The sequence below is a fragment of the Molothrus aeneus genome, chromosome 3 (genome assembly GCF_037042795.1).
Source record: "Molothrus aeneus isolate 106 chromosome 3, BPBGC_Maene_1.0, whole genome shotgun sequence".
Classification (NCBI taxonomy): Eukaryota; Metazoa; Chordata; class Aves; order Passeriformes; family Icteridae; genus Molothrus; species Molothrus aeneus.
The window spans coordinates 40,352,374-40,475,683 of NC_089648.1; the positions used below are offsets into that span (position 1 = coordinate 40,352,374).

At 40.8% G+C, this 123,310-nt stretch overlaps 4 protein-coding genes across 5 annotated transcripts; 2 read left to right on the forward strand and 2 right to left on the reverse strand.

The window, feature by feature from the left end:
* Positions 1-1,820: 1,820 nt before the first annotated feature.
* ARV1 (ARV1 homolog, fatty acid homeostasis modulator) lies at positions 1,821-17,061 on the reverse strand. The gene is given in 5 exon segments (XM_066546743.1): positions 1,821-3,674; positions 4,159-4,383; positions 5,578-5,731; positions 7,391-7,510; positions 16,723-17,061. Coding segments are annotated over 5 exon segments (945 nt in total). The 3' UTR covers positions 1,821-3,567.
* TTC13 (tetratricopeptide repeat domain 13) lies at positions 17,060-55,940 on the forward strand. 2 transcript variants are annotated; one of them, XM_066546741.1, is made up of 23 exons: positions 17,060-17,276; positions 20,872-20,966; positions 23,165-23,240; positions 25,936-26,006; positions 28,300-28,365; positions 29,843-29,935; positions 30,996-31,112; positions 31,936-32,046; positions 34,521-34,603; positions 35,632-35,773; positions 37,000-37,174; positions 37,589-37,745; positions 38,017-38,147; positions 38,475-38,607; positions 39,101-39,193; positions 43,365-43,448; positions 44,875-44,959; positions 47,244-47,353; positions 48,684-48,819; positions 49,499-49,578; positions 50,708-50,786; positions 52,296-52,375; positions 55,775-55,940. In XM_066546741.1, the coding sequence occupies exons 1-23, from the start codon at positions 17,060-17,062 to the stop codon at positions 55,896-55,898; spliced, it is 2,538 nt and encodes an 845-aa protein (XP_066402838.1). In that variant the 3' UTR covers positions 55,899-55,940. The 2 variants fall into 2 exon arrangements, with proteins under 2 accessions (XP_066402838.1, XP_066402839.1); XM_066546742.1 differs by having other exon boundaries at positions 17,083-17,276; positions 47,247-47,353.
* A 2,721-nt stretch (positions 55,941-58,661) lies between these two features.
* On the forward strand, positions 58,662-80,037 carry C3H1orf198 (chromosome 3 C1orf198 homolog). The gene is made up of 4 exons (XM_066545650.1): positions 58,662-59,050; positions 66,380-66,430; positions 75,160-75,711; positions 77,595-80,037. Exons 1-4 carry the CDS (start codon positions 58,703-58,705, stop codon positions 77,649-77,651), a joined length of 1,008 nt encoding a protein of 335 aa, XP_066401747.1. The 5' UTR covers positions 58,662-58,702; the 3' UTR covers positions 77,652-80,037.
* Positions 80,038-97,025: 16,988 nt separating this feature from the next.
* Positions 97,026-120,479, reverse strand: CAPN9 (calpain 9). Its single transcript, XM_066545651.1, has 20 exons — positions 120,267-120,479; positions 115,327-115,396; positions 114,790-114,908; positions 114,081-114,214; positions 113,559-113,727; positions 112,986-113,069; positions 112,702-112,787; positions 110,884-110,961; positions 108,413-108,573; positions 107,480-107,637; positions 106,652-106,860; positions 105,963-105,999; positions 104,779-104,859; positions 104,218-104,275; positions 103,585-103,649; positions 101,185-101,253; positions 99,730-99,808; positions 98,957-99,073; positions 97,841-97,899; positions 97,026-97,052 (listed from the first exon to the last, which is right to left on the reverse strand). Exons 1-20 carry the CDS (start codon positions 120,477-120,479, stop codon positions 97,026-97,028), a joined length of 2,073 nt encoding a protein of 690 aa, XP_066401748.1.
* Between the last annotated feature and the right edge of the window lie 2,831 nt (positions 120,480-123,310).

Sequence of the window (123,310 nt, forward strand, 5' to 3'; positions counted from 1 at the left end):
TGTATCTTGAACTGACCTTGATACCAAGTCACCAAAACAAATATTTTGTGATCTGTTTTTCATTACTAATTTCATTCTCACATTTCTCCAAACTGAAGGTGGATGTTCATTTTTAAAAGCTTGGATTTGTGATTTAAAAAACCAAAAATTAATCAAAGAACACATATGTAAGAGTGTCTGTGTGTTCCTTCAAGTTTTGAAATCAACAGTGGTTTCCTCATCAACTCCAGATTGGCACTGCAGTGCTTAACACCACTCGGCTGGGGAGTGCTCAAGGAATGCAAAAGCAGGCAAGCCCCTGAGAAACAAGGGCCTGCTTGTTTTATGAGAAATCAGCTAATAGTTTTCCAGTACAGATGTCCTGCTTTACTTTCAGTTTGGTGAAGACTGGGGTAACAAATGGCAGCTTATATGCCTCTGAGATAGGGCTTGTGTGGAAGAAAGGGCTCCCTTGTCTGTATGTGCAGGAGGGCACAAGGGTGGTAGCCCTTGCACCAGCAAAGCCTAATGCAGCACGCACTAATGCAGAATGGAGGGAGCAGCTCTGCTGTTGCACAGCTCTTCCTGTTCACTGACTAATTCTATTACTGTACAATTGCTAATTCTGCCTTATAAAAGTGTATTTTCAAGGCTGTAGTGCAAACCATTGAAATAACAAGTTTACTGGTATCTTTTCTAGGGAAACCCACAGACTTTACTGCTTGGAAAACATCTTTTGCTATGTCATGTTGTCACTTAGACTTTTACAAAAATGTCTGCAATTAATACTACTCTTCTTTCATGTTCATAATTTTTAAACGTGATAGTAGGATGTTTTTATATTTGCTTCATGATACTCATAAACATCTATACCGTATATTTTCTTACGTATTTTTCTTGAGATGCTATCCCCTTAGTTTTTACTGCCATCTTAATTTTGTGTAAGTCTGCCAGACTCCTACCTTCTCTTTTAACCCTCCTTAGCTTTTACTGTAATTCTCCAATTTTGCATATGCTAATTTCTAAATACTTGCTACATGGCCTGCGGACCTACAGGAGTTCCCAGCTCCCACTGCAATCACTGAGCCATTGCTCAATCCAAGTCTCAGTAACAGCCCTGGTTTTTCTGTGCATTTCATGCAACACAGTTCTGAATCTGCTCCATAGGCCACAATACCCCTTCTGATTCTAAGCAAAACTCAAAATTGAGTTTCTATAGGTTCACTTCCAGGCTGCTGTTTTTTTAACTCAAATAAATCCTCTCCTATAACTTAATGAAACAGATTATGATACATAGAAAGGGCTATTTGCCATCCATATTCCAGCACAGGTAACTGTTTCATTACAAAAAGTTGACAAAAAAGAGTAAAAGCAAGAGAGATGTGACAGTTTTAAACAGGTAGAAACTTAAATAGTCTTGGTTCTCTCTGAAGCACTATATGCTTTCAAAAGCATAAAAAATGCACTCATCTGCCCCCCTCCCCCAGTGGGTGTCCTTAAGCTCCCCCTAGATTTATGAAATATTAGTGTATTTGTCATGTTAGTTTTGGTAAAGGAGTATCTTAACACCAAATAATGCTGAATGCCCTACATTACTAATGATGCCTCTGAAGACTGAGAACCTGTACCACACCTGCTTTTGTTCCACAGCTCTGTAGCTTTTAATTGTCCTCTCTTGCTTCAAAGTTGTGTAAGGGCAGTGGTGGCTCCTGGCAGCATTACAGAGTGCATAATTGATACATTATCAGTGTATGTGACAAAATAAGCAAACACTACTTCTTTCAGAATGTGTTCATGTCCATTCTAGGTGCTCTGGAAAAAACCTCAGAAAATACCTGAAATCAGTTTTTAAAAATTCAAAATCAAGTTTAATTTAAGAAGAATGTTCTCAAATAAAATTTATTTACACTGTATTTACAATTTTGCTGCTGACAAAATCACGTTTACATATAAAACCTGCATTAGTTACACTGAAATGGGCTCCACTCAGCCTCCAGACTGAAACCACTGCCAGTGCCAGTCTGGATGTCAGATGCTCACCAAAGCTGCTCTGTCACTCCCCAGCTAGGCACTGGAGAGAAAACAAACAAAAGGGCTCATGAGCTGAGATAAGGATGGGGAGAGTTTAGTCACCAGTTACTGTCATGGACAAAACAGACTCAACTTGGGGAAATTAATTCATTACCAATCAAATTAAGAGTCTCCCATCTTTAAAAATGTTGCAATTGGGGTTTCTTGCTTTCTCTGACATGCTCAGGAAGTTGCAAAGTGTAACACAAACAACAAAAGTGCTGTCAGCCTTTGATTTAATAAAAGAGAATCAGCAACCATTTGCTTTTCTGATCAAATAACTTGCATAGCATGGGCAGTTCCATCAGACAAACATGTTTGATGTCTTTTGTGGTCATAATCTAGACTTACTCTAAACCTGTTGGGAATTAACTTGAAGATGTTGCAAAATGTTTTTTGATTAATTCTGGAAAACACAGACATGAGACAGCATCTGAGGAAAACAAAGAATGGAAGTAATCCCTATGGACAGTACAGCCTTCCAGAACTCAAGCAGGAGAGTTAAATATTGGATGGGATGAATAGAAACTGGTCTGCACAAAAGTGGGTTTGTGCCCTTTTTACTGTCTTGTAGACATTGATTCTGTCAGTTCCTTTGTGGGCCACTTAGCTCTCCTTTTGCCTGCTGAGGAAGAAGGTGCAAAACTTCTATAAATGTTTCTTCATTAATTTAGGCCTAAACATTTTTGTTTGTTTTATTATTCTTAAACTACTACCCTATTGCTGAATGGCCTCATGTTTCGATTTTTGCTTCCACTCAATGTGCAGCCAGATGAAGACTGGGTGTGGGGAATGTGACTTAAATTCAGAAGAAGCAGTTTCCTGAACAGCCCTGCCTGTTGGGGGTCAGTCCTTTCACTCTCCCTTCAGCTTTCAGAAGAAAGCAGCATTTATGAGATCACACAAAATTTCAAGTATTTATGAGATTACCTAAAATGTCAAGCCAGTTTAAAACTATCATTCCTAGAGATTACTCTAGAAGTAGATACTTTATTATTTTGGATTGTTAACACAAACATTCCAGAGAATGCAGCTTGGCTTTCCCACTGTAGTTTCACTTTGGAATACTTGCCTTTTCTCTAATAAACTATTTGCAAATGTTCACTTTTCTCTTTGAAAATCTGGTTTTACGGAAATATAAATTTTGGCTTTTTCATTTTTTCCACTGACTCCCTTCCTCTTAAGGGAACAATTCATCCTCCTCTCTCTGCCAAAATGCACTGATTGGTAGCAGGGCTGGGTTTTTTTAGTGTACCTTTCTTCTTAGAGCCACAGTGATACAGCCAGATTTGTAAAACTGTTAGGATAGTGAGACATTCATATTTTTAATGGGAAAATAAACAACCTAAGGCTGAAGTTTTATGGCTCAGCACAGGAAATAGCCAAATTTCTAATGCTTTTTTGTTATCTATCACCTTCTTCATCCCTATGAAAACAGTGCTTTTGGAGCCTGCTGGCAGAGATCATTCTTAGAAAATTATTATCATATTGTTGGTATTTCTTCACTGGGCTGACATTTCAAACATCCCATCCCATTTTCTGGAACAAGCAGACCACACCATTTTCCAAAATTAATCCAAAGAAGATGGCAAACCAAGGGACTATTCGGTTCAAGTTCAACGTAACTGCAAAAAAAAAACCAGAACAAATTTATCATGTACCATTTAAGAAGATCATAGAAATCATATGAGAATTTATATTAATTTGTGTGTATTAGAAATCACACAAATTTGTTAAAAGTCTTCATTCCAAAGACATTAATAAAATTAATATGAAATTTTCATTTTTCAGAAACTCAAAAAAAAAAAATCTATGTTTCAATGATCCATGAGTTGCCTCAAATTGTATCAGATGGATCTGGTGGATATAATACTATTTATACAAAGAGACAATGGTGAGATAAGAGGTACTTTTTTTCTTCCTTTTTAATTTTTTTTTGTTTCAATCACTTTTTATTAAAGTTTAAGGAACACAGTTTTAAACTAGAGCTATTTCACACATATCTGATATAGATTAAAAAGATAACAATAATAATGACTTCTTTAAAATCAGCAGTCTCTCACACATATTCTATACACATAATGCAGTATATAAAATGCAAAAATGTACCTCTAATTGCCTGAGAGTTTGATATCAAGACAAACACTTTTATAAATGCAAGGCACAAAGGCGTGTAGTCGTGCTCCCAAATAACAGCTGGAATTAGCAGGAGCTTTCCATAGGTGGACAACAGCAGTGCTTTGAGAAGTAAGATGAAGTCAGACTTTCTTTTCAGCATCTCAGGTGTCATCCACCACAAGGTAATGAAAATACCAATGAAAAATGAAGTTTGTTCTGAAAGGAGATAAGAGGCGTTGGAAAGAGAGAACGAAGTGCCAAACATCAAGTCCAGATCTGAATGAATTTCAGTAAAATGACATGTCCCAAATGCAATAGAGTCACTTTTTAAAAGCCACAGGCAAACGTTCTCTATCTCCTGTGTTCATTTTAACAGCCAAATATTCCTTAAACTAATTCAGTATCATGACATTCAGAATAATTCTATCACAGGATTCTATCTGTAGGATTATCATATTTGTGATTTCTGACTCCATATAGGGCAGGAAGTTGAGCACAAGAACCTCTTCACTTTCACTTTTTAGCAATGAGAAGGGTTTTTTTTCAACTGTCTGTTAGGCTGTAAAACAAAATCAATCCTTCTTTGCAAAAGGTCACCAGCAACGAACCCTTTTCATACAGCATGAGAAAGAACACCAAGGTGAAAATACCTTTGAGCTACCAGACTTTTTTTGACACCACTCCTGTGATATGCTGGCATTAATGGAGATGTCAAAGAAACTCCCACAATAATTGTAATAGATGAGTCACTACTGAAAAATAAGTTCAATATTTTTACTGACATATTATAAAAACCCACTTAAAACAACATTAGACAATAAAGGATTTAAATTAAGCTCTGAATGTGTAAGAAAAATACTAGTTTTAGTGTGCAAGTTTGACTTAAACACTATCATCTGAAAAAGTATGAGAAAAAATGTTTTAACCCGCATAGAACAAAACCTCTTCCCTGCCTTCAAGTATAGTCTTAGAATACACTGGTCTTAGAATACACTGCTCTGTATTTTAGTTTATTTGTTTAAAAAAACAACCCCAAATACATACAACTTTTCTCCATTTTTTACTTTAGTAAGGTTGTATCACCTTAATGAATAATAAACCTTGAAGTCAACATGAAGCATGGAATAAGGCTGAGCTTTACATTGATCTTCAAACTATGTCAAAAGATATCAGGCAAAGATTTCTGAATATTGCCACTTTTCAGTCTCTTCATATCTAATGCTGATCATATCAGTCTGAACTGTAATCAGGACAGGTATTTCCATTAAATGCAGGCAAATTAGAGAGTATGTGTGTAATTGTTTAACCATACTGGGTTGGACATCACATCCATTCTCTATCAATTTTTGCAGTATGGGATTGAAGTTGTTCGGTGCATAAAGAGTATATAATACAAATCACCCATCTTACCTAAAGAAGCTATGCCAAACATTCTATAAAAATCCCATTCTTTGGCATATCTGATTAAGTCATCAGGATCTGTATTTTGGCTTGAATCCTGTAGTTGCAACCACCTGATATAAGCTTCACAGAGCAAACAAAATACGCAGAGCTTCCCATGAATCTGGTAAATGAAAGAATAATAAAAGGAGTACTATTAAATCAGCATAAATTAAAGCATTAGTAAGAAATCAGCATTTAAAAAACATTTAAACACCTCCACACAAACTCTGTAGGTGTATTACTTTTCTTTAGCATATAAGCAAAATTACTTCTGCTGAGCCACTAATTTATCACATCATCCTTTTAACATCTGTTAGCATAATAGTCAAATTATAACATGCACAAAACTGCATCAACAGTTCTGTACAGAAGAAGGTATATAACTGTGCTTAAGGCCTGATTGGGAAGGCTGTTCAGCTAGGAATGAAAAACCAAAATTGTACCATTGCTAGCATAGAATTATATTATCTAAAATTTCTGTTTAAGGGCAACTACTCTATTCAGCAAACTGGTTTAAGTAGTCTTGTTTCTCTTTTTCCCTGGGACAATCTCCATTAGAAGAAACTGGTAGTGTAGTTATACCAAAATATTTCTTACCTCATATAAGAGTGAGGCACCAAAAATAAAGGTAGCAATATAACCAAACAAAGCTATTTAAAATATCTTCTGAAGTGACATCAAAAATTATGTTGTGAGGGCTAACAGTTAGCATGTTTCCACATTATACAGTCTGTAAGCCAGTGCATATATGAGGTGATTTCTGGTTTTATACAGATTTAAACAAGCCATAACAATTTCTGTGCTGGATTCTACTTTTTCTATTGGAGGAAACAGTTATGTCAACTGCACATAGATGCATAGGCTTTGCCAGTTTAAAATTCAACTCAAATTATTTTAATAGATGAACTTTTCACAGACAGTCCTTGCAGAAGCCTCACAGGAAACATCATTACAAGTCTCCAGAAGCACTGAATTAATTAAAAAAAAATAGATAGATTTATGCTTGAAAGATGAAGCGAGTGTATTTATCTACACTGCTTAAACTGAACTGGTTAAGAGATACCAACATGAACACAGCACATACTTATGCTTAGAGATTTTGCTCTAGATTAGCTTCCCTCTCCTGGGAAATCAGTCCTTACAGTAAAAATATGCAATAGTAAAACACTGCACCTCCAGACTGGCCAGCCCAACTACGTAATTCTGTATGAACCCCAATTCAAGTGAAAGCCACCAACTTTTGCTCTGGTTTTGAGGACATGATTAATTACACAGAAAGAAACTTGTGAGAAGTTAGTACAGTAGGTTTAACTGGCACAGTATTGTTAATTTGGTATGTTATACTCCTATTGCTCATTTGAAAAAGAATTGTTTCCAACAGAAATTCAATTTGAAAATTAATCTGCAATTAAGTCTTTCTCTTACAGTGGAATTTAGCACATCATCCTTTTAGCATCAATTAACATGATAGGCAGGTTAGAGGTTAAGTAGAAAACTGCATGAACAGTTCTTTGCAGTTCCTTCTCTTCAACACGTAAGATGACTTTGTATTTGCTGATATTGCAGCATCACTTCTGTGAAGACAGAAGCTGTCTCATTAACAGTGGGAGTTTGAGACTCCATGTGCTCTATTCATCATATAACTGGTTCAGCTTGCTGAAATCTGTGGAGGGGCAGGAGACAAACAGTCTTTAAAGTTTTATAACTAATACAACAGACTTAACCAAACCTAAATATATTTTTAACAAAAAAGCCACAAGGTAGGGACATAGCAACTTACATTTATCTTTGTGTTGAAAAGAATGTGCCTGTATGCTTGTGCTTTGCATAAAACAGCATTAATCAAGATGATAACAGGATCATACTCAATGTATTTATCCACAGGTTTCTGGCAGGATTTCTGAAAATCACAAAATAAGAAGAATTAGGGGGAAAAAAGGAAAGGAAGAGTTTATAAAATTTTCCTCTTATCTTAGTACAACTGGATAAACACAAATTAGCAATTCAATTATAAGTAGTTTTTCCCTAATGTCATCTTCATTTTCAATACAGTTTTAATCCATCCAGAAAAATGGCTTCTTCTCCCTTGACACTACACTTGAGACAGAGTTCCCTTATAAAATAGAAAGATTTATTATTGATTTTTACAGGCTTTGGATTAAGATCGATAATGAAATATGCAGGAATAGACTTAGTTATCATTTTGTGCTCCACAGATGCAAAAAACTAAACTACTTTCCTAAGACTCAAGAAATGCACCAGTATCATGCTAAAGGTTAACTGATCATGGCTCATCTGCATATTTGGTGTTATTTTGGGTATTTTTAGAAAGAAAAATAATTTCTTCTATCACTTCTTTATTTTCAGAGATGCTTTATCCTCCTATCCTATCCTATCCTATCCTATCCTATCCTATCCTATCCTATCCTATCCTATCCTATCCTATCCTATCCTACCCTACCCTACCCTATCCTTTTTCTTTCTTTCAAGGAGACAGTAAACGTTTTTTGCTGTTGCATTGTTCTTCCATACTGTAAAACTGTCTGGATGTTTCAACCAGTTTTCCATCATTAAGCAAACACCAATACATTCAGAATACTGATAATGTAGTTTTCACACAGACCCACAGCCAAAGAGTCAGTTGCCACTAAGCAGTGATAGAGCACTAAACCATCACTTCTCCAACACATCTATTAGAGAGGTTATTTCACCCAGACCACTGGGAACTGCTTGTCATCAACCCCTTCCAGCTTTATTGACTTACCTGCCTGGCTGATTGAGCTAGGGCTAATAAGAGGCTGTTATACTGTGAGCAGGGGGGTTAAATAACCTTACAAAAGGCTCATCTAGCAGACCTAAGGGGCAAGGAAGTAACTTCTAGCAGTGAGCTGAGGAGCAGCAGAGCAGCAGCAGCCACCACTTCAGTACAAACAATTGCACTTGCAGCAGGGTGCTCTCCTGCAGGCCAGCTTTCTCCTGCTGCTAATCCTCCAGTCTGGTTCCTCCAAGCTGTCCTCAGCTAATCTTGGTCCCCCAGGCCTTCACATTAGCTGCCATGCTGAGAACACAAGAGTCACAGAAATTATCTTTATTTCCATTTTAATGAGTGCATGGTGGTGCACTGCCAGAAGAGAAATGTTGGCACACCACCTTCTGAAGTGCTGGAACAGTCAAAAATGCAGCATCAGACAACACACACCTCCAGACAAACTCCCAGGACAGAACATATAGGTTTTTCAATTTTCATTTTTCTGTCATACAAAGACCAACTAAGTACCACACTGCTGCTCACTCACCCTGCAATAGGATGAGGAGGAGACTCAGAAGAAGGTAAAACCCATGGGTGGTTAAAAGAATAGTTGAAATAAAGCAAAATATAATAATAACAATAGTAATGAAATGGAAGATAATAAGAGGGAGATAATGCCCAGGAGAAACAACAGCTGCACAACATGATTTCTCACCAGCCACTGACCAATGCCCATTCCATCCCTGAGCAGTGATCAGCCCCTCCTGGCCAACTCTCCCAGTTCATTACTGGGCAGGACACTCTGTGGGGTATGGAGTATCCCAGTTTGGGTCATCTGTCCTTTGCTTCCTCCCAGCTCCTTGTGCACCTGCTGGCTGGCAGAGCATGGGAAACTGAAAAGTCCTTGGCTTGGGGTGAGCACTAATAGCAACAACTAAAACATCAGTGTGTTATCAACATTATTCTCATTCTGAATCCAAAACACAGCACTCTATCAGCTGCTAGGCATAAAATAAAACTAGCTAAAACTAGGATGGTGTCCAAAGTTAACACTGTCTTGCTATTTAACAGAATAATTTTTGTAGAATCTGAGAATGCAGAATTTCACCAGCAAATTGACTCAGAAGTCCAACATCAATGTCAAGGAAAGCATCTGAACAAAAGCATAAACTGAATAGAGTGTCTAGTGAATGCTGCAACCTATAATCAGTGTTTCTTTGTCCAGCTTAAGGAAAAAACTCATTTCAATAAGACAACACTGTGTATGACAGTACACAGGTTGGACGTAATGAATTAAAAAACTCCCTCAACTAACCAAGAGTCTGAGAAATCTAAAAATAAAGTGAATTAGATGGTAAAAGGACATAACACAAGACCACTTTTAATAGAGTGAAAAAGAAATTGCTACTTTAATTAGAGGCAGTGTCTTGCTTCATTTCTTTCTACTGGGAAATCATAAACAGATATTCTTATAGGTGGTGATTTGCATATGTCAAATCTCTGGGTTGATGTAGCATCAGACAAGTGCAATTTTTTTAATAGGTTTATTCACACAAGCACTGGACAAGTCCATTCAGACTAAGATTATTCAACACAATGGGTGTCATAAAGGTTAGATGAAGGGTATCCTACGTACACCCAGTTTTATTATGCTCTCAGATTCTCCTACAACAGAACATTTTCTGACCAGGACCAAAAATCTTTCTGAGTAAAGAATGGTATTTTCAATTGAAAGATCCCAGTCAAACACTAATCAAAAAATTTGCAGTTAAGAGGTATTGAAAAATTTTCACTGACAGCTGACATGAATTTTAGACAATGAAAATTTATCAGACCCACCATCCAGGCAAAACCAACAATTCAGAAATTTACTGCAGATATATACAGAGACTGCTACAAATGAATACACAAATAGTAGTGTCTTCTGCCCCACAGCTTCTGGCAGCCAAATACCAAACCTTCTTTGCAGCTGTGGAAATTATGTTAAATTTAGTATTTCAATCTTCTAGAGTTAGATGAGAGCCCCATTTTTAGTATATATTATATTCCTAAGATACTTTATTTCTATCTGAGTCTCTGCTGCAAGAAGGAAAAGTCCTCTGTGCTTACCCAGCCAGTGACCTAGCCAGCATGAGTTCACCCAGGGATTTGTGAGACCTACAAACCACCTTTGCTGCAAAACACTTGTGTGTGCACTGCTACAGACTAATTGGATGATGGCTGATATACCATTAGTACACTACAGAACTAATATTCCCTCTAGGAAGAATTTTTTCCATATCTGGCTATTTCATTATTTTTTCCAGCTACACAACTAAAACATCTGACACCAACCTCAAATGCCTAGGAAGGAAACCTGTGAGTGAAGCCTGACTTCAGCAAAATCAGTGCAAGCAAGGACTGATGCAGTTTAATACACATATGTTTCACTAGATAGTTTCAGCTAGTTAAAGGGATGTAACTTTGGGGACACTGATAATCACTAACACTTTGAGAGAAGATTGGTATCAGCAGCTCAGCTATGGAGAACTGCTTGCACTTTTAAGATTTTAGTCAGGCAATTTAACTCCAATCCTGGTGCTCACATCTCGTTCCCCACTGCTGTTCTGCACAGCTCTAGTCAGTGTCCTGGGCAAGATGAGTGAAGAAGGCACATCTTTAACATACTGAGCTTTTTCATCTTCTTTGGACTTTCTCCAAGATGTGCCTCAGTTATCACAAAAGCAGTAAAAAGAGGTAACTGGATTTCTCCACGCTTTTAGCCATTTTTCAATTTCTACCTTAAATATGTAATTGGCATCAGAAACAAGTAACTGGTAATCTTTTCTTGAAAAAATAGACACTACTTTGATTAAAAGGTACTTTCAGATTACGTGTCAGAAGGAAAGTCAAACTTCACACCATAAATTCTATTTGCACACCTTCTGATTTGGTAAATTTAAGGAACATTATGAGTATTTGATACTGACATACAAAAGTCCACAGATACTGTGCTCCCCTAAAAAAGGATGTTAAAAGTATATCAATATTCTAGTAAATTTAAATGGCTATTACTTTAAGAACTGTTTGGCTAATCAAATATTTAGGAAGATTTGACTATGCTTGTTTGTTGCTTGAAAAAAAAATCTTCCATTTTCATAACTTAGAAGTTTGCTTAGTTATCTTAAAAAAATTTAAAACCAATTAGCAAAGGCAAATTAAAGAGAAAACAAAACTTCAAAAGTGAGTACAACCATCTTCTTCATAGTGTAGTATATGAGATTCTTTTTGATCAAAGCAATCCAAAACATTTAAGGAAAGTAACATACATTTTAAAGTCTCAGTTGTATTAAATATGACCAAAAAAACCAAAGTACTGATATGTTAATTCAAACTTCATGTCTATCAGGCTTTTATAAATCACTACTCAAAAGACATAACTCTTGCTTTGTTCATCAAAGATACTCAGCTTGGAAACAGTGTTCACAAATGTGTGCCCAATACAATACAGTATACAAATATTTGAGAAACACCTTCTGTCTCTGAAGGATAAAGTTTCTAAAGTATATGAACATGACTTTTTTGGATTCACCTCTCTAATTTTAAAACATTACTTATTTTTAAATAAAAATATTTTGGGATGGAAAAAGAAAGTTTTGGAAAGTAAAAGAATTCTTGAAGAGGAAGCCATAGGACATGACAGAAAGTAAAAATATACACTGAAGAACAAAGCTTCATCCTGATCTAAAACTACCATGAAAACCACACCAGGAATACATTTGCAAATCTCTGGGCATTAGAAATATCAATGAAACAGTCTTATTATAGTATTCCTTTCTCCAGGGTTTGGACTTTGGCAAAATTAAGCTACAATTTTTTGCTGGACTACACATACAGCAAATTGTAACAACATTTACATAGCTTCCACATGAACAGAGGTCCATTTGCATAGGTTCATAGGCAAATTAAAGACTCTTGTGAGAGTGCCCTTAATCCCAATTGCACCCTTAAATAATAAAACACCTTAGCTGTGCTGCTTTCAGGAATGGATTCTTTATTAGGGACACAGCCAAGTGTCACAGTAGACTGAAAAACAGAACAGCCCAATTTCAGATGCATTCCATTTCAGAAAACAAATTAAAAATACTTTTTTTTTCCAGTAGTGAGTTGGTCTGTAAACAGTTATGTAAAATTAGCATATATTATTTTCCAGGATGATCTTTGTACTCTTGACAGATTCTTTACCATGCCACATAAATGCTTTGCATTCAAAGCAAGGTCTCTCTGCCTTGCTGCAAAAAAAAAAAAAAAAAAAAAGAGCTTTTCAATTATTTTTTAATTGCAGAAAAGCTAAATGAAGTGTGCACTGCTCAGGCAATTTAGCTTTCTTATTACAAAACACAAGGGGGATCCTGACTGTGCTCTATATATTGCAATAAGTAATTTATTTTCCTTTGTTATGGTCTGGAACATTATTAACATTTTATTTTTAAACATAACAACATATATGAAATTGAAAACCAAATTTTAGAAATGTTTGCATGCTTTTCCTTCCATTTCTGAATAAGTGAAGTTTGCTAATTTCTTTCTGTAATCATTGCACTTCACAGTTTATTTCAGGTTAGCCAATCGTGCTCCCACCCCACGCCCCAGAATTATTACTGTAGTAGCAGTGTTATTTGAACACTATTTTTTCCTTACTGTTCTTAATGGCTGGTTTGTAATACAGTTAGTGAAGATTTGCTGTATTATTTACAGATCAATTAAATTTTAAGGGTCTCAAAATAATTAGCGAAAACCTTCTCTAGAAGGAGCCACCTAGGCTTACCTTCACAATCATTTGTCACTGGAAATAGGGAAGGCATCAGTCCATTACAGATTAGGACTAAACCCAGAGCCAGGAGATGCAAAGTGAGTGCCAAACCTCACCTCCACTGCGGGCAATCCTAACATGCCCACAGATTCCACACCCTCCCCTGCCACTCCTCAGTTATCACACTGAACAAAATCCATATTGAAGAGCTCCATCTGTCTCTTGTGTAGCATGTACACAGCTAAGTACATGCAGGATGAGAAAATGGTTCATTCACTAAATGTGCAATGCCAGAGGTCTGGGCTAGGCTTCAGCTGAAAATGGCCTTAATTAAACAAAACAGACTTAAAAAGAAGTTACAGAACTTGAGGAATTTGTGGCAGTTAGCCACCTTGCAGAGTTATTAAGAAAAGACACGACCTTTCCAACCCAAGTGTATGTGTGGACTTCTATGTTTGATACAAGAAAGTTTCTTTAGTTCCTTCAGCATCTATTACAAATTTATTCCCAGAGTGCATAATAACACTTATGAGGTCTTTAATGCTTGCCCACATTAAAATTACAATATGGAGTTCAAAGAAACTTTTAATTATATTAAGAGCAGTAAACTAAAGTAAAGCAACATTAGGCTGAATTTCCAAAATTGTACTCTAATATTGTGGGCTGGAAACACGTGTTCCTTAATGAAAGCTTTTAGTATTTGCCTCTGGAAAAAAATTCATTCTTCTCTTCAACAAATTAATCACAGAATACAAAATCATGGTATTTTGCTTAGGTATTCAAATTTAAATCTTCCACCTCAAAATCACATCCAGATCAGGTTAAACACATCCTGAAATAAATGCAGGGCTAGATAGAAGTTGCTGCTGGGAGAACTTAGCTTCTTCAATCTTGAGATAATGTTCCAAAAAGTGCTGAATGACAGGGTTGTCCCGAGAATGGCAAAGACCTTTTAGATGCAGATTTCTTAATGTATCAAGGATGACTTTAAAATAGTGTTGGGGCAAGTCTCTAGGTTCCTATGAAACAGTGATGATCTTGACAATGTTCTGTTTGTTCCCAATTTTCTGGGGCCTTCTATTTTACTTACCATATGGAACAAATGTTGGGCTGTTGTCTGGCTTTTTCCTTAAGGTGTCAGTATTTCCAGGTACTACTTGAAAATGGGAATGAAACACGAGTGCTTTTTAACAAAAAAAAAAAAAAATCTAGATTATGCCCACTGGCCTCACTTTGAATATCACTACACAATCTTCCTATGAATTTTTCACTTCTTCTTTCTTAATGCTACAGTGGAGTAGCAGTACTCAATGCTCTCACTCCATGAAGACAGATGAAAAATGTTCTCAGGCTGAGTGATCACACCTTCTAATCTCACCTCAGACCTTCAATTTTTCTTAAATACCTTCAGCTTTCCTTAAGTTTTTAGAGGCCTACACTCTAAGTTTTATATATAACTGATATAAATGATGTTTCACACTGTTAAGTGGGGTCTTCATATGTTTTTAAGTGAAGACTTCTAAGCTATCATTATTTTCAGGTTTGATCATCAAGAAGATTCATAACACTGACACACTCATATCCCTACTCATGAAAGTCTGTGAAGGGTATCAAAGGACACTCAGTACTTGACTATTTTTCGTTGTCAGCAGCATGATGATGAACAACTTTCCAGGTCTCTGGCCAGAGCACAGGCTTGCCTGCATGGAACAGAATGCCTGCAGAGAGCTGGAACAGTGATAAAACCATCCTTGCAGATGAAAAAGAAAAAGTAAACCAAGCACTGCTCTACTGGTAACCATGGGGCCTTGGTAGCTGGAGACAACATCAGGGCTTTCCTGCCCGAAGTCACATCAGTTCAACTGAAAGAATCTTTTGATCTTGGCAATCTTTCAACATTCTCATCTCCACTTCATGTGCCATGAGCTAACATGTTTCCTGCTTTCAGCACTGCCAGAGTGGCCAGAAATTGAAGGAAAGCTTTATGATAATATGACATGTGCCACGTAAGAGCAACTAGAACTGAACCTGAACCATGCTGACTCACAACAGAGCCAGAGCAAACAGACTGGTATGAGTCAGTGAAAAATGGTACACATCTGGGTCTGCATGGAGAATGGTGGACAGAATTCCAGATTGCTAGGAATGTGGGATTCTTTGCTCTTTCTTTTACTCAATTTGTTACTCTTTTTATATGAGTTTAGCATTTGTGATGAATATAGCAACTGGGACTTAAGTCTTTGATTCTACATGGCATGCCACAGCTCCAACAGACCAAGACATTTGGTCCTCAAATGGTTAAATGCCAAGGGGAATGAGTGCCATCTACTGGCTTCCAGGTTGCCTTAAATCTGTTTATTAGCACCAAATTAATAAGCAAGAGAAGCTGTAGATTTCAATGAGGTCTCCCCTCAGCCTCCTCTTCTCCAGGCTGGATACGCCAAGTGACCTCAGCTGCTCCTCATATGGCTTCCCCTCTACATCCTTCATCAGCTTTGTGTCCTCCTTTAGATGCTCTGCAACAGCTTTACATCTTTCTTACTCTGCTTTGCCCAAAACTGCTCCCAGCACTCGAGGTGAGGCAGTGCAGAGCAGAGCAGCACAATCCCCTCCCTTGCCTGGCTGGTGATGCTGTCCCTGATGTCCCCCAGGACAGGGTTGGCCCTGCTGGCTGCCAGGGCACTGTTGGCTCATGTTCAACTTGCCACTGACCAGGACCTCCAGGTGCCTTTAAATAATCATCACTCAGACCCTGACATTCAGGTCCAGTGGCACGGGAGCTGTGTTCAGCCATGGAGCCACGCTCAGATCTGCCCTTCAGCAAGAACCAGGCTGAGCACACTCAGCAGCAGATGCACTACAGTGCCAGTCAGGACAGCTCCAGCACACAGGAGCACTCAAGGAACAGAGGAAATGACATTGGGAAGCAGAGCAGACAGAAAACCTGCAGAGTCACAGAATGGGTCAGCTTGAAAAGGACCACACGGGGTCACCTGGTCCAACCTCCCTGATCAGGCAGGGTCATCCTAGAGCACCTGGCACAGGATTGTGTCCAGAGGGTTCTTGAACATCTCCAGTGAGGGAGACTCCACAACCTCTCAGGACAATCTGCTCCAGTGCTCGGTCACCTGTACAGTGAAGAATTTCTTTCTCAGATCCAGGTGAAACTTCCTGTGCATCAGGATCTGCCCGTTGCCTCTTGTCCTATTGCTTGGCACCACCGAGAAGAGCCTGGCTCCATCCTCATGACACCCTCCCTTTAGATATTTATACACATTGATGAGACACCCTCCCTTTAGATATTTATACACATGGATGAGTCCCCCTCTCAGCCGTCTCTCCTCGAGGCTAAACAGGCCCAACTCTTTCAGCCATTCCTCACAGGTCACCAGGATTCAGGGAAAGCGGCCACAATGCGCGAGCACGGCTGCAGGGGGCGCTCCAAGGGGCTCAGCCGCCCGCGTGCCACCGGGCCCACTACCACGTGCCGCGCGCCGCCGCCTGCTGACGTCAGAGCTTCCCACGTGCATTCCTGGCCTCCCCCCACCCACTGCTCGCAGCCCCGACTCACGCAGATGGAGATACGGAGCACCCCGCGCTGATAGTCCCGGTACAGCTCCGTCGCCTCCCCGTTGCACTCGATACAGCGGTAGGCGCCGAGCGCCGCCATGGCGCGCGGGAGCACGCCCAGCCCTGTCAGCGCTTCCACACCGCCTCCTCGTTTCCGCGTTCGGGAGCGCGGCCGAGCCAGACGGCGCCGCACTGCATCCCGGGAGCTGTGGTTTTCCTGCCGCTGCCGCACGCCCGACTGCGCCGATGGAGAACTCTATGTCCCAGGGGGCAGTGCGACGGCGGCCCCGTGGGAGGGGCGGCGGGGACACCCCGTGTTCCCGGGCGAGGCGGCGCACATGCGCGCCGTGAAGATGGCACCTGCCGGCGGGTTAGCGCGGGGTCCGTGGGTGCCGCTGGCCATGCTGGCCATGCTGGCCGTGTTGGCCCCGCTGGCCCCGGCCGCGCTCGCCCTCACCGAGCGCTTCCCGGCGCTGTCCCTGTTCCAGCAGGAGCGGCACCGGCAGCGCCACGGCCCGGCGGGGGAGTGGGCGGAGCAGTACTCGGCCGAGTGCGGTGAGTCAGGGGTGTCGCCGCGGTGACCGCCCGCAGCCCGGGGCGGCGGTGCCGAGGCCGCGGGGGCGGCGGTGCCGCTGGGGGCCCGGGGCGGTGCGGGGTGCCGGCGGCCCCCGGGCTGTGCCGCCGCTGCCCTCGGCTGGCTCACAGCGAGGCTGCCCGAGGGTGAGCGGCAGCGCCGAGCCCGCCGCGCCGGCGTGTGGCGCGGAGCCACAGGGGCTGTGGCGGCAGCGAGCCCGGGAATACCTCTCATCCCTGGGACGGGCAGACCTTAGGTACCACACGGCAGGATCCCTGCTGCCCATTCACCTCCCGAGCCCGGCAGCTGGACTCTGCTGCTTTTTCATTCCTGAGCTCAGTAGTATGGGGATACGCCTGTACTCCGTGCTTGTATTACTGAGTTTCTTAGTACAAGGAGCTGCCGGAGAGGGTCCAGGGGATTGGAGCGTCTCTCATGAAGAGAGACTGCGGGAGCTGGGCCTGCTTAGTATAAAGGAAAGAAGACTGAGAGGGAATCTCATGAAGGTGTCAAGAGTATGGTGCTAGACTTCTTAGTGATGCCCAGAGACAGGATGAGGAGCAGTGAGCACAAACTAAAATACAAGTTCCAGTTCAACTTGGGGAAGAGCTACTTTGTATGAGGGTGTCAGAGCACTTGGAACAGGCTGCCCAAGGAGCTTGCAGATTTTCTCTATCTGGAGACATTCAAAACCTACCTGAATGTGTTCTTGTGTCACCTGCTTGAGGTGATCCTGCAGGAGGGTTGGACTGGATGGTGTCTACAGGTCTCTTCCAACCATATCAGTTCCGTGTTTCAGTGAGTGAGATGTGGCTCGATTTCATTTCAGCTACAGTTACATCTATTTACTGGTGACCTGGATGCTTCTCTTAGGAGTGCCAAGTTTGGGTAGCAGATCTTCTGCTATTTTTCAAGTTAATTGATGTCTTGTAAGACAGGCATAGTTAAAACTATTTTTATCTGCTTGAATATCTTTTGTATCTGGATCATGTGGTTTAATGTGTTCTGATTGTTGATCTTGAGCATGGAGTGAATTGAGTCATACACAGATGCCAGTCTGAATCGCAGTGTGCACACAATGCAGATGAAGAAAAAGGTCTATCAGTTGCTTGGAATGTGATACTAAATTATGTATAAGAGAATAACCAGTGATGTGTCATGACATCTTAGCTGTCAGCATGATTTTGTGATTGTTTTTCCTGCCCTTTATTTTGTAAAACCTGTGCTCATATCAGCAATTCCCATGGTCCCTGTCAACTAATATAAAATTAATGCAATCCACTTGAATAATAGATTTTGTGGAAATAACTTCTTATGAGCTTCCTGCACCTGGAATTTTGCTTTCTCCCCTCCCTTCTGTATGTGCTTTTGTCTTCACATTATAAAGTTCTTTGGTTACTTTTTATCACCTTTTTGTATGTGTGTATGTGTGGCTACAGTGGCTGAGAGCCATAGTACCTAAAGGTGAAACCAGATCTTGAAAGTTATCTCAGGTAACCGTTGCTACAAATTATTCAAGGTTAAGCATAAAACAAGAAGACTTTCACCGAGTGTTGAGATAAAAATCTGTATACCCTACAAGTTAATAAATGGCAGAGTACTTGATTACATCTGTTACTAGACCTGACATGAATGATTGACTCAAGGCACTCCTTCAGAGGTGGAATTGGAAGATTAGATTTTGATGTAACAGCGGATGTTGTTTTAAAGAAACCAGTGTAACTAGGATTGGTACAAAGAGTTCTGCTTGAATCATCAGGTGTCCCAGGTACCTTGCATGCACTGGTAGTAAGATAGGCCTTACTTACAGAACAACTTACTTACTTTCAAATAGCTGTATACCAATTCGCTCCTTGCTGTTTACGTGCAAGGACTAAATGAATTGCCAATTGAAAAATTAATTCCCTTGAGCTCTCAGTCTTTGTTTTAGTACCACTTGCACAGAAGCTGAGATTTTTTTTGGTCTCAAATAGTTTTCCCTGTAGCCTACTAAAAGGTCCAAAGTACTTTCTCTGGTTGGTGTTTCTGAAAATGAAGAAAACTTCATTTTCATGAAGTTGTTAATGTGGTTCAGTTTTGATTGTGTCTGACTTGCAGACAAAGGCAGGTCCATTTCTCCATATGAGTAAAGCAGTTGGTTGCCCCAAGAACTGCGAGATTTGAGGGAGCTGTAGCTTGTATCAAGCTTGTGGCTTAGCTGTCTTATTCCCTACCACCTTACAAAAAATTATTTCAGTAAATCCTTGCTGTTGTGAAGAAAATTATTCCAGAGGTAGGCCATGCCTGTACCACTTTGTTTTGATGTCTGAAGCAAAAATTTCTTGTTGAGTCTGCAGCCAAAACTCTGAAGTTACTGAATCACAAGCACCAACAGGAACAAGTAATGTGTTAATAACGCTGGCGTAGTACAGGAGTGTTTGACCAATGTGAAGAACAAAGGGCAGTGATGAAACCTCATGCTAGCAGAGCTCCTTTTGGAAACTAGGAGTGGTTTGCCACTGTTCTCACAGGACTGACTTTAAACTTTGAACTTATGCTTTTTACCACCCTTGCTTTTGTTGTAAAACTTCTCCCACTGGTTATCATTTATGGCTCAACGTAGATCCAAGTTCCTATTTACAGGGAATGATTTTAGATGCTTCCTTTATTTCTCTTTACAAGAAGACTGTTTCTTTTTCTTTTTTAGCTCTGTGTTTATGAGAGATAGAGAATTAATTAACTACAATCCTTAAGAAGTTAAAATATAAGAGCCCACCCTGCCCCCAGCCTTTCTAACTTAGCATCAAGTTTAGATTTACAAACATCAAGGGAGATGATAAAATTTGGTATGATAGAAGATAGATAGATGATAGAAGCTCTAGGTTCCAAAGATTTGAAAATTAACAATTCTATTGGAATAGCAATTAAAAGCATCATGTAGAGGAAGTAGTGGTTTCTGTATCTTGTTTTATATCTTAAACTTTTTCTCTGCTATGCCAAAAAGCTGTGTTTGACTTTTAGGAGAAATGAATCAGCCTTACACTTTTTGAAATTACATTCTTAGTAGCTTACCTTTGTATGTGTTTGGTCAATTACAGTTCATTATTCTGACTGCTTTTTGCAGTCTTTATACCTCTGTTTTCTGCAGCTTTTCCCCTACGTCTTTGTGGTCCATTCCATTTATTTCCCTCTCTGGGATTGGAATGAATTCTGTATGCTACTTTTTGGATGAGAGAATGGAATCATAATGCTGAAAGAAGACATGCCTACCCCAAGCCCTTGTTATTTGCTTCCAGCTTCCTGCTTTTTCACCTCTGCCCCATTTTTTTAGCACCTCTTTTTATTAATCTATTTATAACCAGAACCATAAACATAAGTAGGGATAAAACTAATTAGATGAAGCTTTCATGTCAGCTATTGCTTCCCTGGCTCTGTGGGTGTATTGCTATGGGCAGAGAGCGCTTCATGAAAGTTCTGCCCTGTGGGATGCCCTGTGGGGAAGCTGTTCAGCCAAACATGAGGAAATGTGAGACATGATAATAGAACATATACATAACTCTATGAGTTCCTAAAAGTATTTTCTCTCTCTTCTCCCAGATTCATCATTTTTGCACTTCCATGAATCGGATTGTGACATAGGAGGATCTTCGTCCTGTGAATCTATACTTTCCTTGAATACAGAAAAAATTCTGGTATGTTATCAAGAATATAGTGTACCAAATAATTTTACTAGATTGTTGAAGGTGCAGATCACTTCAGCTGCATAACTAATTAGAATGAAGTTCAGGAAATAAATGCAAATAGATCTATTAATCAGTAGGCATAGCTGCCCAAAAGGCTTAAGTATGAATAAACTGGGGGAGTGTGTAAGCAATATTTTAACTGGAAGCAACTTCTCCAAAGGTGGCTCTTGGAATTAAAACTACTATACTGCAAATCCACTAAGCCAATTGTTTAACTTGAATGTTCTCCTTAGACTTCATCATCTATTGGTCAGAAGATATTTCTAGTCTTGTCCAACAGTACCAGCAATTCTTTCTAACACAGTGAAATGTATATTTGTTAGAAAGAAATTTCCCTGTAAAAAAAAACCAACAAAGCAATTGTTTTCAAGAGAGCAAGAATTAAACCTGTTGGGACATGGTGCTATGATGAAAATTCTCCTGTTCCTTGCAGACAGAATGACTCACATTTTTTGTTTGTAGAGTTGCAGGATGTTTAACCTTTACCTGAATTCAGTTTGTTGAGGTGTGAAACCACTTTCTCTGCCACCCCAACGGTTCTGTTACTCTGTAATGACAAAACAGATGAGGTAGTGGTACTTCTCTTGCTGTCACATGCAGCTCAGTAATCCATAGGAAATTATTCTAATGTATTTTGAGATTCTTCTGCTCAGGGCTTATTTTCCAATACCAGTGTGGAATCTGGTTATATCTTTGTCTGCAGACAAAGATGTGTAGATCTGTTTTTGTAAATCCATCAAGGAAGAGATTGTCCTTCAGTAAAAATGTTTTTCCTAATATTAAGACGATTGTAGAAGAATAATGTTTTCTGGAGTTAAGTGTTAAAGGTAATTTTCTGAATATTGCATGAAGGCCATTGATATGAAAACATTGTGTTTGTAAATGCACATGGATTGCAATGTAGATTTATTTTTCTTATTGTTATATCTGTTGTACCCTGCTCATTTTTGTGCTGTTTTATTAGTGGTTTTTCTCTATGAGGGAAATAACTGCCACACTCTGTTAGTGCAGAGGGGCAGATATAGGCAGAGTTAACAATTTTCAGTGGTATAGTGTAATGTACAGCTCATACATCGCTGCCTTTAATTGCAGTCAAAAATAAAAAGTTTGCAAAATCCATTTGCTAATCATTCTTCCTTTCCAAAACACTTAATTTCTTAGAGCAGACTAAATGTTCTCCTCATTATTAGACACACAGGGCAAAAACTGTGCAATGGAATCTGGCCATTTAACTTTTGCACTTTTTAGGTAAATGAAATGTCTGTGTCGTGGACACAGTTGGTGTGACTACTTTTGATTGGACAGGCAAAGCAACCTTAAAGGAGAACAGTAGTGGAAACAAGCTGTTTAGTTGAATTGAAAGAAGATAACTGAATGGAGAGAGATGATATTTTTCCCTCTTCTTGTTTCCTAAAACAGTTTGAGATACCTATTGATTTAAATGAACATTTTGTATTTTTCTAACATAAACTACTCTGGTAGGCTTACAGCTGTCTATGAAAAGTATTTGTGGAAATAAATAGAGCTGAATATTTCTACATTTCTGAGGGGCTTGTCTTTGACACTATTGGTTTCTATAGATGCATTATTTAGGGAACAGACATCTTAGATAAGACTACAGTTTGAACAAAGTGTAGAACTGATAGAATGTCATTGTTGAAAGGACAGCCTTTTTAGTATGGCATTGTGAAGTTTAGCTTTTCTATATTGGTGGAGTGTTGCTCTTTTCAGTGTTTATTTTCAGTGTTTTACTCTTCTGCAGTACTCTTCCCTTGCAGGAGACAAAGGAATAATTATAGGGCAAACAGTATAAACTTTCATAAGAAGTACGGCATCTTAAAAAGGCCAGAAAACTTCACCTTAAGCAAAAGCAATTCAGAAACATCAGTCCCTGGTAAAATGCTGACAGTGTTCTTTCTGAGGTTTGGTTATCCTTACGTTAGAGCAGAAAACAGCAGCATCTGACTGAAGAGAAGCTTTTCTCCCTGTAGAAGACTAGGAATGAACTTGATTTCAGTTACCTTAGTGAAATCACATTAGTTTTACCTTTGTGTCTTAAGGCAGTCTCTTAAGGATTTAAGACATGAATTTTTTGTTAAATTCTGTGTTGTTGTTTGCTGAACACTTGAAAATATGATGTTTTACAGAGTCAAGCAAAGTTGCTTGCCGAGCAGAAACGATTTCCATTTGCTACTGATAATGACAACACAAATGAAGAACTGGGTAAGATGTTTTATATAAGGTTTGTGCAGGTGAATGATGTGCTATTGATTAGCACTAAATGTTTTGAAAAATGATGATTGAAGTGATGCATTAACTTCAAATTGATCTTAATAAGTTGTAAATACAGCAAGTTTTCTCTGGTCATATAGAGCATATACTTATCTCTGTTGCTAAAAACCTTTCCTGCTTTCTTCACTAGAATTCTTCACCATGTCTGCTTAAGCAGATGGTCAAAAAGAATTCTGATTAAGTCCTTTTTAATATGCTCAGCTACTTCCTGTTTCCATTTTTCTGTGATCATTGATGACTAAAACTGTTCAAACATCCAGAAAATGCAATCAATGCAATATGCTTTCTATGAAGCATAGATCTTGGATCTGTTTCCTGTCTCCCCACTCCTCTCATCAAAACTTATATGCAGCAGGAAGACTTTCTGAATTATGTCCTAGGCTGCTACTTGAAGTTTTTTCAAGGCACACTCGGCACAAAGAAGTAGGGGCATTTCTAATAAATGAACAGAAAATACTTTCCTCAAGGGACTCAAAAACAGAGTTGCACTGGTTCTTCAAATAGAGGTATTACGAGGCAGCAAAGAGATTGTTGAGGATGTGTGTCAAGGAAGACAGCAGAGCATCTTTTGTATAAGAGCAAAGAGAGATTTTAATCCCCTCTAATGAATTTAAAATAATTAGGAAAGTTGTTTTATTTTACATAGTTTCTACCTTCCTGAATTTATCCAGGAAAACTTGGGGGCTTAATCTTTTTTTATATTCCTAGACTAGCTAGCTATGTTCATAGGATCCTGCAAAGAATACCAAACTTCTATTCAGATGAAAATATCTGATACTTCTAGTGTCTGTTGTGTAGACTTGGAATGCTATGCTGGTAGATCTTTCCTCGTGTTTTGGCATGTAGGAGAAGTAACACAGAATGTATGGGACCCTCTGAAGGAATGTTGGGACTGAAATACTTTGGCTAATGGGCCATTGTTAACCATTGGATTTTTTTCATAATGAAGTACTTGTAGTTTTGTAATATTAAAGATTAAAAATCAAAAAGATACTGTTTAAAAAGAAGTTGGTACAGTATCAGGTACTAGCTGTCAGCCACTTACCAGAGTTTTGCAGACAGTTCACAGTTCAGTGTGGCATTTTGCCAAGTGTCTTGTATAAACTAAATACAGTTGTTATCAGTAAGGCAACTGAGTGACAATATAAGTCTTGGTTATCTTGTGTCCTCCACATTTTTTCTTAACACTGGAATAGTTGAGTTGACTTTATTTTATGTTCCACTTCTTCTGTGTTCAGGGATTGGAACCCTAAAGATGATAGTAATAGCTGTATAGTCTTGAAGAAGAAGGATGAAATGAGGAAAATTCAAGAGCTCTTCATCCTGTCCTTGCCCCTGGCCATTTTTTTCCCTTTTTTGGTAATACTTTGTATTTGTGCCAAGTGAAGCTTTTTATGTATTGAGGAGAAAGCTTATATTGCACACAAATATTTCTTTCTTCATAATAGAAGTGCTCCAAGTATGAGACAAGCTCTGGATTAAATACACTTCTTATTTCTTTTTCATGTAACTGTTTTCCTTTTTAATGAACTGTGCTTAGCAGCACTGCCAAAACAATGTGGCTCTGCCTGCCTGAAAGATAAGTGTCCGTGTCCTATTAATAATGCCTTTGCTTTAAATGACTTACTTGTCTCTTCTCATGTTTGAATAAATAATTAAGCTAAGAGGTGCCTCTTCTGTTGTTAAATTCATTGTAAGTGGGGGAAGGTGAAATCTGCTCGTAGTTCCACTGCCAGGTGTTTGAACAAACTGCCTGGGGGAAAGTTCTCTGTAACTTTCATAGCTGCGGTCTTCAAGGTTTTGTTGGCAGTGTAGACAGAGCTTAGTTCAGAGTTAAGAATTGTGAGAGATTAAAACATGCAAAATGAAGCAATCTTGAGATATTCAGCTGTCAGAACTGAACTTCAGTCATGCAAGCAAAACTACAACTTTCCAGTCTTGTGATTTGACTGTATTTTTATATCTTGTGGGGATTACAGGAACGTATTTCTAATGGTCTGTTTCTTTTTCAAACACTTGGCTTCTACTTCAAAATGGGGGATGCACAAGAACTTGAAAGCTTTTCATAATTATAACATAGCTGAATATTCAGTTGTTTTTCTGTTTTATAAATAATGAAATCAGTTTAGTTGAGGTATTTCTAGGTAATTCAAATGAAGGAAAACCTTACTGTGAACTAATAAAGTTTATCAATATGTGTACAAACAAGTAGAAGTTCCCTAATCAAATTGTCAAAGAAAAGTTAGTAATAGCCAGGTGGCACTTGTAATTGAGAAAGCATCCAGGACTATTGTATTGGGATCATAGTACCTTTTCTGATCCTAAGTATTTGAGAAGCAAACATGGGCCCTTTCCTAAACGACTTGTAAGAAGGAGAGAAAAAGCCCACAGGCAGATCACAAAACCCCAAAAGAGCTCTGAAGAGCTCTGTATGAATTGAGTAATCCATGAATGCTAGGTAATGGCTGAGGGAAGTGATGTCATTTTGGTGGCCATTCAGGAATCTTCTGATTAAAGTAATCATCACTGCAATGTAGGAATTTAAACATTTTACAATTTGTGTATTTAATAGCTTTAAAAAGTCGAATTTTTTTCTGTTTTGTTTACATTTTTAATGTTTTGTTAGCAATTGCTTACGTGTTGATTGGCAACGGCTTGTATGATGAAGCTATACGACATTTTTCAACAATGCTGCAGGTAAGTTTTCTGCTTGGACCCCAAAAAATAACTTAATGAAAATATCCATTGCCACATATGGCTTTTAATAAAACAAATATTAAATTAAGTATTTTTAAATGAGAGTAATTATTCTACTGTTTGTTCATTTTCTTTTCCATCCAAACATAAGCATTCTGTTAGAACTGGGTGATCAGTATCTTGGTTATTTGGTGAGTATTTTTCTCATCTGTAGGCATAAAGTTTTTATGGCACTTTGACCAAAAAAGCACGTTTTTTCAGAGGCCTGACCTCTGCAGAGCTCAAGTCTCTTAGATGTCTGCTTGTTGTGTAGGATGAGATATTTTAAAGTAGACTTTTTTGGGTGACAGCATGGTGCCAATAACATGAGAAAAAAAGCCCTGACAGAGATAATTTATTGCAAGTGGCAAGTAACACATTGCTTTCTCAATGATAAATGATTTTGTATGCTGCCTTTATCCTTTTTCAATGATAAGAATTTAATCAGTTTAATATATAAATAAAACATAACTAATACTTATATTATGAGTGTCTTTCCTGACCAAAATAAAGAATTCAGAATCTTCTGCAGTTAAATAGGAGGTAGTCACATTTAAAACAAAATCAGCCCCAACAATTTATAAGTTTCAACTAAAGATGATTTTAAAATACTTCATTTTTATGGCTAAAAACCTGGGAACAGCCAGAAGCATGGACATACTTTTTCATTTAAACTGTTTAAAGTACCCAAATGCAATCTGAAAGCAATACTGCAAATAATGGCATGTATTTCTTTTAAGTGTCATATGGCTTGTTCTTAAATTGAGTGGAAGTGTAGCAATTTAATGGAATTATTCCAGGGAATTTATCTGAGGACAAGAATGTTTGGGGTTTTTGTGTGCTTTTATTTTTATGTGGTTGATACAGGTTTTTAGTGGTATCTGTCTTTGATTTGTTTTAATGTGAAGGTTTTTTTTTTTTACCCTAATGAGAAATCCTGCTTTGAAAACCACTGGATTTACGTATTGTTCCTGTTTTTATTTAGAAGGAAACATAATACAGGTGAAGATTAGCAAGATACACCAACCTTAGAAAGATACTGGGAGAGGCGTTTATGTGTTAGAGTACTTCTGCAGCGTCCACATTTCAGTTTAAAGTATGCTTTCATATCATGCTTATGGTAGGCCTGAAAGGCTGTGAAGTAATCATGATTGTTCACTCAGTTTTCCACAAGGCAATTTCAAATACATATAAGGTGAGCATTAAAACATTTAACTGAATTAAACAGCCTTTCTTAGCCATGGTATTAAGAGTAGGAAGCTACCTACTGTTGATGTAGCCAAGCGTAAACTTGGAATCAGCTGGAGTCTGGCAAGCTGCCTGCACTGATATGTCACTTGCTCTGTTGTTTTGTCCGCAGCAGTTTGTTTCTTAGGAAACAGTTTGTTTCTTGGCAGATGTCTCAATTAAAAAAGACCAGGCCTGTGCTACAAACTTTGTAGGACAGCTGTTTTCCTTGCAGGTGTGAAGGTGGTGATTCCTGACTGGTTTTCAGGCAAACTTCACTGTATAGGCATTGTTGTGTTGACAAAACAGTTTTGCTGTGTAGTTCTTGAAATTTGTATGGGAAACTGTGGTTGGAGTAAATGGCATCAAACAAGAAGTAGATTTACTGTGTAGGGTGCATCCTGTCTAAGTGCCCAAGTAGGAAAGTCACAAAATTAAATCTAACTCAAGGAAAGTTGGTTTGAATTTTACAGAACTATTTTAGTAGAATACCTCTGTTTTTAGTTGCTGTCTGAATATAAATTTCATCAGGATGTCATAATATCTTACTCCCAAATTTTAAATCTCAAATTTAAATTGCATGCAAAATAAGCTTTGAGTGGCCAAATTTTATGTATCTTATCAGTTCCGTGACATGAGACAGAAGAAGTTGCATAATTACCATAATGGGAAGTAAGCATAATTACCATAATTGTAGGTTTACAACTATTGCATTGGGTAACAGAGTATTCTAATGAATACTGTGTATTGTAATCTAGTCTAATGTACGCAGGGTAATAGTTTCTGGTAGGTGGCAGGATAACTGCTCTCTGTTTGGCTTTTTTATCAGACAAATACTCCAGAACAATTCCATTAAATTGAATTGGAAGTTGTGAGCATATGAAAGTATGGACTGTAATACAATAAATTTCTTAGCCTGGCAGCTGTGATTGTTCATTGCTTACTACTTTAGATCAGCTAAAATCAAATACATATTGAAGAAACCAAAAAACCCACACCACAAATTAATATTTTATTTGTTTAACAGGAAGAACCAGAGCTGGTTAGTGCTATTTATGGACGAGGGATAGCATATGGAAAAAAAGGACTACATGTGAGTAGATAATTTTTTAAATTAATACCCAACTGAATTATTTGAGTCTGAACTATAAGAAAGCCTGTAACAGGAATAACTAGACTGGTGAGAACGTGTTAAGTACACCCCAAAGTCTTTGTGATGCTCTACTTCCATGAGGAGTTTGTCCCTTGGCTGGTGCACTGTATAACATAGAGGGATCTGGCAGATCATACTGCTCAAGCCATGGGTGTGTTTGCTTTGTGAGACTGTGGAAGTAAAGCTGCACAACATAAGTGTGCCAAAGGAGGAGATTAGGCACTGTTGTGAGTGGTTGATAGTAAGGCTGTGAGTCACAGCTTCTTGAAAGAGTTGCCTATTAAGATAACAGGCAGTATTTTGCCTCTGAGAGAAGATTTATGAAGTCCCACTGAATTCATCTCCATACCTCAGCTGTATTTGGAAATGAAAAAGTCTTTTGCAGCCTGGAAACATTGTCAGCTCATCCAATACAGTGGACTTCACATTGCTTTTTGATTGCTTATGCCTCTTGATAAGTATACCACTTTGAATTTGTGAAAAAATCAAAGTTAAATTACTTGGTTGCAATACTTACTGCTCAAATAACTTCTTGAGCCGAGAGAAATTTATGAGTAGACTGTAGAAATTTGTGGCCGGCTGAATAGTTGCTATAGTTCTAGAAGAATGAATAATTTAATAACTCCTTGAAAAATTTTTTTTTTCAGAGTGTTTAATTATCTAGGGGTACTGTCAAGAGCTTGAGGTCCCTCATACTTGCTTGTTTTTAACATCAGTGTGAGTTTGTTTTCTCAGTTTAGCTAGGTGTTGATACAGCTTCACTTTATAAAAGTTTTTGAGTGACACCTTCAAGACACAAAGATGATATTAAGCACAAAATTTCTTTGCTTTGAGAAAAAAGAAAAAGATCAATGGAATCTAATCTAGAATGTGCTGTATAATTACTTCGAATTTTTTTCCAATGAAGTAACTACTTCCATCCTATTGATTAACTACTTAATTGAGGACAGTTTAAAATTTTAGATAAGCAGGATGCTGTTGGCATCACCCCATTTATCAGTACTACTTGGCTTAATTTGCAGACAGTGCTGATGACAACACTGGTGGGTATGAATGTTCCTGTGTGTTGGAATTCATGTGGGAGCTTGAACCAGCTTTGCTGCCAAGCAAGGTACCTCTGGAGCTATAAATCTAATATGTATTCACAGAGTTATATTAATAAATTATTAGAGGTACAACACAAAGCTGAAACTAAACAAAGTTTAGTTTCGTTGTTTGTAGAAGACGTAGTTTTTTTCCAGCTATTTGCAGAATAATGCATCTTGATGTTTTTAGCAAAGGTGTGAAGAGCTTTTAGTGTCATAGTATCAACTGTTACACTTTCAGACACTTAGCCAATCTAGTTGTCCTTCATCTTGAGAGTATATTAGTCTAAGTATGCACAGTTGTTCACCTTGTTTATTTTTCTCCTTTTCAGGATATGAAAAATGCTGAACTTGCTCTGTTTGAGCTCAGTAGGGTGATTAGTCTAGAACCAGATCATCCTGAAGTATTTGAACAGCGAGCAGAAGTGAGCATCTTTTGTGTCATTTCAGACTTTTGGAGAAGTTGCAATTATACCATGTTTCTAATTATATCTTAACTGATTTAATGGCTAAAGCTTGGTGTTCTGTTCTCCTTTCTTTTAAAATATACACATTTCCTCTCAAGCAGTGTAATTTGTGGAATATTTACTTTTAAAATAAGACATAGACCACATAGAGTTACTCTAGCCAATGGAATGGCATATATTATGTGTAAGTGTTCAATTTTTGACATACTTTATAACAAGAACATTTGTGTTTAAATTTTTTTTATAAAATTAATCAAAATATCACTTGAACCTTACTGTTTGCACCTTTTGTCACCTTAGTAAATCTACAGTGAATACTAGTTGTTAAAACACCAAATTTTTTTTTAAATTGAATGTTCTGAGTTTATATTTGTGCATGTAATTTAAAAGTCATTCTAACCCACATATATTTTTTATTTTAAAAATCAAGTTTTGGTTTGCTAACAGCATTACAGAAAATGTTAAGATGTTAAGAAGCAGCTTTGTAGACAAACCAAAAGTATAAATATTACAGTCAGCATCCTGTATAATGATAGCTGCCATAATATTCAGAGTTTTAATGTTTTTTGTGATCTCTTAGCACATTTGTTGACCTTGATCTAAAAATGTGAAGGGCGTTCGAATAATTGGAAATGGACCATTTTTGATTGGGGGAATGCTTTTTTCAAATTAGGCTTAGGAGGATACTTTAATTACATTTTCATTTAAATATGTTGAAATGGCTTGAAATTGAGTATTTTGCTTTGACTGACTCGTTTTTAGTTTTGAATACAAGGTTTCTCTGAATGTGGTGATGTTCATGTACATTGATAGTTTTGAGAAAAATTCTTCCAGATTTACTCTTTCATAGGGATTTAAAAGCCATAATTACTGAAATTTATAGTGGAACTTTCCAGCCTGTTCTAGCAAATACAATTATTCTGTTAAAGCTGAACATGGAAAAGAATAATCTTCTATTTCTAAAAGAAGTCCATTCAGTCTGTCTGCTCTAAACTGTGTTTTGGTTTTGTACTCTTAGATATTGTCCCCACTAGGACGAATCAGTGAAGCATTATCAGATCTCACCAAAGCTATTCAGCTACAACCATCAGCAAGGCTCTACAGGCACAGAGGTACCCTTTACTTCATATCTGAGGTTAGTGGAGTTTGGGGATTCTCTTTGGCTTTGGTTGTTTGGGATGTTGTTCATGATTTTGTTGACTTCTGTTCTAGTTCTTAATTTTGTTCTAGAACTTCTTTCCTATTTAGTTAAAAAAACCCAAACTAATCTACTTACAAAAGCCCTGATTCTCCTGTAGCTGCTTTCTGACACTTCAGGAGTATTCACTAAGTATTTCATTTGCAAATCTATTTATTTAATGCTGAGAATCAGAGGACAAGTGCCTTGCATGCACACCTCAGATACTTTTGTGTTTGAGGAGTAGGAAGTAGATAAAGACTTTGACTTGATTTATAACCTGCAATTAATTAGTATTGATAAACACCAGTCTGAGAAGGAAAATGCTTATGACCAAGGCAGTAAGCCTTTTATATACTTAAAAAAACCACTTCTCACATAAACAAAAAACCCCTACAAAAATGCTAACATCCCATTTTGCTATGTGATCTGTGTGTCGTGTTCTTAAAGCTTTAATGTAGAACAATAACTTCATCTTCAAAGATTGTGTGAATACTAGATAGCTGATTTCCTGCTTGATTCTTCTGATTTCACTGTTTGCTTCCAGCTATTTTTCCATTTGCTTTACCATGTTTTATATAGCACTTTCTGTAAATGTTGGAAGTGTATTGTGCATTCTTTGATGTTCTGATTGGTAGTTGATAATTATTGCTGCTTAGCCCAGAGACTGACTTGATATATTAAACAAAATTCTGTAGTTTACTTTTATAGAAATAAAAGTATGTATTCCTCTTTATGTGTATGGTGTTTTCTGTGTCATCTGAAATCTTCTTTATCATAGGATTATGCAACAGCCCATGAAGATTTTCAGCGCTCACTGGAACTGAACAAAAATCAGCCTATAGCTATGCTTTATAAAGGCTTAACCTTCTTTCACAGAGGACTTCTGAAGGTAAAGCTATATTAAACAATAGTTCATGTGGAACAATACCCTTTATTTGAAGTTATTTCCATAAAACAGTAGAAATATCATTGGTGTTGATATATCTATTTTCTCTCACATACGGAAGATTTTTAAGGTAAGAGTGCAAGCAAAACAAAAAGATTCCATGATATGATGTGTAAGTACTGCAGGTCTTCTTGAATCTCATTAGGTCATTGATAACAGACATGTTTAAGGATAATGCTTTGAAAGATATTTGTATTTAGCACCTCTGCTAGTATTTGTATGATTATGTTCAAAAATTTAAAAATTAAGTAGAGATTTCCTAAGTTTTAGGAAGGGAAGAAGGATGAAGAAGAAATTAATTTTAAACTCTTCCTTGAATGAGCTAGGACTCATTCAAATTAAAATTAATTTTAAACTCTACTTGAATGAGTAATAAAGGAAAGTGCTGGTAAAGCCTTGCATTTATGCATGTTTATTTCAATCCTATGTTGTTTCTGGAAGGCTGATATCTAACTTGAGGGAACATACTTGCTCCTTCAGTTTCTAAAATCAGCAGGGAAGTAAGTTCATCCCATGTCTTTAAGTTTTCACCATTTTTAACTCAAAACTTCTCTCTGTTTTAGGTGTAGTAATATTGCCCCTGTTTCTTTTTTGTAAAGTATTTAGAGGTCCTGCTGCCATTTTCCAGAGGAGAGAGTAATTAGACTAAATTAGTTATTAATAATTAGAGTAAATAGTTATCTGAAATACTCAGTTAGAAAAATTAAGATGCAATGGTGTGATTCCTGAATTCAACAGTGGAAGCTGTCTTTTTTTTTTTAACCTCTGATAACAGCTTGGGGTTCATTAAGGGTTGTATGCAGAATCTGGAGGGAACCCAGGACTCTTGAGTTTCAGCCCGCTATCTTTCATAGGCAAGCACTATTTTTTTATCTCTATTTTTTTTTTTGCAGTCCACTTCCTCACTTTTTTAGTACCCAAGCAGCAGGTATTTTTTCCACAGTCTCACTGTATGCTGTGGGAACATCAGACTGTCATTGAACTTCTATTGTCTGTGTCTTCTTGCAGTAAGAAGAGACACTTGCAAATAATAGTCTGGATTTCTGATTTTTGTTGTAGGCAACAGAGACCCCAAAAAGTGATGGCGAAAAGAAAAAGCTGACTGGAAAGTTGACAAAAATAAGTGCTGTCTCAGTTAGCAGAATAGAAGCAAAGTTTTCTTCTTTCTGATACACAGGTCAATACATTTCTGTACTGCCACATCCTTCTCCCCAGTTTCTTTTCTCAAAGGAAGCATTTCCCCTCTCTGATGTTCATGTTAAGAGATTATCAATGAGTGGTTTTTCATTCCCAGGTACACCTTAGCTTCCAGTCAGATTCAGGCTGCCTTTTAAAGGAAAGCTATGCCATGTGTTAGGTTTTATAAGGCTTGCTGAAAATTGAAGATGGGGGTTGAGGGTGGATGTGTTCATTTTTGAGTGAAAAGAGATTTGTTTGAATCACTGGTTTTTGGAATAATAATCTTGATTTTAAAACTTATCTATAGGATATGAGCCTCTCTATAGTTGTAGGTGATTGTCCTACATTTTTGTTCAGTGGGTATTTTTGTGCACATTGTAGTGCTCAGAATATATTTGATAGTTTTTCTAAACAATAATTTCTAAATTGACTGAAGATACCAGTAATTCTTTACTTACAGCATCTAATTTATTGCATTGAAGACTTCAAGATACTTTCCAGGCATTCGTTAGTAATATAAAGTAGTTGATTATTCCATCCTTAATTCTAGGTCTCAGTATTGAATATTCCAGTTTGTGTAGCCACTCTAGTTTAAAACGCTGAGTTCTTAATCAGATTCTTTGAAGAGGAATATTTCTTTAACCACATGCTTATTTTATTAGCTTTTGTTTGTATTACATTGTATTCCTTACAACAGCGATAGCAGTGATAGCAACAGTACACACTGTTGTGTGAAGATGATCATTTACTCTGTAATCCCTAAAAAGAATGTTTCCAACTGAGACAATAACACAGAATGCAATAAGACAATTAAAGGCAGAGTGCAGATTTGAAGGAGTCTTTTGGCCTCCAAAACTTAGGAGGTGCGTTATGAATGAAGAAAGAAGACTGTAAGGAGAGACTGCTTTGCTTTTGGGAGCAGACTGTGCTTGAAAGCAAACTCTGAAAGGATTTCATCTCTGAACTCTATTAAAATGCTAAAGGAATTGCTCATTCCCACTGCATATTAGACAAAGGAATTTCAGCTAAATCTGTCAGTACTGTAAAGGATGTTTCAGTATTTCATTTATTATGTAATAATTTTTACTCTATAGATTTTGTAATAAATTCATGCCTCGTTTGTTCCTTCCAAAGCTTTTGATATATAACCATAAATTCCATAGCTAATAACTACTGAGGATGCTGAAATTTAATGAATGTAGTAAGTTACAATTTTTTCTGTTGGTCCCTTTCTGTAGGAAGCCATTGAATCCTTCAAAGAAGCTCTGAAGCAGAAAGCAGACTTCATAGATGCATATAAAAGTCTCGGACAAGCCTACAGGTACTCATATTCAGAAGCAGTTGTAAAGTCATTTTTTCATCTGGTTGTGTTCTTTAAAATGCACTCTAAGTTTTACACATTTATTACAAAGTTGTGCAGAACCAAATGTGATATTTGGTAGCTCCGGCAGTTGGTATGGCTATGTCAGGATATGTTCAATATAAAGAATTTCTATGTTTGCTTTGTATTTTTAATTTAGTCTCTGGGAGCTCTTTGTGTTTTAAGTATGCTAAATGATTTTAAAATGATAGAAAGGGTTAATACAACATGAGCTATAGCTGATTAAATCCTGCTTCAAATATAGTGGCTTTGGTGTTCATGCATTTATTTGAAACTAAAGAGCTGTGGTTAATCACTATTCTGCTAAAAATTCTTCAGGCAAATGTATTTAAAACTTGCTCTTTTTTGAATTACTGAACTAAAAAACTATGATAAACTGAACTGTATACTATTTCTATTTTAATTTTCTCATGACAGTTTCTCTGTGACTGTTTTTACTGTCTGCTGAAATGTATAGCTGTCCTGCACATTGGAGTAATTCCAGTCAGTAAATTTTTAGTTAGTTTCAGTTTTCAAACACCATATGCATTCTTCTTACTCAGCATTTAAGTAGTTGGTAAATTTTTAATAACATTTTTGTATTTTAAAAGTTAAAAAGTCCTCTTAAAGATAATTTTTTACAAGAATGCTTGTGTGGAAGTTTTATTTACTTTAGTTCCTGAAGAAATACCTTAGGTATGTGATTTTATAGTTTTAATGTCTGCTGAGGATTTTGAAGATCTGTGGTCTTGTGGGGTTGTATTTCAGAGTACATATTTCTGGGAGTAACAAACTCTGTGCAGCTGTTCTTTTATTGCCACAGGAGAATGGTTGCAAAATTACTGCTTTTGTTATAGAAATTTTCCTTTAGTGCTTTGTTTCTCTTCAATGATATCCCCTTTGGACACCTTAAAATCACCTTTAACAATTTTTTTTTTGTCACTGTTGCCTTCTGTATTTTTCACTTTCCATCTTCTGGAATCACCTAGAGAGCTTGGCAACTTTGATGCTGCTACAGAGAGCTTCCAGAAGGCTTTACTGCTGAATCAAAATCATGTTCAGACATTACAGCTCAAGGGAATGATGCTTTATCATCATGGTAGCTTAGATGAAGCACTAAAGAATTTTAAGGTAAGCAGGCCCTAAGTAAACACAAAATTTACATGTTTTAACAAGGTCTTGTATTCAACAAGTGCAATAAAACGGACAAATTTAAAAGTTTTTCATTCTGTGTGGGCATTTGAACTAGAAGTATTCTTTTCTGAATCTGTCTTAAAAGATAAAACTTAACAGTTTGTAATTAAAAATGCAATCTTGCTAAAACTAAGGTGGCTTCTTTAACTGTTTTATGTGTTTGTAAAGCCAAGCACTAACTGAAATATTTTATTTTTCTTTTTAAACTGGTAATTGTATTCTTGCTGATATTTTGACTTAAAACTTAAAGTTTTTTCATTTTGGATAAAAGGTAAAATGTACTAGTCTGTAATTTTCAGCTGAAAATAACTTAAAATATTTATCTAATTTTTCTAGAGTATTTTCTTTCTTCCGAAAAATTCAGCATATGTTGTGATTCATTGTGCTTGCAGAAATTTTCATGTTGCCAAAATCTTGCCTATCTCTACTGGCATTAAATAATTGCCTTATTTTGGAGGCAGAGCAAAAAAAGGCAGATGTTATTTGTATGCCCATATTCTTAAAACAAGGAATGAAATAAGATCCCTTTCCAAATGAGTCTGTGCTTATCCCAAGGAGAACACTTTACGTGCATTATTACATATTCACCTTCTATAACCCAGTTTATAGGTACTGATGTAATTGAAAAGATACTTCAACTTCTGAGATGGAGATGCTCTTCTAAAAACATGTAATTACTAGAAGAATTGGAGTATTCATTTCTGAATCATAAACAGGAATTTGCTGTGTGTTTAACATACAGTAAATAGCTGACTAACATAGAAGTGTACTAATGCATGAAGTAGTGAAGAGATGAATGGGAGAAATGACAGAAGAGATATATATCTATATACTTAACCCAAAATAATTTGCAATATTTTCAGGAGTATATTTTGCCTAATTTCACCCAGCTATATTGTTAGATCAAAGTATGCAAAGGCATATTTGCATTGGCAAGGTTTGGGTTTTCAGTTTTTTTCCCCTTTTATAAAGCTGAAAATATTTTTTCTTAAATTTGCTAGCAATTTAAGTGCTCAGCAGCATTTGAAAGAAAATTATGATGGAAGTGGATCTTAATAATCAATAAATCTTTTCACATGTCTTCTGGCCAGACAGGTTGGATTATTTGAAGATAATCTTTCTGTCTCTTGATTTATGGGTGCTTTGTTCCTTTAATCTCCTAGAGATGCCTTCAGCTAGAACCATACAATGAAGTGTGCCAGTACATGAAGGGTCTCAGCCATGTTGCAATGGGACAGTTTTATGAAGGCATAAAAGCTCAGACCAAAGTTATGTTAAATGATCCTCTACCAGGTCAGAAGGCCAGTCCAGAATATCTGAAGGTGAAATATCTCCGAGGTAAGCTGGAATTATTTGGGGTTTTTAAAAAATTTTCTTAAATCCTTCAAGGACCCTAAAAGTGCAAGCTTGCTTGTAATTATGGTCATTCTAGAGAAAACAGTGTACATTCTCATGAGCACTGTTGACTATGTATGTTAAGAAACAGATACACTGATTCTTATTGTTCATACAGTTAAAAACTAGATCCAGAAATAGAATATACATTTCTATATAAATGTAGATTGTTGTGATACTTGGTTGAAAAAGACTTATTTCTATCTTGGAAATTGGCTAATAGAAAAATGATATTATCTAAAAATAATGACTTATTTAAGTGATGTTGTTTAACTGCCAAGCATATAACCTGGTTACTGTTACTGGCATAAGTAAACTGATTATGCAAACAGTAATAATTTTATTTCTTTCCTTCAGAGTATTCTAGGTATTTGCATGCACATTTGGATACCCCTCTTACAGAGTATAATACTGATACAGATCTGCCTGGAAATTTCAAGGATCACTGGGCCAAAAATCTTCCTTTTCTTATAGAAAATTATGAAGAACAGCCAGGGTTACAGCCACATATAAAGTGAGAATTTTTATTTTTAAGGTTTATTTTAAATGGAGGGGGGGGGTCTGCCATTGAATTCAGTAAGACTGAATTAATTTGAGATATTGCATGTAACTGCCACATACTATGTGTATGTTCAGTGGACTGGAGGAGGAATGAGTGTTCTGTATCCTTTAAAGTGTTTCTCACACAAATGGTATTGATTTGTAAAACACAGATTTGTTTGCCAAATGCTTTCAGGACTTTTATAACCAAACTGTGTCTGATGCATGTTTTTCTCCTCTGTAAGAGATGTGTTATTTCAGAATTTTGAAAGCTATAAGCCTGATGTGCAAGAGCTCATATGTGTAGCTGATCATCTGGGTTCCATGATGCAGTATGAGACACCAGGATTTCTTCCAAATAAAAGGATACATAGAGGTATACTGAAAATGTTCTGTAAACTTGAGAGGGGGCAGGGGAGTCAGTCTGATAATTGAATGCTGTATCTTTTCTATCTGCAAATTTGGTTTATGCTCTGTTTCTTTCAAATCAGATAGAAACTTTAAAATAATTATTATGTCAGTATTTTCTTGACCAAACTGAGCATTGGAAATCAGTATCTCCCAGACTTTTTGATGTTGTCCATTCTATTCCTGTAAATACATTGCTTTCCCACTTCAGTTTTCCTGTCTGTGCAACACTGAGTATTTAGCTCTAATTGGTTTTCTGTTTCTTTTGTACCTCTGTCCTCGTGCCTCACCTCAGCAATGGGACTGGCCACTCTAGAAGTAATGCAAGCTGTGCAGCGGACTTGGGCAAACTCCAAAGTTCGGATGAATGGGAAGACCAGGCTGATGCAGTGGAGAGATATGTTTGATATTGCTGTGAAGTGGAGAAGGTAATGGTCACAGAAGGCAAGCCTGGACTGGTTGTCATAATGATGAGTGCTCCAGATAACCAAAGGGCTGCAGTCATGGACAAGAAAATGAACACTAGCTGCCACTGTGTAACTAGAAAAGTTCTGATAAAAGGATGGTGTAGTTCTGATAAAAGAAAAGGAGTGCACTTCTGAAAATACTCCATTTTTCTTCTTCTGTAAAGGAGGGAAAAAAAGGGTATAGCATTTTCCAGTTGAAGCAAAGCTATGAGAGACCATAGGATCCATTGCAGCTAAGGCAAATAAAAACTAACAGTTTCAACTCCAGAAACATCAAATGTTTGAGTTGTATGGTTTTTATAAGAAAAAAAACCAGTGTTTTGGGAAAAGTTCTTTTCTGTAATCTCTGAATTCTGGTTTTTGCCTAAAATTGTTCTGTCTGTGAATAAAGCTTTATTAGAAATATTACATGGATTGAAATGTGTGCCAATGTTGATGTCCTTTGTCTTTGTAGGATAGCTGACCCTGACCAGCCTGTGCTTTGGTTGGACCAAATGCCTGCCCGGAGCCTTAGCAGAGGTTTCAATAATCACATTAACTTAATCAGGTATGAGAGTTTCACCAAACAGCATTCCCACACACACTACGGGGTTGCACCAGAATTGCCCACTCTTTGTGAAACAGCATTTTACAACATTGAATGTATATGTGCTTACTGTTTTACTTTAAGATTCATTTTATGATTTCTGATGGAACATTTGGGATTTGTGCACAGTTTTCCCTTACAACATTTCCTCTTTTTCCTGAATTGCAATTGTATTACTGAGTTGTAGCAGTATCTAAAAAGGATCCAGAATATACATATTTTCACGTGCTGTTTTTATTTCCCAAGTAACCTTAAGTGTAAACATTTTATTAAGTTTATCATAGTTGTAATTTTTGTCAATGCTGCCTCTCAAAGGCAGTGGTATTGAAACGTTGCTGTTCTATTAGTTTTAATAGTGATTTACAATGAACAGGGAAAACAGTTCTCATACTTGTTTTCAAGGCAGGCCAAAGTAAACAAAGTAAAGCAAAAATGATAAAATAAGTAACCTGTGAAATGTAACAGTTGCACTTCCAAATAAAGGTAAAATTTAAAAGATTCAACCACTGTTGTACGTTCCATCTTCTCCCATGCTGCAAAACTCTGTATTTGTAGTCATGACAGTGCTACTACCCCCCTTGAAGTGGTGCAAGTGTGATAGACTCGATGTGGCAACATCACTGTCAATCACAGGAGCAGTGTGTTTGTGTAAGTAAATATGTAGCCAGGTTTCATCTTAATCCACCCCCTCCTAGGAAATACTGAATCTTTGATCTGTCATTCTGCTTTTATGTATGTCTGTCTCTTTGTTCTTTGAGAAGCTGTACTGAAAAAGGAGAATAAGGGAAACAAAGCCTTATCAAGAATTATTTCAGGCATAGAAAAATAGAGATATTCTGATCATCATATGCAGAGGCTCATGAGGATTTGTCCTCACTCTTCCTTCCAGTCTATGGAATGGACCCTAGCAGCCTCTCCTTTACTTGGAATGGTTAATGCAGCATTAAATTCCAGTGCAGATGATTTAACTTTGCAAGATGTGTTGCTTTCTGAACAGCCTTGTGCTCAGGCTTCTCTCTTCACCCCAGCCAAGGGTTACATTTGGGCTCCAAGCTGTTTCCATCTTTGCTGCATTTCTCTCTTCATATGTACAGTGCAGCAGAAACCACAGCCATTGTACTTGGAGACAGAGATGCATTCCACACTTCACCTGTTTCTTCATGGTTTTATTTCTAAATGGGAGAGTAAAAGCCTAACTTCTAGGTGATCTGTATTGGCAGAAAGGCATTCATGTAACAACACTTAATTAACATCCTGAAATGAATACTGAACGTTTATTCTGCGGAAATATGTCCTTGTACAGAATCTCTGTCAGGAACTCTGGTTTTGGAGTGGCCAGGGTACTTGTTCTCCTTTCATCAGAGAATGCTGGCAAAACTGAAGATGTACTGTTACAGCTGTTTTGGTCATTTTATAGAAGTCTGAATTAAGTTTCATGAACATTGAGAATTGTAGGCCCACAGTGAACCTAATGCTAACCTTTTTGGTTTGGCTCAGCCTTGGTTATTGGGGATCTCATCAGCATTTTGGTTGTGCTTGTTTGATAGCTAAGTAGTGGTTCTCTGAAAAATGCTGGTTTTGAAGAAACAATAGATTTGAAGCAGCCTAAATACCACTGTCTTAAGAGTTGCTTTTGCTTTAGTACTGGATGGTGATTGCATTCTTTTTGACTCTGGAAACCTGTTTGGTCATTCTCCAGCCTTAAGTAATAACCACTTTGATCAGCTTTCTATTGTTTGTTTCTGCTTTTGGCTCCATCCTGATTATTTCACATGATGTGAGGGATAAAATAAATGAACCTATTAAGCAGTAATAGTTGTTTTTTCACAGTTTTGAAGCATCTTCTAGTTCACAGATTTCTAAATGACAGTTTTTTCTTAAAGAATTACACAGATTTGTATAATTTCCTTTTTACATTACTCAGCTTGTAAAATGGCTGCTGATTGAAAAGACTAATAGGGTACAGAGCTAATACCATTTTCTTGATAACTGAGGTTGCTTTATGGTCTTTTGACTGTCCTTCAGGAACATATACTTTGTTTTATAGTTAGGTTATAGTTTGAAAGCTATTCTCATACCCATATGACTAAGGCTGAATTCTTTCTAAAACAGCATGGCTACCTGACAGCCAGGTGTAACAGTAGATTTAGGCTGACAAATAGCAGTTTGCATGGTTATTGTGTATATTAAGATAAAAGCTGTTCAGTCAAATGAGAATTGTAGCAACAGGAGTTGGGTGTTCTTCTAGCATTTGTAAAAGATCTAGTCATGCTGAGCTCAAGCTGTCTCTAGGTTTTATTTCATCTGGATTGTACACCAGGAATTTCTGTGGGTAGAAATACTTAGATTACTTGTCTGTTAGCACAATCTTTTTCTTTACTCGAATTCTTTCCATTGGAAGTCCAGTATTGTTCAGTGATTCCTGTCAAATGAGTCTTGTCATGGAGGCATTAGCATTCAGTGTCTGCTGAATCAATCTTTTTTTCTTTTCCAGAATGGCAAAATGTTTGGAGTGTGTCAGAAAATAAAAACCTTTTTTGTTTGTTTTGTGTCAATTTGGGGACCTTTTTAAAAAGATATATAAGAAACATCTTGCATTTCACAATTTTTGATAGGATTTCAGATCTTAATGTTCTCAAGATGCAAGTGTGTCAGCTGTCTCTTTGTTGGTCCATAGACAAGGGTGAGTTTGGCTTATCTCCTTTCTGGCTTAAATGATCAAAGCTAGTAAGTTTGATTTAAAGTAGCAAAAATGTTTTGGAAAGCTTTAGCTGATTTCATAGACAAAGCAAGGATTTGTGATCAGCTAAACATTAATGATATGCTTAATGTTCTTGTGGGAAACAGAGGCACTCTGGAACACTGCAACTTTTGAATTCTTGATAGTAATGTTTACTAAACAAGAAGAAAGAGTGGGAATAAACACAAATCACTTTTGACCACCCACCAAAATTCTTTCTTGGTACAACAGCTTCTCGATGGCCTTATAGAGGATAGGTCTGCTTTGGATGTATTTTCCAAGATGACACTAAAGGAGAACCCACTTCCTTATATTGACACACTACTGCCTGTTGTACAGATATTTTTTAATACAGATGGAAAAGGATGGGACGTACAACAAGGGCAAATTCTGTATATTAGATTTGTCTTCATCCTTCCGCTTTCCCTGCCTCCCTTTCCTATGTGCAGATATGTGTATGTGTTCTAATTCTGTTCAGTTTTTGAGGACTGATTCTGCTGGTTTTCTGAGACTAGGCCTCCTAAGGTGAGAGACTGTCAAGTGAGACATTAGACAGGGACTTGAGCTGACAAAAATCCCTTAAAGTGGAAAGAAAAAGCTAGGTGCACACAGCTTCCTGTGATTGACAGTGGTTTTGCTTCCTCAGAGAGCGATAACGCTTGCTTTATAAAATCTTGTTTTGTAGACTGGGAGAAGAGGAAGGACTCCTACAAATGCAGTAATGGTATGTAAATTTTCCTCTCAGAGTGGTTATAATCCTAACAGGTTTCTACCACATTTTAATATTGATTTTTATTTTTTTAAACTTAGTAGTCCAAGGGAAAAAGCAACACCTTTTAATGTTTTTTTTTTTCAGTTACTACTTGTAATTCTTGGGATTAAAAGCAAAAATAGTTCAATATAGAGGAACATAGGTGAATAAAGAAAAATATATGTGGACAGTCAGAGCAGAGCAGATCAACATATATATGGACAAATATGTAAGCTGGAGCGTGTTGGTTCTCTAGATGTGCCAATTGAGAATTCTTTTCTAGTTGTGTTGTATCTATGAGTCTAGGGAAGATTATATCTTGTACAAATTGATAATTATAGTACATAGATAAGATTTGCTGGAATCGGGCACACTAAAAATGGAGAAATATGCATGGAATGTAGTTTATCACAGAACACCAATTGTAATGATACATGAGTTTGAGCAAGTTCACTATGTAATCTATATTTAAAATGGGAGATTGGCAATTTACCACGTAGATAAATCCTACGTGGTTCACTCCTTTAATTTACAGAGCAATTGTGAATAAAATTGTGTCAAATATTAATGAGTAATATTTGTGTCCTGGAATGTTGGGTTGGAAAACAAGACTTGAAAAAAACCCTTTCTTTTCTTTGTAGGGGACAGGTCATTAACATGCGGTACCTGGAATACTTTGAGAAAATTCTTCATTTTATCAAAGACAGGATCCTTGTTTATCATGGGTAAATGACAATTTTTTTGCCCCCTGCTTTGTTCCCCTGGTAATAGTGATCTGAATTTTACAAAATACTCATTTCACAAAGTCTGAAAGGTTTTTTTCTCAGTTTAGTAAGTTCTGGTTTCCTTAGCATGTATAATTGTTTTAATTTCTGCTGGAAATGGAAAACGGTTTTCATTGCTACATAAAGAAACTTAAATTAATAGGAAAAACTCTGAATTATGGTATACCTAGAAACTAATAACTTAAATTTGTGGCCATGGTTCTGTCATGATTGGATCTCTATTCTTTCTAAGCATATGATTTATTAAAGATGTTTGGTTTCCTCCTGGTAGAATCAAGTACAGTTACTCTGACTATTGAGATAAATTTATTAAGAAGTGAGGAAAAAAGATAAATGAAGATATGGAGGGTAATTTTCATTGAAACAGGTGTTTGACAACTCATTTTAAATGAGCAGAGAATCTTTACTATCTGTTACATTGATGGGTTGGTAGATGGTGTCCTGGAACTGAAGAGAGTTGTAGACTCTTAAATGAAATAATATGACTAAAGGTAATATGAAAATTGATGTTGGCATGGGTGCTGAATCCAGTACAGTGTTCTGATAACATAAAAAACTAAAAAATTCTTTTACCTTTAAACCCTCTAGTTTTCCTTTGGTCTGGTAACTTTTATAAATACTGAATTCTGTTTTTCCATCTCATTATGCTACTTAAATATCAAAAATGAAAGTGCAGAAAATCCTTGTAACTATTGAAAATGTTCAAGTTTTAGAAATTTATGATAGTTGCTGAAAATATGTAGCTGGCACTCTGTCCTCTGTTGCTAGAAAGTTTGTTCAGAGTAAGCCCAGTTAGCATTTGACCTTAACCCAGACTAGTTTGTGGTGTGATTCCTAAAAGAATTCTCTTCTAAAAATCTTGTATAGTGTAATTAATAATTACTAGAGCAGTAATTCAACAGGTTTCTTCATGATCCAGCTGTGCCTGCATCTGGAGTATTTACTTGCCTTTGAGTCTACACAGATGTGTATATTTTGTGAAGAATATTTCTAATTTTAACTCTCTTCTACTTCCATCTTTCCTTACCTAGAACCCCCTGCCCACCCACACTCATGCAAACACTGTTTGATGCTTTAGAGTGGTCAACAGCAAGAGTAAGACAGAGTAGTTGATTAACATAAGATAGATCTGAATACTGAAATTGAGATTTGAAGCTGAAAAAATAAGCTGAGCTGATACAGGAGAAAATTGGTTTTTGAAATGTAGGAGAGCATGTAGACAAGTATAAGGGAACTTATTTTCAGAAAATAAATCATTAATTTTCAACAACTTACTTAAGTATGGCTGATTAGGTTAAAGGTATGTGAATTTCCAGAAATGCTACATGTGTTCAACTGTTGTATTTCATATTTGATTTTTTTCCAGTGCTAATAATCCAAAAGGACTGCTAGAGGTTCGAGAAGCTTTGGAAAAGGTACATAAAGTAGAAGATCTTCTTCCTATAATGAAGGTAAATTACAGAAAAAGTTTAATATATGGTAAAAAACGTAAAATGTGTTCTGGAAGATATTTAGTTCCTCAAAATAAAACCATTGTATATAAACTTGAAAAGAGTAACTGGAAATTCTAGCTCAGGTTACTCCAAATCTGGATATATAGGGTTGGATCTTCCCTTTGGTATGTGTGAATGGGTGATGTATATTTGAAATCCTTGGCCTAACTGTGAACTGGTAACAAAATAATGGGAAACCAAAATGTTAAGTGTAATTCTTTGAAACCAACCTTCTCAACCCAAGAGGCTTTGTGGTCAGATCTGCCAGAGTGGGCTCACTCTGTGCCTGTGCAAGAGGAAGGAGAAAAATTGATTGATGTGCCTGTAGGATTAGGAATACGGAAACTCTTTTTACTTTTAGGTTCATTGATATAGCTCAGTACGTGATGGGGCTGGCACAGGGAAGTGGGGGAGTAGTTGATCTTTGTGACTGACAGCTAAAATGAAATCCTGGATAACATTTTTGAGTTTAGGATGACTTGCCAAAAAAGGAGTGGGAAACTTGCAGGTTTTATTCCTCCTGCTGGTGGTCTTTGTAAAAAGGCTTTGGATATATGACCTGCAAAATGATTTATACTCTTATCTTAACTTGAGTAGTAAGTCTTGAGCTGGGTTTAAGTAAAAGTTGTTCCCCCCTAGCCCCCCCCCCCGCCCCTCCAAATTAATCTGGGGTGGGGTTGGGGAAACAAAGTTACAAAGTATGTCTTTTTAAAGGATTGTACAGGATTTTAATCAGAGCAGAATAAAATTTGGGAAGAAACCATTATGCTAAATAGAGACAAATTCTTTACTTTCTTATCTTGTGTGTCCACATTGGAATTTTGTATCTAAGCAAAGCAGCTGGGTTGCCATAGAGCAGAAATCTCTGAAGCTGCCTTGCTGCTGCTCCTGACAGACTGTCTGGGTTTGGATGAGTTCTTGATATTAGTGCTCGCTCATGCACTGCAATTATCTTTGCAGGAGCTATGTGGTTTAAGCACTACGTTTTTCTCTGGGTTTTAAAATGTGTTGTGAATATATGTTCTTTGAAGACACCCCAATTTAAGAGGCCCTTTTTATAGTACTGTCTTGTTCTTGGCTTTGAAACATGAAGCCAGGTGGATACAAACTGAACCTTAACAAAGCTTTCGCTGAAGAAGTAGTAGATGTTGGGGTGGGCAGCTAAGTGTTCCCTCCTGACACACAAATGTGCAAGTAGGACCCTGTAGGGCATCTATCTAATCTGGTTACTTTTGAATTGTAGGCTAGAAAAAATGCTACCAGTGGATTTTAAAAATACAGGTTACTCCAAGAAAGTGATGAAAATATATAAACCCAGTGGACTGTACATTTATTATTTCAAAGTAAATGTCTTAACTGGCAGCAGTTTCCATACCTGTACATTTTGGTCTGGTTTGAGTTTCATGCGTCCCATTCCAGACTGTATCAAAGTGGAATGCTGTCTCATTAGAGACTTTTTGTTCCTTAAAATAAATGCAGATTCTCTTGAAACAAAACACCCTAGATCACAGGTTTTGGGTTAATACAAATGACTGCATGAGTAAACACTAGTCCATACTAGTTTCATTAGTGCCTATGTAAAATTAATGTCTTTCTGATAGCGATGTAATTTGGTTATTTGGGTAGCTGGCAAATGCTGTATGTGGAAAGCTGGGATTTTGGCTTTACTTAAATGCAGTTCTGCCTGATTTATACAACTGTATGGCTACAGTGTTAGTCTTAGATAATGTAGCTTTGTAAAATTCTTAAACCTAGAGATATTTTCCCTCTGATGAGAATAAACATCAATTGAAACTGGATCACAGTTAAGAAACTGTTGCTTTGAGTTTTATTCTGGAATTCACACTTTGACTAATGCAGCCACTTCTTAGTGTAAACATAAAATGGGGTCTCAGATTCCTGCTTTTCCATTTACATGGTTGCACCAAAAGGTTGCCATCAACAACATGCAACTTGGGGACAAATCTGTACAACTTGAACTGCTTTGTACAGTGGCTTTTCATAAACAGCACATTTTATTCACTATTTAATTATAAAGTTGAATGCCACTGTGCCTCATTCAGTATTTATGGTTTCCATTCAGAAGGAAATAAAGGATGAATGAAATAATGTCACTGACAGTAACTTTTTTCTGTTCTGTAAGTTGTCTATATTCATTTCTACTCCATTTATTTTATGTGCTTCAAAGCAATAGGTAGGCAGCCTCTGCTACCTCTAATATTACTTTTTTTTCTTTTGAAAGCAGTTTAACAGTAAAACCAGAGATGGGTTCACTGTGAACACAAAAGTTCCCAGCCTGAAGGATCAAGGGAAAGAATATGATGGATTCACAATTACAATAACAGGAGATAAGTATGTTCACTGTTTTCAAGGGTTAGGGTACATTAAGCAGTGATGAACTATTAGCAATTAAATGTCTGAAATGCCATTTCTGTTCACATAAAGTGGGTTTTGTTTTTCACTAGTGGCATTTTTGTAAATAACTGAAGTTTATTCATTTGAGGGCTTGATTCCTGTTGTGTTTTCAACAAAAAGGGAATTTAGATAACACTGATGGAACTGAGTTGATTCTCAAACATACAGCACAAAAGTGATAAGAGACCTTGTTTTCAGCTTAGACTATAAAATGCCTAAAGGAGAAAAATATCAATTACCTCAGTCTTTATACATATCAAAATGCATTTCTTCTTGTGAGACTTTGTCTTTTGTGTTGACTGAGAAGTCCTGAATGGAAGGGAAATTTCTGTGATCTAAGAATAAAAGACACTGTCTTCTATTTGAGATTTTGACTTATTTATGTTTGAGATGTTTGCAGACCTTCTATCTGCAAGTGAAAATTTAAATAATACCTGAATGTGTGAGAATACAGTTAGGAGGTTTTGGGTCACTCTCTGGATGAGACAGTAAATGTCTCACTTTATGGATTCTGATTCCTTGTCTTTCTGAAAGTGAGCAAATTGAAGCTCAGAAGCACTGTCAATCTATTAAGTAAAGAGTTTATTAAAAAAAGTTAAATTCTATGCATTGGGATTTTTCCCAGAATTTATGCGCTTTCAATGAGTGGCATGGAATCCAAACTTCCCTACTAAAATATTAATGTATCTCTTGTTTTTTTATTTTACATTCTAAATTACAGGCTTATATATGATGAAAGGGCATTAAATATAGGGCCTCACTCTTTTGAGGAAAACATTTTGTTGTCAGTAAATAGCCTAACTTTGTTCTGGACAAACTTCGTTCAGTGTCATTCAGTCTGTTTTGATCCATAGTTGGTAACTGCTTTATACCAAAACAATCCTGTTAGAAATGAAGAAAACTACATTCAACATTCTATACAAAAATCCTAAGTCCATGAAGATATTTTAAAATTTCATATTTCTTATTTTTTGCCCACAATTCAAGTGAAACACTAATGCTTGTCAGGTGTTCTTCAATGTAAATACTTCATCTGTGATTAGGTAGCAGTCTTTATGCATTCTTTAAAACTTAGGATTGATGTAGCATTTTTTATTCAGTGATTTTTGGGGATTTTTAATTAAATGGGAAGTAATGCACATGCTTAAGGAAGATGATAGGGAAAAGGTGATGTGTAACTGTAGTAGATTTGTAATTTAGCCTGAATATGCATCAAGTTCTGTTCAAAAAATGTCTTACCTCCTTTTCTTTTTCATTTGCTCAACAGAGTGGGGAACATACTATTTTCAGTAGAAACTCAGACGACAGAAGAAAGAACACAGCTGTATCATGCAGAAATAGATGCACTATATAAGGATCTAACAGCTAAAGGAAAAATTCTAATTCTGTCTGCAGAGCTGGGGGTAAAGCTGTTCAAGCAATTATTAATTCCTTAAAAAAGCCTTTTATGTTTTTATACTCTCTGTTTAATAGTCCCAGTTGTAACAGTTTTTGACAGAGTTCATAGGTAATAAAGTTACTTAAACTCAGTTATGACAAGTACCGTAAGAAGTTGCTGTCATTCGATCTGTTGTTTTAAAATTTGCTGGGCTTTGCCTGCAGTACTAGGGAGTGTCCAGGCAAGGTCTCAGTATTGCAGTGTGTTCTGGTTGTTTCTTATTCTTCTCATGGGCCTGTGTTCACCTTTGCCATCATCCCTGTAAGTACTGTTGAGGGTTTGGCTCACGGTGGTTACATATAAGATGAGTAACATGAATTCGTGAGAAGCTCTAGAATTGGGTTTGTGTTGATTTTATGTGCTAGGACAGTCTGACTACATATGAGCTTTTTCTTTTTCATCCTTTAATAGATGTATAGATGAACTGTGTTTCACCTAAATGTTAAAGATACAACAAAGTAGTTTGTTCAAGCTTCTGCTAATCAGACTTCAGTTTCATTATTTGACATTTTCACATTGGAAAATGGCTCTTAAAATGGTTCTTAAAAATACTTGTGGTAATGTATGACTTTGCAATGTATATCTTTGTAAGGTATTACCTGGCTATTAAATTATCTTTAATTCATGCTTTTTTCTTCTCTTAGGAAGTAGATGCTGTTTGCAACTTGATCCTGTCACTAGTTTATTACTTCTATAATTTAATGCCGCTTTCAAGAGGATCCAGGTTAGTGTTGGTATTCATCATCTCTGTTACCTTTGTTGCCTGCTGTACGATGTCCATGCCTTGCAGTATCTTAATGTATTTTTTAATATTAATATTATTTTTAATAGAGCTGTGTGCCCTTCACAGCTTTTCCTTTTGTGCTGCTGTGACAATGGGAACTGACTTGGTACTGGTTTAAATGCTAGTTTGTAATTGCTAATGGTAACTATTCATAGCTGCATGTAAATTTAAAATGATGAGTAGTCTCAGCTCACACATTGAGAAGTGTTATTTTTAAATTTTAATGCTTGGTTTTCTAATCCATATTGTGTTACACCACTGTAATTTCACTTAGGAAGTTTTTCTGAAATGTGTATTTAAAATGAAATATACTTTGGCATAACTTGCTTCAATGAAGTACACTAAAATATTATTTTAGTAAATTGTTGCAACTGTTAAGGCCACCAGATGAAACTGTTGGATAAAGTTCCATACATCACAGAACTCTTCAACTGGAATTCTAGTTTAATGCAAACCTGCTTACATGTAAGACTATTCTGAATCTCTGTTCCACAAAGCACTTAAGCACTTAACATCTTTAATCTTAGTTCTAGATACAGTTCAGTATGAAAAAAACCCTGAGATTTTGGGATTTTATAATCAGATTTTGCATTTATCTTATAGAATGTAAAAATTAGGAGACATTCTGTCTGAGATTCGCAGTTCAAAAAAAAATTAAGTTAAAAATGAAATAACTGAATAGCTTTACAGTGCCTCTAGCTCTATTGGAGTAGAGTTCATAAACTCTTCTGGGCTACAGCTGATCTTATTGGAAACAGGAGTCTACTTTGTTTTCAGCCCTGTAGAGTCTTAAGAGCTCCAAAGTCTGAAAATATGGTTCTGACTAATGTAGAAAACAGTAGTAAAACTCCATAGATTCCTAACTTTCATTCTAGTGATGTTGGATAATTACAGGGATTTCACTTTTTAAGTGTTTTGTGCTTGTTGTTTTTCCTTCTAAAATAACTGGCACAGTAATCTTTACTAGCCTTCTATGAAACAATACTGTGTTCCATTTCTTTTGTAGTCTAAAATAGAATTATGGAAAGACTTCTACTCCATTTGTTGCTTTTAATTTTATTTTTTTTAGTGTGATAGCCTATTCAGTGATCATGGGAGCACTAATGGCAAGTGGAAAAGAAGTATCAGGGAAAATCCCTAAAGGAAAGGCAAGTATCAAAATATCAAAGTGCATTAGCTCAGTCTTGATGGAGGAGATAATACTTTTAAATGTGGGGAAAGAGCTGTAAAAAGGAACAGAAGTTGCATGCTTATTTGCTGGACATGGGTCAGCTGCATGCCATCGTGTCTTGCAGCCTGAGAGAGAGAGTATTGAAAATTCCATTGCTGTTCTGACAGCTGGTGAATTTGGAGATGGCATGTGCCCTAATGTGGATTAGTCAAATTGTAGCAGTTTGGTCCAAAAGGAATTACAGATCTGTTACTGAAGCATTTCCAGTGTGCTGAGCTGCTCTTTTCAGCTTGCTTTGAGAAGGGTTCAGAGAATACTGGGGCAGAATTAGTGATTCTTCTGGTGCACAGCAGAAATTTTCTGTCTGTACTCTGAGTGTATTGTAGAGCTTTTAGGGCTTGGTTAGTAGAGGTGGATTTGCAACTTCCCCTCTGTATTCTGCTGAAGTCAAACTAAGTCCTGGTTTTTAAGTGACTCTATTTGAGTATTATACCACCTTGTTTAATAAAGGATTTCCTTTTCTTTGACACTTGGGGGTTGTTAGCTGTATTACCTTTTCAGCATGAAAGGATTGAGAACACCTCTGTCTCCTTAATGTATTGTCAAAAGAATCAGTAAAATTCCAGTAAGAATCCAAGTTGTTGAAGAAAATACCCTGCATGGATAAGTGAAGAAAGGGTGATTTTCTCTTTTGTTTTAGAAAGCCCTGAAAACAATGTACTCCTTTGAGTGCAATGAACTCTAGTAGCTTTTAAGAGCAAACAGCATTTGCTTAGCAAGCAAGAAAGCTTCTTTTCAGTACATCATTAAGCTGGTATCTTCCCCATTCTGTGGGAGTTCAAGTTAAGGTAAAACACTTCTGTGGGGTTTCTTAAGTATTTTCTTAGGACTTGATAGAGTAGTATTTTGCTGACTGATTTTATGCAGGCAAACAGTTTCAGGATTACTACTAAGCAGGATTTCTGACTTACAGGATCACTGGGGGGGATATCTTTACATTTGAGGGTTTTTCCTGAAACAGAATATGCCAGAATATGAATAAACTTGTTTTTTAGAAAAGCTTTCATGATGTGGAAGAAATGGTGGAATGAAACTGGAGTTTGTTTTTTCCCTGAGTTGTTAGAAGGGCTAATCTGGTCGCAGAGTTACGACAACGGGAATTTTCAGGCTGAAAATTCATTTGTCTGAAGTCAAAGGTGCCCAGAGTCCTGTTGTTGCCTGGCAAGTCATTCAGTAGCCATGACCAGTGTAGCTCCCAGTATTGGTTGTGTTGGGGTGTGCAAACCCACAGAGAATTTTAGTGTCTGGCTTGAATGCTTCAAACAGATGGTGAGGGACAAAGTAGTGAGGGCATAGACTGGTTTGTAAGCTTACTCCTGTCTTACCAAGAATATAGGTAGCACAGCCCTCAAAGCCCTTCCTGAAGTTAGAGAACTTAAAAATTCTGTAATTTCTTAATATTTCTTTTGTTTTCTTGAATTTTCAGCTGGTTGATTTTGAAGCCATGACAGCACCAGGGTCTGAAGCATTTACCAAAATAGCAAGGAGCTGGATGAATCTAAAAAGGTAAATCCTTTTGTTCAGATGGGGAATGGGGAAATAAAATATGAAAGACTATATGTAAAATTCAAACCTATACTAAGAAATGTTACTTAGAAATTACGAGTTTAGTAAAGGATTCAGTGTATATTTTAACACTCTTTAGGAATTGATGAGAAGATTTGCATTTACAGACACAGTAGTGTATTTCTAGTCTAACAGAGTAGTTAATAGTCTAGACATCCAGTTATGTGAGTAAGCTCTCTGAGGAAATTGTTTGGGTTAATGTTTTCTTCATTTTATCCAGTGGGTTATATCTGTCTTTTTATATTATGGCTTATCACTGGCAATGAGTGAACAAGGCAAGGGGAAATTTTTGACCCATTTTTCAAATTCTTATTTTAAATCTCTTCAGACTGTATATCCAAAGTAATTTGCTTATCCTTTAGTTCTGTTTTGATTTGGAGATTAAGTGTTTTCAAAGTAGGTAGACATTTTAAATATGGAGAATTACATTACTTAGTATAGGTGCATGACTTTTGTGCAATGCTTCAAATTTTTGATTTTCATATGAATTTATAATTTAATACTGCATAGATTGACAAGGAATTAATATTATGATTTGGGTGTATTTAATTGGTCCCCTAGTTGTTATTCCCCATACAAAATCTAAAAATCAGGCCAGACACAACACCAGTTCTAGTATGCTTCAAGTTAGGGTCAAGGCACTTAAAGAGTTCTGAGAGAATTGGCCGAGGTCCTTACAGGGCCATCTATAATCTTGGAAACATGGTGCACATCAGGGGACAGTCTTGGTTACTGCAGGAAAGGTAATCTTGAGTTCCTCTTCAAGAAAGCCAAAAGGAAGCCCAGAGAAACTGTAGGCTGGTCAGCCTCATTTTGATCCCTGGGGAAGCCATGAAGTGAGTCCTCTAGGAAAGCAGGTGACACGAAGGAAAAAGTCACAGAAAACAATCAACGTGAGCTTACCAAACATTCTGTGAGCCAATGATGGTTCTCTGTGGTAAAAACCGACTTTTGGGGATGATGAGAACAATCAATATTGTTTATTTTTATTTACTTCAGCAAGGCTCCCACAGTACTCTCATACCAAGATAGCACATTATAGTCTGGACAAAAGGACAACTAGATGGATTAAGATGATGTTTGGATAACCAGATTTAGGGGGTACTCAGCACTTTGGACCACACCTAAAATGCTGCATTCAGCTGCAGTAAAGACCATAATAGACCAGAACAAATTCAGTGTAGAGCCACCACTATGGCCAATGGTCTGGAGAACATGCCTTAACAGGAGAGAGCTGGGCTTGTTCAGCCTGGAGAAGATCAGGCTTTTATCTAAGAGCAGCTCTGCACGACCTCTGACTGTTTGGTGAGAAGACAAAAAGCAGTGTGCATGAGCTGAAACAGCATTTAGACTTGGCCTAATATTTTCTTCAGCAGACTGCCCAAAGAGGCTGTGCAGTCTCCACCCCTGGAGATTTTCTAGACTTGGCAGGATAAAGTCCTGACACCCTGATTTGACTTCTCAGTTTACCTTACTTTGAACAGGATCTTAGATCCCATACCTCCTGAGGTCTGGTCCAGCATCCTAGAGTCTGTGGAACTCTGCAGCTGCTCTTAGTGCCAGACATCTCACACCGATGTGCGTTACTTACCTTTATTATCAGGGGTTCTAAGCCTGGTAAATTTCACTAGACTATCCCTTTTCACTAGAAAATCCCTTCCTAAAGGAAGAAGGCTAATAAGATTCAAGGGCATCTTTGTAAAACTCAGGCTAAAAATCTACTTGTAAATGAGTAAAATTCAGTATTCATTAAGGAGTGACATTTCTAAACTACAGGTGTAGCAAGTTGTGGATTTTATTAGTAGTCTGCACAAATATTGAGACATGCTTGTCTTGGAAATATAAAATTATTTATGGTTCCCACAATTTTTTTCAGTAATTCTCTCAGTTATATAGTCTTCTTTATTAATCCTCTGTTCATGCTGGTTTCGGTTTTGGTTTTTTGGTTTTTTCTAAAGACATATCTTTGTTCTTGGGAGTAAAGTCAGCTTAAGACATTTCAGTGCTACCCACATGGTTCTGACTCCCTCAGCTGTACTGTTGAAACTTATGGGAATCCATGTCAAACCAGATCAGGGAAGTCATTTGTGTTAAAAATAACCTTGCCAAAACAATTTATTTTTAACCAATACCATTTTGTAGTATAGTAGAACCTAGGAAATTGCTGGGTCAAATTAGACATGTATAATAGGTGAGGAAATGAGCCAGAGTGGAGAAAATGCTAAAGTTGTCTTTGCTGAGGAAAAAAAAAAGAAATCTGAAGAACTACAGCCCAAAGGACTTGATGTAATAATATGAAGGTAATTAGCCTGAGTGGCTTATTTGTCTGTGGTAGATATGTAATAGTGGATGTGGTAAATAAGGCTGGAAGACTTAAAGCAATACATTTTTTCTTTAAATTCTGCTGCTTTGGAAAGCTCTTCTATGTAGACATTGTTTTCATTCTGTATGGTGATGGAGTAGTCGTGAAAAACAAGAGCTGTTTGTGAACAACAGATTCTGAGAATCATTGAATCATTAAGGTTGGGAAACAACTTTAAGATCATTGAGTCCAACTTCTCATCCACCACTGTGTTCACCACTAAACCATGTTCCCAAGTGCTGCATCCACACACTTTTGATGATTTCCAGGAATGGTGGTTGCACCATTTCCCTGGGCAGCTTATTCCAATGTCTTCATCCTTCCCATGAAGAAATATTTCCTAATATCCAATCTAAACCTTCCCTGGCACAGCTTGAGTCAATTTCCTCTGGTCTTGTCCCTTGTTAACCTAAGACAAGAGACCAACCCCCCTGTGGGCTACACCCTCCTTGGTGAGTGGTTGTAGAGAACAATAAGGTCATCCCTGAGCCTCCTTTTCTTCGGGCTAAACAACCCCCAGCTCCTTCAGCTGCTTCTCCTTAGACTTGTGCTCCAGACCCTTCAGCAGCTCCAGTGCCCTTCTCTGGACTCACTCCAGCGCCTCAGTGTCCTTTTTGCAATGAGGTGTCTAAAACTGGGCACAGGACTTGAGGTGTGGCCTCATCAGTGCTGAGTACAGGGGGACCATCACTGCCCTGGTCCTGCTGGCCACACTATTGCTGAGAGAGGCCAGGATGCCACTGGCCCCACTGCTGGCTCATGCTCAGCTGCTGTCAGCCAGCACCCACAGGTCCTTTTCTGCCCAGCAGCTTTCAAAGCCACTCTGCCCCAAGCCTGCATAGAGTTAATTCTTGACACAGGTCCCAAATTTGTTGGAGAAGGTGATGAGGAAAAGCCTAAGTTTACTAAGTTAATGTGTTAACTTGCAGGTAAATTATAAAACTCATTAAAAAATAACTTTTTTTTTTCTCTTTCAGTATTTCACCTTCTTACAAGAGCCTACCATCAGTATCGGAGACTTTTCCAACCCTGAGAACGATGATTGAAGTACTAAATACAGACTCATCTCATTGTCTAAAAAAAACTATAGTTGTTGTATAATTTATACAAATAAAAGGCCAAGAGGTACTGCTTTGCAAATTATTTTTGAATGACAAATTATGGTCAAAATGGTTTGATTTTATTGTTTTTTTTAATAGAACAAACTTAATTGACTATTTATCACCAGTAAAAGAAATCTTCCTGTGACCAATAATATCAAAGAGGAAAAAAGAAGTAGAACAACTACTTTTTCATATTAAGACACACTCTAACAGAAATAGTTATTCAGGGGCCAAACTGAAGAGCAGTAAGAAACTTGATCAGTTACAAACTGAACAGACTGCAGGTGAAAATTTATTTAATAAAAATAAGAAAAGTAATCTTCTTTGGAAATAACGCTATACTACTTCTCAGTGTTTTTTTCCAAAGCCTCTGCACAGAAAACTTAGAGCTCTACCACGTGTGAGTAACTGGATTATACACAGGCATTTCATGTAGTGCAGCCCAGTGAAGGAACAGATGTCAGCTTAAAAGAATGGGGTTCAGGGATACATCATTAGGAAACAAAACCAAACCAGTTACTTATTTGGAGTTAGGCTCTTGGTGAGCAAATGTCAGAAGCACAACAATCTCCCTTTCCAAGTACCCATTGATGGTGGTGGTTGGCAGAACTTATCACCAGATTGACAGGATTGCAGTATATTGGGAGCACTAGCTGATGTTCCTTGAGTTGTTTTTTGTTGGACAGACTTGGCAGCATTCTGGAAAGGCAGGTTTCCATAACCAAACCTTAATAAAGGTAAATTTGACCATCTGTCTGTTTAGTACTAATGAATATGAATTCTAAACTTTATTGATCAGAATTTCTGTAAAGGGCAAAAGTAGGTATTTTTTCACAAGTAAGGAAAAGAAGGCATGTAAGTTTTCATTAAAGGAATTGGGATGCTGTCCATTTGTGACACAGGTATTCCCAACATTTCTGTTCCTAAGTACCTTCTTCTATCCCACTAGAAATAAGCTCTGTTTGCTTCTTCTGTTTAAGAGTCTAGAAGTTTAAGAAGCCTCTACTACATTTCATTAAGGAGGAAAGGAATTGTTATTTTACTGGAAAAACAGCAGCCTGCAAAATATGCCCAACTTTTTACCTTGATTGTGTTCTAATGTGATCTTCTAAGCCCCTCTTCTAAGTTTTGTTATGCCCTGTATTATTCATTGAGAAAGGGGAATTATATTGGCATTTCACCAGACAGTCTTGGGAACTATAAAAAGGAGGGGTTTTGTTTTGGGGTTTAGACCAGAGGGAGTGGAGAAGGGGTGGTGGGGAAGGAAAAAACTACCTGGACAAACAAACCATGTACAATTGTCCTTGTCCTCATTTCTTACTCCTGTGACTGACTTTGTCCCCACTCCCTGGTGGCAGACAAAAGAGATTAATGGGAGATCACGGGAGGGTTGGGGTAATGTCTGTTACACCTCTTATGAGAGTGTGTGTGTGTGTGTGTGTGTGTGTTTCAAAGGCTTCTTTCTCTGGGCGTGAGGCAGATGACTAAGAAGGAAAGCGAGCTCAAGTGCTCTCAAACAAGTTTAACAAACAAAACAGGATTATATAACTGGGCTGGTATGTGATGACTTGGGGAACTGTAATTACCTCCAAAGAACCAAGTATGTGGAGAAATCTAATTATCATTTTCCATCCTCTTCTGTGTGTCATCCTAGACAGCTGGTCTAGCGATACCATTTGAACTCTTAAACGGGAACATTATTGTATTGCAGCCCCAGTCATTTATCTATTAAGAATGATACTAAAGAAAGCAGACTGAGGGAAAAAAATAGGCTAAGCAATGAAAACCCATTAATCTGAGCCTCAGTATTTGTGCTACTTTGAAATATATTTTGAAGATAATAAAAATTCCCTGTAACTACCTAGGCCAAAAGTCAAAATAGATTTAGTCTCACATAAATCTTCTGACATAGTTGCCTATCTTAGGTAAGCTTGATTTTTTCGTTGTTGTTGTTTGTTTATTTTGTGGAAAGGAGCTATGCTTCCTCCACCCCACCCCAGGAGACTGGTCATCTTTTGGGAATTTGTGTGTGGGACCTCAGTGAATCTTTTGCCAAAATAAGGACTTGTTACTGGAAACTAGCATTTGTACAGCAAAGGAAGAGACCAGAAAACCTAATTATTTCAGCCTTTAGAAATCTGTTTTACCAATGTAACTAATGCCAACTGCATAGACTTGTTACACTGAGACTGCAGCTGTACTATCAAATTAATGCAGAGGCTTCGGACCATCTTGCACCCTAGCCCGTGGAGTTGGACAGAAGCACCTGTGCCAGGCATCCTCTCTCTTCTGACAGCAGCTGCTGGACCTTCTATCGTGTTAAGAAACACGTACGACTTATTTAGGAGCGAGGAAAGGCAGGTTCTTGGGCACTGTGCTCCTCTGCCAGCTGAGGCAAGTCCCTTCCTGGTGCTCCTGGCCCGGCAGCGTGGGAATACTACAGCTTACCTCCTCGGCAACGGGGGAAAGGCTGGGGGAGACGAGCGCTGCCGGGCAGGAGCTCTTGAGGGCGGCGGGGCGCGCTCAGCCCCACGTTATCGGCGGTACCGAGACCGAAGCAAGGCCGGGAGGCGGCGTCCCCGCTTCCCTGCGGCGGGAGCAAGGCCGGCTCCGTGCGGCGGGAGCGGGCGGCGCCGCGGGCAGGGCGTGCGGGGGGCGGGCAGCGCGGGGCGGCGGCCGCCCGGCTTTATAGGGAGCGAGGGAGGCGGCGTCTGCGGGAGGGGAGCGGAGGAGGCGGTTCTCTTCCCGGTGCCATCCCCAATCCCGCCGTGCGAGTGCGGGGCTGGCGGCGGCGGGGTGGCCATGGCCTCCATGGCGGCGGCGATCGCCGCTTCCCGCACGGCGGTGATGAACGGGAACCGGCCGCTGGACGAGCGGGAGCGCAAGCGGTTCAGCTACTTCTCCTCGCTGAGCCCCATGGCGCGCAAGATCATGGCGGAGAAGGAGCGGATCCGCGAGCGCTACGGGCCCGAGTGGGAGCGGCTGCCGCCCCGGCAGCAGGACGAGATCATCGACAAGTGCCTGGTGGAGCCGCACGTCCAGGCCCGCTACGCCGCGCACCGCGGCACCACCCGCCCTCCCGCGCCGCCCGCCTCCTACCCCAGCCTGCGCCTCAACACCGGGCAGAAGGTGGTGCGCTTCGGAGACGAGGTACCGGCCGCGGGGAAAGGGAAAGGGGAAGGGGCGCCGGGGGTCCGGGCGGGAGCGGCGCTGCCCAGCCCCGGCACGGGCGGGGCGCGGCGGCCGCCACCTCTCCGAGCTGCGGTGCCGCCGGGCTGGGCTGGCCGGGGTCGCGGGCGTTCCGCGCCGTCGGCAGCCGGGCGAGTCGCCCCGGTGATGAGCTGGGTTCCTTTCCCCGCTGCCTGGCTGTGCGGGAGGGCGGGATGTTCGCCGCCCGTAAAGGCAGGGAAGGCGCCGGCAGCGATAGCGCTGAAGTGGGTTTTGCAGAAAGACTTGGACGGTCTCAGTTCCCCCGACGGCGGGGCATGGCGCTGGACATAGTCTCTTGCTGAGAATGGGCTGTAGGGAATGTTTACACTGAATTAAATCTCTTCCTTTTCGTTTCTAGTTTTAGACACGGTTAAAAATACAACGCTGAAAACATTCCAGCTCTTGGCATGTTTGACACCTTAAAAAAAATGCAGCCTGTTCCATGTCACATGCCAGGAAAAACAAGGGTGTGGAAAGATAGATGGCAAAAAGTATGGATTTTGAACCTTCTGACAGCCATCTATCCAATGGTGAAGCATGGCAGTCCTTCTGGAAATCCACTGTAAAAGAGTACCCGGTCTGGAGCAGTGGGTCCTGTTACCGAGTTGAGCCCTTGAAGAGGAAGGTCTAACAATGCTTGAAGCAACCTGACAGTACTCTTCGGATACTGTGTCTCTTATTCAGTGTATTGATTCCCTTTGTTTTCTATTCTTTTACATTTCTATTCTATTGTTTTATTCTCGTATGATTACAGAGCCGGTTCCTTTCACTATCACCATATAATAACTTTAAGTGACCTGTTGTTAGTTATGTGGCTTCTACCAGAAAAAGAAAAAAATCTGCTTCTCCATTTGTAATCATCAATCCAATTTAAAGAGAGCAGTGCTACTTTTAGGCTCCTCTCCAATATCCCTTGCAATGGGATTTCTAAGAAGCATGTGGGGCACACTGATCCTGGGCATCATGGTTCCCAACCAGCTTTGTGCCAGGAGACTGCTGCCTGTGTTTCCCCTGTCAGGAAAGTGTGATGCTGTGCTGCACACACATCATATCTAAAGCTAGAGAGCACAGGATGTAGCTCATGTATGTCTAGTTCATGATATCCAAAATTCTAGATAAATATTTGATAGTAATTGCCAAAAAGAGGTGTAGAAGAAGGACACAAGACAACAAATTTGGTTGCGCAAACAACCTTTGAAAAGAAACTTAAATCTGAAGTTAGTAGTGAAAGAATTTAAAGAGTGTGGAAAATAAATATGTTCAGTTTTCCCAGCCTTGGAGAGCTCAGCTGTGCTTTCTGCTTTGAATTATGTGAATCTGGAAGGAAAACAAGCATGTTTGTAGGCTGTTGTGCTGCACTGTATGGAAATAATAATTTCCTAAACATCTAGAGAGTCCATCTGAAACTGGGCAAATAGTTTTCTTTCCCCTCTTCTCCCCAAATACAGTTACAATATGCATAATGTTAATGCTTCTGTAGCCATTAACCAAAGAAGGCAAGGTTCCTCCAAATACTTGATACAAAGTGTTTAATTTTGGAAGCATCTGCCTCAATTGACTTCCTCTTTGACTTCTAAGCAGAAGTTAATATAAATTGTTTCTCTGAAGAAAAGAGATTCCACTCATTTTGGCATTCGCCATTTCCATTTTAGTTCTTCCAACTGTACTACTGAGCCTTGGAGCCTTTCCTGGCTCTTCATCTGATAGCTTCCTCTCTCCTGGCTCCCTTGCTGGCATTCGACCTGATTGCTGGATGTCTGCCCTGGCTGACAAATTGTCCCTCCTCGTCCTGCTGCGGCAGAGCCAGCGCCGTGCCGGTCCCTCGCCGGTTCGGTTCCGCTTCCCGCGCTGGCCAGCGCTTGGCCTGCAGAGCTCTGCTGTCCGTGTGTCCTGCTCAGGGAGCTGTGCCCCTGCTGCCTGGGTGGTTCCCAGCTGCTGCATGCACTGTGGGCACCCAGCCCTCGCTCAGGACTATTGGATTGGTCCTGGCTGCTCTCCCTGCCTATTGTGTAGGGTATCCTAAGGCAAGGAAACGGAGGGTAGCCCACATGCCTCAGAATCACTTGTGGATGCTGCAGTGCTTTCAGTGAGAGTGTTTTGTCCTGATGATGTTCTTGCTGATACACCTGGTCCAAAAGTTTCATGTTTCCAGCCACAGCTCATCTTCCCTTTTAACTGATGTTGAAATCTGTAGTGATCTACCTGGGCTTGCTTAAGCACAGAAATCTGATCTCTCTGACCTCATGTTCTTTGGAAGACGTGGTAGAAAGCAAACCAAGGATGAATACTGAAGATACTGATTTGCTGGTCCGGGTCTCTCACTGTTTCAGTCCCATTTTCATGCCTATGACCATTATGATAAGGTGGTCCAGAGGACATATGTAGTGGTCTTGTATTTCTGGACAGTTGCTTCCCTCTTTCTCACCCCCACCATTTCCTCTATATTTCTTCTAACACCAAATTTATCTCCTGAACTTGTGGCCCAGGACTGTAAGTTCTCAAACTATGAACATCTCTTACATTTTCAAAACATCTTTGACTATGTTGGCTGTGTGGGAAGGGTGTTACAGAAAATAGACGCGCAGTAACAGGACCGTGGCATCCTGTAGCCATGATCTAGTCATTTTATAATGCTAGAGCCCTGCAGCACCATATGGGACTCTTAGAAAAATGCCTGGAGTCACTGCTCCTTCCCTTCCATCTTATCCTCATTGCAGCATCACCAGTCATGGAGCTGGTAGCAGAAGCCCTGCAGGCACTGTGAGCACAGTTTCAAAAGAGAATTAGGCTAACAGGGGCATTTCACACCCAGTGAAATAAGTTTTGTCCTGTTTGCTGAAGATTGACTTGCTATCATTGCACATGAGCCCAGCACAGGAGGCTATTTGTTGCTTCACCATAATTTTCTGTGTCTAGACAGCCCAGACCTCCTGACCAAGGGCTTTTGGATGCTGCAACAGAGCTTCCCCTTTCCAACAAGCCCTCAATTGCTGGCATTATTCCATTTATAATTTCTCCATTTTCATTCTAATGCCGATAGTGGTAGAAATGGAGATTAAATGAGCAGGGAAAGATCTGGAAATACAAGCTGAGATTGAGCATGAATGTAATATAGATGGATTATTTTTTAAATATGCTGTAAACGATGAGGGGAATAGGAGGAAAACCAGCAGTATTGAGAGGCTACCACCCTTTGCACACTGTAGTGGCCAGCCTTTGATAATGCAGCTGGTTTGGTGTCAGTTGATGCCACTGGGTTCTCTCTGGTTCAGTAAAAGATAATTTAGATATTCAGTTTACAGCAACAGTTTACAGTAAGAACTTCTCACTGTTCTCTTAATGCCATCCCTCTTTATCCACAAGCATGTGATGTAGACATGGAATCAAGGTCTAATTTTTCCTTTGGTTTTTAGGTTTTTCTTTGAATGCATATTAAGTATTTGAGCAGTAAAAGAGTTGGATGTGAAAGAATTAACTTTTCGTTGGAAAAAATGCCATATGCTTTAGGAAGTGATAAACATTTTATGTGGAGGAAAGACAGGTGAGAGAGTTTGGTTAGTTTCATTCATTGTGTTTTAAGAGGGAGCTTGACTTACCTGCCTTCAGGCAGAGATGCTATTTGTTTTGCTTAGCCTTAAGAACTTTGGCACCAAACAAAGAATCAACCCTTTACCTACTTAAAATTGCTTTAAAGCAACAAATAAGCAATATAGCAAAAACTTTTAAGTTTGGCCTGTTAGAGATTTGTGCTTTTTAAACACCCAAAAATGAAAGGCAGCATTTGAGTGCAGTAAAACCTCAGTAACCAGCAAGTCCTGTTCTAATAACACTTCTGAGAAGCATTTATTGGTGGGTTTGTGTCTTGCCCAGCTACTGTCAGCTGTGCTGAACAATGCTCATGTCAGATACACAGGCACACTTCTACCAGTGCCTTCCATTTTGAAATTCAGATGTTGTTTTCCAGCAAGCTGCCTACATATAGCAAATGTAATTTGTGGTTATTTTTTATGTATTTTGCAGCTGCTTGTTGAAGTCAAGTGTATGACCAGATTTTTGCCTCTTTCTCACTAGTCTTTTTCAGTTTTGAAATACGTTGCATGAGGCCCCATTTCTTACAAATAGGTTCTTTTTTTTAACCCTGGTGAACAAAAGTTTATTTATTTGCCTTCTTGCTGGAAGAAGGCATTGTTGTGTGCCGAAAACAAAAGCTGATCAGATATGAATTTTTTTCTAATCTATGTTGATGATAAATGGCCTTGAATCCTTTTTCCCTAGAATTTCCAGTCATAATTCTCTTTTGTTACTATTGAAACAGTTGATTCTTTTGCTCCCAGTTTCTTCAAGCATGTAAGAACTTGTTTATTCTACAAAAAACCTAAATTACTTTTCATATTTGGTTGGTGATAAAGATTAATCAGGCAGTCTAGATAGCAGAACATGGTTCAACAGTATTCTGTCTTTTCACTTGGTCCTCTGCATGTTCTCTGTGTGAAGACACATGAGGTGGAGGCCACAAACTTCCTTCCCTGCCCTGACAAAGGGCAGAACTTGTCGACTGTCTCCTTCATCCTAGCCCCAAGTACACTTCAAATAACCACAGACATCAATTGCTTGAAGGTTTGTATCCTCCAGCCATGTCTTATCCTATTTTATTCTTTGCTATATCCCACAGAACATCTTTTGAATGTGGACAGAGCTCCTCAGAGTTTCTGGCTCTGAGGAGGGATGAGTTGTGCAGCCCAAGAAACAATGAGCCATCATTTAAGTAAAAAAAATTAAAATGATCCTTTTTTTTTAGAGAGTTGCTGCCCAACAAGGGTCTACTACTTCCATCTTATATAATCTGTGAAACTCTTAGATTCTATCTCTGACCAGAACTTCTGACAGCTGTTACCAAAATTAATTCATTCCAGGAACTTTTTGCTTGCCAATGCCTGAGGTTGAGGTTACAAGTTGCGGTGCCAACAAGGACAATGATGCTTGAGGAGACATCAGCTTCTGTGGAGTGGGAGGCTGACTTGCTGTGTCCTGCAGGGAATGATGTATCCTGCTGCATGACAGCCTCATACCTTCACTCTGCCTTGCCCATGCTGCTTTTCCATCCCTCTGTGGTCCTCAGGGCTCGCTCTCAGCAGCGGTGTCACGGCTGAGTTCGGGGTGTGCAGGATGTGTTGGGTGAAGAGCTGTCCCTGCCAGTGCTGTCTTCTCTTGCCTCAAATACAGCAAAATAAAGAACTGGATGTCTCGGATCCAGCACGAGGATGGCTTACTGCCAAGTTTAAAACTGATCCCTGGCTGGTTTGCTTGTCCTATAAATGGCAAGAAGACAGAGCTTCCTTTAAACTCTTTAGATAAAACCCAGTGGCACTTATGCCTATGCATCTGGAGCTTTAAGGTGCTGTGACTGCATGTAGCAGTGTTACAGTGTTCTCTGGACTTCAGTTCTGTCCTTTACTGCTGTGGTTGAAGTCAAGCCCTGATTTATCCTGACCCCATGCAGACAGAAGTGTTCTAGTCCTGCTTGTGTGTGATGCTCAATGCAATGGTTAGGTTCTCCCATCTCTCTTCCCTTCTGGGCCATGATTCCTCTCTCATGCATGCTTCAGAAACGATGAACTCCAGTCGTTCAGAAATGAGCAACTCCATTTCAGAGGCAAAGGACATTGTCCTAGAAGGAATTTGAAATAATTAGACACACCTGCTGTGAGGTATCACACATTGAGTGGTGTGGCATTCCCATGCAGACAGCAGCACACCACAGTGCAAATGCTGATAGATACTAAAAAGCAGACTTCTGCTCCTTTTTTCTTTTAAATGTTAAAACATCTGAGAATCTGTTTCCTGGATTGAGAGAACCTGAATTACATTTGTGTTCTTGGCAAAAGTGTCCTACACCAAATTTCCTTTTGGCCACAATATGTGATTGAGAAGAGCCCAGGCCTCTCCTCTTAGATGAGCTCTACCAGGCCAGTTCTTTTTAAGAGCGTGGGATCACCCTCATATATACCACAAATACCTTGCTGCTAGAAACTCTGTATTTCACAGATGAGTAATAGTTGGAGTATGCCATGTTTTTATGTTTAGGAGATAGTTTTAGATACTTCTAATCATGATCTCATAGCTCTAGGCCAAAAAATCTGCCTACAGTGAAATAAGAGAGGGCAGATCAGGAGAATGTTATCAGATGTCTGAGAAATATATTCCTAGAAAGGCAGAGACCAGGAATAAGAAGAAAAAAGCAACCACAGTGAAATGTGGGGTTCCTGTGTTGTGTTAAAACATGGTTGAGTTCTGCTATTCTCTGAACAGCAGGAGTGTGAAAATCCTTCATGGTTACTCCTGGCCTTTCCCTTTCCATAAGGTGCTCCCAATCCTGTTCTTTCCCTGGTGTGCTGCTGTGTCCACCTGCTCATTGTGGAGGGTGCAGCTCTACCTGTGGCACTATCCAATGTACCAGTGAGTCCCAGCCATGACTAGGAATAGAAATGCAATCATGTTGTTGTAATTCTTCAACATATATGAACAACAATCATTTTTCAAATTATTTTCCACCCTTTCTTTTTTCAGTGTGGGCTGCATGTATTTCTGGAGGGCATGCCTTGTATGAAGAAATTGTTTAAATTTCTCCATTTGGGATAATTTTCAGAAATGCAGCATCTTCAAATAGTGGATTTGAGATTTGGTGCTGTGGGTGCTGTGTGGCTCCTTCACCACCTCTGAACATTTATTTCAGAGTGCCCTCACTGCCATGGTGCAATGATGTGTCCTCTTGGGGCTGGATACAGCTGTGCCTTGGCCACACAGCTGTTTCACTACCCCATGACTGCCTGGCCGTGCTCGTGCTCTTTGGTCTGCCAAAGGGAGGAAATGGGACTTGATTTCCCTGAATCCCCTTCTTCTTTTGTTGTTTCTGTCCCTGGGTGTTGCTAGTGGCTACCAAAGAAACACCTAGTAGAAGACTGGAAATATAATACAATTTAAAGCTGTTTGTGGAGAAACCATTTCAGGAGATTGAGACCAGGCTAAACCTTCATATATTTTGTAGATTAAATTGGTATAGTATTGATAACCTTCCCTTTAGAGGACCTGCTTTCAGTCAGTCTTAAAATGTAATCAGTGCCATCTTTAAGTAGTGCTTTCACTTTTTAGTCAGTTCTGTAGCAGTGGTTGTTATAGTTCCAGCAGTGTAACATAATGTCATCTGTGTGATGCTTCTGAGAAGATGAAGCTACTCTTCTGGTTTTTAGTCATTCTTCAATTTTATTTCAGGACATAACTTGGCAAGATGAACACTCAGCTCCGTTCTCCTGGGAAACGAAGGTAATTAAACAGCTTTTTTTTTTTTTTTAATGTTGCTTTGTCATTTTATACTATTCCTACTGCATTTATTGTCTTCATTTTGTTACTTGATAGATTATTGTCACCCTATTCTATGCAAGCGGTATAAAGTGACCATGCTGCAAATCAAACAGGACTGGTATGCTTTGATTTACATCAGGAGACACTCAAAATGTACTTCATGAACTAACGTTCTGGCTTTGAGTGCAGATGTAAAACCAATTCATTGCAATTTTATTTTTTGTTGCAAGCTTTTTAATCAACTTTCCACGTTTAGTAAGACCCTTGTCTTAGATACTGTATGAGCATAGCTGCATTTCACTTGTAAGTCAGGAGTAAAGTAGCTAGAAGATGGTGTGAGAAATGTGCAGGTATCTCATAACTTCACTGGATTCTTTCTGAAAGCCTGTCTAGTACTTCCTCTTTTTATTATGAACTAGAATGTTATCTTAGGACAAATGTAGTGAAACTGTTAACCTGGGGCCATGCTAGAAGCTCTATGTTATTTCCTATTCAAAAGGTTCCTTAAAAAACCCCATATTTTTCTGTGGTGAGTTGGTTTGGGGTTTCTTTTACACCTTACTTTATCTCTGGTATTTTGTTAAAGCATTATTTATGATGGGATTCTCATATGGCTAACACGGAACCAGAGTTCTCCATTTTTTCTGAGCCTGTAGTGTGAGAAAACACAGTTGTGCCATATGTGTGGTGGGAAATCAAGTTTAGTTCTTCTTGTTGGAAAAATTCTGGGAGCAAAACCACAGCTCATTGTCTTTCTCAACTGGGTATGGCAGGCATGTTAATTTAATCACACATTTCAGACTTAGTGTTTTCTGCCCTATCTGCCAGAGAAGGCTGCTACTGCCCTGTTTCCTGGTTCCTTTTTTTTTTCTTTGCCCTTGAACTATGTAGGTAATCATGGATGACCTTATGAATATAATCTCAGCCTAATGCAGAGTAATTATTTGGAAATGCCAGTGAATACTAAATTAATCCAGTTGACCTGAGACTTAGCCCTCCCTGCTCAAGGTCACTGCCTGTAGCTGCACCCCATCTGTGCTTTGCAGAAGCTGATTAACCTATAACTTGACGTGACTCCTGGGTCCTGGCAGCCTGCAGTGCTGCAGTTTCAGAGAAGCCAATGCCAGTCTTCACTTGCCTTAAAATCCCTTAAAAGCTGTCATGAGGAACCAGTGGAGGATTTTCTGTGTTTCCCTCTTTCCCCTCTCCCTCCTTGCTGACCAGAAATAAAAGCTGTGCCACAGCTGTGGGCTAAAAAGTTGCATGATCTTTTTCTTTAGCAAAAGTCTAGAGAATACATTTTATCTGGATTTATGGGGTGTGGTTTGGTTGGTTCCTGTGGATTCTTCCTTTTGGTTTTTCCCCAGTGTATCAATCTTTCAACCAAATCCTTCCACTGCTGACTCTTCCTTTTCAGAAGTGGAGATCTTGCTTTGTGCTTATTCTTTGATCTTCCCTAACTTTTATGAGGTAATACTGGGAGGCAATTTTTAATGAGGTACCAGCTGAGGAAAACGTAGCCTTACTCAAGTGGTGCCATGTGAGGAAGCCTGAATGAGCTGTTCAAGAAGGTTGCTGTGTGGTAATGCATTGTTCAATGTCCTGTGAGCCAAACCTGATCCCACTGTTATTTAAGGCTGTCAGGCTCTTTCCATTCCATGAGCTCTCCCCAGGATGGGTTGTTTTTTCCACAATACTCTTCTCCCTGATCTCCCTTTAATGCAGAGCTTTTTGTTTGGTTTGGGTTTTTAGCATGTTATTGCCTAAATGTGCACGAATATGCTCTGGCTCACCCAAGGAAGGGAACGTGGTTTTGCAGAGCAGAAGAAAGTAGAGCTGTAAATCAGTAAAACCAATAGGATTTTTTTATTTTTTTTAAACACTGAGACAGAAAAATAAAGCAGCAAAATGAGTATTTTCTGTAACTAACATGAGGGAAACTGTGAGGGGGTAGTGAGAAGTGTAGAGAAGAGGGGAGGGCATGTATTCTCCCAGGCTGAAGGCTCTCAGCTGTAACAGTGATGCCAGTGGGCATTCTAGTTGATAAGGTATGGACAAATTTTTCTCACTGTAGCTAGTGCCATGGATTCCCTACTTGCATGGCAGTCAAACTTACCCAGAGAACAGTGTACTGAGTTACTGTCATTCTGTTCAGAACATTGTTGAAGGGCCTGGTGACTTCACTTGTGTCCCAAGTAAACTTTCTGTATTCTCATTTTAAACACAAATGTGAGATAGGGCTGCAGCCGTTCATATCACAACAAACACTTGCCTGAATATCTCCACTATTTTTAGATGAGTATTTCTTGTCTCACCTTTTTATTTTTAAATCCTCACACAAGGCAAACAAAGTAGAGCTACAGTGTAAATTGCCGAGTTAGCTGTTAGACAGCATTTAAAATAATATTTTTAGTAGATAATGATAACACTTCTCAGAAGGAAAACTTGGGAAGCAGTAAGTTCTCTTGGCACTGCAAAAGGGCTGACATTTTAAAACTAAAGATTGAATTGGAGGGAGTGATTTGGTTCATGGGTGGAGCCCTCATGGACATAACATGTCTTGAAATGTGGGTTACATTTTTAACTGGAGCTCTACCCAGGTTTATGAATTCAGGGCATTTTATTTATGGCTTCAGGTTTACCTGAGATGAAAGATGACATTTTGGCTGAGTTTAGCCTTTGAGGTTTCTTGGTTTGTTTGAAGTAAAAATTCAGTGAAACTCAGCACAGACCTCAAGATATAAATGGAAAACAAGAATCATGCCTGAACTTGGAAGTAAAATTTCTCTGCAACTCTTCCTGAACTCAGAACTTTATGGATTTTGTGATTTCAGATTTGGGCAGGGGCAGGGGAGGACTTAATTAATTTAGTAATGGGCAGAAAATATTTCAGTTTGCCACCTCAGTTAACACACGGAATGCACTGAGCAGCATGGGAATAAATTGCAATTGACTTCTAATTCATGGTATTAATGAAAATTTACACATATATATCTAATATAATATTATTAGTATTAATTATAATTAGTATTAATAGTGGTATTAATTTTCTTGATACACGTAGAACAGTTGCCGATTCTCTTCTGTTTTCAACAGGCCTTCAGGTATTTGTTGAAAAGAGAGGCCTCTGAGGTGTGTTTAAAATAAACAAACAAACAAAAAAAAAAAAAAAAGGGAAAATGAAGAAGTGACAGGCTTCAATCCCTTCAATAATCTGGTTGCTGCCTCCCTGTCTGAATTCCCTAATTATATTGCTATAGAAGTGATCTAATCCCAGCAATGATTTGGGGAGAAAACAGCTATATCCCACTTGTAATAAACATGCTTTATTAAATAATAAAGCACGTTGTAATAAACATGCTTTACCAACTGCTTCCTTTGTTTAAAATTGAGGCAGTCTTCAGTATCCTTCTTTCTACAAGCCCTAGTTGGTGTTTTGTTTTAAATAGGAACACAGTGGCAGAAGAGAATTTTTTCCTTCCTTCCTTAGCAGCATGATATTATAATTGTTTGTTACAAGCTATAATTTGGTGTGATTATTTTTACCAAGCTGGCGTAAATGGCAGCACTTCCTTGGAAGGAGAGTGATCCCTGAGCTTTTGAGATTAGCCTTCCCTTTTTGATTTAGACTATGTATGTTTAAAACACAGTGCTGTAAAACAACTGTTCTTGAGCAAAAAAACCTCCACCAAACCCAACCTGTGGTAATAGAAGCTGTGTTCAAGGTCTATTTTAGTCTGTATGGCCAAGTGTAGGGATTCAGTTACCTGCATCAGTCTTTGTTGGTTTTGAGCATAAAACCAGGCACTGTCAGTACAAGCTTGCTCAAGCTAGCCAGAAACAGTGGCTGGCTGGATTCAGTTCATATCTGCAGAGTACAGAATGGAATTTCTTCCAAAGGTCCATACTATATAACATTGCCATTGACTTCTGTATGGACTAAAATTACTTAGATTGGTTTTGAGTGCTTTGCTCTATTTTTTGCTCTTGCAATTTGCCTCTGCTGACCTAAGGTTTTCTTTCTGACTCTGAAAAGATCCTGAAAACACCCACGGTGTGTGCAGGAAACAAAGCAAAAAATGCAGCTGCTTTGAGCTCCATATTTATTTTGGTTTTGTCCATTCAGCAAAGCAAAGTCATCTTCTAAATCTTTTAAAATTGGCTTTCTTACCTCTGCATTTATCAGGCTATGCTTAAAACAAGTTGCTTTGACAGTGTTTCTGTAGTCTTTGTCTCAACAATTTGGATTTTTCAGCCTGCCAAGCAAAACAATTTGTTTTGGCTGTATTTGTGTGACTGCTTAGTAAAATACTACACATTCCTGATGAGTGAATAAGAAGCTTTAAAAGTTCCTGGATTCTTTGTGGTCATCTTGTTTTTAATATGTACTTATGAACTGAGACCTGATTTCATACAGTGTAATTAAATCATGACATTCTCAGTGTCCCTGGTGCCTCTCTTTCAGCATACATTGTTTCCCATGAGTATATACAGCCACTGTTGCAATTCAGTGGATTATTGCTGCCTTGAGACTGAAGTTTGGTCTAAATTCTTTAATCCAGTAAATAAAATTCCTAAATACCTTCATATGGTCTTTTTAAGGAAAGATGGACATACAGCCTCCTAAAACCTGCAATTTATAATATTATTTATATTTATGATCCAGAAAAATTATCAAGACAGGACACCCTTTATTTAAAGCCTTGCAGTGGTTTGGGACCAGAGGGATAAGACTGAAAAGAACACAGGCTTCTAGATTTGCTTTACCTCAAAATACTTCTTTGTGCATGCTTTCACATGCACTCTCTACCCCCTCTCTCTTAATGTGTTGAGAAAGACTTGCTCATGCAATATCTTGAAAATACTATTGCTGTTAATAGCTTTTATTTGAATTCCAATAATTTCTAGAAATTACAGTTGGGACTGTACTAGTCTGTCTGTAAACTCTTGAGACTTTCTGGGCAGAACAATTCCCAGAAATACCATTTGGACAGATGGTAGGAAAAAGAAAATATTTTTATTTTATTCCTCAGATGGGGATTTATACATACAGGAACTGCAGCTCGTGCAAAGTAATACAAAATCAATGAAAGCAGTGGGGAACTGAAACCCTCTCTCTAGAATCCCAAACTGTGCCTGAAAGACAATTCCCTTTTGACCATGAAATCACACCCCACTGTTCAGTGTTTGCCTCCCCAGGGTGGCAGCTGGTGGAGTGCCACAAGTGCAGTTCTGCTTCTGAGCCCTGCATGGGCAGGTGCAGCTCACAGCAGCTCTGCCCAAACCTTTACAGGTGAGCTGCTGCCCTGAGTTTGGCTGGGGCCAGGAGAGATGTGCATCAAGATATTCCCGTGGCTGGCAAACCTAAAGGAAAAGGGCATTTTTTGGGAGGGAGGGAGGGAGGGGGAGGTTGCTGTCTTTTAAATATAGTTTCCTTCCTTCTCCTGCTGACGCAACCAATTGCCAATTTGCAATCTGATATAAGAAATTGAGAGCAGAACTCTAATTAAAATCACATTTGTAGGGTCTAGTGACTCATTAGAGTGTACAGTACTACTCATTACTTAGATATCAGCATAGGGTGTTTCACACATGGGCCTTTTCTATCTCTGTGAAATTATCTTCCTACTTAGGCTGCTGCTCTGTTGTTTGTTTTTTCCTTGCGGGGGAGGGTGTTTTATTGCCAATTTTTTGACTGGAAAGATATTGCCTATTAATCATTTTCTTTCATCAGCTACATTTCTTAGGGGTTTAGATGTGTTAAATAACCTCAGAAGTCTAAGAGAAGCATTACATATTTCAGGGAAAACAGAATACCTTGTGACTGGTCCACAGAAGGTCTTGGCTTCTGGAATTAAATGCTAGAAGCAGAATTATCCCTGTGACCTCTCAGAGCTGTATTTACATCATGCTGAGACACAGTGCTTTCAGAACCTGTCGGGATAGTCTTGTCTTCTCTGCCTTCCTTGTGGGAGAACGAAAACTCCTGAAGTATTTTCATTGGGATTATTCTGTGTCAGGCTATGAGCTGTTTGATCTCCAGAGCATTCTGTGAGACAGATATGCAATCTCAAGTGTCAGGTGGTCCTGTCTTCTGAAATGGGTGCACCCTGTGGTCTCTGCACAAAAGGGCAGAGAGGACATCCTCTCCAGAGCATGCAGCCACGAGCAGGTTGGAAAGGCACTGAAGTTGGAAAGGCATTGCCTGAGGTGCTGCTGCAGTGCCAGGCTCTTCTCTATGCTAGGAGTGATGTGCCACTTCCAAGCCACATCTCTGAGTTGGATATTTTGCCCCACAAAAAGAACATTAAATATCACTACAGTCAGTGGCTTTAGCTCCACAATCTGAGAACTTCTCAGAAGGCCTGGCTCAGCTTGTCTGGCTAGCTGCTCCTGAAATGCAGAGCCATCTTGTTGGTTTACTCTTTTCCTAATTTTTATTTGAACAGACCCATACTTGCCTTCCATGGGTGTTTTTTCTGGATTTTATTTCCAACGCTGCCCTGGTGGACCTGGGGGCTGTGATGGCTGCTCTGCACTCCGGGCACTGATCTTCCCTCTCCCTTGGGCTGGGGGGTGAAGGAATCATTCTACTGAAAGTGACTGCTGCTGTGGTGGCCTTTAGCTACTGTCATCCCCAGTGGGAGCCCCAGGACAGGCTGTTCAGAAGACAGCAGACTGCTGCAGGACAAAAAGTAGCGCTGTTTTAATTCCTACATGACTTAAGTCTTCTAAGATGGATTTTTTTTTTTAACCTGTCTTTGATTTTTAGAATCTGCCTTTTGTTTTTTCTCTTGGCTACTGGGGAATTGCAGGTCTATTTGATATTGTGTTGTGTGTTTTTTAAGCTGGGATTTTATCAGTTCCAAAGTCTTAAAGCATCTTAACTTCAGGGTGGTAAATCACTATTCAGTAGTACTGCCAAATGAGCTTAGGGAAATAAATCCCTATATTTTAATATAGAGAATGGCAGTCACTGTAAATAATCCTCAACACCATTGCATCTATGGTTTGTTTATGCAAAATTTATCTGTGAATAAATATCCTGCTCTTAATTTTACGTCATGGCTTGTTTAAAAAAAATAAATCAGAGCACTGAGGTTTTTCTCCATAGTTTTTTTGCAGGCAGGGTGGGGTGTTGAGTTGTTTGGTAAGACTTGTGTGTATCCTTGCCCTCACCTTATTCTAGCTGAGCTATAATTACTTGGAGCTTGTTTATGTTCTGCATCTTTTGATAGCACAGTATATTCTTCATGAGAACACGGAGCTTGGTGCTCTCTTGCCTACAGCCTTGGAAAAATGATGCATCTAATTCTTTAGAAAGGTCAGATCTAAGTCCATGAATCAAATTATGTGTAGTCAGCTGCTGACTGTTTAAAAAAAATTGTTTTATAAATAATCAGTTGCTGGTTTAACAGTTGTTCTTTGATGAGAAGTTCTGAATATTAACTACCAGGCTTGTGAGTCCTGCTAGATCTAGAGCCCCTTTGAACTTCACATGCACAATAATGTAGGACTGAAGATCAAACACTTCAGTGAAAATGATATGCAACTAGGACTTGTTTTAGACTGAAGCCCATAGATGCTATTGCAGTTTTATTTGGGAAAGGCTGGGCAATAGAGTAGAATGGTGAAAAAACATCACAAATTTGTAATGAACTTCTAAAGTGTCTTTCAACCATTTATAGCAAAGGCTACAAGTCCTCTTGAGTTTTTTTCAAACCCAATCAGGCCCATGATGACAACAACACAGCTTTAACAGTAAAGGCTTTTTTTTTTCCCTTGCATTATTTGTCCCTTTTTACAAACACAAATCTGTGTATTAGGTTGTTCTTTCCTGGCACATATGCTTACATGTTTCTCAGAGGGTAATAAGGCTTAACTTTTATTAGCCTGAAGAGTGTCTAACTAGTTGAGAATCATTTTACTGAGGTGGTGGTAAGTAAAGCAAACATTTGGAAGTACTGCTCACTTTTCTGTGACTTGTAAGATTTATTTCATGCATTAACTGTGGTCACTTGCTTCCTTGGCCCAGTGTTACCTCTCAGAAGTGGGTACAGCTATTTCAGCACTGCAAGTGAAAACAAACCAGGGCTCAGGAATAGGTGAAGAATGGTCCTGCTGGAGTTATTTCTCTTCCTTTAGAGGGGCATTAGAATTATAAAACTATTTACCTATGCATACCTATTACATCTAATCCTTTATCTTGGAAGCAGATGGACCCGTAACCAGCTATTTCAAAGACTGTAATGGAAAATTGTCTTTTGAGCTACACTCTGAAGCTTTTTTGCTTAAAATTTTCATGTAAAACATCTCTGACTTTCAAAATGCATCTGCAGCTGTTGTAATGTTTTAGTGCTGCTATTCTAATGTTTCAGTGCTGTGCATGCTGTGCACTGCTGCCTTAGATGGCACTGAGTAACTCCAATACAATTCCTTTCTCTGTCTCCTCTGCAGCAGGTCTGGGACTTTTATGTTTGCTTGCAGTTCAGACTTTTAAAAATCATTATTTTTATGAAACTACAAAGATAGACATTTATGGAGGAATTAAGTTAGCTTTGCTGTGGTATTTGTTGTCTGAGAGCTGTCTTGGAGTGGGCTGAGGTGTTATCCATGTGCACCAGGGTCAGAAAGTCAAAACTGTATCTGTGTGAAGCTCTATGAAATGCTGTTTTTCTGTCCCTGAACAGAGTCAGATGGAGTTCAGCGTTGCATCTCTCTCCATACAAGAGCAAGGTGGTGCCCAGCTGCAGAACGAGCAGAGGCAGCCTGCTAAAGCAGCACCCGGTGTCCAGGTCCCTAAATCTTCTCAGGCCAGTAAGCCCCCTGGCTCTGAGGGCTTGATAGCACCCAGGAAGGAAGAGGAGTCATCCTTCTGGAAGATAAACGCAGAGCGCTCCAAGTTTGAAGGAGACAAGTCTGAGTTCCAGTCCCTGACCCCCAGCCAGATCAAGTCCATGGAGAAAGGAGAGAAGCCCCTTCCCTCTTTTTACAGACAAGAGTCTGCTCCAAAGGAGATGACCAAAGCTGAGAAGCCCAGCATAACTAAAGCAGAGAAGTCTGCCGCCCCCAGCACTCCTTCTGTGTCTCTTGAGTGGGAGAAACCTCGACCTACTCAGCTCCCTACTAGTTCTCTAGATGACTTCTTTCTTCCTGATCCACCACAGGATCTGGCATCTTCTAGGACAAACAAGGAAGATACTGATGGTACTATACTTACAGACCCACAAATGCCTGGACAGGTGAGTACTGCTATGCCCACTGCCTTTATATTTAAGAACTGTACAGCACATTAAAATCTGGCAAGGCCACTGGAAGGTTAGGGACTCCAAAAATCACTAAGCCATTGCTCAGTTTGATGGCTTTTTTGTCTTTCAAATGTGAAGAAGTCTATTTAATCTGTTATTTAACAGTCTGTTTGACGTGTTAACTTCAATTAAGTGCTTTTTAACACATAGGATAAAGGCACAATTTAAATCTAACACCCGAAATGCTGACAAGGCACCAAGTAGCTCATTGACAGCAACCTAGCAAGTTGCTGTATCACATAAAAGAGGTTGTGGGGTTTGGGGGTTTTATTTGCAAAAGCAAAACACTTAATGGAAAGAATAAGCCTTTTAACTTGAAAAGTAGGTGAACTAGGGTCTAGCATACTTTTTTGGTACACACAACATAGTGGTGAATGGTGAACTGGTTCTCAACTGTTCCAAGCAGTAGCCTGACAGCCACTTCCCAGTGCTTTGTCCCAGGCAGCTGTGCTGCTTTCAAATGTGTTTTCTCTTAAAGTCCAAAATAGAAATAGAATGAGCTTCCAGAATTAGCCTTTTCAATGTTTTTTTTAATGAAAAAACCCAAACAACCCACCAACAAAAAATAACCTTAAGCAGCTCAATAGCCAATTGAAGCTATTTTAAAAAGCAGATGCTGAGCTGTGAGAAAAGAAAGGAAACAGCAGGATATGATACAGGGAGGGGAAAAAAAGAAAGAGATCAAAAGCTTGAAAACTGTGAAGTAGAGAAGAGGAGTGGTACTTCAAGCAGAGCTGTGCAGTTCTGTTTGAAATCTGTGGCATCGCTCTGGCAATAGCCTGACACATTGCTGTACACCTTCAGCACTTGACACAGCTTTTTCTGTTTTCTCAACTTTGTTCAAATTCCAAATGAGATGATGTAAAGTCAGAAAGATGCAGGGTGAGGTAACTGGTTGCAAGAGAAGTGCACTTAGGAGAGTGGCAGCGCTTAGGAGAGAACCATACTTAAGCCACCTGAAGTATTTGAAGCCCTTTGTTTAGTTATCATTTTCTCAAGCTGAGGGATAATGCTTCCTGAGCTGCCTAGCTACAATTTGTGAACATGGTTGTCCTTTAATTTGAGTTAAAGGCTTTATAATATTTTCTTACAAATTAACAGTTTCAGTTCCTTTGTGAATGTTTTCAAGATAACTGAGATTGTTTGAAAAACCTGTTTTTTCTCTCTGTGGAGAAACAACCCTCCCATGTGAAAATAGGAACAGCGGAGCAGACAACTTCATGTATTATAAGAATTTCTTCCTTTCTTCTTTTCTGGATTATCTTCCCTGTTCTGGGAAGCCGGGCTCTAGGAAGAGAATCCAGAGACTCTTCCTAAACATTAGAATCACCTTAAATGCCATGGCTAACCCTGCAGGAGTGAGTATGTTCTGGATAGAGTAGTAAATAACTTGTCATCAAAGTTTAATCTGTGTAGTTTTCTGCAAACAACTGACTCTAATTGCAACAGACAATCTGTTGAATTAATGATGCTTGCCTTCTGTGTTTGTTTCATTCTCTGTAATTCCCAATGTAGTCTGAAAAATTGATCTTCATTAATTTTTTCCATGAGGGAAAAAACCAAAACATTTTGCCTGCGGACCACAAGAATAATTTTATTTTTATCTGGAATTGTGTTTTTGGGCACTGTGAGTATTTTTCCATGTCATGTCTAGCAGTTTATGGTATAGGTACTTAGGTATCCTAGAGCATGGTAAAGACCTTGAAATATTGTCAGACATCATTTTAAACTTCAGTTATTAGATAGGCAGTCAAATGTTGAGTTTGCAATAACATAATTAACAACTAAATCTTATTTCCTTTTTTTTTACCTTGCAGACTAGTACAAGCAATGTTATCTTGAAGACTGGCTTTGATTTTCTAGACAACTGGTAAAAGATACTTCAAAACAGATCAAACCAATTTTGGGGAAGGAGTGGAACACCTTTCTCCCTGTATGTTAATTTACTAGCATTTGTGTCTTTTTCTAGAAGTAACTTTCAAACTCTTAAATGTTGCCTTTGTATAAACTTTTGTAATACCGTATGCGTTTTTGTTTTTTAAACAGTGATAGAAGTGTGGTTTCATTTGGATATTTTTTTAATATCTGTTAAAAGTTTTAGTAGCTACTGTATTGAGAGGATGGGAGAAGTTACTGTACACATGTTAAGGAAACACAAATGAGAGTCTCTGTATCCTAGAAATGGAACCTACAGGACCAGATTGCAGTTTTCAGTGGAAACCTTGCTAGCGTGGCTTGTAAGAAATAGTGTTGCACGTGCAGTGGTTCCAAGCATACTTCAGATAGCTAGCAAAAAACAGTATGAAAGGCAAGCATCCAGAATTGCATTGATTTGTAGATTTTTTTCCCTTTGAAAGTATCTTTTGTACCACTTACTGAAGACACTTTTTCTTCTGAAGAAGGCAAAGGCATTGCCAAAATGATGGATCAAAAAAAAGCACTGTGTTTGTACCCTTCAAATCTGCTAAAATAACTTAAGAGTTTTAGAAAAATGACCCGGGGAAATGGTGTTTCTGGTGTTTGAATTGAAGGCTTGGGGGTGGGTAGAAGAGAGTGGGACAACACCTAATGAAGTGGAGAAATTCTTCAGGGAACACAATTTCACTGCCTCCTTACTAGAGCATAACTCTTCATAATACTAGTGCTGGAACTACAGCACTGAGAATTTCTGGAGTGTAGATTACCTTTGTCTCAGTAAACCACTATGTTTATGGGAGGTCACAGCAGTGTGAGGCTTTTTTGTTTTTTAAGCAGCTTATCGTCTCAAGGACTCATTAACTTTGGTGCTTTTTCCTCCTTGTGGGTTCATCCTCTTTAGTATTCAACATCTGGCTTACATTTATTCCTAAGGTGCAGAGAGGCATCTCAAGGTGGCCCTTGGCAGTGTTGCCTCCAGTTCTGCTTTTGAATGATCTTTGGTGTTTAAAATGTAGAGAGCAAGAGTAGCTGTCGTTTGGATCTGTTGTCTCTGAAATGCAGCATGATTTACACCCTGATTCTCACTGTGTTTACCTCACCTTGAAGCCTTAATTCCCCCACGCACAGCCAGTGACTGGTCTGCTCCAATGCCAAAGGTTTGACTTTTCCCTTTACCTCAGCAATAGTCCCATAGCATTTGTTTGGGGTAGAAGGCAAAACACAGGGCTCTAATGGGTCCTAGCCAAGGCTGTAAGAAGGTCACCATCTCCTAAGCCATAGTTGTGCTAGGCTTCTCATGGATTAGCACTTGACATTTGGTTCAATGCCAGGGGCAGTTAAATGTGCAGAATTGGATGCAGCAGGATTTTTTCTGCTTGTTACAGGAAGAGTTTGCAATGTCCTGGAAGAATCCTTGCCTCTAATTGGTGTGCTGCTTGCTCTGAACAAGCAGAGTGTGCTGATAGAGCATTAAAATTTACTTGTTGGACAAGGAAAATGCTGTAAGCATATCCCCCCTTTTCTTGCCCCCACACCCCACCAAAAGAACGCAAAAAAACCCCAAAACACCAAGGCCAAAACCTCCACTTTTTCTAGTGTTTTCTAAAAAGGTTCCTTAGCTAAATGGAAAGATCACCACAGAGTAAAAGTCATTGTATAGCATACTCTTATTTATAGGCTTCTGAAAGCTTTTTTACATTCTTCCTGAGATGTACAAACTCTTGTAGTTGTGGATGTTATCTCTGCATTCAGCAGTTCAGAAAATATTTGTTGTTACCATCCTGGATTTGTCCGCTGTTTTTTTCTTTTGTAGCATTTGCTACAAGCATCCAGAGTTAATGCAGCTTCGAAGAACTTTACCACAGATTCTTTAGGTGTATTATTGACATCGACCTGCACCTTCCTTTTAAACCTAATAAATGTTAATCTTGGGGTTTACAGTTACCAGTGAATCTGATTTTCTGTACATTCAGCTGCTGAAAATCCAAAATGAAGATGCACATTCTAATCTTATTCTGATTTGGGGAGATCTGAAAACAAAAGTCTCCTACTGTCAAGGAGGGTTACTTTAAATCTCTGGTAATACCTTAAAGCTTCTTAGGGAAGAACTGGGGCTGCCTGTCTCTTCCATCAGCTAACTCGACCCTAATACACATTGGGACCAGCTGGTAGAACATGCTGCAGAACTTTTTACTTATCCTGGTAGGTTTTTCCTGTGCTTTGACAAGAGTTGATGCTCCTTCTTTCTTGAATATGTTTTTATTAAACATTCTTACAAAAACAAAATTGTATTTGGTCACATTTTATATTAACAATGTTTTAATAAAGTCACTTTAAATAGAACTGTCAAGGTTTTTGTGCTGCTTTGTTATGTTGTCCTTGATACTCTGCTTTCCTTGGTGCCATTGGAGTTGTTTGGGGCATCTTGAATCTGCCTGAGAGACAGCCAGGAATGATTTGATTCAGAATTTAGAAACCAAATTTTTTATATCGGGGGAAAAAAAATCAACACACTTCAGCTGTTTTTTCAAGCCTTTCAGTGAATCTGCTTGGGGAGGTATCCTTGCTTTATCATGTGATCTGACAGCTGGGGGCAGGATGAGATTTGGGAAGACTAAAATCTATTTGTACTTCATTGTAATAGACTTAAACCTAACACACACACTCTCCCACCAGTGTCTCCAGGTAATCCAAAGCAGTGTCTGGATCATTATTGCAGAAGCAATTTGAAAACTGCATGTTGTGGTTTAGCCCCAGCTGTCAATGAAACACCACACAGCTGTTCCTTCACTTCACCCAAGCAGGATGGGGGAGAGAATGGGTTATGTGTGGGCTTAAAAAGCATCTCACAAAAAGGAAGGTGCTAGCAGAGGCCACGGGGTAGTCTCACTGCCTGCCTTTTGTGATGTGCAGCAAGTTCCCAAAGTGTAAGAGAATCAAATGTGCAACCACAGATAGATTTTCTTCTGCATGCTCACATCTACTTCTTCCAGAAATGTATTTGGAAAAACAATTTGGTTTGTACTTGGGCTGGATTTCCAGCAGCTAAAAAGGCATTTGAAGAAGAATTTGGTTTGGAAAGATTCCACAGCCAACTAAGGGTGGTATTCCAACTATATTTAGGACCTGGCCTACACATAATTTGCTTCAATCTTGTCTACGCTTCCTCTCAACTTTTAAAAGTTCTCTACTAAAGGCAAATCCACAGCATCTGGGCACTGTCTCAGCACAAGGAGCCAGCAGGTCTGATGCATGAGTGAGGACTTGTAAGGGCAGAGTAGAAAAGATGCTGTGGCTGAAGAATGGTGATTGACTGATTGATTGACTGATTGATTTACTGGTGACTTTGGTGGTATTTGCTGAGGTTGGGACAACCTTTGAGGTCATGGTTGTGGGTGCTGGTGCAGCACCCAGCAGGCAGAGTCCTGCTGATCACTCAACAACTGCATTCCCCAAAGAGCTTGCAAATCATGTCCCTGGGAGACAAACCCAGCTTTCTAAGCATTATTTACTGACAGACCCCTGGGCTTTGCTGTCCAAGTTTGCCCATCACCCTCTTGAATCAGTATGTTACTGTATATTACTGTGAGATCAAAACCATAATGTGGTGACCAGTGACAGGGCCTGAGGGAATGGCCTGAAGTTGTGTCAGGGGAAGTTTAGGTTGGATATTAGAAAAAAGTTCTTCACCCAGAGGGTGGCTGGGCACATGGCTGTGAAACTTGGACCTTATGCAGGATCAAGATACAGGGCTAAATGCCCTTGGCAAGTCAGGATTCAACTGGGATGCCAACAAATCAAAAAACATTTAGCTGCCCTGAAAATAGCTTACTGTAGTTTTCCTATAATGCTTGTCTCCAAAACGAACAAGGGAATGAAAAAGAAAATAAAATGCATGGGGGATGGAAAGAGAATTCTGTGCTTTTTGGCCAGTTTGACTTCAGTGACCAAACAGAGGTTTACACAAGGGCCTGACCTGAGTCCTGGCTTCTCTTCTTACCAAAAATGTCAAGTGCCAGTGACCCTGAAGTTCAATGGGTCATTTGTCTCCTAAGTTTGTCCTCTGAAGTCCAATAACCAGAGTTGAAGGCAGTGTTTGAAAATCTCCCACTTGCAGTTGGTGCAAATTATCTCAGGAGAAATGTTCTTGTTGCTGTGAAGTGCTGGCTGCTAGGAAAAGATGCAGTGGCATCCCGATGGAGATGGGAGAAGAAAAGGTGGTGGAGGAAAAACCAGAGTTCAGCTGGGAGGAGCAAATTCACCTCATGGGTCCTCTCCAGCCTGACATTTCCAAGCTCTGTGAGCTGGAGCACTGGCTCCACTTAGCTTGGTGGCAAAATCTATTTTGACTTGTAGGAAGCCTGGCCTTTATTGCAGCTGTTTGTTATTAAAGTTCTAACTCAACATCCTGCTTTCCTTGACACATTTTTCAGGCCTTACATCTGCCAAGAAAGAAACTTCTGGTGTGTGCCTATAAGCTTATGTTTAAGAAACCCTGCTCTGGCCTGAGTGTTGCACTGATCCCTTTGGGTTCCACCCGTCTGGCTGCAGCTCAGTTGCTCCAGGGCAAGAATACTGCAAATGTTTGTGGCCAGTAATAAAAGCTTTTCTTCTCAACTTCTCTGTCCTGGAGAAACTGAGCTGCTGCCAGCGATTCAGAGCACGTAGGAGGGCACCTCTGAGCTCCCACCAGGCTGGCAGCAGAGCAGGCAGCGACTGCTGCAGGGACTGAGGTGCTGGGAGCTGTGCCTGGGGGCTGTGCCACTGCCTCTGAGCCCTCAGCACACCCCATGGCCTGAGTCTGACACACTGAGCCCCAGAAACTCAGTCTGGCCAAAGTCACTGCTAAAGGACTGACAGATGAGAGCTTCTGGGCCCACCATCCTGCCAACACAGGAGTACTGCTTCGTGCTTGTCCTGTTTCATCCTGTCTCCCATCTCACCAGGAGAGTGGTTTAGCAGTCACTCAGAGTCATGCAGAGCCTTATTAGTGAGAAAATGTCTAGTTGTAAATAAAATGTTGCAAGACATTTTAATAACACTGAAGCATCAGGGACCTGCTTTCCCTGGGGCACACCTGGCATGTTAAATTTCATGCACATCTTAACTGCTTTTCCTCCAGAAACCACTAAAAGGAGTTGAGAAAGGGAAAAAAAATCCCAGATAAAATAATTTTGAATACCCAATCTTAGGACAAGCTGTACCATGTCTCTACCACTAGCCTTGACCCAAGCTTTGAGTCAACCAGCTGGCTTTGGCATCAAATCATCTGACTGTGGAAATCTCACAAAAGTCCCAGGGAAGCTTCTCATCACTGAGGTCCCACAAGTCACATTTCAGGAGCACTGGTGACTAGGAACAAGCTTAGCAAAAGGCAAAGTACCCTCCTGGATGTTCTTTTCACCAGCTGGTTCAAAACCAGCCCTGGCTGGGAGCAAGCAAATCTTCTTCATTAGTGACAAGGAACTAACTTCTCAGTTCCTTGTCACTGATGTGTCCACCAGGAATGACACTCACTCCCCTCTTCCCAGCATGGCATGAATGTGCCAAGGCCTGGAGCCAGGTCCCTCAGGCCTGTAGCCAGTGATGGAGCCCTCTCCCTGCCCTGTGCCTGGTCTAGGTCACTGCTGGCAGCCAGCTGTCCCTTCTGGGCTGTCAGGGCTCCCCAGGGCTCAAGGGATGGGTTCCCGTTGATGGATGGAGCAAGAACCAGGAGTTGGCGAGGTGGGCACTTGCTGATGAGCCTGTCAGCCTTCAGTCCAGCCTGCCCCAGCACTGGGCTTGCCCTTTCAAAGGGAGCTTTCCCCTCCCAGGCTTGCTCCACAGCAGCAGGGATTGTTGTTGCAGCAGAGCTTAGTAAAAGGCCCCGTGCCAGGACGGGAAACTTTCCCTTTGAGACATTTGACCACCGGTAGCTCATATGCCAGGCACCAGAGCCCATAGGTCCTCATGACCTTCAGCACAGAAAAACCTTTCATCTTGAGCTGTTATTCACTCTCCAGTCTTCTGCCATCCTGCCAAAGCCCCCAGCCCTGCAGCAAGCACCTCGGTGGAGAGGTCACAGGAAGGCTTCACCAGCTACAGCAAAGGCTCCTAAAGCACTTTGTTGAAAAACCCCTGGGCCAGCATCTCACACATGCCTGGAAAATCAGCACAGAAGTATTTGCAAAGCACGGCCATTAGAGATTGCTGGATTTTTGTGGGCATTCTTTAAATATGTTTCTTTTTGCCTCTATCGACTTTTTTTTTTTTTTTTTGTTTCTGCACTAGAGGGTGCAGAGCCCTGAGAAGTAGAGAGCCAGCCTTCGTTCCTCTGCTGGCATCAGCCCAACCACCAGGTCTCCAGCCTCGCCCCTGCGCTTTCCTCACACTGGAGCCCAGCTCTTTTCTCTCTCCAACACCACTCTCTGAAGCCAAATGACTTTCACCAGTGTAGAGCCAGAAGAGCAGATGGAAAAACTGGGTTGTAATGGTAATGTCCTGGTAAGGGAAGTTACATGATAATAAAAAACAGAATCAGGGGTGGCTTCTGAATCTGGTCTCACAGGTTTTACCCAGCACTCAGTGACCCCAGTTACAAGGATTTCAACTGACATGAAAAAATCCAACTCCTGACTCCTTTTAACTGTACAGTTTCAGTTAAAATCCATAGAAGCAACATCACTGAGTTCTTCTTAGTTAATTTGCAATGAGTCCCCCAGGGTATTACCTTTGCTAGAAATGCCATTAGCATTTACAATTAAGTTCACTGTGAGGCACTTCTGGTTTTAATTATATAGTGTTTATAATGCTTCTTCTGGCACTCTCTTAGCATGGAAAAAATGAACCTAGGATGTAGAAAGATAAAAAGCTATTAATTCCAGGGCTAGAAATGCCAGACCGGTACAGTTACAAACAGATTGCTCTCTGTAACCCTGCCCAAACAGCTGGCTCTCAGTGCTCGGATAGGAATGCACCAAATATGACAAAAATGTCTTTATCTGGGGAAGCTAATTTTAGACACTTTTACTTTGGCCAGGCAGTAGAAATACTTAGAGAAGAAATCATTAAACTTCCAGTGAAAAAGCTGGTTTTGCAGGATGCATTGCAGGCAGTGTTTCCGCAGCAGCTTCCCCGTGTGTCCATCACAGGGAGCGGCTGCTCAGCCCAACCTGACCAACACCCAGCTGAAACACACAGGCTCCAGGGAAGCTGCATTTGCCAGTGGCTCCAACAGGGCTGTGAGAGGAGATTGCCAGCACCTGTGGAGTCTCAGCTTCCAGACCAGCACAGACCCCCCATCCTCACTCACCCTGGAGAGACAAAGGTCAGGCACTGCAACCCGTGAGGGAGCAAAACAGCTTCCTGCTCCATGAAAGGGGACAATCCAACATTTCAGAGCTTCCCACTGCCTCAGGATAGGGCTGAGGTTCTTCACAGGTTCTTTAAATTAAAAAAAAAGAGGACCAACAGCTCCAGCATCCTCCTGGCACACAGGTGATGTGGCTCAGTCTCTTCTCTGCTCTTGCAGCTGTTCAGGGCTGAGAGACTCCAAACCCACCTTGCTGAGCAATGACCCTCCTGAGAGGAGAGGACCAAATGCCAGCTGTCAGACTGGCTCAAAAAGAGCAGGCAAGCCCAACAAGTGCATGCACCACATAAAACTTTGTAAAGAGAATGATTATAACCCAGTTACAGAGAGAGGGAAAGCACATGGCACACAAACAAGTTGTTACTGGAGAGGTGCACTGAAAGATTTTTAATTGATCCAGAGCTTGGCTGTTTAAAAATTCATAGGCTTCAAGTTACTCTTGCCACGTTTAAAATGAGTTTAGCTTTTGAGTTTAGCAGCCTCAGCACTTGCAACCAGCTACCTACAAAATGTGGTCAGTTCACGACCTCTTGCAAACAACTGATCCAGTTTTGGGCAGCACATGTTCTCTTTCCGTGCCCAGTCATTGCAGGAGACTCAAAACCAGTGGTGGTTGTAGGGAAGGGACATTCACAGCCCTGAAGGACACTGAGTGCCCACAGGATACAAACAAGGTTATACATATATTTTTGAACTCAAGAAACTGGGGCTTAGAAATGCTCACTCTTTGTAACAGCAACTGAAACACTGAAAATCTGCCAGAGGTTCTGCTCTCAGCAAAACTCCAAGGATCAGAGTCAGCTCCATCTGTTGTGCTGTTTCCAGAGCAGATTGTGGCACAGCCCAGCTCTTTGCTGTCCCTTTTGGCAGCAGAGCTGGACCTCTACCCCAAAGCGCCTCCTCCTGCTCCGGTGCCGAAGGGATGACCTGGCATGGAAGCCATGGACAGCCAAGCTGCAGTGATGGGGGCATTGCTGCAGGACACCTCCACTGAAGTCTTTGCCTGCAAACTTGGCATGCCCTCAGATCCCTCTCTTCATCTAGAGATGCCCTCACAGGCTGTCCTGCAGGGATGCTGCTCATGTGTGTGTAAGGCACGTCCAAGCCCAAGGACAGCAACACTGACATTTGTTGTCATCTTTTGAGGACCGGTGAGATGAAGGCCATGGGGCCTGTGGATTAGGTTTTTTACATATAAAATAGAAAATGGAAATAGAATATGAAAACCTCCTGGCCGGAGCAGTTGCTAATAGCCATGGTAAAGACAAGGTGCTCATGGCCCTCCTGGCCTGTCTCAGCCTCAGTGAGGCCAGTGATGTTCCCCTTCCCAAATTACTCACAGCCCACAGTTGTTCTCTGTGGAGAGCCAAGAGGACGCCCCTGCCTCAGCTGACTGCATGAGGTGTAGCTCAATGAGTGAACATGCAAATTCTGTTATTACAGGACATCATTTTTTCCAGTGTTGAAGTTATTCCAAAGAACTTTTCTGTGCTGAAATCCCCTGGGTATTCTCTTGACGATGCAAAGACTCCTGTTTAGAGACTTCCAGTAAAGCAGTGGGCTCCGATCCTGGCATCACCTCTGGCTGAATGCCAGAACACAGCTCAAAGCATCAATTTAAACTCCTGAAAAACTGCAAAAAGCATCAGCTGAAGTCACTTGGAAGCAGCCTCATGGTGGGAAGGACAAGAAATAGACCTTTGTAAGTCACTTGAAATGGTGGCAAAGATGCCTTTCTGGGTGCTAGCTGAGACACAGGCTGCTGGTGGAGTAAATGTCCCCACACTGAGACAGGCTCCATGCTGGGACCTGCACAGGAATGCTGCTGTGGGATGAAATTTGGCTGGCCAGTCTACCACCAGCAGCCCCAAATCATTTCCCACACTGAGGTGTCCTGCAGAGGTGGCACCCACTGGTATGCGACAAAGACAAGCCTTTGCTGAAGCAGTAGAGTTTATTTAGAGCTTACATTCAAGATTTAAGTCTTGAAACTTCAAAATGCACTTGCAGACAGAAAAGGCTGCCAAACGTGCCTGAGAAAGAACTTTCTATAGCCCATGGATATTTCAGTGCACTCACACAAAGTAGGACAGGAACTGGCACATCCCAGCTGTGTGTAGTTGGTGGCCCTTTCTCAGGGAGTTCCCCATTCTCAGCAAGAGTGCTCACCTCACATCTCTGTGTGCTGTGTTTCTGGCAGGCAGTTGTTGCCCTGAAATGGAAAAGTTTTCCTGCTTGGAAAACAGGGCCTTATTGTGCTTCCAGGAGAAGGCAGACCCGGCATTTCACCGGTGCTCATGCTGACAGAAAGAGAGACAGCACCAACAGCACCTCCACAATGCCTGCACATTGGGGCCAGCTTTGGAGCTGCTGCTGGCTGCACTTTCTACTCATGGATCCAGAGCTTTTTGTTTATTTTCCACCTGCTTTGCAAACACAGCTAAACATCCTGCCCTTTGCCTAGAGGCAGTAACGAGGTCTCTCCACTAAGGATGTCCCACTGAAGGCCACTTTTTCAGCTTTCACAGCCCCCCTTGGGTCAGGGGGACACTGCTCAGCTCTGGTGGTCACCCCACTGTGGAGCATCACACCCCAGTGTGACAGCCAGCAGGGCCAGCTGCAGCAGAGGAGGACATCGTGTGCTGCCAATGCCAGGATGGAGCTGCCACATCTAATTTTAGCCCCTGGAGCCCTGAAAGCCCTCTTGAGCTGCCACATACCTTGGTAAATCACTAAAGTCAATGCTGCTTTCAGATGGGAAAGGCCAAGTGCTGAGTGTTAAACATCATTTTGACTGGAGCTGAAGGTGTCTGCCTTCAGGAGTCACCCAGGGCTTCTGAGGCTTGTAGGGACTGTGAACTAAGTGAGACATGTAGAGGCAAAAATGTCCGAGATATATTTGTTTTGCTTTCTCATGCAACCTTGACTGACAAGAAGTCTGTGTGTGCAATGAATATGCAGGGTGAAAGCTAGAGGCATGGAAATAAGGAGAAAATACCTGCAGGGTGATGAACATCCTTCAGGTCTGTGGCTGGACACCAGGGACAGCTGATGCCTTGTTTCAAGGAGACCAATCACATTGTAGAGGATTTAAGAACCTACACAGCAAAGGGACCAGCTGGGAAGAAAAAGGCATTTTACAGTGAGTTCTGCATTCTGTTGCCTGCTTGGCCCTGCCACTTGGACAATATTTAGAGTTTTGAAGTCTGGCTTGCATTTAGAGGCAACACAAGTGGTGCAAGATTGATTGACAGGCCTTTGTCATGACAAGGTTTGCATGACAAGGTTGCACTGACCACAGGGGGCTCTTCCTTACAGCACCATAGCCTGGTTCCCACATGGATACACATGCACATTCCTATGTCCTTCCCTTCAGAGGTCCATGAAACATAAGGCAGATTCTTTTTTGGGTTCCACGTTAGTAAGTAACTGGAGAAACAGAATTTTGCCCCTGGGACAGAGATGAGTCCATGATTACAGGCAATTTTCTGTGTAGGGCTTTGGTACTCCTTCCCAGTTAGCTGTGAAATTGGATAATCCATGCATGGTGGATCCAAAGTTGGCTGTCAGTATTTTTAGGGGACCAGCTGCCTCACTACTGGCAGTTGTGACTGAAGCCTTGTACACAAGCTGTGCCACATGTACCTAAAACACATGTATATCTCTATATAAAAATAATAATTTATATTACATATTTTATATTAAGTATACAAGCCTACCTTAACATAAATATGAATATGCTTCTGGAGCAGTAGATCTCCATATCTCCCTTCCATATCTCCCCATCTGAGAGATGCCTGAGAGCAAAGAGACTCTGGAGAGAAAAGTAAGGCTCCTCAGTCAGTGCAGCATTAGAAAACTGATGGTAGGGCTTCATAGGTCTAAACCACAGATTTCCACTCTTGGGGGGTAGTTTGGTGTTAATGCTTTTCAAGAACTGGTTGTTAATGATCAGGAAACTACTAAATTAAAGACCCTGGAGAGTTAATTGACTGAACACTTTCAATCATTTATTGGGGAAGGAAATTCTTGCCTGTAAACAATGCCAGTGCAGGGTTATTCCATGTCAGGAGCAGTAACAACACATCAAGACATATGCAAACCATGAGTTAGGGCCACTGAAATCATCAAGAGGGTTTAGACTTCACAAATAATAAATTTGGATTAATCTTTATTTGTATTCAGTTTTCTGAAGCTTTAAGACTTGCTCTAATGCCATTTTATAAATATTCTCGGTAATCATAAAAGCTGAAACTTCCAGTAAAAGTCCTGACAATTCTCACTTTCTCAGAGGCTTCTGAAGTAAATGAAATTCTATGGCACTAACAGCACAACTGCAAAGGCTGCCAGCAAGGAAGGCGCCTTTCTAATCCAGACTGAAATTGTGAGCAGATTTCCACCCCACATGAGGCAAAGAGCCTCTTTTCAGTTATCCCAAACCATGGGTTGTGTCTTTCTGCCATAAGCAGGGCAGAGGAACCATGTCTGGTGTCTCTTGGGCCATCTCAGGTCCAGGTGTGGCGTGGTAATGGAGAAATTTGCTGTGGTCTGTGGAGGGACACAAGGACAGGGCTGTGTTTGCCTTGAGCAGGGGAATTGTCCCCGTGCTTTGGGTGTTGTGGGAACATCCCTGCACCCAGCCACAGCAGTGGACTCCAGCTGCTGCCTGCCCAGCCCCTCACACCATCCTCATCAGGGGGTCTGGGGTGCTGCATGGCTGCATCCTGGCAGCAAAGCTGCTCTGTGGGAGCAGCTCTTCAAATGGGCTTTGGCATTGTGGGAGATTTTTATACTCAAAAAATTGGCCTCTGTTTTTAGGAAATGCAGAAGTTAGGGCAGTTTAAATGCAAAATCTGTACACAGCTGGGAAAGTTTCTTTCCAGTGCCACAGGTGTTTGATTAATCAGATTAAAGGTTTTACTGGAGGTTTCTATAGGCTGAAATAATGAAAAAAGTGTCCTGTCCCCAAAAACTGCATACAGGCAGCCTCTTCACCAAGAAAGACTTGCCCCATACATCATTCCCCAACATCAGTGAGCTCTGTTAGACACTCAGGCCCCTGACACACGGGTCTTGTCTCCTCAGAACTTTTGGGGTGGTGATGGAGCCTTTGCTTCTGGTTCCCAAGACTTTACCCAATTATAATTGTGGCTGTTTATGTCTTACACTCTTTCATCATCTTGGAAGAAGGGAGCAGCACGTTTGCTCCTTAGTGGGGCAGGCAAGCTGTAATGCCACCCAATTAAGCAATCATTGCCTTGAAATGTTTGCAGACTGCAGTGTGAGCTGCTGAGGGAGTGGTCCCTCTCCAGCTCCTTGCAGATTCCCCATCCCACAATCAGCCCAGAGCTCATTTTCTTCTCCTCACTCTGAGTTACATATCTTTTCCCTAGGGGTTGTGCAAACTGCACAGTGACTCTTTTTCAGCCTCCCAGCCAGCCTGTGCACCTGTTTTTGATCAAAATTTTTCTACTGTAGCTCTTGTTGGCTCAGAAAAGTGCTTTGACAAGCTTGAAATTTCCTGTCTCAGGAAGGAATAACATCTCTCTAAAAGAGCTCTGTGGGTTCTGTTGGAAAGGTATTACCCATGAGCTGCAGAGAAAGCTGGACTTATTACAAGGATCAGAAACTGAAACAGCCTCTGTCATGGCAGGACTGAAGATGTCTCAGAGCTCCTGGCTCCAACAACGTAACCCACAACTTGGCCTGCTGCCCTCGTGACATGGCACATTTATTAAGACACTTCTCAATCTCTGTTTCTTGTGCTCAAAAGTTTTCCTACCCCAGTTCAAGAAAATACATCATATATGATGTCCCTGTAAGGAATAAAGTCAGACAATCTCCAGCTGAACCTGGTAGGACAGAAAATTAAGCTGATGCTGCAGCTGATTGTGACTCATCCAGTCCCCTTTCCCCAGGGACATGAAGAAATCCTCCCTGAAATGGCAGAAATATTTATGCAAGTTTCAATGCTGGAGAAGAAATCTATGAGGATGTCAGTGTCTGTACAACAGCCCCCTTGAGTTTTGTCTCCGCTCTCCTTGACCTGTGTCCCGATAGAAATTTCATAAGCTATTTATCAGGTAAATAGATAAACCAGCCATCATCATATCAACATATGGTGACAGTAGCTGAGAGCTACCCCATTAATTGCTGACCCCATTTCTATTTCAGTCACTTGGCATGTTCTCTAGGAAATGAATGGGATCAGTCATGATAAATCCATTTTCTCTGGCACCAGATAATCTGCTTTCAAGCTGGAGCAGATGCTGAGATGCCCATACTGGCAGCCTGCTGCTGGGTGACCAAGGGGGCTGTGGTGCAATGTGATTGCATCCCTGAGGACCTGTGTTGGCTCCCCTTTGTACAATAAATGGTTCTGCTACACAGTATTGTGTCCTAAAATGGCCTGCTGATACAGCAGAGAATGGGTCAGGCAGGAAGGGACCAGAGGAGGTCATCTTGTCCAGCCTCCCTGCTCAAGCAGGACCATCCTAGAGCACCTGGCACAGGATTGTGTCCAGGCAGTTCTTAGACATCTCCAGTGAGGGAGACTCCACAATTTCTTTGAGAAATAAGGTCCCACAGATTATTTCCTGAATGAATGACAGCCTTGAATTTGGGTGTTAAACCGATGCAGAAAAGCTGAATGTCTAAGAACCAGAGGAGACTGGAGAGAGGTAAGTGCTATTTGAATTACTCAGGGGTTTTGAGCCCAGATCTCCTATTTCAGCCCCCATCACTGGGATATGAGATCCAAGACTGTGGTGGTTGGGATCTTCTCAGCTCCCTGTGCTGGAGCTACTCTGCTTTGCAGTGAAATGGGGCAGTTCTTTGAGAGGCCAGGGATGGAGGGAGTGTGCAAGCAATGATCTGCTGGTCAGACAAGGAGAATGCTTGCCATAAAACACTTAACTGTCTAGGGGCACAGAAACTGCATCCCAGCAGTGGTGCCCTGGGTGCTGGGCTGAAGAGCTGGACCGAGACTTTCTCCCTGGCCCCAGCAGTGCTCAGTGCCCTGCACAGGCACAGCTGGAGTGGGGGCTGGGAGAGCCAGCTGTGTGTGCCCTCAGCCAGCCTTCTGCAGGCAGGTTTGGGCTCAAACCCCACCGAGAAGAGAAGCCAGCCCAGCTTGGACTCTGGCTGCCAGGGCCCCTTCCCAAAGCCCTGCACTGGCCATGCCCTCCCTCAGGCCCTGGTGCAGCCCTGCAGAGCTGGGGCAGGAGGGCAGAGGAAGCCGTGGCTCTGAGTGCCCTCCCAGAGCAACACGCCTGCTCTCCCCCGGGACATTTTGTTTTCACTTTATTTGTGTCCCTGGGACCCAGCTGCTTAGCAACTGGATAAAATTGTCACAAAATGCTGGCATTGCCCCCCTCACCAGGGCAGTGCCTGGGCTGTGTCCTTGGGGGGGCTGTCTGCCAGGCGAGGTGGCCACGCAACACTCATGAGGGGACCCCTCATACCTGTCCTTGTTTTCCTGGGTGGCCTCTCCCAAGGTGTGAGGGAATTTGACGCTCATGCATGGCAAACACTGCACTGCAGGTAAGGCATGTAGGCAGCTCCATCTGCCCCTGGGGGCAAATGAAACATGGACAGTTTTGCATCTGGGATAAATGCTTTTTTCCTCTCTGAAGGACCAGGAAAAAAAGCACACTTCAAGTAGTCCAGTGAAGTACCTGAAAAGGAAATTATTCATCATTTCTGCTGTACACCTGGGGGAGAGGAATACACCATCTTACTTTAGTTCAGGGCTTTTTTTCTAAAAAAAAATAAAATTAAAATGGCAATTAAGAGTGATAGCTATATATTCCTTGGGCCAGAAGAAGAACAGGCACGTATCTAACGCCTGCTGCTATGTTTGCTCTGTTTGAGTCCTTTGCCTCTGTGGATAATACTCAAAGAGGTATCCAGGCTGCCCAGGAGGCCAAATCCTGCTCAGTGGAGCTCACTTCCTTTGAAGAGTCATGCAAAGGACAAAGGATGAAAATAAGAGATTTTAGGAGAGCAATTTATAACACACTTGCCCTTATAAGTGCCTGTCGTGCACAAGATAGTTGCTGGCAATTGCTGACATCTTGTGTGTTTACCTCAATCAGCAAGTATTTATAATTAATTTGTAAAACGCTGAAGTTTCAGCCTTGCTGGGAACATTGCAAACTGCCCTCAGCACTCTGATGTTCTTCCAAAACACATGCTGCCACAAGTCAAAAAGCACAAAGGCTCATATATTTCAGGGGGGAGGTGGGGGATTTGTGGCGAGATAATGCAGTTCAAATTTAAATTATTTAGATAACTCATCTCTATCCACAAATATTTAATTTTCATGACTGGGAGCAACCACAACTGTTATAAATGGGGTGAGCTGCCACGTCACTTCTAGCATTTCTCCTACCTGACACCACAGCACCACAATATGGAGGATTTGCCAGCACTGGAATGGCCAGATTTCACTTTTTTTCTTCCCCCTCACTCCCCCGGCGAGGTCTTGTGCACCACCTGTGCTGACACACGAGTTTGTAGGCTCCCAAAAGACCTAGTGGGACTTAAAATAGGTCTGTAACAAAACCAAAAGAAAACACAAACAAACCCAAAACACCTACCAAAAAACCAAAACAAAAAAAAAAAAAACCCCAAACAAAACCACCCAAACCAAAACAAAGATGCAGCATTGCTGAGCCACTCCTTGGGAGCTTTCTGAAGAAGCATGGGATGCTTCTGACCACCCTTGTGCCCACAAGATTTACTGATGGTTTCTGTCTCTGTTTTTATGGAGAAAAGGCAGAGCAAAATTTCACAGTTTTTCAGATTTTTAAAATTTTTTTAAGGCAGTTTTTTCATGGTAGTTTTCACTATCTCGGTCCCTTCTTGCCTCAGCAACAGGCTGAGAAGAAAACCTACAGCAAGGCAGGAAAATGCCATTGCCAAATCCAGCATCATGGTGGTTAGGGTGGTGGAGGTGGTGGAGTTTGGGGCAAACCACAAGTGAATACCCTCACCAAAGGTTTGTGCCTTGAGTTGATGCTGTTCCTTTAAACTCAGAAATGTGCCATGTCTCGGAGCACTGCCCAACATCTTGGGGCACCAAGGTGGCTGAGAGGGCACAGGGGAGCAGAGGAGGCAATCAGCTCCAGGGCAGCAGCCAGCCCCTGCTAACATCTAGCCTAAGGCTTTAGCAGCAGGTTTAGGGAGAGATTTCCATTTGGTTAGCTAGTGGGAAAGCATGCTCAGATTGCAACCCTGTAGCTAAGTGATTCTTAGTTTTTTCCACTCACATAATTATGAAAAATGACTCTCATGTTCCCCATTAATGTTGCTATTAGCAGACAAGGCAGGGCTTCCCAGCATGAGCCATTCTTGCTAACAAGGTCTGTGTGCACCACATTAGGGAGTGGACCACTCCCAGCTTTCCCAGCACTGGAAGGGATTTGCCATAGCTCCTGTAATGGTACAGAGCCAAATACATCTGCATCTCATCTCATGTCAGAGAAGGCAGCAAGAACTAGCTTCAAGATCCTTGCTTAAAAGAAAAGAAGACCAGCAAGCCCAAACTCCTGCTTCTGGGCAAAGTTGCCCTCCTGCTCTAACACCAGGTGGTTGAGAAGGACGATTGTGTTCAGGTGGGGCTGTGAAATCAAACATCTCACTCTCCCACTAAGTCACTCACACAAACAGGCTAATAGCACACAAACCCCCACCTCACCAGGGATTCCCTCTTCATGCTGCAGAAGTTACTGCCAGAGCTACTCTTCCCTTTTTAAGGTGGGCCTTGCTCCAGTGCCGAAAGGAAAAGGTCTAGCACATAGGACAAGCAATTACTGTTCTTCACCTTGATATTGGCAAGGCTTTCAGCACAGGCATCTGTAATATCCTTACAGCCAAAGTGGTGAGACTGGAGCTGTGCTGTAAAAGAGTCTGAGTGGCCATGGACCAGCCCAGCTGTACCTGCAAGTTCTCTTGTGCTTAACTCCCTGTGCTGTGGCTGTGGGTGTTGTGTAAGCCCCAAGGCAGGACTGGGACTGGGCTCTCTGCAGAGCTGGCTGCCCAAGAAAGAGGCTGATTCCTAAAGAACTCAGATGTTACTTCCCAAGTTCCTTGTGGTACAGTCAGCAGGCAACTGCTCCGAGTGGGCAGAAAACTTCTCAGGGGGTGTTTTTCTTAATGCATTAATTTTGTTTTTAAAGCCGAGGAGATTTTTGCCTTTACCTCATTGCTCCCACCTTTATTCATAATTTTTGTGTAGCAATCCTGATTTCTCTAGACAACATCAGCTCTGTGGAGAGCAACAGAAAGCAACACCGGTAATGCCAGGTATCGAGACATCTCTTTTCTTCTGCATGGCATGTGAACAATGGTATATTACAACAAATTTGTATCCACATCTAAGCTTGTACACACTGAACCAGTTAAAGATCTGTGGATTGGGTTTTTTTGTTTCAAGTGAGTGGCTGAATGTTCATAGGACAGTCTAGATTTTAATCCAAACTTTCACAAATTTAGACAGGTGTCTCTGGTGCTGTAAAAGAGTATACAATCAGCACATCTGAAAATCAATACACCTCATGGGGCTGAGTACTTCAGTTAATCAAATACTGCAACCATCAGCTTTTGCTTAGCTTCCAGCTAGCTCCAGAGTATTTTCTGCATAGTTACAAGTTTGTAACTGCTAGAAAAAAGGAAAGTTGGTATTTTAAACACCATGATCTGTACATTTTTTTATTGTTTGAGCTTCACCTTTACTGCAGCTTGATTTTCTTTCCTGAATTGTTCATTAGGTCTAAATCTAGAGAAAACAAAACCCTGTCTGTCTCAGTGATCCCAGACAGTAGGGAATGCAAGGCTAGCCTGGGGCCATCTGTTACACTGCAAGGAAGGTTTTAGGAAACAAAGCCAGCCAGTTGATTCATTATAAAATAGACACAAGTTATGAAGATTATCATGGAAACAAATCCTGTGAAGACCTCTTAAGTCCCTGGCTGCTATTACTGTTACTTTTTAAGTCAGCACTGGCTACCCACATCACATGAGTAATACTGTGTAAGTCACAGATGCAAAATAACATCTGCAGAGATCAGGACCTTACCAATGGGTACATTTAGTTAATGTAAATTATTATAGTTGTTCTTCTGGAGCATGGCTGGTGTGGGACACAATCTCAGACTGCCTGGAGGAAAATGGCCCCATACAAGTTCTCACTGTCTCAGCAGTCACGTGTTTCTCTGAAGATGGTGACAAACTGTGTGCAACTCTGCAGAGATGGGCCTGTGGGACATTCTCTTGCTACACAGCAAAATGTGAAGCAGAGGAACTTTGCTGGTAGCAGAGGAAGGACTAAGAAAATGTGAGGTGCAATAATTCTTCCCTAAAGTTATACCTGTGATGAATGTCAAACCTTAGCGTAACCATCCTTCTAAGGAACCCTGGACCTGGGACCACAACTATTAAGAAATGAATTTTCATCCATACAGTCCCTAGTGTTTCTTTGTCCACAGCTCACCAGACTGCAATTCATGTGGCTACAGTGGGGTACTTGTCATGCAGCCACACATTATGCCCGGAAATAAATTCCAAACTGAGCAAGTTTTATGCAACCTTGTATTTTCGAAAGCACCTTACAGTAATCAGTAGCCAAGCATCAATAAAGACTTTTAATCACTGTAGTCTGTGCCATGCTGAAACTAAACACAATCCTATTTCATAAAAACCTGTGGTCATTCAGGAACAACAGTTTCAGCCTGCTTGAGAGGCATGTGCTCCCCTCCAAATGCTCAGTGTCAAATCCAGTATTAGGCTCTACCAAAACCACATGATCTGACACTTGAACTCATCCACAGGACCGGAGAACAGAAAGTGGAGGTAGAATGCATGTTTCTCTGCAGGAAATCTCCTGGTGAAGTTTGCATGTGAAGGGGACCTCAGCTCTTGGGGCAAAAGTCTCAGCAGCAAAGTTGCAAGAAACTCCTGGCATCCAAATCAGATTTCTTCAGATGCTCATTCCCAGGCTGATAAACTAGTATCAGAAAAAGGTCAACTTTACAATTAAATATTTCAGGCCCTTCTCCCTCCCCATCTCTTTCCCCAAATGAGAGCCATTCCAAAGCAGTACTTTGCTCTGAGTTGACCCCAGGCAGGGAAAGGACCTTTGCTCACTTGGCTTTTACATCCTGTCATTAAGGAGAGACCTCAGCCAGCAGGAAGGAATAAGGCAAAGCACTAGATGCTGGAAGCAGAAGCTACTTTATTTGCATCCCAGACGTCTATGTTCGTTCCCACATTTCCTTTCCCTGGGAATTCATTGTGCCTCACCCCAGGAAGCTTTGGCTTAGTGTGAAATGAGAGACAGCTCACAGCAACAGGGAGACAAGGAGAGCACAAGAAAATAAGAAACCTGTGCTGAGGATTGTGAGAAGCAAATGATAGACATGCACAGGCGAGGCTGATCTGAATTCCTGGGGGACTCAGGGGGAGTGAAAGACTGCCCCATCCCCATCTGCTCCTTCCTCTTTCCCCCACTGAAACCTGGCACCCAAGGATGGAATAAAAGCAGAGAAAGGGGCATGGGAAGCTGTCAATGCCACAGGGCAAGGAAGGAAAGAAATAGCGTGGAGGAGGTTTAATCAGTGAGTGGGCTGTAGTGGGCTGTAAAATTCCAGCTGTGGTGAAACCTATAGCAGATACCCACCCTGCACTCTCATGGATACCTGAAGTGTCATGCAGAAATACCCCAGCTCTTAGAAGAGGACAAAGCTCTAGAGAAACCCCATCATTTTGTCAGCGCTTATGAATCTGTGCTCATACCTCGCCTATATTCAGGTTAATGAACTCCTTGTTTTTCACACTCAGTGCTTGGAATACTCCTGCAATGAGAAAGGGACAGCAGGGCTATAAATACACCTCATTCATATTCATACACGAGCTCTCCCGCCCACAACCACGGACAGACGGACGAGTGGCCATGCCAGGGAGAGGGAAGGCCTGGTGCAAAGGCAGATTGCTTAGGATTGCTTGGTTGTGGTAGCTCCTCTGACAAAGAAAGTCCTTGCAAGAGGAAATGTCTTGCTGACTTAAGGCCTTTAGGCAAGGGTCACTTCAGGACTTGTCTGGAAGAGGTGTCCTGAATCTGCTAAACAGTCAGATTTGGAGTATACTCTGAAATCAAGCCAAGCAATTTGCATTCCTTTATAAATCTTATTTAACTTCTATCTCTCTAGCAATAGAATTTAATAATTCTATTGCTACAGTCAAGCCAGAAAGTAAAGAGAAGAATAAAATAAAAAAAAAAAACAGTGAAGAAAGTTGATTTTTCTTCTCATAGAGTAAATTGGGTTTTATTTGAATTCTCAGCCACACTAATGATCACTTTATCCAGCCATCTATCCAGCCTTTTAACCTATCTCTACTACTGCTGCTTTGTAATGAGAGTGACCCTGTGCCAGAAGTGAACTGAGACCTTGGGTGTCTTGATGTACATCTGAAGCCAAAAGGGAACATGTTGTGTAAAAGGTACAGGAAATACCTGCCCAAGCACATGTCAATTTTCTCTTTCCATGAAGCAAAAGGGATATTGAATTTGAATATCCCTTTTGAACCTTGAACTTCTGTGATCCCAAATAAAGCTCCTGGGTGAGCCACAAAAAGGGTTACAACATGGACTTAACCAGCATTCTTCACATGCCTTCAACATTGCTGCAGAGTTTATGTAGCAAGCTCTATTCGCATGGGGAAACTTTCCATTGGCAGCAGAACATTTTTCATGTTACAGGAGAAAAGCCACCCTAAATGCAAATGCTAAACACAGCTCCTTTCTGTTAGCCTTGTACTCCATCTCAGATATTGTGCAACATGCTCAACAGCCAAAAGCAGAACAATTTCTTTCTCAAAGGGGATGAAATTCCAGAGGAAGGCGATACTCACGACTCGCATTCTCAAGGCGTATTACACAGTTCAGAAAATCATCAAATTCAATCTGGAACTGCTCATCAGAGTATCGGAGGACAATCAGTTGCAGCAGGTAATTGTTGAGCTGGTATCCTTCCCAAAGACACACACAAAGAAAAAATGAGCAACCTCACATGTCAGGGGTAATCTACAGATCTCTATTAACTAATCTTGAAAGACACTTAATGGGAGAATACTCAGTGGCACACATCTGTCCAGAAAGAGATCTAACCATGAAGTTCCTTAAGTCTGCAATGAATAACAAACTCTGAACAAGGAATTTTTCAGGCACTGCATTTTCTAGTCCATGCACACTTTGATGTATGAGTGACCATTCTGTCTTCTTGAATTTGGAGGGATTTCTGCAAAAATTATTCTGCTTTGATAAAAATAAGTTGTGATGAAATACTAATGCAGTGATCTCTCTTCATAGCAGCTTACTTGCTATTCCTTCAACTCTTGAATGTAGATGGACTCTGAAGTGGTCTGTTTCAAGGTCTAACTCTACACATGTGCAGCCCTGCTGAGTTTAACGGAACTCAATAAAACACAGAGATTGCTCTGACTGCCTGCCTTTCAGGACTGGGGGTAACTGGGGCAAAATTCCCCTATTCTATGTGCCTAGGTTCTCTCTGGGGTTTAGACCTCCTTCCTGTTCAGGAGCACCTGGCCTGTGTGATTGGTTGTCCTCTTCACTCACACTGATTGGCCCAACAGGTTTGCCAGATAAAGTGCAGTGCTTGTCTTACCTGCAGCTTTAAGAGCACCACGAAGCTCATAAGAGGACATGGAGCCAGATTTATCAAAGTCAAATTGAAGGAAGATACTCTGTTATTAAAGGAGTACACAGAAAGCTCAGTACTGGCATATGAAAGGGATAGGAAGGGAAGGTGTTCATCTCCAACTGCACAGCCTAAGCATTTAAGAAAGGTGATAAAACTTTGGTCTAGATCCAGTCTGATTTTATAATGGAGGAGCAAATCTTGGTCCCAATTCTCTTGTCATATAACAGGTTGTTGTGACTTAAACAAGTACTGCCAAATGCAAGCATTAAAAAATAATGAGTTGCTCTTGATTAAAAATGTCGTGATTTTTTAAAAAAAGGTGATTTTAACTGGAAAGATGTATTGTTCTCTGTCTTTTAACTGACACATTCTCTTAATCTTCTTTTATGTTTTTCTCCGTAGTTCTGAACACTAGAGACAAATTTTAACATGATGTTAATATTCTCACTTACTCATTTGCTTCTAAGTGTAAAAGAGCTGAATAGCCACATTCATGGTACAACCAAGAGAACTGGTCAAACAGTTTGAGGTTTGACCTATATATTAAGCAGTTTTCAAGCTGGAGTTAAATTCCATCCTTTTATTGAGATGACAAATATGACTCTCCTTTGGAATATGAATTATTTGGAGCTGTCGTCACATTCAGCTTAAAATTTTCCAGCCAATATATGTACAAATCTTCCTACAGGATACAAGGATTTCTCAAGTCCCTTGCTGAAACACAATGTGTCCTTTGTTAAAAGAGATGTGGCATTAGTAACCAGAAAAAGTGTTGGCCATTTTTGATGGGCTAGACGAGAAGCAAAGAACTGCATATTTTGAATGCTTTGGTGAAGCATGAATTCAGAAAAACCTATTAATGGCCATAAGGAAACAATTATAATGTCTTTTATTTGAATATTCAGTCTGCAATTGATTCTGCAAGCCTACTTATTCTTACTGCCACATACAGTGGCAGGAAAATATGTTTAAAATTAGAATAAGCACTTTCCCAGACTTCAGCACAGTTGACTCCTGAGAGATCAGTAATGAAAATGCAGGGACTTAGGAAATTATTGTTTCCTACTAGTCATGAATCATCACTTTCTTCTGTACAACAGCAGTTATGGAAACTCCTTAAGTTTCCTTTTGAATGGCTTGCTTTTTAGTGTCCATTGCATTCTTTATCCCAAACATAGTTGATTAGCTTACAAAAATCTCAGTTATTTCCAGAAAACCATTATGGTTTATCATCATGGAAAGCTAAGAATGTCTCTGACTATCCAAAACAAACCCCATGCTTTTAAAACATTTGTTTTGTGTTAAAATTCATGGCTTGAACACACTCCTGTCTCCATTTTTGTCTGCTTTTACCTAATAAACTGTTCAGGAAGTAGCTAATAAAATGGAGGAAAAATTACAGTGGATAATGTCACCTACTATCCATTTCTTCAGTTTTTCCCAGAAAATTTTGAACTCACTGAATTCCAGTTTCCCGTAGCCATTGGTCTGGTAATATGAACTAAGGAAAAGGACTTCTTATATGAAAGTCCAAATTCAGTCTGAACTTATCAGAGTAGTTCCCTTAGGAAGAAAATGTTGACTGGAAAGCCTATGGTGCTGCTGAAACTGGCTTTGGAATTTCTCAAAAGGTAGAGGTCCAGCAGTTACAGTCATGACTGTGGCTGTGATACTGGAGGAACATTATGTGATGTAAAAACACAGCTGAGCAATTCAGGCACTACATGAGGAAGAAAGATTATTCTAAGGCAAGAACAGTTTTGGATGTAAATGGGATATAAATGACTCAGAGAATTAAATTACCTGATTAAAACAAATTGCTACTGTACCCAAAGGAGTTAGTCAACCAATGTGCTCTTCAGTATTTTTATCTAGAGACCAGGCTCTGTTGCAATGGCTCAACAAAAAATTCATGAGGGTGGTGGGGTGAGACTGGCAAAATCTGGTCCTTGTGGTCTGAAATAAATGCCTGTATAGCAGTTCTAGGAGGCAATGATTAGATCTGCCTGGCCTTCTCTCTGCCTGAAGCGAGGGACTTATTTCACTGAGTTACTGATGAACTGAGCACAGTTCATTTCCAGGATGAGGCACCTGTTCTGAAATGCTAAATAAGGAATGGTCCCATTCCCTTTCCTTTTTCCATCTTGCCAGGACAAAGCCCTTGCTCAGATGGACACTGGCTCAGTGAGCATTCACAAAGGTCAAAACATGCCAAACAGGGTCTGACTATCACCTGCTGTTATTTGAGCTGGTGACATTATTGGGGGCACCCACAGATCCCAAGGACATTCTCACTTCTGCAAAGGGTTTTTTTACCCAGCCAGGTTCTTCTTCCCAGGGTCATGTAGAACTCCATCCCTGCTCCTCACCACCCCATGGTGACAGTTGCCAGGGAATTCAGTAGCATGTGACACAGAGGAGACTGTGCCAGCATTGACTTGGATTTTCGTTTTTATGGTTTTGCTTCTCCATTGTGCTCCAAATAGCATGGCCAGAGTGGGATGATTGTGTCTGCATTCCTTGTGCTTCCAAAGCAGAGGAAGAGATGTCTCCCCATTTATTCAAAACTATGCAGAGATTTGCTTGGAAGCATTGCAAATCATGGAAACTATTCAGTTGTATCCTAAATAGTAAACCTAGAACTGCTGCCATGCTCCAGGGTCAGGCACAGGGCCTGGCTCTGTGCCAATACCATGTAAGGATGAGATGTGAACATGGACCAGCAGCTCCCTACTGAGCCTTGGTTTTTAAGCAACGAAATTTAGGACTGGTCCCATTTCTCATTGCATGTGCACGGTTATTAATCTGCATTGAGTTTTAATATTATAAACTAGCTTTTACAGGATAAAACTCTGTCTGCTTTTGTTTTCTCTAAATGTTTTAATGGATATTACCTCTGTCATGGACTGGAGCAACAAAAGCAAAAGATAAGAACATCTCAGCTGAACAAGCAACACATAAACCAAATATTAGATACTTGCCTTGATAGGACTGTTTTGTCTCATCTGCACCAAAACTGTTTATTGGGAAAGCATACTGCAAAAGCAGCTCTACCTGAGGAGAAGCCATGCTTAGCAAACTCAGCAGGAACCAGAACTCTGCAAAGGACAAATCTGGTGGGGAAGCACCAGGGCTGTGATTTACCTCACCTGATGCCTGAGCAGTCATTCAGCACCCCTCAGCTGGGTACATCCAGAAAAATTAATTACACCACCCCTTTTGCTATCTACAAAGGAAGTCTAGAAAGCTGGCTTAGATGTAGACACCTACACCACAAATGCCTAAATTTGGAAAGACAACTCTCACCCACATGTCTGTTTCCTGGAGTCCCAGGAGCTAGTTGAAAGACCAGATTTTCCAGTTTTTAAACTGATTGTTAAAAAAGATCTTCGATATCAGCAATTTTCACCACTGCTGATCCTTAATTTCTGACCCATAACTTGCATGTACAACTCTGCCTGGTGAATTTAGCCTTCCAGACAGCAGACTTTTCTTGAGTTAAGTTTTCTAGGTCTCTTTCAAATAAACAACAGCTTGAAAAATGCACTGTTCTATTAAGCTTAAGATTTACTTCTAAAGGTGGTCAGCATTAAAGCATCTGCCTCTAAGTCTGCAATATAAAACAGTTTGTGCTGAAACTCTTAACCCTAAATTTCTAAAATAAAAATCAGGATAAAACAGTCACATATTTTTGTTTTCTTTGGGTAGTGATCTGCCATGACATTACCAAATCCATTTCTGACATCCACAACATACAATGTTATGGACAATTCTATTAATTCTTCATTTAGCCTCACAGGCACTTATTTGAAAGGATACATCCATAAGAGAAATTATATTTCGGCATGAAATGAGACTTAACTTCTTGAATTTTATATTCTTTGCTGAAAAAGAACAATAATAAGAAAGAAATCATGGGCAAAGCTGTCTTTTATAAGCAGAAAGGAGGAAATAGTACTCATGAACAGAGATAGCTGACTCTTAGTCCTCATTGTGGGAGGGCTGTGAACTAGAAGATGAAGGCAACTCTCACCACAGAGAAGTCTCATTCCAGACAGAAGATGCATTTACTGGAGACAGGAAATACTGTCCTTGATTTGTAAATCAGGAGATGAGGTTCAGTGACATGTTTCCCACTGTACAAAGGGCCTGTAGCAGGATCATGAGCTACATCCAGGTCTTAAAAGTCCCATTCTAGTGCTTGTCCTTCCACAGCAGAGTGGCAGTGCAATAGAGAGCTGGCCTCACTGAGCTGACATGGATCATGCTGGAGGCAGGGCAAGCTCCTGGTTAGATCATGGACCAAATGCTTTCCTGGCTCTGCCCTCGCTGGCTCAAGGACACCAGGTTGAGGTCATAGGACAGCCTTGAATTTTCTATATGTAAATGAATTAAATGGCAGATTTTATAAAGTTATATACAATCCTTAACTTAGAAGTTGTCAGCACTTACTTTTTTTTAATACAGCATTCAGAACATATTCAAGCTCTTCTGCAGATATCGCCAGGTCCTGCAGAGGAAAAAAAAAAAAAAAAAGAAAGTGAAGCATCTGTTACTTGAATGTTTCTGTAATCAGACCTACCCAGAAAACACAAACATCATTCATCTGTACTTTATTGCAACTCAGCAAAAGAGAACCATACAAAACCCAGAAAAAGCTAAAAAATTTAAGGTCTGGGCAAATACAGGAGTGCCTGCTGTGCCTAAGTCTGCCTGAAGGAGATCTCAAGTGGGAGCTGTTGATTCAAAGAAAACTCAACTGCAACTGAACATTAAACCAGGCAGGCTCCTTCAGAGCTTGAGTTCTAGCTTTGGTCCTCCTGCTTGCTCACCAGGGACTGCACCCTTATCCATCGAGCCGTAAGGCATGGTGACATCTGGTGCCCAAACAACACACTACAACTAAGCATACTCCCAAAATATTTTGTTTCATGTATCCACGGCCCTGTATAGGAGCAGAAGCATTTCCCCTCTTTTTACATCTGGCTCTGACCCTAAGTGTTTTGCACTCACCTTTCCTGAAATCTGCTCAAACAGTGCCCGGAACTGCTTTTCTTCTTCAGTTTCTTGTGGGCTTGGGGTTGGATGTAGAGGCTGCAACACCGACCACACAAGTCCTTATAAGAATTGTAAAACATGACATTTCTCCTGCAAATGTGCACCCTGGACCAATGTACATCTTAAAATAAGGGTACACATGCTTCTGAACTCTGCCAGATCTGAGGCCTCCCAGCCACCTCTCTGCCCAAGGGGAGTCTCACCCTCTCATTTCCTTCACCTGGACAAGTATATAGTGTGCCATTGCCTTGGTAAAACCAAGAGCACCCATCCTGGAAAACACCGCTCTCTCCTCTCATCCCACCCAACACCATTCTGTTTCCCTGGACCTCCAACAACCACAGCACTGTTGAGCTCTCTCTCGTGGCATCATCCTGGGACCTACTTGAGACCAGCAGCCAGAGGTTGCTGCACTTCAGCATGCTACCCAGCACAGATTTATTTTGCTACAGAACATGGCCCTGAGATTGCGGAAATGAAGATGTCGTTGTTCGCTGGGTTCCCGGAGAAGAGTTTTACTAAAGAGGGACAAATTAGATCTTGGCTTTGCTTGTTTCCATGGAAAGGCACACCACAATTAATGGCTTATTTGCAGGGATACATTTAAACAGGAGCTGACTCAGACCCAGCTGCAATTAGTGCTCAGCAGGCAGACCAAGCCATTCAAAAGCAAAAAGAACTCAATCACTTCAGTAGGCGTGTGCATGTGTAAGCATTCCCTCTCAAGTCCTGCGGATACTGAGAAGTAAAATAAAGATATTTGTGTGCAAAATTAATGCAGGTCTATTAGACACTCTCTTGCTTCTTATTTTTCACAATAAATAAAATTTTAAAAGATGTGAACAGTCGTGCAGCTCCCCAGTGCTAATGGGTGGTGCTTTCACTGCACGTGTGGTGGCTGACACCACCTCTCGTGCTGGCTGGCACTGACTGCCTTCAAGGGGATGGGAGGCATAACAATTATGATTTTGATTGTTACAGCTCTTTTAAGCAGAGCTTAGCATTTCAGTGACATACACAAAACTGGCAGTAGTGTAACATTCCTGTAAAATGAACATGGTTTAGCCAAAGACAGCAAAAGCAATGTGTGCCAGCTTCTGCTGAGCTATTCCCTTGCTACTTTAACTCTGTAGACTTACCTCAGGAAGATCAATGGCAATGTTTTCATCTAGATCCCTGGAGAAAACAAAACCTTATTTGGTATCTGAAGGTATTCAACATCTGCTTGGGGTGGAAGTTTGATGATTACCTTTTCCCCAGGTGAATGAAAAAATGTTTTTTTTAACATAACAGGTTATGTTTAGGTAAAATTCATGAAACAAGCAGACTTTTGCACTGTTTAAATTTTGGTATAAGCCCTTAGAACAGACATTAGGCAGGACTCAGGGAGGACACAGCTGTGCATGTCATCTGCTGAAGAATTCATCTCATTCTTTGTTCATTATTCATTGTGAACACATTTTTTCCTCAGTATGCTTTTTTAACATAAAATTGTCTTTTGGACAAACTTTGGGAGGAAACAAATAGGAAACAAGCACTGCTGTATTCTCAGAGCCCCAGACAGTGCCAGCTAGCAGTTCTTCCCTGTCAAACATCCAGCAGATTCATCATGGCACACCCTATTTTCCCACCTTCTCAACCCCTCTCAAAAAAAGGTTGGGTTTAGCAAAAATGGAAAAGCACAAACAAAAAACCCCAAATGATCAAGAGCTTGCCATGCTGGATCTCTGCTGTAGGGCTGGATGCCTGGCAGCCACACTCTCCCCAGCAGCCAACAACCCCATGTACAGGGGAGCACTGGAGGGCCCAAAGCTTGCTGCTGACTTACTCAGTGATGGCCTTCTTCTCAGAGAAGATCCTCAGGCAGAAATCTGCCTCCTGGTGTGGCTCAAATGTGGTCGGAATGAGAATGTAATCACCCGGTGGCAGCTTGAATCGGTGGGATACTTCCCTTAAATTGATGTAGGTTTTGCTCCTGGCCTTGGAGGCGTGGTACCTGAAGAAGTCTTTGCCCAAGTGTTCATCTGTGCCAGGGCTCTAGGAGAGGAAAAACAGGCAGTGCTGCACTGGCCAGGGTGTGCTGAAAGCCATACTCACCCCTTTCCTAATCACTGAGACAAATTTTGCCGGGCACAAGTGTCACTCGAGGCTGTGATCCTGACTCTCATTCCCTCTCCCAGGTACCTACTGTAATTTAGCTCCCACCTTATGGCAAGGACCCACTACCATTGTCTTTTCCCACCCAGAAGGCAGTCTCAGAGTACTCTGGGACATTGTCTTCCTACTTAAACATGCCCTGCCATTAAACACCACCATCCCAGATAGGGTGTCACACAGACAACATATTCACCAACCTCAACCTCACTCAGGGACAGGCATCGGTGTGTGATGTGCCCCAGGATGCTCAGAAGAAGCAATATTCCCTCTGCCTGAGCCAGCAGGGGGTAACAGAATGGCTGAGGGGTCTGTTCAAGGAGCCCATGGCCCTGTGGGGCCTCCGAAATTCTCCTCTGAGAGGACTCCATCCTCCACAGGCCATGATGCAACTGTTAGGTTACTTACTAAAGGTTATTTTAGGTGCAAGGGCCCCAAAAATGGGGCAGGAGAAAGTTCCAAACAGCAATAGTGCAGCTTCTGTGCTGTAGCAGCAAAGTACCTCATAAATAGAGTAGCCAATGGTCAGCATTTCAGCTCCAAGCTTCTTGAGTTTACGGCGACCCTTTTGCATCAGTGCTGCTATGAATGTGCACTCCTCTTGTCCATCGTCCTTCTCTGTCAAATGCAACTTGATTTGTGGATTTGTCCAGAAAGTCTCTGCCAGTGTAAAGAACACCAGAGAGTTACTTGACTCAGAATAATAAATCACCACTACTACTACAAAAACACCCCCAACCAAACCAAAAAAGACAATGAAGATGAGGTTTCACTCAAACTTAGTTTTTCCATTAATCATTATACTTCTTTCCACTAAGCTTTGCAAAAAATAAGCCAAATCCCAAAGTCCTTCATGGAACTAAGTGTAGGAAAGATTTTAGGCCTGGGGCCTCATTAAGTTACTATAGTTCAAATGAAGTTGTGAGATGAAATTTTGTTAAAATTTCATAGCTACAATGATCCCACAGTGCTGGTGCCATTCTGCACTAACACAGCTCAAACCCATGACACAGCTTCAGAGGCACATAAATATGTTGGCCGATCTGGGCTTTTTGTAGCATTTTACACTTGCTGCTGCAGTTTAGCTGGCTAATTGGAAGCTAGTGCTGCTCATGCAAATGTCATTAAGAGGTAAATCAGATCAATGAACCTGAGAGCAAAACCAGCAAAGTCTTTCACCACAAAGTCTCAAGTGGGACCATTAATTTGGTTTGTTCATTCAAAAAAGCCAGTCACAGAAAGGTCTTATCATTAAAGTACAGTACTCTTAAACCACACAGTGGTTTGAGATTCCTCATATGTCCCTTTAGCTGGTTCCTGTCAGCTGAACTGTCCTGCACCCACAACTCTGGCCACAGACCTCCTCTCTGAAGAGCTATAGCTGAGGGCAGGTAAAGATTTTGGTGTCTGCTTCTCATAACTGGTATTTACTTACCTAGGAAATTCCTACATCCTCCTGCAGTGGCTCCCCGGACCCAGCTTCCTTGGTGGATGGCCACTTCCCATTTGTGGGCAGTGCTGTCTTCCAGGGCATCTGGAGTCAGGTTGCAGATCTCAACTTTGTCAAAATGCACTTTGAAGTCTTCAAACTTCATCCTGAGCAAAAGAAGTGGTAAGGAACGGGCAGCCATTCATCTTTGTGAAGGATGCCCAGCAGAAGCACTTATCCCCCAGAGCCCCAGGGCCAGATCACCAGTTCATGCAGAGTAGTTTTGGTGAACATGGATATATGCCAGCAGGAGAGCAACTAGCTTTCACTCACTTATACTCTAAGCCTGAGGGTAGCCTTGGTAGGCTGAGCTTCCCTCTGAAAAAGAGCTGATGCATTAGGTCTTTGTGAGGGCAATTTGACATCTAGATATATTTTCTGCTCTGAATTGCTGTCTGGAAGAGCCCCCCTCTCTCCCTGGACCATAGAAATAACACACAGAAATGGATCTCCTCCCTAACACAAGCTTCTGTAACTATCCTTTTCCTCCTGTGGCAGATGCCTAACAACAAAATGGAGTAGCAGGAGAGCAAAAGCCCTCCAAGATGCAAGTTTACCTGCGGCAGAGGCAGATAGGCTCCAGCAAGCCCCCAGTGTGCCTCGTCCAACAGAGCTAATTCCATTTTTCGTCCTTATAACAAATAGATGTCTGTGGTGGTATTAATTTACACTTGCTGTGGGCCATTTTACAACTTGGTTTTGGTGTGAAAAGAAACAGCAGGGTTTGCTTTGCTGAGTTCTGCCCTTCCTTGTCAGCTATTCCCCGATATTGCTAGCCCTAGACGCTGCTTATTCTCACTCTGATGCTCAGGACACTAAAGTGGGGGCAGCATAGCAAAATCTCTCTAAATGGCTTGATTCCCTGGCCACACAATGCAATTTTGGGCTCTTTGGAAATGTGCTGCAAAGCAGAGGAAGGGGTTGTCCTTTATAGATTTGACTTCAAGGAGGTAAAACATCTGTTCTGATTTCCCTAGAGCTGTTCTGGGTTTGTACTTATGAAGGGAAAAGACTCTGACCCTCTGATCTTAGGAGGGAAGGGACTAAGACTACGAAGCTGATTCCTTAGCCAACCACAAGATGCCCCTTTGCATCTATTAGAAGCACCTGGACAGGACCAATCTGAAATGCATTAGCCAAATGCCAAAACGTCTTTGGGGTAATTAATGAGGTCAAAATGTCCTCAGCCTGTCACCATGAAGATTTTCTTCAGTTCTCACAAGTCCAAAGGACAAAAGGGTTTAAAAAGGGATTTTTTCCATTAATTTCACTGTTTATTTGATACCTACTTGCACACTTTTACCTCTATCACATGGTCAGGCCTTAAGTTCTGGCCTGTATTGAAATACTTGCTGGAGTTACTTGGGTTCCATGTAAAGTCTTTGTCTCCTTTACACTCACCATGTAAGCTACAGCTGTAACCAGGTCAAAAACAGACAAAAAAATCCCACCAAACCCAAAGCCCAAACAAACACAAAAGCTTTTTGAAGAAGCTGCAAATGCCCTGATGCATTTGCTATGTCAATAGAAAATAACTCAAAATATCTTATGTAAAAATACAGTAACGGAACAGCCACTGGACGTACTTTCCTCCTGTTATCAAAATTTGTGGTAAATCATTTTGTGTGACTTAACATGCTGCACTGTCTATCTCAAATAACTTCTCAGGCCTGAAGTTGAACTTTTGTTTAACTTGCAGGCAAAACCTGGAACAGCTCCATTGCATACCTCTCTCGATTTACCTATGTGTAAAAGAATTGAGCATCTGGCCCCAGAAAATGTGATCCAACACATTGTCACAGCACAATCAATATAGGGCAGGGGGATCATGTGCAAGTCAGCCATCTGCTCTGAGATCACGAATTTGGCATGAAGAACACTTCACACTTCTAAAGCAATTTCCACCATGTTGGTTTCTTTTTTTTTCTCTCATTTTGTCATTTCATTTAATTTTATTTCATTTAATCTCTTCAATTTTTCCACAATTTCACATGTATCTTGGTGCTGTTTACTTTATGCAACTAGTAGTATTGCTTCTCAGGTCTCATTCTCTTCCAGTACATGCCCAAAATGAATCTTGAAGGCATTTCATAGCTGACACAGTACAATACAATGCTCCCTTTTGTATATCCTCCCTTTGTTCATGGAAAGGATTTAAATGGTGTTACATTCATGGGAGACACACAATATTTGAAATACCAATGCCATTAACTAAACTGATTTTTGAGGGCTTTTGTTATAAAAACAGGTTTAGGCACATACGAAACACAGAAAACAAAGGGAGCGTTCTACCTGTCCTCTCTTAGGCAGAAACTGAGAATTTCATCATGCAAAGGCTTCTTCCTTTGTTGCTTGTTTTGGCCACTTGCACCTTGATTTCTGATTAGAGTCCCAGACTTTAAGAACCTGTGTCTTACCAGAACTCTCCATCATCCCGTGCTGCCTGAGACAGGCGTCTCTGCTCCGATGGGCTGACTGAGCGCCACTCTGCAGAGCTGCGGGAGAACAAAACCAAGCTTCACTACAGGCATGCGGCAATCCATTTTCCCTGGCTCAGAATGACTGGCAGGACATAACAGCAGGCTGTTCTTCTCTCATATGTGTTTTATTTGTGCAGCTTACACAAACACAGTTGCATTTAAGAGGTTTCCTGATCCTGTTGTCACTCATGGTTGCAGAGATTAATTAATGCAGACAAAAGCAGCACCAGGCCAAAAATCCCAAAGTTGCTCCAGAGTGGTCTTTATGTGAGTTATTGACATTGGGACTAGTCTCAGGTGTTTGGGTTGGAGACAGTAGGGCTATTGGTAAACCTCAAGATGTTGGTAAGTAAACACTCTCCTTAAATCTGTATTCCATCTGTAGCACCATCATCTTTTTCACTCTTGTTGCTAATTTAGGGCCAGATGTTTTTTCAAGATTGAGTCAGTGGGAACTGACTGCACAGAGAGATTCAGTGGAGTAACTGGGGCCCCAGGTTAAGCCTTCACCTCCTTTACATGCACCTCTTTGACTCCAGCTGTGGCATATCAAAACCAAACAAAAACCTGATAAAGCTTTTCAGGAAATGTGGAAGTGCACTAATGTATTTCCAATTTGACATAACAAACTTAAGGAGTAGAAGGCAGCTTGTGTTGTGGTTTTTAATTCCAGCAACCACTGCAAAATGTTAAGAGAGGCTCCTGTACTGACCTGCAAGCCCCTCTGCATCCTGAGTTCCAGAAAGCCTCCCAAGGGCAGAGTCAGAGCTCTGCTTTGCAGAGACAGCCTTTTTGATGAACAGCATATACTGCCAGATGCCTGTCCTGATCATAACCTCTCCATCTTTTTCAAATTTAAGAACTCATTATACATGTCAATTATCCATGTTTTTCTTCAAGATAAAGGATCTGAGCTGATGTGGACATATTTAATTTACTTCTGGGCCATGATAGGGACAGGGAAATTTGAAGTAGTCCTACAAATGGTTACATGTCTCAGCAATATTAAAGGGCTGGGCAGGTTATGGTTCCTCTCCTCTGCGTTTATGTGAATTAAAAAAAAACCCCGTAGAAAAAGTGAAACAAAAATGAAACAATGAATATGTGAAAAAATATACTGAAAAGTGTGTGCTGGAGAAGAATGTAGTGTTGATATTTTTTTACCACATATTTTTTCATTTTGTATTGCTTGCGTTTGTTTACCGTTAGTAGTAAAACCTGATTGGTTTTCAGACCAACCCTGCTGTGTTTTGGAGTTCTTCCACAACTTTAATGGCCATTTATTATTATTAAGGTATTACTCCTGATGTGTTTAAGAAATCCCAAACAATAAACAGAGAGATGCAAGCTATTCAAAGGGGGTAATACATTATCAGTTTCAGCTTATCTGTAGTAGGACAAACTATGGATGTTATGTTTCAAGTACTACAGCAACAGGCTTGTAAATATTTAATAAAAAAAATGTGTAACTTTTACAATTGGGAGTGTATTAATATTAACTTATCTCATTTATATTCATGCATGATTTCTGCTGATGCTAGGTTTTGGGGGCTAAACAACCTTGACAGAGTCCCTGCATTGCACTGCTTTGAATATGCTGAGGGGGAGATGCTGTGAGGCAGAAATACTGTTAGGCACATGCAAACTCTTGGATTAGTTTCCCATGGAGCAGCTGGGGCTGCAGGAAGCCAGCTATGGAGCAGAAGCTGGGATGTGGCCTTTGCAAGGCCAGTGTGTAAGGGACAGTGCACTCACTTGTCACTCCAAGGGCCGTTCCACTCCACCTGTCCCCACGGGTTCCTTATCCTGATGAGCTGCACTTGCTGGCCCCTATAGCTCACCTGGGGAAGAAGGAAATGCAGAAAATATCAAGTGCCAGGATCTAGGGAGCAAGGCTTCCCCAGTGTGCAGAGGCTGGTGTTAACAGCTGGGAAAAAGGTGCAGAGTGCCACAGGAGATATGGGAGGGAGAGTTGGATTGGAATTTGGATAACTTCCCCAGGATAACTTCCCCTCCTTGCCCCATGCTGCTGGACATACCTCCTCAATGCCAGTCACAGAGTACGCATGGCCTTTCACAAGGCCAAACGGGGTTCGGGCTTCTGACTCAGCAGCACTGCTGGTCTGGAATAGGGGAAAAAACTGTGAATTAACCTCTCTCTTCAGAGTCAGATCACAAGTGGTGCCGCCTGGTCCCTTCCAAGCACCAGGCTAACCAGTGCTACAAACAGGGAACTTGGCTTTCTGCACAACCATGGTGCAGTGGTGCCCTTTTGAGAAAAATATGGAAGGTTTTAAACATTGTTTAAAATGAGGTGATTCCAGGGTGGAATTCCTCCTCTGCCCCTTTGATTTTGTTTCAGCACATCTACATTTCCAGACTGAGATCAGGTGTTCACATGGTCTCATTTCTTGTAAAAAGGCTTTGATGGACAGTGATGATGGTGAAGGGTCCCATCAGCCAGCTGAGTATCACACTGCCTAGTTCAATAAATTTTAACTAGTCTTTGCAAGCAGCAAACTTCATCAGGAGGAAAAGTGAAACTCAAACCAGAAAACACTAAACCCCAAAGTTGAGGGCACCGAGAAATTGAGACCCTATTTCTTACTTACATCAATAGAACAGCCCACCATTGAGCATCTTTTCAGGGCTTTTCCTAGGATTTCATAGAAATTGTCAGGAGCTTCCTTAACATCATACGTTTCTCCTATACCGCCAGTGAAATCCTCCATGGCCTCTATTGTACTGCCACCCTTCAGAGACTCGTAGCTGCCATTCAACCTGGAAAACACACACTGACTGTGAGAACTGTTTTCAAGATATCCATGTCTGAGAGCTTTCTCACACATGTGTAGAATTGCAGCAATAGCACTGAAGTAAAAATAAGTACCCCAGAGTGTACCCAAGCAGTAGTATTGGGGTCATTCTGCTTCCCTTTTTAGGTCCATTTTTAATTCATCCATTTCTCTGTATCTTTATGGCCTGGGGGTGCTCCTTCTTTAGTGCCAGTTGTCAGGCTGGCAAGGGCAGCAGCAAATGCTGGAAGCTGCTCACTATAATTGTGAATACCATATGAACAAACCGTGAATAATGTATGTACAAGTAGCAAATTATGTATGAGCAGTGGGACTTACTTGGCATAGGCTTTCTCTAGTAAGGCACTCCAAAATTCATTGAGTTCAGCTGAGTGCAGGAAAACCAACCGGCCCTTGAAGGTGGGCAATCGGTCATCAATCACGACATCCAGCCACTCATTGTGCTGCCAAAACTGTTTAGAAAGGATGGTGCATGAGTTTGCTGACAGCACAGCATTTCCTGAGAGCAGGATTCTGGTGTCCCAGAATTTCTAATTGTAAGGCTTGATTAGAAGACATGTAAATCATCTGTTCCTGCTCTGCCCTGCAAGGCTGCTCTCTAGGAAGATCTGTCTTAGAAAACACCAAGACTAAATGTGTAGACCTGTACTGTAGCTCCTTGCCTGGACTGTGTCAATCACACCAATGTTCACCACATAATTCAAAACTCCTTTAGGGCACACACGTGTTACAGGTACCAGTTCAACTCCTTTAAGGACTTATATCCTAAGTGAGGTGTGTGTGCCCAGGATAATGTGAAATTATTTTTAAAGCTATGTATCTCATGACATAACAGGAATGGCTGTGTTTATGCCTGTTACGAGGCTGACGTAGCCCTCTAGTTTGTTACTCAAAACATGAACAACACTGTAAGCTCAGAAATCCTACTGCAGTGTCTCCTCTGCAGTACCTGTCAGCCTCACTGCAAAATAGACCATGAAATGTAATGACAGAGATGGGTTCATTCTGTGATAGATGTTCACCTTACCTGGAAGTGAAATATTCCAGCGTAATCTGGCCCAAAATTTTGATCCAGTGGCACCACTCTTGCTAGTGCTTTTTCATTCAGCGTGAGAGAAGCTATGGCTGCTAAAAGCCAGCAGTCACCTGTGGATTGAGAAAGGGGAAAGAGGAGGAAAAGGGGCCAGAGGAGATGTTATGACAGCTAGCTGCCACTTCCCCTGAAACCCAAAAGACAGCTTGCATGTCCCCAGAGAGGGTGTCCCTGCCTGGCCAGGGCAGACTGTGCTTCAGTCTGGAGGGGCTGGTAGACAAAAGTCTCCCTTGGGCTCACAGTACCCTGGAGTGAAGATCCTTCCCTGACCCTGAATCCCACTGCACCAAGATGGCCCCTGGCATGGATGGGCAGGAGCTATCCAAGAAGCAGCCATGGGCCAGGCAAGCCTGGGCAGGACCTCCAGCTCCACTGCTGCCACCAGCTCAGGAGGGATAATATCCCCTCCTCTGAGAGGACACTGCTGCTGCTGCTCCACACAAACACATCCACCCACGGGGAATCACTCACCAAGATCCCCTTGACAAATGTCAGTTCTGGTGGCTCCTCCAACGATAAACTTGGGGTCTTTGACAATGTCCTGCAACAGTGAGACAGAGAAATTACTTAGAATTTCTAAGGAACAACAGGAAAATATCACCATCTGCAAGTCTGCTGAACCAGACTTGCAGCAGCACTGACAAACCCTGTGTGCCCCACGAGCTGTATTATCCTGCAGCAGTGTTGCCACCACAAAGAACAAGATGGGGAATCCTTGCTAATTAATTACAGTGTAGAGCAATTAAAGAATCAGCTATCCTCATTTTTTTCCTAATTAGTTGGCTGCTAATGAAAGGCTGGCATTCTTTATTCATCTGTAGGCAATTGTTAAAATATCATAGCACAAACTCATCCAGAAGATTGATGTCAGGCTGCAGCCCTGGTTAACAAGGCTTTTTGTTAGCTTGCTTTCCTCCAATGGTTGAAAAAAATAAAATTGGCAATTTACTTTCAACTGAACTAGTAAGCCTTTTATTTACTTGCACGTAATACCTGGTACATACAGTGTCTGACAACCATGAGACAATTTCCTCCTCAAAAAAGCAAACAACAAAGCCAGCTTCAGTCCTGCTAATTTTTAGGAGGAGCTAACACTACCCACCCCATGTGGTCAGAGGTCAGAGGGAATGGTGCTCATGGTGCCATTACAGCAGTTCTCAAGCATTCATTAGACTGGTTTAGTTCAATTACTAGTACCATGTCTGGATAGAAAAATTATAGTGATAAACCAATTAATGTCGCAGGAATTCTTCTCCATTTTCCCATGAACTGTATATTGAATGTAATTGATTGAACTGAATGGAAAAGGGGAGAGGAGAATATCCAATATATTACTGGAGGAATATGCCTGTAGTTAATCAGCCTGCCCTGATACATTATTGCAGACGCTGTGGCATGAAGCAGATCCTTCCGCCTAAGTGGCAAATGAAACAAATTAATGGGGAGGGCAGGGGAAATAGAAGAGCACATTCAGTCATTTAATCCCTGCATTTGCCTAGATTAAATTGAGTTGCTTTGCATTCGTATCACTGCAGTTTCTCAGACCATAGGGCAGAATATTGATAGCTTTGTTCAGCTCCCTGCACTTATTGCTGAAGCACCTGCTGCTGGAGCCAGGGCACTCCCCTCAGTGAAGCAGCACCGCTGCTGTGGAGCTCTCCCTGCAGAGGCAATAGCCAGGAGGAAACTAGTTTGCATCATTTTTGTTTGCCTTTGCTGGGGAGGAGGTGGTGGCCAGGTTGTGCCTCAGGCACAGGTGCCCCGGGGAGGAGGTACCACAGCACACCATGTCCCCAGAGTGTGGAGCAAAGGGAAGCAAACAGCAGCTCCTCCTCACCTGGCCCGCCTGCTAGTTAAATACACTCAGTCTCATTGGGACTGGGCATGAACAATAAAACCACAGCTCATTGCGTTGAGACATTGATATAGCAATGGCTGATAAAGTAGCTGATGTTCAACAACACACTTTGTTTTATCTCCATTGCTCTCAGGAGATGTAATTCTCATTGAAACTAATGCATTTAGCTGTTACCAAGAAGCCCTGTGTGTTAGCAAGGGACAAGATAAAAAACCTTTCCACTGACATGGGTTTGATTTGTGACTCATTGTTTATAACACATCTCTGTAACTCATACATGGAAAAATGTTTTCGATCTCCTGTGTCTAGAGCAATCAAAAAGAATTTTTAAAAAATCAATAAAAAGGAATTAAAAGGGTGTTGACTGGACTTGTGCCACATTCTCTGCTGAACAAAAGAAAACACACTACAGTTTTTGAGTGGGTGTTGCAAAAATAATGTTAATTTTGAAAGGACTTTCAGATAGTATAATAATGTATCAGGACTTTTGGCATGTTAAAGGACAAAACCCAGCATTCACACACAGCATGCAGTAATTTAAGGATTCACCTGCACAAAGACATTGCCTGGAAGTAGGAGCATGCAGTCTTCAGAGAGATGAAACACAGTGACCTGTGACTGTCCTGATGCTGCATTAAAGCTATGTTTCTTTAAACCCAAAAGAAAACAAATTGCATCCCGGTGCCTGTCTTGCACTGGTAGAGGGGACGCATAGAGAGCTAAAACACTGGGAGCTAAAACAATCTCACTGGGAGTGAGATTGTTTAGGTGATCTCTGTGATTACATTTCTCTGCCTGGTCCCAACCTCTCATACTGGTTGTCCGTGGCTGTTCATACTAGGAATATTTCTTTCTTACTTCCTCCTGTAGCCTCTAGACTCATCTGAAATTGGTGAAACCCATTTGTCTTTCCTTTCTTGAGTTGGATTTTTTTCATTCTTCAATTTATATGTCTACCTTTCCCAGACACTGAGCTGTTGAATTAAGGAAAGGAAAGGAAATATAATGAGAAAAGAGTCTTATGTTCTTCAGATTGCTCTAAAATTTTGATAAAGGACAGTTTGAATTTGAAATGAAAAAGGATTTAAAAGTATTGCTAAACAAAATCACTAAATGTCTGAATTGTGGAGCACTTCACTTATGAAGAAAGTCAGATATTCATCTGATGCAGATCCAGGTAGCTCACTGATTGCAGTGGGAGATTTACAGATTAGTGCTAGGTGAAGGTCTTGCTCATGCTGCTACAAACATGCATATATGCAGATATATGCATGTCAAAGTAATGAGAAAGCCTTCTCTACTCTCATTACTAAAGATTAACTCTAACAGATTGTAAATCAGAAGATTTAGATTATTTGTCCCTGCAATCACCCTCATGTACTGCGCTACACTTAACCAAGCTACTGTAAAATACTGGTGGGAGATGCAGTAAAAAGCAGTCACCATGAAAGAAGCTGGAATACAGATACCCTGCACAGAGGCCATGATTTTGTGCTCAGCCTCTCCAGCTGTGGCAACTCACCTGGCAGATGCTCCAGGCCAATGTTCCCTTTGCAAAGTAAAATGTGTTAAATTGAAATTGTTACACCACCTCTATTTTCCTGCTACTCCTGACAGATAGTAGAGATGAAACTGATTTAGTTTAAATGCTGAGGAGCCAGAGCAGAACATAACTAATACCCTGTCCTTACACATCCTCTCAGCCTCCCCTGAGTTTTATTTCTCGCTGTGCAGCTCACAAAAGTGTGTGGGGGGAACTGGAGTAAAGGCAGATGCCATTTGAGGTAACTTACTCATCCTGGAAATGTTTCCAGTTCAGCATACAAAGATCCTGAGGAAAACAGACCATTCTCCACTGCCCCTGTGTACCATACACAAGGGCACACAAGCTCTCAACCACTCCTGGTCACATTTTACACCAGATTTTAACTATTCCAACCCCTAAAAAGACAAACTAGCACCTGAGAGCTGGGCAAAGGCAAACCATTCTTTAAGATTTAGTGTCCGTTTTTGATGCCTCTCAGCACTCTAGAGTCACCGCCCCCAAAGTGTCTCAGCCTCACAGCCTCTCCTGTGCTGGGAGGCAGCCCCACAGACCACCTGGCTTTCTGGAGCACACACAGGCAGCAGTGCCTGTGGGGGCTGCACTTAGCATGGGCTGGGATCTCCAATTTTTTCAAAACTGAAACTTGTCCAGGAGTAACAGCTTTAATTCTACTCTGTATCAGCAGTATGTTAACTACAAGATGCTGAGGCACTGAAAGATTATCATTGGGAATTAGGATAATTTAAACCCTTCTTTAAGCTTACTTTGTTCTTTCTCTCCCTTGGTATCACTATCACCAAAGAAAAGTTTTTTATAAAGGAAGCAGCTCCCAGACTATAAAGAAAACCCAGAATAAATATCAGTCCTTAGCAAAGAAATGAAATGTTGCCACATTTTTTTTTTGTGGTTATTAGTTACAGGGTGAAGTGAGAAGAAGGAACCTGGAGCGATGCTGGGTTTATGATCTGAGAGCGTGTGACTGGTGCAGCTTCAGGCTCCTACTGTGTTATTAATGACTGTTATGCAAGATGCATTAAGAGATACTCACTGAGCCCTTGGCTACTGCTGAATGGCTCAGTAGCCACAGCATGCAGTTGTAATCTCTCAGTGCTCCCTGACAGAAGTGAGCAGGTAAGTGTAAGACTCTAGTGCTGTAAAAGTTAAAAGGTTTGAATTTTTGAAGTTGATCTTATTTATGAATTTCCTACATTAATAACAAGCAATTTTACACAGTTAGAACATTATCATAATGTATTTTACCCTTAATTCCCTGCATGCCCTCTTACTTTCATCTTTTGTCTGGCAGTAATGTAAGAGGGAAGCTGATTACGAGTCCTTTATGCATGCACATAAATACACATGCATAAGTGTGTCTGTACAACAAGCTACACCTGAAACATGGGGTGAAGCCTTCCAGCCCTTTCATCCTGCAGCTTGAGCTCTTTGTGAGGGGCATCCCAATCCTAAGCCACTGCTCCTGAGGTGGGAAGGTTTTCCCCCCATGTCACTGTTAGGTTGGATTGATATACACACACGTGATCAGGGTCTAAGAAGAAAAAGTTTTTATTCTGCATGTTCTCTAGCTTATATACTCTTAACAAAGCGTGATCTTAACTCATTAATTACATTACAATAACTTATTATATTCATTGGTGTAAAGCAATTAACGTCAATATAATTGGCAAAAATTTTACAGAAATTTAATAAAGTACATATACACATCTACTTAAGCACGTAGTCTAGCTTACAAAAATTTTCATGTATCTTTTCTAATCAGTTTCCACGCTGACAGCTTTGTCTTCTTCTTTGCTATAGATACAACCAAAAATCATCAATTGTTATTTCTTCTATTAACTCAGTTTTGCTTGCAGGCTAACTGTCAAGCCCCTCCATACTCCCACACTTCATCTCCACATCTCCCTGAACAGGGGGTTCTTGGTGCCCCCCTGAAGCCCAGCTGCCTGACCTTGGGCGGGATGGGAGGCACAAACACAAGGGCATACTCACCCCAGGCCTCTTCCAGACGAAGGGAATGGCTGGGTTCTCACTGAAGAAGAGAGACGAATTGCTGGCGGGGAAGTCGGGGTCCTCGAAGAGGACACCCCTACGCAGGCACTCCCGCTTCAGCTGCTCGTAGCCCTGTCCCGAGCTGTGCGTGCCTCGGGCACCTCCGGGATGCGCAGCCGGCCGCGGCTTCGAGTCCTGGTGCAGATAGGGCATGTCTGCCGCCCACCTGCCCGGAGAGACAAGGCTTAGCCGCTGGTGGGGACAGAACAGGTGGGAAAGGAGAGGGGAGCGAGGATACCAGAATGCCTCACGTGCCTTGTGAAGGACGAGGGGCTGGGAAGGGCTCTGTGGTGGGGGAGCCGGCAGTATCCTCCAGCCCTTCTCCGTGTCACCTCCTTGAGCTGCTGCTGAGCGAGACTGACATGCACAGCACCAGAGACAAACACCCTGAAAGCAAACAGGGAGGGAAGGCGGCCGGTCCCGGACACCCAGGGAGCGGCCCAGGCTGCCCTGTCCTTCCTTCCCCGCGGCTGCCGGGCCAGGAGGGGTGTGAGGGGTGTGCGCGGCCTGGCACCGCTCCCGGCCCGGCACGGCCCCGCGGGAGGCTGCCACGGCCCGGGGGTGGCTCCGAGGTATGCAGAGCTCAGCCAGGGCCATTGGGCTGGGCTTGGGAGGGAAACCAGAGCCCACGGAGGGCTGCGGCCGCGCTGCCAGCTTGCCTGGCTCTCTCTCCCGGGCGGGAGAGCGGTCTGGGCTGCCTGCGGCAGGGCTGCCTTAGCGGGCAGGTGGGTTGTTCCTGTTGGACATCATGCAGGAGGGACAGCAGGGACAAGAGATGCCCTAGCCGTGGCTGCTCTGCTGGCAGAGTGCAGAGCAGGGGCTGGGTGTGCACAAAAGGGGTGTGCAAAGCTAGTGGGGAGGACTTGGAGCTGGATACATGCTGGGCAAACACAGCAAGAGCATTAGAAAATCCCCGAGGAGGGATTCTGATGGGCCACATGCTGAAGGAGTTCTGCGTGCACTGTATGGTGTGATTTTAAAACAAATACCGATTGTCACTGATTTCCAGGTTTCATGACCTTGTTGATCTGAAGGGATTGGAGCACAAGTCTTAGGAGGAGCAGCTGGGGGAGCTGGGGTCGTTTCGCCTGGACAAGAGGAAGCTCAGAAGGGGCCTTCTTCATGGAAGGTGTTGTCAAGCATTGGAACAGGCTGCCCATGGAAGTGGTGGTGTCACCATCCTCTGGGATATTTAAAAGATGTGCAGATGTGTGCTCAGGGATATGGTTTAGCAGTGGACTTGGCAGTGCTTGGTTGGTGGTTGGACTCAATGATCTTATTAGTCCTTTCAAACCTAAATGATTCTGTGATTTTTCTGCTTACCAGCATTCACCTGCACCATTGTATCTCACGTTGGATGGAGAGAATGCCAGACAATGCACCATGGATGCACTGAAGAAATAACACTCAGAGCCAGACATAGACATTCCTCTCTGCTTGGAAAGGGAGGAGATACCACCCTCTTGGAACAAATTACAGTTCCTGTAGTATAAAACACACCCCTGAGTACAAACAGCACTCTGCCTCCGTTTGCTTTAATTGGCCCTTTGGAGGACCAGTTTAGCCTGCTGCCAAGAAATGATTTATGGAGAGCAATTAGGTGAAACAGAATTAGTTCCTCTCTGTTCTGCTATTTTTCACAGCAGTGCTGGGAGGAAAGCTTTCTTTTTCAGAACGTATATTCCCATGTTTATTCCCCATAATTGCATCCATTGTTGATATCTGCAGACTCCTGCTGAGACCAAGTTCCCATTGTGCAAATATGTGGATACAGTCCAAATCTGTGAGAAGAGGCAGGCCTGGTGCTCCAAACTTGGCCGTCATTTGACCAAACTTTAGGTTTGCACAATAGACTCCAAGTTACTCATGTCAGCTTTTTCCACAGCCATTGAGAAGATCAAAACCTCCAGAAAGTGACTCACTGTGTACTCATCCTTGAGATCCCTCTGGAGATGACTGTGTCCTTCATTTGCCTCTAGACAGACCCTCATGGGGGGTAGCTCAGGGTAGATGCCCAGATCAAATGCATAGAGTCAAGTGAGAGGAATACCAGATATCAGGTTAAGGCAGGTAAAAGGCATTTTAGTGCCAACACAAGCCCCGGGATGTGAAGTACCCAAAATCTCATACTCAACCATCAGCAAAACGAGGAACTTTATCCACAACACCTCTGTGTGGGCCAAGGCACATTCTCATACACCAGAGTAACATGTTTAATGGGGAAGGAGACCTTCAGTGCCCTAGACACACAGACTGCACACATGCTGCGTCCCAAGGAGGGTAATCACGTATCACCTCAGGAAATTTCTTCCTTTCAGAGTTCAGTTGCAGATGAAAATGTGTGGGCTGAGCTCTACAGGGGCTTGTCCTGCTGCAGGGGAATGCATGCAGATTTTCTCCTATGTGAACATTCTGCTGTGCAATAAGAAATTTTTTCATGCTTTAGCCTTTCTCCCAGAGGGCAGGGACAGCATTTCCTTCTCCTTGCCCTGCTGCTTCATGTCATGGCGCTGCAGGAAAATTCATGTCTCTGAGATTTCAGCCTTGGTGTCAAGGCACTAAAAGTGCACAGGAGAGATGGTGTCTGGGGAGTGTGGGTGGAAGAAAGAGGAACGAGCAGAAAACACTTATAAAATGTCTCAGTTTTTATGAAAATGCAATACCTTGCCTGACATATGTTAAGAATCGCAGGGTCATCTCTTGAAGGGCAGAAACAAACAAATCTATGTTTCACCTACATGCTTACCCCACTCTTGAGTTTTACAAGGACTGAGCAGTTTTGCTCTTTTACCATGAAATCTTTTGGAAGCAGTGAAAGAGCATTTTTCCACTTGTTATTCCTGCCACTTGGTGCTCTCTGCAGATATTCAGGCTGGGAGGGAAATGCAACACATCCTGTGATGGTCTCTTATGGACAGACACCAGCAACACAATCCTACTTGCTCAGGAGGGTGGCGAGCAGGACTTGAGCCACTGACCTGGAA

Bases quoted from the DNA above. Each gene is read 5' to 3' on its own strand.
- TTC13 (XM_066546741.1), top strand. From the start codon at position 17,060: ATGCGCGCCGTGAAGATGGCACCTGCCGGCGGGTTAGCGCGGGGTCCG. The intron at 39,194-43,364 runs GTATGAGAGTTT...TTTTCTTTGTAG, and splicing joins AATCACATTAACTTAATCAG to GGGACAGGTCATTAACATGC. The intron at 48,820-49,498 runs GTAAAGCTGTTC...TTCTTCTCTTAG, and splicing joins TTCTGTCTGCAGAGCTGGGG to GAAGTAGATGCTGTTTGCAA.
- C3H1orf198 (XM_066545650.1), top strand. From the start codon at position 58,703: ATGGCCTCCATGGCGGCGGCGATCGCCGCTTCCCGCACGGCGGTGATG. The intron at 59,051-66,379 runs GTACCGGCCGCG...ATTTTATTTCAG, and splicing joins TGGTGCGCTTCGGAGACGAG to GACATAACTTGGCAAGATGA. The intron at 75,712-77,594 runs GTGAGTACTGCT...TTTACCTTGCAG, and splicing joins ACCCACAAATGCCTGGACAG to ACTAGTACAAGCAATGTTAT.
- CAPN9 (XM_066545651.1), bottom strand. From the start codon at position 120,479: ATGCCCTATCTGCACCAGGACTCGAAGCCGCGGCCGGCTGCGCATCCC. The intron at 110,962-112,701 runs GTGAGTGCACTG...GTTCTCCCGCAG, and splicing joins AACGGCCCTTGGAGTGACAA to CTCTGCAGAGTGGCGCTCAG. The intron at 99,809-101,184 runs GTAGGTGACATT...CTTTAATAACAG, and splicing joins AAAAACTGAAGAAATGGATA to AGTATCTTCCTTCAATTTGA.